This window comes from Carassius carassius, chromosome 34 (assembly GCF_963082965.1).
Source record: "Carassius carassius chromosome 34, fCarCar2.1, whole genome shotgun sequence".
NCBI classification, from domain to species: domain Eukaryota; kingdom Metazoa; phylum Chordata; class Actinopteri; order Cypriniformes; family Cyprinidae; genus Carassius; species Carassius carassius.
Genome location: NC_081788.1, coordinates 30,402,619 through 30,546,797, shown reverse-complemented (window position 1 = coordinate 30,546,797; position 144,179 = coordinate 30,402,619). Strand labels below are relative to the sequence as shown.

The 144,179-nt window shown below is 38.4% G+C and overlaps 3 protein-coding genes, 1 long non-coding RNA gene and 1 pseudogene across 5 annotated transcripts; 3 read left to right on the top strand and 2 right to left on the bottom strand.

Annotated features, from left to right (window-relative positions):
- Window positions 1-8,770: 8,770 nt before the first annotated feature.
- Window positions 8,771-19,482, top strand: LOC132115287 (somatomedin-B and thrombospondin type-1 domain-containing protein-like). Its single transcript, XM_059523663.1, has 5 exons — window positions 8,771-9,129; window positions 16,146-16,328; window positions 16,802-16,892; window positions 18,303-18,461; window positions 19,284-19,482. The coding sequence occupies exons 1-5, from the start codon at window positions 8,907-8,909 to the stop codon at window positions 19,387-19,389; spliced, it is 762 nt and encodes a 253-aa protein (XP_059379646.1). The 5' UTR covers window positions 8,771-8,906; the 3' UTR covers window positions 19,390-19,482.
- Window positions 19,483-23,196: 3,714 nt separating this feature from the next.
- On the bottom strand, window positions 23,197-27,695 carry LOC132115286 (synaptosomal-associated protein 29-like; annotated as a pseudogene).
- Window positions 27,696-28,965: 1,270 nt separating this feature from the next.
- LOC132115013 (phosphatidylinositol 4-kinase alpha-like) lies at window positions 28,966-94,627 on the top strand. 2 transcript variants are annotated; one of them, XM_059523441.1, is made up of 56 exons: window positions 28,966-29,162; window positions 30,690-30,806; window positions 31,893-31,986; window positions 32,659-32,747; window positions 32,821-32,893; window positions 32,970-33,232; window positions 34,151-34,217; window positions 34,453-34,601; window positions 35,458-35,523; window positions 35,637-35,733; window positions 35,838-36,026; window positions 50,246-50,346; window positions 50,430-50,559; window positions 51,145-51,271; window positions 52,079-52,174; window positions 52,271-52,454; window positions 53,142-53,245; window positions 54,076-54,244; window positions 56,590-56,640; window positions 62,714-62,822; window positions 62,947-63,083; window positions 63,785-63,918; window positions 64,025-64,107; window positions 65,059-65,129; window positions 65,212-65,336; window positions 66,654-66,735; window positions 66,812-66,895; window positions 66,979-67,068; window positions 67,553-67,672; window positions 69,107-69,121; window positions 69,321-69,413; window positions 70,281-70,437; window positions 70,514-70,641; window positions 70,718-70,876; window positions 71,547-71,698; window positions 72,967-73,074; window positions 73,155-73,282; window positions 75,126-75,284; window positions 75,462-75,541; window positions 75,638-75,837; window positions 76,359-76,449; window positions 77,530-77,697; window positions 77,783-77,836; window positions 78,000-78,120; window positions 79,075-79,204; window positions 79,294-79,364; window positions 79,439-79,511; window positions 79,592-79,662; window positions 80,457-80,563; window positions 86,387-86,491; window positions 88,863-88,988; window positions 91,110-91,230; window positions 91,301-91,460; window positions 91,550-91,639; window positions 93,739-93,822; window positions 93,916-94,627. In XM_059523441.1, exons 1-56 carry the CDS (start codon window positions 29,067-29,069, stop codon window positions 93,965-93,967), a joined length of 6,300 nt encoding a protein of 2,099 aa, XP_059379424.1. In that variant the 5' UTR covers window positions 28,966-29,066; the 3' UTR covers window positions 93,968-94,627. The 2 variants fall into 2 exon arrangements, with proteins under 2 accessions (XP_059379424.1, XP_059379425.1); XM_059523442.1 differs by lacking the exon at window positions 69,107-69,121 and having other exon boundaries at window positions 28,967-29,162.
- Window positions 57,487-61,735, bottom strand: LOC132115012 (heparin cofactor 2-like). The gene is made up of 5 exons (XM_059523440.1): window positions 61,595-61,735; window positions 60,115-61,037; window positions 58,432-58,705; window positions 57,892-58,036; window positions 57,487-57,736 (listed from the first exon to the last, which is right to left on the bottom strand). Exons 2-5 carry the CDS (start codon window positions 61,034-61,036, stop codon window positions 57,545-57,547), a joined length of 1,533 nt encoding a protein of 510 aa, XP_059379423.1. The 5' UTR covers window position 61,037; window positions 61,595-61,735; the 3' UTR covers window positions 57,487-57,544.
- Window positions 94,628-134,688: 40,061 nt separating the features above from the next.
- LOC132115285 (uncharacterized) lies at window positions 134,689-135,572 on the top strand. Its single transcript, XR_009425466.1, has 2 exons — window positions 134,689-134,766; window positions 134,860-135,572. It is a non-coding gene; the product is annotated as an uncharacterized LOC132115285 (long non-coding RNA).
- The last annotated feature ends 8,607 nt before the right edge of the window (window positions 135,573-144,179 follow it).

The following is a 144,179-nucleotide window of genomic DNA, read 5'->3' as shown; positions in this document are numbered from 1 at the left end:
TTAAATTCTTGGCTTTTTCTTTAGATCTGGATGCTTCATAATACTAAATGCTAATGTGCTAATAAAATTATTTAATTTTCACAGTTAAATCAGCTCTGTGACATTATTTTGTGTGTGTGTTTTTTTTTGGAAGCTCATATAATAAAACAAGTAATAGCTACAGTACTTTTTATCTTAGAATTCTGATTTGTACAAAAATTTCAGAACTCTTTCAATATGATCAATATAAATGCAGAATTCAGACTATTTTGTCACACTTCTGACTTTTTTTACTCTGAATTCTGACGTTAAATATTGAAGTTCTGTTTTCCAATCGCCACGGAATTAAAGTACATTGTGATTTCATATCTCACAATTCTGACTTTTTTCCTCACAATTGCAAGTTTATATTTCACAATTCTCACTTTTTCTCTCAGAATTGCAAGAAAAAATGTTAGATAAAAAGTCTCAATAGTGTGTAATGAAAAAAAACTGCTCACAAATGGTTTTAAAAATGGAATGGGAAAAAAATAGAATTGATGCAGGATTGAAATAGATTTATTTATTTTTGATAAAATGTACTCCAAAAAAAATCTTGGTTTTATTTACAACCTTGAAAAATAATGTTTTAGTGTGTGCTTTAGCATGTTAGTTAACGCATCAAAAAAAGTGTACTTAAAAACTCTTTAACTTTTTGTCACGCTGTCTAGTCTCTGTTTCCCTGGGTGTCCACTAGTGGGCTCACTTCCCCTTAGGCACTTCACCATAGGCACTAGTATTCCACTAGTCTTGTCCTGTCATCACAGTAATTGCACTCCTGCTAATTGCACCAGGTGCATTCACTTAATTGTCATTGGCCTCCCTATAAATACCTGTCTTTCCATGTTGTCTGTATGGAGTCCTTACCTTTCGTGTTTCCAGTCTTCTCGTCCTCTGAGATTCCTCATTGTCTTCTCGCCCTCCGAGTCCGCTCGTTTTCCGAGTTCCCTTTCTTGTCCCTTTCCTTTGTTTATTTGTTATGGACTGCCTTTTTGGTTTTGACCTTGGCTGTGTTTGACAACGATTTGGATTACCCTATATTTAATAAATACCAGCTATTTGATCTCTCTCTCTCTCCCTGTGTTTCACTGGTCGCGATTGTCACAGAAGGACTCCATCACTGAGATCCAGCGGTATGTCTGTTCATGTTTTCTCCCCAGTCACCGAGCGGGAGAGGAATGGTTTTGAGGGAACCCACCTGAGGGTTTTCCGTGGGACTAGGGGAGGTCGCAAGGGAGTTAGTGGTAGAGAGGAGGTTCGGCATCGCTCTCCACCATGGCCCCCCTTCGACCCTGGGCTCGTGTGGAATGGATCGGAGGCACCGTCTCACCATGGCGGACGGAAAGGAGACAGGAAGCGTACGTCTGCCGTTGACCCTCCAGAGTTGAGTCAGGTTCCGGTTGACCTTCCAGAGTCGAGTCATGTTCCCGTTGACCCTCCAGAGTTGAGTCAGGTTTCCGTTGACCCTCCAGAGTTAAGTCCGATTCTGGTTGACCCTCCAGATTTTAGTCATATTCTCGTTGACCTTCCTGAGTCGAGTCAGGTTCCAGTTGACCCTCCAGAGTCGAGTCAGGTTCAAGTTGACCCTCCAGAGTTGAGTCCGGTGCTCGTGGACCCTCCAGAGTCGAGTCAGGTTCAAGTTGACCCTCCAGAGTTGAGTCCGGTGCTCGTGGACCCTCCAGAGTCGAGTCAGGTGCTCATGGACCCTCCAGAGTCGGGGTTAGTCACCGTCGACCTTCCAGAGTCAGGGTCAATCATCGTTGACCTTACAGAGTCAGGGTTAGTTCCTCTTGAGCTTCCAGAGTCAGGGTTAGTTCCTGTTGACCTTGCAGAGTCAGGGTTAGTTCCTGTTTACTTCCAGAGTCGAGTCATGTTTCCGTTGACCCTCCAGAGTTGAGTCAGGTTTCCGTTGACCCTCCAGAGTTAAGTCAGATTCCGGTTGACCCTCCAGATTTGAGTCATATTCTCGTTGACCTTCCTGAGTCGAGTCAGGTTCCAGTTGACCCTCCAGAGTCGAGTCAGGTTCAAGTTGACCCTCCAGAGTTGAGTCCGGTGCTCGTGGACCCTCCAGAGTCGAGTCAGGTGCTCATGGACCCTCCAGAGTCGGGGTTAGTCACCGTCGACCTTCCAGAGTCAAGGTCAATCATTGTTGACCTTCCAGAGTCAGGGTTAGTTCCTCTTGACCTTCCAGAGTCAGCGTTAGTTCCTGTTGACCTTGCAGAGACAGGGTTAGTTCCTGTTGACTTCCAGAGTCGAGTCAGGTGCCTGTTGACTTTCCAGAGTTGAGTCAGGTTCCGGTTGACCCTCCAGAGTCAGGGTTAGTCACCGTCGACCTTCCAGAGTCAGGGTTAGTCACCGTCGACCCTCCAGTGTTTGGAATAGTCACCGTTGACCCTCCAGTGTCTGGACTAGTTACCGTTGACCTTCCAGAGTCAGGACTAGTTACCGTTGACTTTCCAGAGTCAGGGCCAGTCACCGTTGACCTTCCAGAGTCAGGGTTAGTTCCTGTTGACCTTCCAGAGTCAGGGTTAGTTCCTGTTGACCTTCCAGAGTCGAGTTAGGTACCAGTTGACCTTCCAGAGTCGAGTCAGGTGCCAGTTGACTTTCCAGAGTTGAGTCAGGTTCCGGTTGACCCTCCAGAGTCGAGTCAGGTGCACTTGGACCCTCCAGAGTCAGGGTTAGTCACCGTCAACCTTCCAGAGTCAGGGTTAGTCACCGTCGACCTTCCAGAGTCAGGGTTAGTCACCGTCGACCTTCCAGAGTCAGGGTTAGTCACCGTCGACCTTCCAGAGTCAGGGCTAGTCACCGTTGACCTTCCAGAGTCAGGGCTAGTCCCTGTCGACCTTCCAGAGTCAGGGCTAGTCACCGTCGACCTTCCAGAGTCAGGGCTAGTCACCGTCGACCTTCCAGAGTCAGGGTTAGTCACCGTCGACCTTCCAGAGTCAGGGTTAGTCACCGTCGACCTTCCAGAGTCAGGGCTAGTCACCGTTGACCTTCCAGAGTCAGGGTTAGTCACGTTGACCTTCCAGAGTCAGGGCTAGTCACCGTCGACCTTCCAGAGTCAGGGTTAGTCACCGTCGACCTTCCAGAGTCAGGGCTAGTCACCGTCGACCCTCCAGTGTCTGGACTAGTCACCGTTGACCTTCCAGAGTCAAGTCAGGTCACTGGTGGTCTTCAAGGACAGAGTCAAGTCAGGTCACTGGTGATCTTCAAGGACAGAGTCAAGTCACTGGTGATCTTCAAGGACAGAGTCAAGTCAGGTCACTGGTGATCTTCAAGGACAGAGTCAAGTCACTGGTGATCTTCAAGGACAGAGTCAAGTCACTGGTGATCTTCAAGGACAGAGTCAAGTCACCGGGGTTCTTCATGGGAGAATTCAAGTCACCAGTGATCTTCATGAACAAATACAAGTCACCAATGATCTTCATGAACAAATGCAAGTCACCAATAATCTTCATGAGCAGAGTCAAGTCAGCACCGATCTTCTGGAATCCAGTATAAACACCATGGGATTACCAGAGTCTCGTCACTTCTCTCCACGTCTCTGATGAACTACCAGAACCGTTCCACGTCTTTGCTGAACTACCAGAGTCTCTCCTCGCCTCTGCGGAACTTCCAGAGGTTTGTCACGTCTCAGTCGAACTCTCTGAGCGCCCGATTGTTCCTGTTAACATGTTCATGTTCTTTGTTTCAGACTTTTCCTACCCGACTCTTCTGCCAGTCCGATCCCACTGTGGTGGTCTGCGGCGCCGCCCTGGTGGGCTTCCATCCCGACCACACGGTTGTGGTGGTCTTCTGCTCCGCCCTGGGGGGCTTCCGTCCTGACCACACGGTTGTGGTGGTCTTCTGCTCCGCCCTGGGGGGTTCCCGTCCCGACCACACGGTTGTGGTGGTCTTCTGCTCCGCCCTGGGGGGCTGCTGTTCTGACCGCACGGAAGTGGTGGTCTTCTGCTCCGCCCTGGTGGGCGCCACGCTATGTCCTTCCTGGACTTGTGTTTTTGTGTTTGTTTTTCTCCTCTGCCTGTTTTCCACCTTTGAACCTGGCACTCCGTCCCTCCCCCTGATCCTCCGCCGGTCCACCTCCCTCCTGGGTTTCTTTTCTGTGTCTTTCTTTCTGTTTCCCTCTTGGACCTGGCCCTCCATCCCTCCCCCTGATCCTCCGCCGGTCCACCTCCCTCCTGGACTCCTTGTTTTGTGTTGTACTTCTCTTGTCTCTGTTTCCCTGGGTTTACCTGTTCGTCTTGTCTTTGTTTCCCCATTTTACCTGGTCGTCTTGTCTCTGTTTCCCCATTTTACCTGGTCGTCTTGTCTCTATTTCCCCATTTTTACCTGGTCCTCTTGTCTTTGTTTTCCCCATTTTACCTGGCCCTCCATCCCTCCCCCTTGCCCCTGGTCTCTTTGTGTTTTTGGTCTTCCCTTGGGTTCGGGTGGAGCATCTGGCAGCTGCTCCGTGGAGGAGGGGGTAATGTCACGCTGTCTAGTCTCTGTTTCCCTGGGTGTCCACTAGTGGGCTCACTTCCCCTTAGGCACTTCACCATAGGCACTAGTATTCCACTAGTCTTGTCCTGTCATCACAGTAATTGCACTCTTGCTAACTGCACCAGGTGCATTCACTTAATTGTCATTAGCCTCCCTATAAATACCTGTCTTTACATGTTGTCTGTATGGAGTCCTTACCTTTCGTGTTTCCAGTCTTCTCGTCCTCCGAGATTCCTCGTTTTCCGAGTTCCCTTTCCTGTCCCTTTCCTTTGTTTATTTGTTATGGACTGCCTTTTTGGTTTTGACCTTGGCTGTGTTTGACAACGATGTGGATTACCCTATATTAAATAAATACCAGCTATTGGATCTCTCTCTCTCTCCCTGTGTTTCACTGGTCGCGATCGTCACACTTTTTTATATATATATAATGATGTGAAATATGCAAAGCTTTCAAATTGACAATATCTTATCTTTTAAGATTTGAAGTCTTTTCACTTCTAGGTTGTTGTTAGTGATGGTATGCGGTTGCTAGGGTGTTTCTAGGTCAGTGTCCATGATCTCGTGGTGACCTCTGGAATAACAATAGTTCTGCGTCAGTCTGGATGAATGAAGGTTTATTTGACCTATTTCTTTTCTTTCAGATGAAAGATGCGCCAGGCGTAATGGTTTTTATACTGTACAAACTGTATATTCTATGGCCCTACACCAACCCTACACCTAACCCTAACCCTCACAGGAAACTTTGTGCATTTTTACTTTCTCAAAAAAAAAAACTCATTCTGTATTTATAAGCGTTTTTGAAAAATGGGTACATGGGTTATGTCCTCATAAGTCACCCTCTCCTTGTAATACCTGTGTCATACCCATGTCATTATACAGAGTTGTGTCCTAATATGTCACAAAAACAGGAGCACACAGACACACACACACACACACACACACACACTCTCTCACACACACTGACACACACACACACTGACACACACACGCAGACACACACCCAGACACAAGCAGACACACACACACCGATGAGAGATTCCTCATCTCTTTAAGTTCTGCTACAAAAGCTCTTTGTTAGACACCTGGAAAGGAATCCATTATCGCTTTCAGTCCGTCTTTTATCAAATCTAGTCTTGTTCTATCTCAAAATCACAAACAAAGTAAAATATAACCGACTGATAACAAGAATCATGTCTGTGATATTTCCAGCAGGATTCAGTGATCTTGCAGTATGTCTGTCCATCTGTGATTCTCTCGTTCTTTCACAGGACAGACGTATATCTGTGTTTTGTTGTGCTGTCTGCTGTCACTCTTCAGAAACTCCTACCAGCAGATGTTTTATGGTGCCATCCTGAAACTGACTGGACGAGCGGAGCTGATGACCGAACGCATACAAGAGCTCTAAAGCGCGATTAAATCACATTCATCCTCCACAGAGGGACAGACAGTGAGTGGCCCGCCTCGCCTCTGGGTTTCCGTTACCAGTCACTAAATCTAAAACCACAAAAAACAGTCTACTCTAATAAGAGCGATCTCTGTACTATGATAAGGTCAAAATCCTAATTGAAAATCTTCACAAATACCATTTCTTTCTGAGTAGGAACATAGCTGAGAGCATACTAGTATTTTTATCAGAAAAAGAAGATTTGTTTGTTGTCTGCTGTGCTGTTGGGAAATGTCTGCACCTGTTTATGCTTTATTTTTCATTAATTTAGCCACTGTATTGAACAAATGCCTGGGGTTGTGTTCGTGTTTTTCTAAGTGATTAAAAGTAAGTAGATCAAGCAGTTCTTAGAGTGTTTTTGTAAGTAGAAGTACTTTCCCTCCATGCAATACGAAATACCTCTAGTTTTGTTTTCTTCCAGCTGTGCTCCATTCTGCGGGCTTCTCTGGTTTCCTTAATCTTACTTGAGCATAAAGGAGCAACCATATCTAAAGTGCTAGAAAATTGATATTTAATAGTTTCTGTTACACCATCAAGTTTTTCCCGAGCTACTGGATTTGCTGTGGAATTGAGAAGTCAGAAAAAATTACTTATAAAGCAGTCTTTTGTGGTAGAAGTGATGGTTGTACAATATTTGTAACAAGGAGTTGAATTTGCATCTTTATCAATAGGGAGTATAGACAAGACTAGATTATAATCTTAGATATCATCACTTTACTGCAGAATTTAAAACGCCATAAACATCAATTCCGTGTGTTGAGGAAATCACTTTGGCCCAGTTTTGAACAAATCTTCTACTTGGAAGTCTTTATGCTTTATATGTATTTGTTTTCATTCTGTGCAGACTGGCAGTTAATGCTTTGGCAGTACAAATACACTGTTGCGTCTGTGTGAATCTGTTTTCTATTAAGTGTTCTATCAGATTTGAATAATTTCTTCATGGTGTTTGTTGTGAATATCTGTCAGACTGACTGACTCCGTCACATGAATTTGCAGCTGTATCAGTGTTAGGTGACATGTTCTCTCTCTGTGGGGGGATTTCATAATCATAATTATCATTTCTCTCATTCAGACCAAGCTGAGGAAACACAAACAGATGTTGTGTAATAACAGCTCAGAGTGCTGATCTCAGCTCAGATGCTGGAGTCTTTCACTGCATATTTTACATATCTGACACTCCGGGCTTGCAGTAATGAGTTGAAATAAATGTGCCGTTTTGTTGGGTTCCAGAACCAGAGACAGAAATTAACCAAGGTTTGGGGAAAAATGCTGCCAAAAAATTACAAATACATACAGATATTTAGATGCAAAAAAATAAAAACAATAAAATATATATGTATGTATACAATGTCTTTAGTGTCTTCATTTTCATATATTTAAAATATTTTATTATTCAAAATATGAAAACATGAGTTTAAACACCATATTGATATATTATTTCACACACACAAACTCATACATACATAAGGTATATATACAGTATAAAAAACACATTTTGATAATCTCTATTATTTTATTCTATTTAAGTATTTGAAAATGAATAGAAAAATTCTAATAAAAATGCCATCATAAGGGTAATAAAAATCCCTAAAAATAGGCTAGATTCTATTAAGCAAATATTTCCTCTTTATAATAACAAATTAAATAATGAATAATAACAATAAATAGTAATAATACATTTATACCACTGGTGTACTTATATATGATTTAGGACATGAAAAGACCATGTGATGTTTAATGTAAAATTATTTTATTACAAAAACGGTTCAATAATAGGCTACAATAATAATCATGACAAAATAATGCAGTTTATATATACACCTGATTAGAAATATATGAAACAATACAGTTTTTTATTACTTCATAAAACTCACATCATATCAAATATATATATATATATATACAGTACAGACCAAAAGTTTGGAAACATTACTATTTTTAATGTTTTTGAAAGAAGTTTCTTCTGCTCATCAAGCCTGCATTTATTTTATCAAAAATACAGAAAAAACTGATATATTGTGAAATATTATTACAACTTAAAATAATAGTTCTCTATTTGAATATACTTAAAAAAATAATTTATTCCTGTGATGCAAAGCTGAATTTTCAGCATCATTCCTCCAGCTTCAGTGTCACATGTAACATCAGTCGATCACATGATCATTTAGAAATCATTCTAATATTCTGATTTATTATGAGTGTTGGAAACAGTTCTGCTGTCTCATATATTTGATCAATAAAAGGTTAAAAAGAACTGCATTTATTCAAAATAAAAAAATATTCTAATAATATATTTTCTTTACTATCACTTTTTATCAATTTAACACATCCTTGCTGAATAAAAGTATTGGTTTTATTTAAAAAAAAGAAGAAAGAAAAAAACCTGACCAGTAGTGTATATTGTTATTACAAAATATTTATATTTTAAAAACATAGCTTTTTAAAAAACTTTTATTCATCAAAGTATCCTAAAAAAGTATCACATGTTCTGAAAAAATATTAAGCAGCAGAACTGTTTCCAACTTTGATAATGAATCGTCATATTAGAATGATTTCTAAAGGATCATGTGAAAATGATCCTAAAAATTCAGCTTTGCATCACAGAAATAAATAATAATTTAAAGTATAATAAATGTAAAAACAATTGTTTTAAATAGTAATAGTATATCACAATAAATGCAGGCTTGATGAGCAGAAGAAACTTCTTTCAAAAACATTAAAAATAGTAATGTTTTCAAACTTTTGGTCTGTACTGTATATAAAATATTGTTTTGAAAGCTGCGGTGTGTTGTTGTGATTGCGCATGCGTCCTGCAGGCGGCGCGCTTCAGTCACTCCGCGCGCCCCCGACAGATGAACTTCGGCGATGCTGCGGACGGGTCTCACGGAACTCACTCGCTGCGTCTAAAAGTGCGAGAAACTTCTTTAAAGCGGTCTCTTCTGTATTATAGCGAAAACCCAAGACGATGATGACGGGAGCTCGCGTGTGCGCGGTGATCGCGCTCGTGATGTGCGCGTGCGGCGCGTGCGAGGCGGGATGCGCGGACAGACCGACGCCGAGATGCTGTCCAGGACGAAATAACGAGTGCGTGGAGAGGAGCGCGAGGAGAACCGTGTGTTACTGCGACACATACTGCCGGAGGAGCGGCGACTGCTGCGACGATTACCGGCCCGTGTGCCACACGTCAGGTGAGTCCGTTAAAATCTCCTCAACCGCGGCGCGTCCACCTGCGGCTCCCGGGGTGACGTCACGCCGCTGAGATTGATGTGCGTCAGTTTGAATCTTTTATATTTAAAACTGACGCCCGTCAATCACAGAAATGTAAAAAAGCGAATAAAATAAGAAATATAACCTAGTTAATCTATTACTTCTATTTAATACACATAAGTATAGATGAAATAAGCCTTTTTAGACAGTTTTGTTCAGATAAAAAAAATAAGAAAAAATGTGTTACTGTTTGTAATTTTTTTTACATTTATTTATCAAGTATTATATTATTTTCTTTCTTTTTTACTATTATCAATGTTTTTTGTTTGTTTTTTATTCCTTTGTATACATTGTCTTTAACTTTTAAAAAATAAATAAAATAAAACTATTTTTATAACTAACTATTTTTTTTTTGTTAGCAAAACACGGTTGACATTAAATATTTACTTAAAATTTTACACTTATATTTCATTAATCCTTCAAACCTTCACATGTCAGTTCATGGTCACGTGAAATGCAGGTAAACAAAGTATTGCATCTTTTTGTGAAATCATGCCATTCCAAAACTCATTGTTAGTTCCCACTGACTTCCATTGTATTTTTTATCCATATAATGCATAATACTTGTTAGTACATTACGTAGTACTATCACTTTAAATAAAACTTTTTGGAAGATTGTAGTGCACATATCAAATTAATTATGTCTTTAATGTTTTAAAATGAAATCTTTAATGATATTTTGAGGAATGCTGGTAACCAAAAACTGTCTCACTGTCCATAATATGTGAAATTTTTACTTCTTGTTACTCAGAAGAAAGTTAAACGGGTCATACGATACAAGGGCTGGTAAATAATGGCAAAGTTGCATTTTTGGGTGAACTATCTCTTTAAGTCATTATTACTCAAAAAAAAAAAGAAAAGAAAAAAAGCTGTATGCAAACAAAATCAAACATTAAAATCTCGCTTGTATCAAGATTTAAACAGGATTTTTCATTGAATAATATCTCAAACTTGGGTCTGTTTCTCAGACAATGCATCAAATAACTTTGGAATATAGTGCACAAGTCTACTTTTGCATTGTTTTAAACAACACGTGTGTGAATAAAGCATGCCAGAAGTTTGCTATTGGATAATTCAACTAAAAATTCAAATTCTGCCACCATTTGTTTAAAACCTTATCCTTAATTTGGTCTTTCGGGCTCAAATGTCTGGATGAGATTGTTAATGGAGTATTGACAGAAATCAGCGGCTCAGAAACAGCTGGTGTCTCTGAGTAAATGACGAGTGAAGGGTTATTACTACAGCCGTCATTATCTGCTGTCTGTATGTCTCTCATCTTCCTCAGCTACAGCAACAGAGCTCAGAAACAGCTTTAAATGCACCATATGTATGTACATAAACAGCACGTCGCAGGAGTCAGAAAACATCCCAGCATTCTGCTCTGTATGAGACAAAGAGGTGTAAAGACGGCTGTCATCTCAGTCGTCGTTGTTTATGTCGCTGAGACTTTAAAACCTCTGAAAGCAGAGCGTGACAGTCCTGAAACACGTCAGGCACACCGATGTCTGAACGTCCGTGCATTCGATGAGAAGAACTTACCCAAACGAGTGTGATTTGATTGAAAAGAAACATGCACAGAGAGTTTACAAGCAAAACACTTGTCAAAATGCTTAAACATAGTTTTGAAACAGAGCACACATCTCTCAAATAAACTTCTTGAGAGTTCACTCATGCATCTGGGTTCCTGATTCTTTCGATTCTCATTTATAACAGCTTGATCTGATTCATTCAGACACATACACTCCCTCAGCCATGATTACTGCCATATGTGTGTGTGTGTGTGTGTGTTGATATATATAGCTGAGGAAAACAAATATGCTAAATATTTGCCAACAGAACTCTTAAGCACATTTATGAGTTTGGGTGTGTTTTAGGGCTGGGTAATATTGCTAAACAATTATAGCTTGGTGTTTATGTTATGTTTAATGTAAGAATTAAACCAGTAACATTTTGGTAACTGAACAAAAAGACAAATGACAACAGGAACAAAGCACAAATATAATGACAATACAAAATAAAAAAAGAAATATTTTTTTCTCTCTCTTCCCCATAACACAGCTATTAAATAGTTCCGTTTTGGTTTTTAGTGGCAAAGCGGTCATATTTATTTTTGTTTCTTTATTAAGTTAATTTAAAAATGTGTTTGGAACATTTTATGTTTGTGAAATTCAAGTTTTTGTTTTTTAAAGGAACGACCAAGCGGTAGACAGTGAGTTGAGCATTATGTTTAATCAATGTAGCCTTCTCAAACCAACACGAATTGACTAAAATAAACAGACATAAAACACTTCATGCATTTCACAGTATTAATTTAATCATTAAACCTAGATAAATGAGTGCTATTAGACGTGAATCCAGTAAGAGTGGATGCTAAAGCATGCTTTACAGGATATTGGAGGCACCAGCGTGATCACTTGCTTTTTATTTTATTTTATTAATAATTGTGGAAAGTCATATTTGCTCATAAAGGTATATGTCATTTGAAACTGCAAAGGATCTACTTTGTGCTTCACTGACATGATAAATATATCTGTATAATGCTTTAAATTACTTTTTTAAAACTAAATAATTCAAATCAAAAACAAAAACACTTTCGTTAGGTAATTCGTGAGATGCATTTCTCTCTAAAGGCACATCCAATGAGGAGACGGCGAGTCAGGATTGTCAAAATAATGTTTGCATCATTGACTCAGAAAATCATTAGCTTGTTAACTAATTATTTAAAATATATCCCCTCACTATTTTTTACTTTTTTGTTTGTTTGTTTGCTTTTTGGGCAAAATTGTGTTTGCACTCAATAGCCTATACAGCAGCATTTTTGTTCCACTTTTAAAAATAACAACAACAAAAAATAATAAGATTAACGTCATAATATTTGAAGAATAAAGTAAAAAATTACGATAGTAAAATTGTGTTATATTGCGTGCAGTTCCACCTATAGGCCTATTCATCTAAAAAAACAAAAAAAAGAGAGCTCTCGGACTAAATCTAAAATATCTTAAACTGTGTTCAGAAGATAAACGGAGGTCTCACGGGTTTGGAACGACATGAGGGTGAGTTATTAATGACATAATTTTGAATATTGGGTGAATTAACCCTTTAAATGAATGCATACATTTTTAAATTAAAATATAGTCTATAATTTTTTTTTTTTTTTTTTGATTGATGGATTGATCCTTGATAAAGATTTCAGTGTTTGTGTTGAAGATCTTACTCTGATGGATGGTGAAAGACGTTGTTTTGTCTTTGCTGTGAGGTTAGTGTGCTGACGGGAGTCTGTTTGACATCTCTCAGGACGGAGGAATGCTGAGGAGTATCTGCTTTGGGTTTGGTGGCCCTCATAAACACCCGAGTGCTGCGTGAACAATGAACAGGAACAGACTGGTGCACATGTTGTGTGTTACCTGACGCACACACATTTCATGAACGAACCATATGTTCCTCCTCTGGTTCCTCTCTGTCCTCCCACATCATCTCCTGACGCGTCTAACGTTCATTAAGACTCCGATGCATGAGGAGGTGTGTTGCTTTGGCTCCTCACAACCAACTAAAAAAATAAACATTCGAGTTTGATGAGTTTGCTTCTTCGTGGGAACAGATTTGTAGAAATGTAGCACTGCGTCAGTGTCTCATCAATGGATGCTCTGCAGTGAATGGGTGCCGTCAGAATGAGAGTCTGATAAAAACATCACAATAATCCACAGCACTCCAGTCCATCAGTGAACATCTGGAGAAGACACAAGATGAAACACATCAAGACTTTTTAAACTAAAATACAAGTCCATAATCCATAATAATGCTTTTTCCAGTGAAAAAGTGTTCTGGTCTGAATCAGGAGAGAAATCTGCACAGATCAAGCAGCGTTTAAACAGCTCGAAACGTGTGTGTGGAGATGCACTTTTTTACTGGAGGAAGGGTTATAATGGATTATGAACTTTTGTGTGGCAACGAAAACAAAGGTTTGATTTCTGCCTTGGTCGGGACATAACGGCAGTTAACAGACATTTCATTGTTTGATCAAAATTGTTTCTAGGGACAATTTAGTAGTCGCTGGATATTGTTAGAGACATGCATAGCATCTCTACTAAACTTGAAAATCATAACGTGAAGTCCGACTTTGAAAACTATAGTTTTCTCCTTAAATATGGAGAGGTCAAGCAACAGATTCATGACTCAATCCTAATTAAGACATTGTTGGTAAGCAGGTCACCTGATCAGAAGGTTTCTGGCGGTCTGGGAATGTATACGAGGCATATCTGCAGAACTAATGCAGGGGAATGTGGGGAATTTGACAGGGCCTTTGTATGGAGGTGTGTGTTTGTGAGTGTGTTTGCGTTCATTGTTGAGATGTTTCACTCTGGTGTGGAAGAAGAGAAGAAGGGGAACGAACGAGCTGTGAGGTCAGAACGACATGAAGGAAATAAAGCAACAAGGAATACAAGCATGCTAACCTGTAACACACACAGATAACCACTATAATCCACTGTAAAATAGTTAAAAGTAGATTTGGCAAGTTATTCATCACCATAAATGTTTCCCTTTTCATGAATGATGACCATAAAGCAGGTTAGAAATAAAGGATCCATATAATCAACATAATTATAAAATATGCTTCAGTTCACTCAAAGATCTTATGTGGATTATAAAAGTATCGACACTGAAAAAAAAGAAAGACAGAAAAAGTTTTTTTTTTAACTCTGAATTACTGAAGACATTAAGTTTTGTTTTCTGAAAAAAACCTTACATTTAAAGGGAAAGGCAGATTGCTCGTTTGCGGATTTGTTTTTCTTTCTCGTTTCTTTCTTGTTTTAAGTTTGCTTAATTTTGATAAGATATATTATTAAGTCTTGTTTTCTGATAAATGCATGCAGAAGTCATTTTGCTTCTCAAGTAAATGTATTTTTATTTATGAATGTTTAGATACTTGTACAAAGTGCAAAATGTCAAGGGCTGGGTGAGGTTGAACAGCTTTTAGTGTACTTTGGATTTCTGTATTGAAATGCTTTCTATGTTTTCTTTAAATCCATTTTTATACTTGCACTAACATTGCAAACACAAGACCTTACTACTGGGAGGGTCAAAAAGGTCTGGAAACAGCCATAAAACCCAGACTTGGGAAGTTTTAAAGGGTCTCAGCAAATAGAGTACATATCAGTCCAGATCAAACACACATGCATTGGTTTATTATGATCGTGGATTTGAGTGCGTTTGAGTTTATCTTAGTTTTATTTGCTCTTTGAGTGTAGCATATGTGTGCACTTCAGTTTTGTTCAATACTGGCGCTTTGATATGGTTTGTGTGTGTGTAAGATGTGTGCATGTGCACATACAATACCTGATTGCACGTCTGCATGCCAGCTGTGTTGGTGTGGTTTGCATGTTCTGGTGGATAACATGAGCATATGTTACATACAAAGGGGATTAATCCTAAAGATTTACTCTGAAATGCATTAAAATCTCAAATGGAGTGTCAAATTGCACCTGCAACAAATGCACCAAATGCATTACACCATGCTAAATTTGAATAAACAAACCAGACAAAAACATATTTTGTGAAATTTCTTTATTGCGAAACCAAGACATTTAACTTCTCCTGGTTAGTGAAAATCTGCTTTGAGTGTTTTAACTTGGTGTAGAATTTGAACTTGATGTGTAGAAGCTATATTGAGTAAACCTTAATTTCTATTCCTTCTCCTCAATACAGGATCACAAACTCTCAGACACTTAAGGATGTGCCACAGAAATCAGTTTACAAGCATTTTGGAGCGTGTAGCTCTTGTGAAACTGTCGGGGATCTCGGTTCCTCCGAGCCCACATGAGAGAGCAGCTGTGTTATTGAGATCCAGACTCAGCGGCGTTCGCTTTCTTCTCTGTTTGTGTGTAGTTTGAGGGTGTGTATGATGTCACTGAACAGCTGCTGTGTGTGTATGTGTTTATGCATTCTTCACCTGCACTCTAACAGACAATCAGACCAGAACTTAAATAAATGCATGGTTACAAAAAATGCATAAATTACTGATTTAATGAAACCTTTTAAGTTGCAAACATTATTCTGATGAATACTGTTGATTATAATGATGATCAACCTTAATATTGTGTGTAATTCAAACTGACATTTGTGTTATTTTAATTAATTAGTTTATTGAAACAATGCTGGGCAGTGGATTTCTAAGTCCAAGCATGTTTTGCATAGGACTTTTGAGGAGAATACATGTTGAAACAAAGTGTTATTTTATGATTTGTTTTGTCAAATCAAGTCAATCAACTTAAAAAATTACGACAAATTAAGTCCCTTGAACTCAGTGTAGTTTGTTGGTCAGAGGCTGTCACCATAACTTAAAAAATAATTGTTTATTTCCTTGATGAGCCAAAACAATTGTTTTCGATATTATTGTACTTTAATATTACTGCGTTTTATGCACTTGTTTCACTCCCGGTAACTAAATACATGAGAATGATTGTTTTGTGTTTGAATTAGCCTAGGGGTCGACCGATATACGATTTTCAAGGCTGATGTCGATACCGATTTTTACAGATCAAGTAGACCGATAACTGATATTTTAAACCAAAATATAGGTCTGGTGTAAAAATGAAAATGAATGTCAAAATTACGAATAACGAGGGCTCTGACAAATGCTTTTAAATTATTTTATCGGTATAATCGGTTTTGAAAATGACCGATATTGGTAAAAAAAATACTTCATATCGGTGCCGATAATCAGTCGACACCTAGTTTGAATCACTGTTTTTCTTTAAATCTATTTATACACTAATTTAGTGCTTTGATGGTCAAACAGGCTTGTAAACAGCAATAAAGTCCAGATTTATAGACTTTTATGCACTCATTTATACGCTCTTGATAACTTAATGCATGTGAGTGATTTTTATGTTTGAATTAAAGAAAGCATTTGCTCCTCTCTCTCGTTTCCTCTCCGCAGCTATAGACTGTGAGGTTCGGCAGTGGGGTCCCTGGTCTCCGTGTTCGTCCGTCTGTGGGGCGGGGACTACAGAGCGAAGCCGGCAGGTAGCCACGCCCCCTCATAATGGAGGCACGCCCTGTCCTGACCTCAAACAGCGCAGAGGATGTCTCGCACACACAGAAACCTGCAGCGCTGCTAAAGGTTATATACATACTAGCTCTGTTAAATCTTGCTGTCTACACTTCTTAGGCAGCATCTGATCTGCAGTGGACAGTTTTCACATATCTGGGTTTTGTCAGTAGAGAAGTTGTCAAAGTTGGGTAACATTAAATAGTGGCGGACAGAATTATACTTTTTTCCCAATTTGCTTCAGTAGCAAATGTAAAAATCCACAATGGCATTTTTATGACTTTCCCAAAGAAGAACAAATGTAGAGAGAGAAAGAAGTCAAATTTGCATGTTAATAGTGTTGCATTGTGATAAATGCATGCAAATATACCATAAATGTGTCTCTCAATCTCAATCTGCATGTATGATACAAGAATGAGAGAAATTGTACGTTTAAAACACACTGCTGTGTGCATGTAGGGCTAGTGTGTGTCTGTTTTGTGCTTCTTCTCTGGAGGAGTTTAATTTGTTCTCTTGCATTATCTTGATCTCTTCCTCCTCTTCAGAGGTGGCCAAAATCCTGCCTGACTCATTCAGGCGGAACTTTGAGGACCCTTGGAGACGGCCGCACATGCTTATGAAGGAGGAGAAGAAGAGGTGAGAGCGTCGTTCTAGAAAGAAGAACTAATGCAGCTTTGAAAAATAACAAAACATTACATGAGCAGATAATTCAAACACTTTCCTGTGATCGAAGGCCGTCGTGTCTTCTAGCAAAGGAAGTGTTGTCTAGACTTATGGTACAATGACCCTCATAACTAGAACAAGATGATTATGAAGCTGTTTATTAGGATTAATGAACGTCCGTCAGTTTCGGTCAAACACACCTAATATGGGTAGAGCATCTGTGTTCTGACTCACTAGAATTTTGACTTTCTTTCTTGCAATTCTGAGTTATTTTTCCTGGAAAAAAGACTGAATGGTGAGATAAAAAGTTGCAATTACTAATTATTATTATTATTTTCATCCCATGACAGAAACACGCTGGATATACTTGGATAACTAAATCTAAATCTAAAAATCAGTTATTGTGTCTATATTTATGAGTTGATATGTAAACCTTGATGAAAGTTCACCCTTTCTATTTTATAAATTCATATTATAGATCTTAATGTAAACGATTCATTTATGTTTCATTAAAAATAAAAAATAAAAACCTTGCAATTTTCAATTAAAATCTCATAGGCTTCCTGGAAACATCAGAGGCCCCGCCCACATCTCAGCAACCAATCAACTTTTCATCTTTTCGTATAAATCTCAAATTATGCACATCACTCACTGTCTGATTAACTCCTTATTCATTATAGACTCCATGATGTGCCATTCACTATATAGAAAACAGTAAATGTGACTGATTTCACCCTTTTTATAGTGGGACACTTCAGATTTCAGAGAGCTTTCGATTAAACAGGAAATCTGATGTGCAGAATGATGTCATCACAATGTAGACTGTAAATGTTGAATGCATGTACTTTTTAGGAGCAGAATAGACAGGTTGTATTTTCTGAGGACATCATCTGGGATTAAAATACCTGACTTCTAATACAAGCCCATCATTAAATCGCTTCCTAAACCCAGAGGAACACCTGTCTGAGGCCAGGAAATCAGATGAGTGTGTGTGAGGATGAACTCGACGTGTGTGTGATCAGCTTCAGATAATGAGGTTTAGGATTAGGTCAAATGTTTATGCAAGGTTCCTTCCAAGCCGTGCACACAGGAAATCCCAGAGCCAACCCTTTCATTAATCACAGGTGTATAGTTTCAGCATGGTGTGTGTGTGTGTGTGTGTGTGTGTGTGTGTGCGTGTTAACTTTACACAGCTTGCAAAAAAATAGTTTAAATGTCCTAGAGGAAATAAAAACAATCCAGTGATGCATGCTTCATGCATCGTGCAACTAAACGGCTTTAGTGTGACACGTTTGCATGCTTGTTTTTAAGTAATTAATGCTTTAAATTTAGTCTGCAAATGTTATTTTGGTCTGAACTCTCCCTTTGAATGTCTGTGTGCAGTTACTGTGTGCAGATGCGTGTGAAGCAGGTGAGCGCTGCGTGTAAGATGAGGCCGTGGAGCGCCGGATTGGTTTTCGAGCGCTCCGTGTGCATCGAGTGTCAGAGCGACGCCATGACCAATGAGGACCGCTGCGGTGGAGACGGGCTGCAGAACATCAGGTACACATCACAGTCTGTACATGCACACGGATTCACAAAACATCTTCTTACCGGCTGTTCTCGGCTTTTATTACGAAGGTTTTGTTTTCCCTCCAAAACAAATCTTGAGAATTTTCTTAAACTTGAATTCTTGAAAAAAGAATGTTCGTAAAAATCATCGTAAATAAGCTTTTAGAGTTAAGATAACTGCCTAAACTTGTCTTTAACTCCCAAAGGTAAGCTGTTTAATGAGTTTGTGCAAATATTGCACATTATAAGAGTCTTTAGAAATAACTATTTTAAATACACAGTCTGTTTACATTTTTCAGGACTCCGTTTTAATTTTTAAACTAAACTTTATTAATCAAAAAAAACATGCCTAATTAATTGAAACCATTAAACTTTTTCAATTTAACAGCAGTTTGTTATGTTTAACCAAAAAAATGTTTTTCCAGGATTTTCTGGACTTAATTGAAATAATGGGACTTATGCAATTTATTACAAATTTAACAGTAATTTAATTTGTACGCCCTATGAAACCAATTTTATTTCTCACTCAAATTTTACAGAAATTCTGTGTTTTCTGTTGTTTTCTTTTTATATATTATCCTATTAACAAACGCAAAAAAGCCTCTATTGCTAGTTTGCTCTATCTGTTATCTTTACATTATTATATAATAATAATAAAAACGTGTTGTGTACTGTGTTCAATTAACTGAGACGTGTTATAGCACTTGTGCATCATTGCTCATTTTCATTGCACTGATTTGTAAATCTGCTAAATGACTAAATGTAATGTAAAAGTAAATCTGGCTCCTGATCTTGAGGTGTCTCTTCCACTAGAACCTTCTGGTCGGCCGCTTCAGCTCCGGGTTGCTCAGGGTCGTGGGTTCGAGAGTTATTTACCGAGGACTGTCGGTGTCCCTCTTACTCCATGATATTCGTCTGAACTCAATTCGAGGAACACAGTTGCTCCAAATGATTCCGCAGGACTCTGTCATCTGAAACCAAATTCTCTCTGTCAAAAGTTAAGCAATCTGTCAGATTCCTGTGTTTCCACCAAACCAACACACATCCCTGTTCTCCTGAAGCTTTGCTGTCTAATAATGCACCTGTTTCTCTGTTTTGTTGTTCCACCCTCATCTCTCTTCTGATTCATACGTACTGTATTTATAAATGTTTGAATGTACTTCTGTGTGTTTTTGAATGCATAACTCGTTAATGCACGAGTCGGCTGAAAGACAAGCTAATGCATATGAATGTTTCTATTCGGTAGTGTTTTATTTTCTGGAGAAATTCCCTTCTTTGGACGTTTTCAAGTGTCCCGTTGAAGTCTATCTACAGTGCCTTATTGAACGCCACTTTCACACTTTTTTCACCGTTTGAAAGCTGTGTTGGAAACTGCACTCGATTCCTCATGAAAAAACGAAAAGTTATACGGTTAATGTGTTTTCCGTTGGTATAAAAACAAAGCGGCGTTAAAGTATGCCGCTCATCTCTGCAAAAATTGCCTTTTCATAAAATCCAATATATTTTATTAAAATAAATTTCCAATTTATTTATTATTCCAGCATCTCTGACTCGTAATATATAGTGAGTGACTTTTACACACAGGTGTAGTATAATCAAATAAATGCTTGTTTTTTTGTAATATCTCACCAGTTTTATTGATGCTTTTGTTATTTGCAATGCTATTCCTATTCCCATCACACATTAAACAGTCATTAGCATTGCTTTTCAAGTGTCCTAATTAGCATTTCAGTGTGATTGTGATGCTGTGGTCACCAGTATTTAGCGTGCATGTGCTCATTACAGATCAAAGGGCTCGTCTTGTGTACATGCACCCTTCTGCACACATACTATGCTCACTACATATATTTTTGTGGCATTTTTTGCATGCTTTCTCAGCAGCATGCTAAGTACAGTATACTTAAGATTCAGGTAATCATGTGTTTTCTTACTAACATGCTTGATGTTTAGTTTGTAGGATGGAATGTGCAACCAGCAGTTACCAAATTTGTTATACTTTTATGCTTTAATGCTTTTAATGATTTTTGCAAAAGAAAACAAAAAGAAAAGAAACATTTAGTTTTCTAACAAAAAGTGTGAATATCATAAAATTTTTTACATGTGTATTTATGTATACTATATATATTGAATATACTGTTAATATTGTGAAATATTTTTACAAATTGAAAAAGCTGTTTTCTGTTTGAATATATTTTACAATTAAAATTATTTCTGTGATGCTCCGCTGTATTTTCAGCATCATTCCTCCAGTCTTCAGTGTCACATGATCTTCAGAAATCATGAATATATGATGATTTACTGCTGAAGAAATATTTCTGATTTTACATACATGTATATATGACTGAACATGCTAAAAGCTACTATAATGAACTCATTTTTAATGCATTTAATTTTGTTTGTCAAAACTACAGTGGTTAGACGTGTGTTAATAAAGTTTAAATCTGCTCTGTGTTAAGAAAACATCCCGTTTCTCCATCTTCCTGTCTGCTCTCTAATGTCAACATACAATAAAAATGGCAAAAGCCCATTCATAATAAAACCAGTGACGGCATTGAAAAGACAACAGATGCTCTCAGTGATTGGCTTTCTAATGGAGTCTGTGAGGGTTAAGAGCAGGTAAGATGTTTTCTTTAGTGTGTGCTTCAGAATCAAGGCTAGGTTTGGTGGGATTTGTTTTATTAAGCTATAGTTTCATGTTTTATAAGTGTAAGGGGTCTGGTAGGGTTTTGGTCAATAAATGTAAACGGTTGGTGGCGTTTTATTCTGTAAGAAATTAGATTTACACAGACGGCCAAAAATATATGTGAGTACATATATTTGAAAAATAACATAAATGTATATTTTGTCTATTTTTTAAATATATTTGATATATTTAATATTTATTCCTTAAATGTTCATTTATATATTTGTAAACATATTTATATACATTTTTGTTTATAAAAACAACAAAATATATATTGTTAAATATATGAAAATATAAAATAAATATATTTTGAAAGTGATGTTTAGCAATTTTGGGAATATTCTGAAATGTATTCAATACTTTTATATTTAGTGTTTAATATATTTGGAAATATTTTACTCTGTTTGTTTCCAGTGATAGAGAAACTTTTCCCGCTTCCCAGCTTATTACATAATAAACGCGAAACTCAACTCAGTGAAAACAGCCGCCCAACTGTCCGTTTCCCGCGCAAACCAGCTGTTCCCGCCAGCCGTTAATGAGGGGCTTTGTGTCTGAGAGAATGATAATGAAAGTGCGCGCCTCTGGAGAACGTCCACTCTTTCATCTGTGCACCAAACGTTTTTCGAGAACGTTTACCAAATGTTTTAGGTATTTGTGGGATTTTGTTTTTTTTTTCTGGTGAGAAAGTACAACATTCCACACTTTGTTATTTTCCCCCGGTTATTTAAGTACATCATCCGGAAATTTAAAAGGCACTTTTCCATTATTTATACTACAAAACCTCATAAAATAGTCCATAAGTACGCGATTTAGGAGTTGGACGCACCTCATGTCTCAAGTTACCGTATATTAAAACAAAAAGTGATTATCGCCATCTAGTGGATTGATCTTGCAATTACAACTTTCAAAATGTTCTGTAGTGGTTCACTAATGGTGTAAGAGAGCAATAACATGGTACTTTGACATATACTATGGCACTACAATTCATGTACCTTAATATGTACATAGCATTTCAAGAATCACAGGGTGCATGTGCAAAAACATGCTACTTAGGTTTTCTATTATTTCTTTTGAATGTACCAAGCATGGTTTCTGTGGGTCTTAAAAACTTTAATTTGCCCTTCCAAAAAATGAAGGCCTCGGAAAATTCCTAAATCAGAGGAGAAAGTATTAAGTTATGGCATTGAATGTTACACACAGCAAAAAAAAATAAAATCAGGATACTGTTACTTGAGATGCCAAATTAAGCTTGTTTTCTGGGAAGATTTAAACTGAATAAAACAGTTGCATGAAATAAAATAATTGTGAATGGAAATAAACTGTGTATTAAAAAGAAACCTTAATTTAAGATAGTTAACCAAGGAAAATAAATAGCTAAAACTGAAATAAAAATAAATAAAAACTACAGATATTTAAAAAAAATAAAAATAGATAAATAAAATAAAAACATTAAAAAAATTAACAAAAATATAATAATATCTCAATGTTACTAAAATAAAACTAGTTATTATTCTCAAAGTTTAAAAAGTTGCTAACTTTTACATTTAGAGAGTACTGATGCGTTGTATTCCTTTTCATTTAATCCTTCAAATTAAAACTAAATAAAAAAGCTGCATGAAATAAAATAATCACGAATGGAAATTAAATGTATATTAAAAAGAAACCTTAATTTAAGCTAGTATACCAAGGAAAATAAATATCTAAAACTGAAATAAAAATAAATAAAAGCTACAGATATTAATAAAGAAAAATAAAATAAAAACTTATTTAACATATTAACAAAAATATAATGGTATCTCAATGATATTAAAATAAAACTATTTAGAATTCTCAAACTTTAAAAAGTTGCTAACATTTACTTTTAGAGAGCATTGTATTCCTTTTAATTTAATTCTTTAAATTTCTTCAATTACTCTTAAATCTCACAGTAAACGAACCTTGATAAAACCTGCAGAAACCCTGAATAAAGTGAAACTGTCGCAACAAAAACCACCAAATTAAAACGCTTTATTTTATTTTCATTCATAGGAGTACTATACAATAGTGAAACGCAATGAGAACCAGTCGACATCTGAACTTTAAGGCAGCTGGATATCTTTCTGATGATTATATAAAGGCAGAATTAAGTTGACGAGTGTTTTGCAGCACCTCGGCCACGCCTCCAGGAAATGACATCATCACCGTGGGAGTCTCTATTTGAGGTTTCTGAGCTGCCGGTTGGTGGAGCTGATCTTGCCGTCCATCGTGTCGACCTTATTGAGTAAAGAGTCCAGAGAGACGTCCTGGTCGTCGATCTCGGCCTGCAGCCCCAGACCCAGGTTCTTCAGATGACCCAGACCCAACGACATCTCATCTGCACGACACAAACACACGTTCAGATCCGCTGGGATCCCGTCAAGGTACGAGAAAAGCTGACCTGTGCTTCTCACCGAGGTTTCTGTCCAGCTGATGATGGGCGGCCTGTAGCTGTTTCTTTGGATGTCCGTTCGGATCGGACGGCTCGTTATCCAGCGAAGCAGACGCTCCGAATCCTGTTCAAACCAACATCTGTGATTCTGATAATACTGTGAGCTTTGAGAATCATTTGATTCACTAGAACTGCCTTGAAACTGCTTTACAGTCTTAAAGTTTTCATTATTTCAGTGGCTATAAGAGGCAATGATCTCGCTTTGATCGTGTGTATAGTAAAAATACATTTTATTGACCATAAAACAAACAAAACAAGAGCCACAAATGAATAAAATAACACATATTATTCATATTATTTCAAACAAGTGATTCAAAGTGCATTACCATTATCTCAAACCCACAACTCATAACCAACTCGCATCATTATAAACGATTTTTAATTTCAATGTTTGATTACAATTTTTTAAGGTTATTCCTGGTGAAACCTTTTTTAAAATACATCTTTTAGAAACTTTACAGCAAATATAACTTTATATACACACACACTTCATATTTAATGCTGTGTGATGATTTTGTATTTAATAGATTAGATTTTAAACCTTGTAAAACTATTTTTTATGCAGGTTTGTGTTGCATGCACCGTTCTGACCAGAGTGTGGCGTTTTGAGCGCTTCAAAAAAGTGAATCAATTAGCAAATTGATTCAATTGATTCAAAGTTTTGCGAAGCTTTGTTTCTCTCCCATAACTAATACTGGTTCTCAAAGGAACGAGGGTAAACTTGTAAAAAGCGTCTGTGTTTACCAGATGTGTCCAGTTTCCTGAGATTGGGATGGCTGGCTTGATATTTGTCTTCCTGCTGTTTGCTCTCCGTAAGCGCGTTCTGTAACCTTATATCACCAGACATTCACATAATTAGCCTCGTTGTTCTGTAATATTCAGAAATGTTGTATTTCCAGATATGGCATCGTCCCAGATTAAGACCTACAGTGTATTGATGTGAACCAAAACAAATGGTGTGAATATAGATGAAGAAGAGAATTAGATCTCTGCTCATTTTTTTTTTTTTTTACAATGATTCAAAAGCAGTTTCCATATTAATTTTTGGGGAATATATTCAGTGTTCTGTCAGCTGAAGGAATCATCACAACCTCGTTTTCATTTCACACCGACTCTGAAGGCTTTTGCTGGAAATGCTTGAGTTTAGTAGTTTTTTTTTTAATCAGGAGTTTTCCGGGTTTTAAAAGACTCGCAGTTCCACAAATAATGGCCTTAAATCAGAACTGAAAGAATATATAAAGTCATGCACGTAAATGTGGCACGCACTGCAAAAAATGATGTTCTTCTTCAGTATTTTTGTCTTGTTTTCGAGCACTTAAACATTCTTAAATCGAGATAAAGGAAATGCAAAATAAAGAATATAATGTCTTGTTTTCTGAATAACTGAACTGAATGAAGTGAGGTTACGCTTAAAACAAGAGCAGACATCTGTGGGGAAATGAGAACTTGTTTTCCCTTCGAATGAAGTTGATTTTTCTGACGCATTGGCAGGTATTTGTTCTTGTTTTAATCATTTTCTCACTTCATTTTGATCAGTTTCTTTGTTTTCCAAGTAAATGCATCTTTATTTGAGGATCTTTAGACATATGCACTTGGAAAAAAACATTATCATGTTCTAGAGGCTAAAGGCAAAGCTTTTCAAGCCATGCGTTTTTTTTATTTTTAAAATTACTTTTAATCTCTTCAATTTATTGCTTTATTTTTTTTCACTTGGGAAGTCTTAAATGTACCTGCCAAAACCCTCTTTATAAATGCATGAGTTGTGAAAGATACTGACGGAAAAATAAAATTGGCAAACATGAAAACGTACACTACCAGTCAACTGATTTTTTATGTTTTTTAAAGAAGTCTCTTCTGCTCACCAAGCCTGCATTTATTTGATCACAAACACAGCAAAAGCAGTAATATTGTGAAATATTTTTACTATTTAAAAGAACTGCTTTCAATGTCAGTATATAGTAAAATATAATTTATTTCTGTGATGCTCCGCTGTATTTTCAGCATCATTCCTCCAGTCTTCAGTGTCACATGATCTTCAGAAATCAGAATAATATGATGATTTGATGCTCATAATACATTTTTTATTAGTCTTATTGTTAATAAAAAACAGTGATTTCATGATTATTTGATGAATAGAAAGATCCAAAGATCAGCTTTTTTCTGAAATAAAAAGCTTTTGTAACATTATACACTGGTAGAATTCAAAAGCTTAGAGTCAGTATATATATATATATATATATATAAATATAAATATAAATAAATAAATACTTTAATTTAGCAAGGATGCTTTACATTTATGAAAAGTAATGCTCAAGACATTTATAATATTACAAAAGATTTCAATTTCAGGTACATGCTGTTCTTCTGCATTTTCTATTCATCAAAAAATCATGATTTCTGAAGATCATGTGACACTGAAGACTGGAGGAATGATGCTGAAAATACAGCGGAGCATCACAGAAATAAATTATATTTTACTATATACTGACATAGAAAGCAGTTCTTTTAAATAGTAAAAATATTTCTCAATATTCCAACTTTTTCTGTGTTTGTGATCAAATAAATGCATGCTTGGTGAGCAGAAGAGACTTCTTCTAAATATCACGTGGTGAGTGTTTCTTCTGACCTGCTGTTGGCCTCGTAGCACACGGGCCGCTCTTTCTGAGCAGGTTTAGGAGGTTCAGGTTTGCCTTTGAAGTAGTTGAGCATGCCGCCCCACACACTCTTAATAGTGTTGATGTGCCTCTGGCTCGTCCTCATGTCCTGCTCCATGTTATCAATCATCTTCTCTGTCCGCTTCAAAGCCTCACCCTGACGAATCAGTTCCTGTGGAGGACAACACAGACATTTAAACCAAACAGCAGTGAGAGACGAAATACTCTGAAGTGCTTCCTCTCACCTCCGCTGTCTCGGCTCCGACTTTCTCTGATTCGTAGACGAGTCCGAGCGAGCGGTGGCTGCTGTCCACGGCCGACTGCGCTGTACGCATCACTTCTGCTGCAGCTGTCTCTGCCGTCTCTCCGCAGGACTCAGAGAACTCTCCTCCGGATCGTCGTCAAAGTTAAAGCCTCTCCGAGGCTTCGAGACCTCTCCATCATCATCATCATCATCGGCGGCGAAAGGATTGTGGGATCTGGGGTAGGCAGACATCCTTGCTTGAGTGAGATGACAAACAGAGGTAAGTGAGCTGCTGAACATTGACTAGTCATTATATATATATATATAAATATTACACACTGCCAATTAAAAGTTTGGATCAGTAAGATTTTTAAAAACGTTTCTTCTGCTCATCAAAGCTGCATTTATTTGATCAGAAATACAGAAAAAACAGCAAAATTTTGAAATATTTTTACCATTTAATATAATGCTTTTCTATATTAATGTACTTTAAAATATAATTTATTTCTGTGATCAAAGCTGGATTTTCATCAGCATCATTCCTCCAGTCTTCGGTGTCACGTGATCTTCAGAAATCATAACAATATGCTGATTTGTTGTAAACAGTTTTGCTGCTTAATATTTTTTTTCAGAATTTTTTGATGACTAAAAAGATAAAAAGAACAGCATTTATTCAAAAGAAAAATATTTTCAAACGTTTGGCGTCAGTTATTTTTTCTTTTTGACATAAATGAATGCTTTCATTCAGCGAGGGATGTGTTGATAAAGACTAATATTGTTAGAAAAGCTTTCTATGTTAAATTAATTCTGTTCTTTTGAAGAAAGAAAGAAAATACAAATATTAAGAAGCAAACCGTTTTTTTTAAGTATATTATTATGAAGATCACGTGACACTGAAGACTGGAGTAATATTGAAACTTGTGTTTGTTATCGGTCTCCGGTGCTGAATGCTGCCTAAAAACAGCCTTTAAATAAAACCTAAATCATCTACAAGAACAGTTTCGCTCTGTTTGTTTGATTAAAAATACGATATATTGCAGATTTGATCGATAAAAGCGTACCTTTGAGCGCTGGAGGCTGATGTGTTTCTCCCGCCGTCAGCTGACGCCTCTACTTCCGCTGGTGTCGTTGTGACGTCAGAGAGCTCCGCCTCCGATGCGCCTGTTTCCGCCCCACGTTCACGTTTTATTTTATTTTATTTGTAACGTTTAGGATTCGAACTCAAATAAACATATCTAGAGCTACAATATACATTTCAGAAACTGTTTGTAAGTTATTCCGATTCCAAAATTATTTATTTGCCTATTATTACTATTATTATATAACTAAAACTATTACTACTACTAAATATTATTATGTATTTATATTGTTATTATTATTATTAATTAATGATTCTTATTCTTATTAATGTACACACACACACACACACACACACACACACACACACACACACACACACACATATATATATATATATATATATATATATATATGGCACATATATAACTATACTACTAACTATTATTATACATTTTTAATATTGTTACATAATTAAAATAATACATTTATTATTATCATCATTATTATTAAATAAAACCTCCACTATTACTACTACTACTAATTATGATATGATATTGTTATTATTAATATTATAAAAAAATAATGATTACTATTGTTATTATTAATGTACATAATATATTCTATTACTACAACTGAACTAATAATAATTATTATTAATTGTTAATATTGTTACATAATAATAATAATAATAATACATTTATCATTATTATTATTATTATTATTTTATACAACTTATACTATTATTATAACTATTAATTATTGTTATTATAATGTAGTAATATTGTTATTATTTTGTTATTATTGTTATTAATGTACATAATTTATAACTTCTGCTACTACTATACTGCTAATTATTATTATTAACTGATACATAATAATACAAATAATACATTTAGTATTAATATTATTATTATGCATTTTTATTAACCATTCTTTCATGAATTAACATTATACACATTTATTTATAAATATTCATATTACAAAAATACAACAAAAATTATAAATGGTAATTATTAATATATAATACATAACAATAAACTTCTGCCAATAACAATAATTGTTATTATTAATATTGCTAATTAATGATAAAACAATTATAAATGTAATTTTATAAATAATTATTGATATACATAATATATAACTACAAGTAAATGTTATTAATTATTGTTTATTTAATTATTATTATGCAGTTATAGTTATTAACCATTCTTTCATTAATTAACATAAACACAATATAAACATAAAACACAAATAAACAAACCCTCTCTCTATTAGTGTGTGTAAATATTCATCAGCTGCCCGAGCCAATAAAATCAACGATCTAGTGATGATGCGTCACTGGAGACACGCCTCCTTCTTCATCGGATGTTATTTGTGCCTTCACACTCTCCGTATTGCAGTGGTTTTCTTCATTACGAGCGGCTGCAGGATCTTGTTCGTCTGTGTGTTTCAACGGTTCTCGTGGATCATGGTGACGCGCGGCGGAACGCGCGAGTTCTATTTCAACACGGTTCTATCGCTCGCGCGTTCACTGGCAGCGCACCGACCGGCTCCCGTCGAGAAGGTACAACACAACACAAGACACACACACACACACACACACACACACACACACACACACACACACACACACACACAACAGACGCTCTTCACTGCGCTCTTGACGCGCCGCGTTTGCTGTGATGCGCGACAGGTGTCACAAGCTGCAAGTTTGTTGCGCAGCAATGCAACAACTGCAGCACGAACCGTGTGTTTGCACCGAGTTCATCTGTTTTGTTTCACTTTTGCTGTTATATTTTGGTTATCTGATATATAACATACATGATTAATTTACTATTGATATTTGATAAATCAACAATATTAATAATTGCACTGAAATACAATATCACAATATTGAAGTATTGCATGTAGTATTAAATAGTATTAAATCAAGATGCATTTACTTGAGAAACAAGTTGACTTACAATGTTGCATTAAAATGAAGTGAGTTTGATTTAAAAATGTTTTCTTCTTCTTTTCTTGTCGTCTTGTTTTTCCTTTGAATTAAGTTATTATTATTATTTTTTTTGTGCAGTGTTATTTTATTATAATTGAGATACTGAAATTTTAGTTTAATATTTGGAGTTCTTTTATTTTTGGAATTTTACATTTAAATTAGAATTTTAAAATTGAAATGTAAATGAAAAATTTGACCGTAATTTTGTAATTTTTATTAGTTTTTTTATAATTGTATACATTTTAATTGTATTAATTGTTATATTAAGATATTTGTTAATTTTAAGTTTTAGTTATTTTAGTACATCAAGTTAAATTAAATGAAAATGATAAATGTTGCTTTTTGCAGTTATAATAAAAAAAATTGTTTTAGATTTTATATTATTTTATTATTTATTATGTTTCAAGTATCAATTAAAAAAAATGGTTTAAGTTAATTATAATAACACTGTTCTTTAGGATGAACATAATTCATTAAAAAAAACAAGACTTTGCTTTTTAGGTAAATGTATATTGATTCAAGAATGTTTAGTCCAGTCCAGTATTTTTGAATCATTTGGAAACATGAAACACAATAAAAAAACAAACAAACAAACAAAAACATTATCATGGTACTTTTATTGGTTTATAAAACAGAAAAACAGATGCGTCAGTTCAGAGTTGTCACATGTCCAGAGGCTTTAACAGGCGCTAAGTGGTGCCAGTCAGCGCCGATGAAAGCTTTTCTTTCTTTTCGACACATTTGCTCGGACTCTGTTATAGCATTAATGCAACAGCAGCAGGTGTAGACTTCCTCTTGCGCTCTTGTGAAATGCATTGCCACATGACCGATTCATCTTGCATTAGCTTTCTCATGCATTAGCGCACTGCAGGCAAACATCTACGAGGGTTAAAACACTGCAGCAGGAATCTATGAGCAGCTGATTTCCCCACACATGCATGCTCTCGAAGCACGCGTGGATCTCTGAACAGGTTGTTCGAGTTCAGATGCCAGATCAGTTTGCTCAAATCCTCTGAGAGAGAATTTTAACTTGAGATTTTTATCAGCAGATTTGTGACTGTGGAAAGCAGATTGAAAGCGTGTGTCTTTCATCAGGTGCAGAAGTTATTATGCATGTGTCCATGTGACAGCCGTGGCGTCTTCACTCTGGATGTTCGTCGCAGGGATGCTGTCATCGCTCTGGCCGTGTTCCTGGTCGAGTCTGATTTACAGGTGATTATTAGCACCAGTGCAGTTGTGTGTTTATGTGGGTGCTATTTTAGGGAATAAAATGTTCCCTGGATGTTTGGTTAATATGACAAAACCTCCCTTTGGGAATAAGGTTGAATGGCTAAGTGTGTGTTGAAGCTTTCCAGCTGCTGAGCTGGTTTATGAGAGAAAATCACTGCTAAAGCAGATAATGTGATTACAGCTGGATTAGAGCTGCATCTGGTTAATGGGAATAGTTTAGCCACAACTGAAAATTTGCTGAAAATGTCCTCATCCTCAGGTCATACAAGATCAGGATGAGTTTGTGTCTTCATCAGGTTTGTAGAAGTGCAGCATTGCATCAGTGTCTCATCAGTGGATGCTCTGCAGTGAATGGGTGCCGTCAGAACGAGAGTCTGATAAAAACATCACAGCACTCCAGTCCATCAGTGAACATCTGGAGAAGACAAATCCTGAAACAAATCCAGTATTAAGACGATTTTACCTTAAACTGTAAAATATAAATCCATAATCCATAATGATGCTTCTTTCAATGAAAAAGTGTGGTTTGAATCAGGAGAGAAATGCACAAATGCATTGCACACTGATGGACTGGAGTGCAGTGGATTATTGTGATGTTTTTATCAGCCTCTTATTCTGACGGCACCCATTCACCATTGATGAGACACTGATGCAATGCTACATTTCTACAAACCTGATGAAGAAACGCCCTCATCTACATCTTGGATAACCTCAGGGAGAGGACAGTTTCAGAGAAAATAATATATATATATATATATTTTAGTGCTATTCCTTTAAGCCACTTTAAACACACACACACCTACACACACACACACACACACACAGAGTTTAGCTTGCACTCGTTGTTTTTCTCACTGGTCAAAGGATTGTTTTGTTTCTTGTGTGCTGCATTATTTCTCTGCACATCAATGTATGCATTGTAATTTGGTTTTCTTTTTTTGAAGCATCTGATTTTTATATAAACAGATTTTGGATTTGATTAGCAAGTATGTTCTGATCTAGTCTGTCATTTTATAAAGTTTTCACGTTTGTAACCCATGATTCGTGTATGATATGTATCTTTCTCAGCACAAAGACACTGTGGTGAATTACCTGTTGAGTCTGCTCAAGGGATTACCCAGAGTGCAGTGGGTGGAGGAGAATGCTTGGAGGAAGTGTAAAGGTAATGCATTATTCATCGTTCTTCATCAAGAACATTACTGTGTTTGCAATCATGTGCATCACTGTTTACAAGTTCGGAGTCAGTAAAGAATGAAAACATTTACTAAATATACTGCGTAGTTTATTGTTTATTACTTTGGAAAACATACAATTATTTTTGTTATGCAATGCTAAATGCTACGTACTGTCACATGACCTCATTACAATGCGTTTCATTTAAAAAGTGGCTTTTTAATTTTTTTATAAAGTAAATAACTTTTAATGTAAACACTATTGAAAATAATTCAAATTTAATTAAATTTATGAATTTTAATAAAACAATTTATTTTTTATAATATTTTATACTCAATAATAAAAAAATGCAGAAAAATATTTATACAAAACAATATATATATATATATATATATATTTTTTTTTTTTTTTTTCTTCTTTTTTTACATTTTGTGAAATAAATTAAAATAAATTCTTATTGAAATAAAACTTGAAAAAATGGAACCATTGGTATGCATCAGGGACTTATTTCAAAAACATAAAAAAAAGTTTTTTTTTTTACAATCCCCAATTTTTTTAATGGTGGTATATGTCTTCTGTATGTTTGTATGCCATCAGAGCCTTGTATAGTTTAGTTTCATAGACACTTAAAAATGAAGTTCTGTGTGTTATTTGCTCACAGAGACTCTCCCGATGGCGGAAAACTTCAGCTTCTGTCTGGTGACGCTCCTGTCTGACGTCGCTCAGAGAGACCCGGAGTCTCGCTCACAGGTCTGATCTTCAGCTCATCTTTACATCTCCATCTCACCTCAGCTTCACACTCACTGACCGTCTTTCTCTCCAGATTCTGGATGCTGTGATGGAGGTGATGCAGTCTCTGCTGGAGATCTGCCAGACGCCCGAGAACCACGATAAAGGTGATCTGAGCTCTCACGTCTCAAACACACATTTGCATTCGCTCTCACTCTCCCGACTCACTTCCTGTCTCGTCAGTGTACCTGTGCAGGTATGCTGTCCCGTGTCTTCTGGGTGTGACCCGAGCGTTCGGGCGATATGGTAACGGCGGCGAGCCTCTTCTCTCTCAGCTGTTCCCGCGAGGATCCCCGCCGCTAGCTCAGCGAGTGTCTGTGGAGACCGAGGGCATTCGAAGGAGATCCTTCAATGACTTCCGCTCTATTTTACCCAGTTCACTGCTCACGGCCTGTCAGGGAGACACGCTGAGACGCAAGAGTGGCATCGCTAACCCTGACGCACAGGTCAGCACTATGTGTCTCAGGATGTGTGCAGGACACTTGTATTCTGTTTGGTGCATAATGCATACATTAAAAACATAGTAAGTGTAAAAGATGGCGTTATGCAATGATAAACGTTTCAAACAACATGTATGTTACACACTCTCACATGACACTGTGCATTGTTTAATTCTGCCAGTAGCATCTGGGTATTATCTAAGTAAAAAAAAAAAAAAAAAATTAAATGCGTGCATTTTTTTTTTTTTAAGTAAATACAAACTATTGGGGGAGAAAAAAATCTATAAATAACTAAATTATTGAAAGAATAACAAAAATGACGTTTGACCTTTTTAAAGTAAATAAAAATAAATGATCAAACAAAATGTGCAAAATAAATGATTATTGAAGAAATATGCAAAAATATTTTTTAGGAAAGAAAAGATTTATCAATGACAATGCTAAATATTTTAAGGAAATTAAACATGTAAATAAACTAATTATTATTGAAAATAATAGTGTTTTTTTTTTTTTTTAGAAAACATGAAAAAGATAAAAGTAAATAAAATGATTGAACAAATATATGCAAACATAATAATTGAATGCTTTTAAAAAAAGTACATAAAAATAAATGAATATGAAATAATTTGTAAAACATATGAAAAAAATCTGATATTTAGAAATAAATACAAAAAAACTCTTAATGTCTTATTCCGATGGCGCTCTGTTCTAAATATATATATATATATATATAAAACTTTTTAAAAACTCAAGTTTGGCACATTGCATTGTGGGACATAGTTTTGAATGCATTTAACACATTTTGGCAAGCAGAGTCGTGGCTCATCCTGGTATGATTTCACAGTGTGTGTGAAGAGGATACAGTGTGTATTGCAGTAACAGCATGAGTATGTACTGAGCGAGTACACCTGGTTATGTTCACAGGTGAGTCCAGACAGAAGTGGCCCATCGCCCTGCTCTCCCACAGCTCCAGGACCGCAGTATTTCGAAGGTAATCGCTGTGTCCCGTCTTTTAGCTCCGAACATTCTTCAGCAGATTCAGAGCTCAGGGTTCATGCACTCGTTTCTCACTAAGCCTCTTTTAATTCTGTTTACTTTAGAGATCTTACGAGACACTGCTGAATTATGTCTATTCATTTAGAAGACATTTTTGTGCTAGTGTTCGTGTGACTGCAGCATTAAAGTGTTTGTGGATCTGATCTGACGGTTGGATGGTGTTTTGTCAGGTTCGTATCTGGCGGATGGAAGTGTGGTGAATCCAGATTATTACTTCACCACGGTCAGCTCCAGTTTCTCCATCTCTCCTCTCTTCACTGGAGCCAGCGGACAAGAAATAAACGTCCCTTCAGAGCTGCTGAAACGCCTCTTACAGATGGTACACACACACACACACACACACTTACTGAGCTCCTCCCTGTGTTTGGCAGAAAATACAGAAGCGTGCATGTCAATATTGGTCTTTTATATGAATAAGGGTTTTTAGATTAATGTGTGCACTGATATTTATAGAGTAATTTAATGCCCATATGTCCTTGAAGGAGATTTGTCATTTGTTTTTAATATTATTATTATTCATGCATTTCTATTTAACCTAAATTTATTTTTATTTTAGTTTTAGTACATCAACTTTTATTTCAGTTTCAGACAAGGTGATAATTCTATTTCTAATTTTCATTCAAGTTCAGCTTTTTATTTTTCATCTTAAATTTTATTTATTTTAGCTTTAACAAAAACAATTTTGAATTGTTTTAGTATACAATAACACTGCTTTGACATTAACCATACTTTTCTTTTTTTTTTTTTGTCTTTGTTAAATTGCTAGTAGGTTAATAGTGTAAATTGATGCTTATTTAATTCAATATTTAGTCGCCAAAAAATGTATTTGTAAAATGCACTGAATCATATTTTGCTAAATAAAATCCAACGCTTGTTTCTCATGCATTTTTCAGGTTCTGAGTCCATAAATACTGCCTGTTTTTCAGATCATGCTTTTACAAAATACGATATTTTGTAGCATTTCTGCTTATGATAACATTTGTTAGATTGTTTTTTTTTTTTGGTAAATAAGTAAAACTTTTTTCTTTTTTTCTTTCCAAGATGCAGGGCTGTGTAATTCCCCGTAGAGAAACTGACACTTCTGTTAATTTGTTAATGAACTGGCTGATTATGATTGCTAAAATCTCCAAATATTGATTCATCACCCTGTTAATATCTCACTGTTGCTTCTGCAGGTGAAGCATTTGGTCTCTGATTCGTTCCTCAAGACTCTGGATGCTGTCGTATCGGAGGTTACAGAGGTGACCTTTCCTGGGATTTATATCAGCATTAATATTACATGGAAATAAATGAGGTGCTTAAGCCTGTTTGCTCGTCCTGATTCACCCGTCCTTTTGTTTCTCTGTTAATGAAGGCAAATCCAGGCATCGATCTCTTTTACAAAACCTTCAGCGACCCACTGTACGTCAACATGTTCAAGATGCTGCGAGACACGCTCTATTACACAAAAGGTTGCTGAAATCCAGCCGTTATTTAGCTCAATTGGTTTATTAATCACACCTTTAATGTCTTTGACCTTTGCCTTATGTGAATGTGTCGTGTGGTCTCTGGTCAGATGTGCAGACGAGCTTCATTAAAGAGGTGCATGACTTCGTTCTGGAGCAGTTTAGCAGCAGCCAATCAGAGATCCAGAAGGTTCTCCGTGAGGAACGGTTGCCAGGGGAACCCAGTCCTCTCAAGCTCCGTTGTCATGCCAACGCAGCCTGTGTGGACCTCATGGTGTGGGCCGTCAAAGATGAGCAAGGTCTGCAGCTTCCTATCAGTCACTGACAATCACTGCTTTTACTGCACAAACACACACTACAGCGTCACAGACCGGGGCATGTTGTGTCTCTGGGTGGGTTGTGTTATATCATAATATACATTTCTATATAGACATAAACATGAAATCAAAACCAATATATATATTTTGGTTTTATTGTGAGCAATTCATGAGTTCATGTTATTATAAAGAAAAATGAGCTTTTATCAAAATGCAGTAATTGCTTTCTTTTGTATGACTTTCTATTTTGTTGCACTGTAAAAAAAACTTTAAATGAAACGACTAGTGGAGTACAAGAACATTTACCAGAAAATAATACCTCAGTCCTTTTTATTTCTTCAAAATTTCAGTTTTATTATATATGCGTTAATTATATTTAATTTTAAATTTAATAAATTTTTTAAATATTTTTTTTCGGATGTGGTTAATGCTAACCAATAGCACTTTTGCAATAAGAAGCAAGATGGCGCCGCACATGGCTGCTTCAGTGCTTGGCTCTCCAGTGTTTGTACTGTTTTTGTTCGTTTTTCCTGTTTTTTGTTTAACAAACACGATCAGTTTCACCAGGGATGAACTGCTGAACATTTGGCAGAACACACCACAAGATCTTTTACCGGATTTAAATTATTCAGACGTTTTACTGAACATTGTTATCGGAGGAGTAGCGGCGCTGATCAAACGCTTCAGGACACGCAGACGGGGAAAGCGAGCTGGCGCGCTCGTCAGACTCAGGAAAAGAGCCGGCTCTAGGTTATTTGGTGCCCAAGGCGAGAGAGTGACGCCATACCGGACAGCGCGCTCTATCTGCCGGGCTTTCAGCTGTTTAGAGCGGATCGTGAAGCAGAATCAACGGGGAAATCGCGCAGCGGCGGGACATGCTTTTACATCAATGAATGGTAGTGTACAGATGTAACTGTGTTAAAGGGTAATTAAACCCCTCGTCAAGGCCTGACTCCACCCACTGGCAATATTTGAAAAATGCTGAAAAGTGGGCGGAGCACAGCGGAGATAGAGTGGATGAACCGAGGGCGGGGCTGAGCGAGTGCGGCGTGAACCTGAGACCCGCAGTGACGGATTGATTGACAGCTGCTGTCAGAGTCGCTAAAATGGAGAGTGACTGTAGTGACGCAAGTAGCTTTGAAACAGAGCGATCATTTGAAGTGGAGGATGTCGAGTTGTCTGTTCATATCAATTCGAGCCGCTGGCTCAAAATGCGGTCTTAACTCCCGCACCGCGTCGCTTTTCAGCGCGAGCTGTGTGGAGAAGCCCATTTCCACCTCCATTGCGTTGGAGAAGCAATCCCGCGTAAAATGCAGTTTGCACACTCCAGCTCTAGGCAGGAACTCGCGGTCTTCCAGGCCAAGTGCATGCAACCAGCAACACTACACCTACGTACCATCCTGACCACTGTACTAAATAGAGATAAATTTACGCCAACTTGAAGCTATCCTAACTGATGCAATACTATGCTACTAACTAACTGTGCTTCTAACAATACTAACATTACACTAAAAACTATGCTAATTAACTACATAGGCTACACAAAATAATATAAATAACTATGTAAATGGTATGCTAAATAGATGCTATAATAGTCTATCCTGGTTGTTTTCAATAATCGCAATTCCAACTCCCCACTCACTACAGTGATTTTGACAGAACAAGATGGTTTTATACTGCCAAGGGCGTGGTAGCTCGTACCAAGGGGCGTGGTGAGCTGGAAACTGCTTACGTCACCTGCCACCGTAACATCCAATAGGAAAAATCAACTGCAGTAGCCACCGTTCAACCTGAAGAGGGCAGCACTCACACGTTTTTACACCATATATTGTAGAATTAAAACACTTTATACTCAAATGTCAAAAAAGTTACTCGAATCAATGAACAGCACTAATAAAGCCCCATTCTTACAGATAATTAACTAAAAAAGTTGGTTTAGGGTTTAGTTACTCTTTAAAGAAGATATGCTGTCCTGATCTAGAAATGCAGTTTGTCAACTGCAAGCCGCTCTATTCGCCGCGGGAGTTTCACTCGTTCATTCTGGTTAGTGTTTACATCCCTCCACAAGCGCATGTGAGCTCAGCTTTACAGAAACTCGCTGATCACATCACAGAGACAGAACAACAACATCCAGGCTCCGTTTTAATCATTCTTGGGGACTTTAATAAAGCCAATCTCTCTGTGAACTGCCAAAATACAGACAGCATGTTACCTGTCCCACCAGACACAGTAATATATTGGATCACTGTTACACCACAATGAAGGATGCATATCACTCTGTTCCACGAGCAGCTTTGGGACGTTCTGATCACTGTCTGGTTCATCTTATACCATCCTACAAGCAGAAACTTAAATCTGCTAAACCCGTAGTAAAGACTGTGAAGAGTTGGACCAGCGAAACAGAGCAGGATTTACAATCTTGTTTTGACATCACAGACTGGAGCGTTTTTGAAGCTGCTACCACCGATCTGGACGAACTCACAGAGACTGTAACATCCTATATTAGTTTCTGTGAGGATATATGCATTCCTACCAGTACTTATTTAACATTCAACAATGATAAGCCATGGTTTACAGTAAAACTCAGACACCTTCGTCAGGCCAAAGAGGATGCCTACAGAAATGGGGACAGGGTCTTGTACAATCAGGCCAGGAACACACTGAACAAAGAGATTAGAGCGGCTAAAAAAACCTACGCTAAAAAGTTGGAAGACCAGTTTACTTCCAACGACTCTACTTCAGTTTGGAGAGGACTGAGAGCCATCACAAACTACAAGACACCATCCCCTTGCACTGAGGCTAATCAACGACTTGCTAACGACCTGAATGAGTTTTATTGTAGTTATTGTCCCTGTGGACTGGTGTACATAGGTCAAACAAAACGTCAACTTAAACTGAGGATAGCTGAACACAAAACAGCAATTCGTACTCAGAACTTAACATATGCCATGGCGAGGCACTATAAGCAGGCCAATCATGGTTCCCCTGCTTCTTTGAAGTTTTGGGGAATTGAGAAAATCTTACCTTCACCCAGAGGTGGTGACATTATTAATAAACTTCTATGCAGGGAAGCGTTTTGGATACATACACTTAACACTCGAGAACCTCTAGGTCTAAATGATGAATTGAGTTTAACATGCTTCCTTTAAACACCTAAGCATATTAAAATACAGTGTTTAAGATTAATATATTTTTACTCCCATTGTATTGTGATCTTTGTAATAATGTGGGCACTTGCCCTTTAATGATTGTTTTATGAGTGTGACACCTTGGTTCAGAGGGATGTATTTGTTTTGGGTGGCCAACGCCCCCTTAATCACACCTGTTGATGATCCTTATTAATGGCTTCATTGCTCATTCTCTCCAAGGACTCTGATGAAGATGTAACCACATCGAAACGTTAGTCATTTATTTTTTGTTATGCACCTTTAATAAATAATTTAATCAGTAGACATCTGTGCTGCACCGGCGATTCCTTTTGTTTGAATTGTTTTGTCCTGCCCTGGTTGCACCAGTTTGTCTGTGGATTACAGAAGCGCAGAGAACTCTCTTTTCTATCGAGTTTTATTGTAGATTTGAAACCCCCAACACCCATTCTGACCATCTCCCTACACAACCATTAACACCTCCTGCAATCCCCCTCTCCATACCTCCTGCTCTTCAAATCTGTGAAGATGATGTGCGCCAGATCTTCAAGAAGAACAAAAGAAGAAAAGCACCAGGCCCAGATGGCGTTACACCAGCCTGTCTGAAAACCTGTGCTGACCAGCTGGCCCCCATCTTTTCACAGATCTTCAACAGATCTCTGGAGTTGTGTGAAGTGCCTTCCTGCTTCAAACGCTCCACCATAATCCCCATTCCAAAGAAACCCAAGATAACAGGACTTAACGACTACAGACCTGTGGCTCTAACGTCTGTCGTCATGAAGTCGTTTGAAAAACTGGTTCTGGCTTATCTGAAGGACATCACTGGATCCTTACTGGACCCCCTGCAGTTTGCGTACCGAGCAAACAGGTCCGTGGATGATGCAATTGTAATGACCTGATCAATATCAGTCCTTCTGTTATTTTGTTTATTTCTGAAATATGTGGGTTATTGTATTTTGTTTGATAGTGTTTAATGCATATGCAAGAAGATTTATCCTTTAATTATTTCTTTGCTGTTCAGATATGCCTGGCAATTTAACAGTTAAGTTGTGTTTCTTCAAAGTGTTTTAAGGATGGTTCATCACATGAGAAAAGCTCACTAATCAATCTGTTAATTTTAGAGATTAAGTTGTTTTATCAGAAAATGTGCTCTCTGCGTAGGAGTTTGTGACTGAGGGAAAGTGAAATACCACTGGAGTAACGTTACTGTCACACAGTCGCGGGAGTGACTGTATACACATCGTTTGCCTGCTTGACGAGAGGAGACGATATCGGGAAGAGATTCGATGGCGGACGCGGACGGTTTCGTCATTGGGGACTGTTTGACTGTCGATGCTGGACGGACGACGCTGATTATCCCTCGCGGTGCCGTTTGCAACTGGGAATTCGTCTGACAAGAGAGAGAGAGAGTTACAGACGCGGTAGGATCTGAGCTTTTCACTTCACGCAAGGAGGTATTGTTGCTTTCCTCACTTTATGAGCTCCAACATTAAGCGCGCCAACGAACTAACTTAATGCAGGCCTGCTAAAAGAACTGAAAAATAAGAGTGCACTCAGGTTATCACAGACTATTGACTTTATTCCCTGGGGTTTTATTTTTTTTATTTGTTTCTTCTTCAAACTGGGTTTTATTTTCATATTTGCTCTTTACTGTTCAACTGTTATGTGAACTTTGCAAAATACAAAAGGAGGAAATTGAGCTATAGCGTTCTTGTTGTTTATTCTTTCACCAGCCATTGTATTTGTGTAGCTCAGTGTTTTGTGTAGTAATAGTTTATGTTTTAAAATCAAGAATATCCTTTCAGGTACCCATTGATCAGCAGAGAGATAGTGAGAATCATAATGTTCTTAGACAGGGTTGTTATACAATGGAATGTCTCTTTCACCATTTTACCAAGCATCAGGGTTAAGAGGGTTTAATACTTTATACGTTGCTGTATAACGTATTTTCCTCATTACGAGCCTATGGTGAAAAAGGGTTACATTTTTGGGGGCTCATCCGGGATTTTTGTAGATTTGTAATATCCCTTAGTGCAGATTTCAACCTGCTATTGCGATCTCATTCTGAATATTTTAGTGGTCTGTTCCGCTAAAGTTTAATTCACTATTTTTTCCCCTGCTTTCTCACTTATCTATTCTAAGCACACAAAATGGATGTTGATGAGATTGAAGCTTGGTGTAAAAGGAAGCAAATAGCTCGTGAGAATGCAGTAGTGTTAAGTGGTTTTGATGCCAATGTCACAGATGATGTTCTGCTTCAAGCTTTGAGTCTTGTTAAAGCTTTTGGAATTGCTAAAATAGTGGATCGCTGTCTAGATGTAGCTTCCAAAACCCAGTTTGTGCTGATTCAGACATCCACTGATCTTACTAAGCAGACTATACCTGATTGTGTTGGGCTCCCTGGAAAAGCTGGTCCCTGGCCTGTTCATGTGTTCCCTGTTCTCGCGGAAGGTGAAGGTTTTGAAGCCAAGCTGTTGTCCTTTTTGAGGCATGAAGGAAAGACTATTACTGATGTTAAAGGCTTGCTTAACCCTTCGCCTCTTGACATGAACGCTGCCTTGATCAATGCCATAAGTTCCCTGGTGGACAAATGTAACACTGCACCTACTGATACTCAAAGTTACAGGAAGCTCCGCATGTTTTCTGGTGTGAGACCCACCCCCAGTGGGGAAGAAGAATATGACGCTTGGGCAGAGCAGACTATGCATTTGTTGGAGGAATGGCAATGCAGTGACAATGTGAAAAAACAGAGGGTAGTGGAAAGTCTAAAAGGTCCAGCTGCTGACATAGTGAGGTTTCTAAGAGCACAGAACCCTTCTGCTACTTCATATGACTACATGCAAGCTCTGGAGACAGCTTTTGGAACAACTGAAAGTCCATCTGATCTTCTTATTAGATTCCGTCAAACACTTCAATGTGAAGGTGAGAAGCTGTCCGCCTATTTGATGAGGCTAGATAAACTGTTACACTGTGTTTTCAGGAAAGGAGGGGTGCAGATGTTGGAAATGAATCGACTTCGCATTGAGCAGATTGTGAGAGGTGCTTTGCCACAAGACATGATTGCCCTTCGCATTCGCATGACACATAAGCTGCGTGAACCACCTACCTTCAGTGACTTATTGAAAGAGGTCAGAGAGGAAGAGGACATGCTTCAAAGTAGGAATGATGTCAAAAGCCCAGTGACATCAATGACTGTTACTCCTGTCCCCAGGTCCACTCCAGAACCTAAAGTGGATCCTGAAGTGGAACAACTCAGAAGAGACATTACTGTTATGAAAGCAGAAATGGTTAGCCTCAAAGCTGCTACAGTAACATCCCCACCAGACACCCAAGGTCCACAATTTGAAATCCCTGCCAAGGCTAGATACAGGAGGAGTGAAACCCCGCAAAGAGCTGGCACTGAGGAAGATAGACCAGGGATATTTTGCTATAGATGTGGGGAGGATGGACATTTCAAAAGGGAATGTGATGGTGAAGAAAATCTCAAGAGGGTCAACAAGCGCCTCATCAAACTGACAAAGAAGTCGGGAAACTACCGCGGGAACCAGTAAAGGAACGACCTGGCTTCCCTGTGGTGAAAACGCGTTCCACCAAGTGCATTAAACCAGATGAGAAAGTGAAAGACACTATACCTGAGGGCTTAGTGGGGCCAAGTTCTGCTGTGCCAGTGCAGATTGAAGGAATCTATGCTAAAGCTATACTCGATACTGGTTCTCAAGTGACTTTGCTGTACAGATCCTTCTACGACAGATACTTGACACACCTGCCATTGACACCTATCAGTGCCTTGCAGATATGGGGCCTCAGTCCTGCTGATTACCCATATGATGGCTATTTGTCACTTAAGCTGTAGTTTTTGGAAGCTGACATTGGAGTTACTGAGACTATTGATGCCCTTGTGTTGGTGTGTCCTGACCCAGTTGTGAGAGGTGAAGCGTTCATACTTGTTGGCACAAATACACCCACAGTGAGACGACTACTGAGGAGCTGTAAAGAGAGAATAGGAGAGAATTTTGTCGGTAGCATGCACATTCATCCCGTTTTCAAAAGGGCTTTTGAACAGCTGTTAGAATGCTTACCTGATGATGATGACAACCACAAGAGGGGAACTGTGTGGTTCACACAAAGTAAACCCATTACTGTGCGCCCTGGAGGGGTAGCTCGAGTGACAGGTGTGCCAAAGTTTCAAGGGATTCCACGTGCTCAAGCCATTCTGGTGGACTCACCTGAAGAACCCGGCGATGATCCAAGGTTTTCAGGAGAGTTTTTGGTCAGACCAGAGTTGCAAGTACCCACTGTCGTAATGTCAAAGAAAATCACTGTGCTGGTCAGGAATGTATCGAAAAAAGAAGTTACACTGACCCGAGGAATGCCAGTTGCTCACCTGTTTCCAGTAGATGTGGTGTCCTCGTCTTCTGTAAGCCAAAAGCCTAACACTGAGTCAGCAGGAAAATTGACCCCATCTTCCTTTAACTTCGGAGATTCACCAGTCCCTGAGGAGTGGAAGGAGAGATTGGTGGGCAAAATGATGGAACGACATGAGGTTTTCTCTACCCATGAGTTTGATGTTGGTTGCTGTAAAAGTGCACATCACGCTATCAAAACCACTGAGGACAAACCTTTTCGAGAGAGATCTCGCCGACTGGCGCCTGCTGATCTAGAGGCATTGAGACAACATCTGTCACAGCTTAAAGATGCTGGGATCATCACCGAAACAAGAAGTCTGTATGCCTCACCTATAGTGGTGGTGAGAAAGAAGACAGGTAAAATAAGGATGTGTGTGGACTTCAGGACCCTAAATCGACGCACTGTTCCAGATCAGTACACAGTACCGAGGATCGAAGACGCATTGGTCTGCCTCAACGGAAGCAAGTGGTTTAGTGTGTTAGACCTCCGGAGTGGATATTATCAGGTGCCTATGAGTGACTCTGATAAAGAGAAGACAGCCTTCATCTGCCCAGCGGGTTTCTATCAATTTGAAAGGATGCCACAAGGAGTGTCAGGGGCTCCAGCAACCTTTCAACGAATCATGGAACAAACTGTTGGGGATATGAACTTGCTTGAAGTCTTGGTATATTTGGATGATCTCATCGTGTTTGGAGCAACACTCGAAGAACATGAGCATAGGTTGTTAAAGGTGCTGGACCGCTTGAAGGATGAGGGTCTCAAGTTGTCACTGGATAAATGCCAGTTTTGTCAACCATCAGTGACTTACGTGGGGCACATTATATCTCAAGACGGAGTGTCTACCGATCCAGAGAAGACTGAAGCAGTAACCACATGGCCCCGACCAAACACTGTGACTGCTTTGCGATCATTTCTTGGCTTCTGTGGATACTATAGACGCTTTGTGAAAGATTACTCCAAAGTTGCCTATCCGTTGAACCAACTGTTGTCCGGTTACCCACCAGTTGCCAAGAAATCCAAAGGAAAAAAGGATAACCTCTACCTGAACCCATCAGAGCCTTTTGGTAGTAGGTGGGATGAGAAGTGTGAGACAGCCTTTGTAGAGTTGAAGCATAGACTTACTCAAGCCCCGGTGTTAGCTTTTGCAAACCCTCAGCTTCCCTATGTGTTACATGTGGACGCCAGCCAAGAAGGGCTAGGTGGCGTGTTATACCAGGATCAAGGTGAAGGGTTAAGACCCGTCGCTTTCGTCAGTAGAAGCCTAACCCCATCTGAGCGACATTACCCTGCTCATAAATTAGAATTTCTGGCTTTGAAGTGGGCGGTAGTGGACAAATTGCACGATTATCTGTATGGGACAAAGTTTGAGGTGAGAACAGACAACAACCCGTTGACCTATGTGCTGACGTCGGCCAAGCTGGATGCCACAGGTCACCGTTGGCTTGCGGCATTGTCCACGTATGACTTCAGTCTCAAGTACAGGTCAGGAGTTCAAAACATTGATGCAGATGCTCTGTCTCGTCGGCCACATCCTACGCTCACTCAAGTACCAGAACGGAAAGACATATCTGCAGCCGGTGTGAGAGCCATGTGTCAGATGGCTGAAGTGAATAAACGTAGAAATCCATGTTCTAGTAGGGCAATTGACCAATTGGGACCCTCTTCACATGCTATCCCGCAAGCCTACTGTAATATGTCTACCTTGAGTGCAAAGGAGATGCCCATTCTGAGTTCTACTGAGCTGTCAAATGCTCAGCAAGAATGTCCTGGCATTGGCGAGATATGGTCAGCTCTCAACAAAGGAGATTTGACACGAGTTGACAAGACGAAGCATCCAACCTGCTCTCTGTTGTTGAGAGAATGGGATCGGTTAAAGATACGGAAAGGAGTCATGTATCGAGTCACAAGTCCTCCTGGGAAATCCCCTCGCTCTCAGCTAGTTTTGCCAGAAAAGTATAGGAAGATGGTAACAACATCACTGCATGATGACTGTGGTCATTTAGGCCTTGACAAAACCTACGGCCTAATTAAAGATAGATTCTACTGGCCACGGATGAAGTCGGATGTGGAAGACTATTGCAAGTCCTGTATCCGTTGCATAAAGAGGAAGACGTTACCCAAGAAAGCTGCTCCGCTGTCTCATTTGCAAAGTGATGGACCACTGGACCTTGTCTGTATGGACTTCTTGTCCATTGAACCCTATTCAAGCAATACAGAAAATGTTCTGGTTATTACTGATCACTACACCCGCTACGCCCAAGCTTTTCCAACGAGAGACCAGAAAGCCTCTACGGTGGCGAAGGTGTTGATAGAGAAGTACTTTGTCCATTACGGATTGCCAAAGAGGATGCACAGTGATCAAGGGAGAGATTTTGAGAGTCGACTTGTACATGAAGTACTTGGCACACTTGGGATTGAAAAATCAAGAACCACGCCCTACCATCCTCAAGGAGACCCCCAGCCTGAGAGGTTTAATAGGACTTTGTTAAACATGCTCGGGACTCTGGAGCCAAGCAGTAAGAGGAAATGGGGTCAGCACATTGGACACCTTGTCCATGCCTACAACTGCACTTCGAATGAGGCTACTGGGTTTTCGCCCTATTACCTTATGTTCGGGCGTGAGGCAAGGCTCCCAGTGGATTTGTGTTTTGGGACATCCAGCGATGACACACGGCAGGAAACTTACCTAAAGTATGTAACTGACATGAGAAAGGAGTTAAAAGCTGCCTATGAACTTGCTGAGTCCATTGCGGCCAAGCAGAACAAAGGAAATAAACGGAGGTATGACCAGAAGATTCGGTGTTCACAGCTGTTGTCTGGAGACAGAGTCTTGATAAGGAACCTAGGGTTGCAGGGGAAGCATAAGTTAGCAGACCGCTGGGCTTCAAATCCTTATGTGGTGGACAGTCAGATGCCAAACTTACCAGTGTTTCGGTTGAAACCAGAAGATGGAAATGGACCTATCAAAATTCTCCACCGAAATCACATCCTGCCTCTTGGACAAAATGTATGCCTGGATCCGACACCTGATGTTGACCCTGTACCTGGTGTGAGAGTCCTTCGAAAGAAACGAAAGAGACTTCATAAACTTCGTAACCGTGTGTCAGAGAGAGGCAAGGTTTCATCAGAGACATCAGAGAACAAAGATAAAGAAGAAAAACCAGATAATTGTCATGGGAAAGAGTACACAGATTCTGAGGATGAAGAAAGTGAGATGTGCTATGACTTATCTGCCCAAGCTAACAGGACTGGAGTAGAAAAAGAAATGTCAGAACCATTTAGCTTGGACCTGGATATGGTGTGGGATGAAGTGACTGAGCGTCAAGAGGTGACACAGCCAGAAGAAATTCAAGAGGTTACAGAGGGAACAGTAACAGACAAAGAAGGGTCTCAACCAGAGTCTGTTGAGATGACAAGTCGAGAAACGGGGACACATGAAACAGGTGAAATAAGAGAAAAGACTCAAAGAAAAGAAGTTGTTAATGAGGAAACTCAAATGTTATCAGATGGTACAAAGCCTGAAACTCTGACAAGCAGAACTCAGAGAGTCAGAAGAGCTCCATCCATATTAACATATGACACATTAGGACATCCAAGTCTTATAAAAGCTCCTATTACGAGATATGTTTCTTGCCTTTATAAGTGGATAAGTGCCCAGTGATCTTTTAGGTGCAAGTCACTTAAGGTTATACTCACTAATATGTTGTGTTGTGTTTACATTTCTAAAGCACCAAGTCATGAGGGCATGTCTTATATTGGTGGGGGGAGAGTGTAATGACCTGATCAATATCAGTCCTTCTGTTATTTTGTTTATTTCTGAAATATGTGGGTTATTGTATTTTGTTTGATAGTGTTTAATGCATATGCAAGAAGATTTATCCTTTAATTATTTCTTTGCTGTTCAGATATGCCTGGCAATTTAACAGTTAAGTTGTGTTTCTTCAAAGTGTTTTAAGGATGGTTCATCACATGAGAAAAGCTCACTAATCAATCTGTTAATTTTAGAGATTTAGTGATTAATAAAGTATGCTGTTGAACTTTGTGAAATCCCGCGAGAGGGAAGGACGAGAACGGAAACAGGAAGGGGGGAAAAAAAAAAGAAAAACGAAACTGAGCACGAGACTGAGCACGAGGGCTAGTCTGCTGTTAACACCGAGTTTGTTGGCTTAACGCTTTAAGTTGGACTATAAGTTGTTTTATCAGAAAATGCGCTCTCTGCGTAGGAGTTTGTGACTGAGGGAAAGTGAAATACCACTGGAGTAACGTTACTGTCACACAGTCGCGGGAGTGACTGCATACACATCGTTTGCCTGCTGGACGAGAGGAGACGATATCGGGAAGAGATTCGATGGCGGACGCGGACGGTTTCGTCATTGGGGACTGTTTGACTGTCGATGCTGGACGGACGGCGCTGATTATCCCTCGCGGTGCCGTTTGCAACTGGGAATTCGTCTGACAAGAGAGAGAGAGAGTTACAGACGCGGTAGGATCTGAGCTTTTCACTTCACGCAAGGAGGTATTGTTGCTTTCCTCACTTTATGAGCTCCAACATTAAGCGCGCCAACGAACTAACTTAATGCAGGCCTGCTAAAAGAACTGAAAAATAAGAGTGCACTCAGGTTATCACAGACTATTGACTTTATTCCCTGGGGTTTTATTTTTTTTATTTGTTTCTTCTTCAAACTGGGTTTTATTTTCATATTTGCTCTTTACTGTTCAACTGTTATGTGAACTTTGCAAAATACAAAAGGAGGAAATTGAGCTATAGCGTTCTTGTTGTTTATTCTTTCACCAGCCATTGTATTTGTGTAGCTCAGTGTTTTGTGTAGTAATAGTTTATGTTTTAAAATCAAGAATATCCTTTCAGGTACCCATTGATCAGCAGAGAGATAGTGAGAATCATAATGTTCTTAGACAGGGTTGTTATACAATGGAATGTCTCTTTCACCATTTTACCAAGCATCAGGGTTAAGAGGGTTTAATACTTTATACGTTGCTGTATAACGTACTTTCCTCATTACGAGCCTATGGTGAAAAAGGGTTACACAATCAACATGGGATTGCACTTCATCCTGCAACATCTGGACAAAACAGGGACTTATGTGAGGATCCTGTTTGTGGACTCTGTTCCTAGCTCTATCTGTCAGTGGATCATCAGCTTTCTGACAGATAGGCAACAGTTAGTGAGACTGGGGAAATTCATGTCAAACAGCTGCTCCACCAACACTGGTGCCCCTCAGGGATGTGTCCTCTCCCCACTGCTCTTCTCGCTATACACCAACGACTGCACCTCTAAATACCTCTCAGATGACACTCATCGGCCTCATCCAGGACGGTGATGAGTCTGCTTACAGACAAGAGGTTGAGCAGCTGGCTGTCTGGTGCAGTCTCAACAACCTGGAGCTTAACACGCTCAAAACAGTGGAGATGATCGTGGACTTTAGGAGAAACCCCCCTGTTTGGTTCGGCTACAAAATCAGTCGTAAGAAGACTACAGAGAACTGTTTGGACTGCTGAAAGGATTATTGGGACTCTCACGGTATACATCTAGAGTGAGGAAAAGGGCTCAGAAAATCACTCTGGATCCCTCACATCCAAGTTTTCCCATCTTTTAACTTTTGCCATCTAGCCGGCGCTTCAGAGCTGCAAATACCAGGACAGTCAGACACAAGAACAGTTTTTTTTTCCCTCCAGGATATCTACATTATAAACAGTTAAATGTTCCCCACTTATTCAATGAAGATGTGCAATACCCTTGTTTGTTTGGTACCCTCCATCCTAGTACATCACTGCATCTCACTCTATTCTATTCCATTAAAATCTATAGCACAACTGTTCATACAATTTATTTTGGAATACTTGTCTTTTTTTGTCTGTGTGTTGTTGTTATTGTCTCTGTGTACTGAAAGCTTATGTCACTAAAATAAATTCCTTTTATGCGTATGCATACTTGGCAATAAAGCTCTTTCTGATTCTGGGTTAACTGGAACACCGTGGGATCTGCATTTCCAATAATCAGTGCCTTTAACATTTAACATTGTTGAACTTTTGTGCACTATGTAAGGGGGGAAATTTAAGTGCTTGCAGGATTCTTGAGTTTTGTACAATATGTATAAAATGTATTTTATAAAAAAAAGACCATGTTTATTTTAGACCCTGCTTTAAAGGTTTATGTTTACAATTGTAACAATGTCATAAAATTTTGATCCGAAGAAAATTTACATCTGCTTAATGTCAATGAAAAATAAAGTATTGGCAGGATTCCTTAAAAAAACAAAAGAATTGTAAAACAAATAAATAAATACAGATGTTGAAAATCTTGGATTTCACAGGTTTTTAGTTTGTTTATAATTACATGGAAAATACATCAAAAACGTGGAATTGGCACACAGACAGCGAACTATATTAACGCTAACATTAATGGCGTGCTGGTATTTCCTGTCACTTTTTAAGTTCAGAGATGAAGACCGCCATCTAGTTGTCGGGATATAAAGTCAAAATGAAACAACTGCTATGAATCTAGATTTATTTTTTAAAATATCAATATTTATTTTTTGAGAATCGATACAGTATCGCCAAACAAAATATCGCGATACATGTATCGATATTTTCTTACAACCCTTATTTCTCATGCTGTTGTTCTTTCAGGAGCTGAGAATTTGTGCACTAAACTGTCAGAGAAACTTCAGTCAAAGACGTCCAGTAAAGTGATCATCGCTCACATGCCACTGCTCATCTGCTGCTTACAGGTGAAGAGCGTCGGAGAATCTGTGTGTGTGTGTGTGTGTGAGAGAGAGCTCTTCAATGGTCTGTGTGTGTGTGTGTGTCTCAGGGTTTAGGACGTCTGTGTGAGCGTTTCCCCGTCATCGCTCACTCCGCCAGCACGTCTCTGAAGGATTTCCTGGTGATTCCGTCAGCGGTGCTGATCAAACTCTATAAGTACCACAGTCAGTGCAGCTCCGGTGAGGCTTTAATACATTTAATTATTGTGTTGCTCCTAGTGAATGCAAATACTGTACAAAATTATTATATTATATTATATTATATTATATTATATTATATTATACTTTTAACTTGCCTTGAAAATAGTCAAGGAAGCTGGCATGACATTAAAACACCAAATAATCAACATTGAATATAATAGAATGTTAAAAATGTTATGTTATAATATTTTATATAAATTATTATAATGCATTATACATTATTGTTATTATAATATTTAAAGGCACAAAATGCCAGAGAAAAAAATCTATTTACATTTAGTACTGAATATATTGCAGTAATAATGTTAATTTTACAATACATTATAATATTGTAATGTTTAAAGGCCTAAAAATGTTATCTTAATAATTGTTATTTTTATTATTAGCATCATTATTGGTCACATTAAATTAATTGCATTTAAAAAATATTTGTAAAATATATTATTTATGCATTTTATTTATGCCACATTTTTTTTTGCTCCGCTCACATATCTCATATACAGTCTTTGTACCTGTCTGTAGATGCTGTTCAGTCTGCTTCTCTTTTCACATCTTTTCCTTTAGGAGGCGGTGGGATCAAAATTAACGTGACCAATGAACATTCTCAGTCCATGCTCAACCTGCTGTCCAACAGGAAAGACCAGTCCATGTACGAGCAGCTCCGAGACATCTCCATCGACAACATCTGCAGGTCTGCCTCCGCTTTCTTATTCTCTGATGTTCACTTATAATGAAATCCATCTCTGCATTTGCTCTGAGTTTGAGTCATTTATAAGTTATAGCGTGCATATGGTACACAGCATGTGCCAACCATCTGCACAAACTAATAATGAGATACGCTTCTAGACTGTTTGCAATTTTCCTGTCAGAATAGCAATGATAATAATTTAACATTTTATAATCAAGAAATTAAGACATGAATATGAGTATTGTAATTTGACAGTCATAATGTTTTTTTAACATACTCTAATATAAAAAAAATTATATATATATATATATACACTAAAAAACAACAACAACAAAGTACTCTCTTTCTTCGCACAAATGATGTATATTCAAAATGTTTTGGCCAAATTTTATAAAAAAAAAACACCAATCATAAAAACTTGCAATATAATAAAAGTTAGATGAAATAAAATAAAATAAAATCTTAAAAATTAAACTAATTATTTTATTTAACTTAAAATTAAAATAACTACAACTAATAAATGATAGAATAGAACTAAAACGAATAAATACATATTAATAAAACTGTATAGACTATAATAAAATAAACTTTAATTACTATACTATAATCTAATTAAAAATAATAAAAACTATGATTGTATCTCAAAACTAAAATATGCGGTATTAGTTTCCTAGGAATTAATGTAATGCACGTGTAAATGAAGATGTGAATCGGATTGCATGGTTTAGGATGCATATGAACTGAAATAGTCTGTAAATCGGTGCATGTAAACTTAACCATTGAAATGTAAAGCATGACTGTGTTCTGCAGATGTCTGAATGCTGGCCTCACTATGGATCCTGTAATAGTGGAGGCGTTCTTAGCCAGCCTGTCCAACCGGCTCTACATCTCCCAGGAAAACGACAAGTGAGGAAACAAACACACCCTCTCTCTCTGTCTCTCTCTCTGAGTAATGTGATGTGATGTGGTTCTGTTGACTCCGGCGAGTGTGTTTCTCCTCAGGGAGGCTCATCTCATCCCGGATCACACCATCCGTGCGCTCGGTCACATCGCTGTGGCCATGAGAGACTGTCCTAAAGTCATGGAGCCCATCCTGCAGATCCTGCAGCAGAAGTTCTGCCAGCCGCCCTCGCAGTTAGACGTGCTGATCATAGACCAGCTGGGCTGCATGGTCATCACAGGGAACGTGAGGAGCTCATGTCTCATGATTTACGCTGCTGTGCATTTTCAAGCATGATTACAGTTATTGACAGTACGGGAAATAAACTTTTAGGGTGTCTCTTAAGTGTCAAGTTTTCCATTGATTTAACTATTTGGTATTAGGAATCTGAGGGTGCAAAAAAAAAATCTAAGTATTGAGAAAATCACTTGTCCAAATCAAGTTCTTTGCCATGCATAGTAGTATTTTTTTATTTGATATATTTATGGAAGGAAATTTACAAAATATCTTCATGGAACATTATGTTTACTTAATATCCTAATGATTTTTGGCATAAAGGAAAAATCAATCATTTTGATCCATACAATGTTTTCTTTTTGGATATTGCTACAAACATATCCCAGAGATTTAAGACTGCTTTTGCCTAATTATATAAAAAAAATAATATTTTATACAATTAATTGAATTGTTAATGAATTAAGACTAATTTCAATCTTATTTCTCTTTCATTTACCATGAATATGGCAGTAAATTGCTACTAAATTGACTACAGTAAATTACTGCATTATTCATTTTGCAGTGAGTCTTTATTTTACTCACCATGGTTGTTTATTTTTTCACCTGCATTTGGTGGGTTAATTTTAATCCCTGATCTTGATCTGAAAAAATGGAGCAGGTATCATGTTTTTTTTGTTGTTGTTGTTTTTACTGCAGCAATACATCTATCAGGAGGTCTGGAACCTGTTCCAGCAGATCAGTGTGAAAGCTAGTAATGTGGTGTATTCAGCCACCAAAGACTATAAAGACCACGGATACAGGTGTGTGTGTGTGTGTGTGCGTGCATGCATTAAACTGAATGCATAAAAAATGCACCAGGTAGTGTCTGAGAAATGCTTGATAGCATCTGAGGAAGTTTCAGGCATTTTAACATTTAAAATAAGAAATGTAATGCTACTGTAGTTTTTATTTTTTCTTTAAGCCAATTCATAATATTTGTCAAGGTTGTTTGCACCCAAAACAGTCATAATTTAGTTTTTCATTACCATTTTCCAGCCTTGCTCTGAGCTTTAGAATAAGAATAATTACACAGGCTATTTATTTATTTTTTATGCAATTGTATATTTTTAGATTTCTGTATGTGTGCATTTATGCAGCTGATTCCCATTTCGTTCTTTTTATATCCTTTTTGTCTTAAAGGTATGTTCACAAATAATACTTTTTGGAGGATTTATTGGTTTTGACTTTCAGTAATGTTTTATAAAATATTAAATACATCATTTATAATATTTAATAGATGTAATTGTTTTGTTACTATAAATCATAAAATTATAATATTATAAAATTATATTCTAAAATAGTGAATTTATTTACTTATATGAACTTTTCTTGAAGTTATGTAAATTAACTTTGTGTATCAGAATAATTTTACTACAAAGGATTTTGGCTTTCACTAACATAGCTCAGAATCAATTCCAGAGAGAATCGCAATAATTACAGAATCGATTCATCATCGCAGCCCAAGTGAACTTTCTGGAAGTTACAATATCGCTATGATATTTTAAGTGATTTATACTTCTGTTCTGTTATTAAATCTGCTTCCAGTGTGTCTCTGGTGGTGGTTTAATATAAAGCGTGTGTGTTTGTGCAGGCACTGCTCTCTAGCTGTGATAAACGCTCTGGCTAATATCGCGGCTAACCTGCAGGGGGAGCAGCTGGTGGACGAGCTGCTGGTCAATCTGCTGGAGCTGTTCGTTCAGCTCGGCCTGGAGGGCAAGAGAGCCAGTGAACGCGCCAGTGATAAAGGACCGGCCCTCAAAGTCAGTCTGTGTTTGACCCAAGAGGGTCTGGCTGCAGACTTGCACTTGCACTCTCAGACACTTGCACTTCCGCTAGTGACATCACTTGCAATCTTTATTTAGTTTAACTTTTAATTACTTTTTGTTTGAATTTCACAACATTTTATAACAGTAGCCAGGTGGCGAAGACAAGAAAAAAGAAACTAAATTACAATGTCACTTGCAATCGCTACTTGCACTCTCCGCTACCTGCGACACTTGCAATCGACACAAATCGTGCGTGTTGCCAACGGAGACAAGACGCTGTGGTGGTGATTAAACGATTAAACCTAATTTAGTACTATAACGTACAGGGTCCTGCAAGAAAAAAACAAGACCGGCAAATCTGTGGCCACCGAACAGCAGAATATGAACGTTCGCCTAAAGTCTCTCGCTAAGCGTTTTCCTCCCGTAGAAAAACATAAACACTTAACATGGCTTAATGTATTAAGATTCTATTAAAATATCTAATTAAATATACAGTTAATTATTTTAATGAATATGCATATACCGTATTTTTCGGACTATAAGTCGCACCTGAGTGAAAATACGTTATGATGAGGAAAAAAACATATATAAGTCGCACTGGACTATAAGTTGCATTAATTTAGAACCAAGAACCAAGAGAAAACATTACCGTCTACAGCCACGAGAGGGCGCTCTATGTCTTCAGTGTAGGCTACAGGAGCACTGAGCAGCATAGAGCGCCCTCTCGTGGCTGTAGACGGTAATGTTTTCTCTTGGTTCATTTCTTTTGGTTCATGTCAAATTAATTTTGATAAATAAGTCGCACCTGACTATAAGTCGCAGGACCAGCCAAACTATGAAAAAAAAGTGTGACTTATAGTCTGGAAAATACGGTAGTAAGATGATAAAGGCCAAAGTCAATATACTTCTCTATATTATTAAAATACATAACTAATATGTAAAGGCACGCAGGTGAACCCACAATAAACGCAACACCCAAAGTTTCGCGTTAAGCATTTTTCCATATAGAATAAGCTGTCTACAACTCGTTTATTTCACCGTCTTTGTCCATTAACCTACATTGTGTTTTATTTATAATGATTTTCTTTAGGAGGAAAACGTTTAATGTACAATTTAACGCACTGCGTTCTGTACTCGTCTGCTTGCCTGTACGTAGTTGATCCTTTTAAAATCACTTAATTCATCTTTGCTGGTCTGTATATACGTTGAGTCAACAACAAGACATATAGACTAGGCCTACTGAATTGTCTTTATCATCTTAGTCTGTTATTAGGCCACATTAAGCGTTTTGCTGTATGGGAGGACAAAGTTTGCGCATTTTATTCATAGCCATCTGCTTGCCTTGTAGTACATTAAATAATAACTATATATCGTATTTGCTCTTTTAATTGAACTTTCTGTATCCTAATATGTTATGCCATATTAAGTGTTTGTTTTTTCTACGGGAGGAAAACGCTTAACGAAAGACTGTGCATTGCGTTCATATTCTGCTGTTCTGTGGCCACGGATTTGCCGGTCTTGTCTTTTTCTTGCAGGACCCTGTACGTTATAGAACTAATTTAGTTTCAATCATTTAATCACCACCACAGTGTCTTGTCTCCGTTGGCAACACGCACGATTTGTGTCGATTGCAAGTGACGTCGCAGGTAGCGGAGAGTGCAAGTAGCGATTGCAAGTGACATTGTAATTTAGTTTATTTTTTCTTGTCTTCACCACCTGGCTACTGTTGTAAAATCTTGAGAGATTCAAACAAAAAGTTATCAATAAATAGAACAATCTGCAAGTGATGTCGCTAGTGAAAGCACAAGTGTCTGAGAGTGCAAGTCTGCAGACAGACCCTTCTCGTTTGACCTGCGGTCTGACCTTACACATACAGTTACTAATAAACGTGACCCTGGACCACAAAACCAGCCTTAAGTGTGAAATTCCGAAATTGAGATTTATACATCATATGAAAGCTGAATAAATAAGCTTTCCATTAATTAATGGTTCGTTAGGATCGGACAATATCTGGCCGAGATACAACTATTTGAAAAACTGGAATATGAGGATGCAAAAATAATTAAATATAGAGAAAATTGCCTTTTAAAGTTATCCAAAGTTTTGATATTTATGGTAGCAAATTTACAAAATATCTTCATGGGACATGATCTTTAGTTAATATTCTAAGAATTTTTGGCATAAAAGAAAAATCAATAATTTTGACCCATACAATGTATTTTAGCTATTGCTACAAATATCCCCCCGAGACTTAAGACTGCTTTTGTGCTCCAGGGACACAAATAGGATTCAGTGCATCTCGAATGCTGTTTTAATATAGTTATTATTTTTATTTCTAGGCGTCCAGCAGTGCTGGTAATCTAGGCGTCCTCATTCCTGTAATCGCTGTGGTAAGACACACACACAATATTTAAACAGCCGAGTCTCATTTAATTCTTTTATATGCATTTTATTTAAGGGGAGGTGCTGCAATTATGCTTTTGGAATTAAAACGTAATGATTTTGTATTAACAAAATATTGAATACACTTTATTTAATGTCATTTAATATAAGAATATTACAATTACAGTATTATAGTACGTAATTTATAATATTATAAAATTGTTGTTATAATATTTATACTGTAGGGCATAAAGTTGTATAAATTGTATAAATGTTTTGGTAAGTAACTTTGACAAATGTGATTGAGTTCTTTATCACACTGAAACAAAAGTAAAAATAGCAATATTTTCTTCTGGGCCTGTTTTACATCTGATTATAATATGCAAATGTTAGTGGAAAGGAAAATGTTTCCTTTAAATGATTTATGAGCTCTCTTAGGGATAGCATGCCTTTTGAAGATCAAAGAGTAAATTTTCAAGAGCATGAAAGTACCTAAGTTAGATAAATCTTGCTCGTTTTTTTGTAATCAGATACTAATATGCTTCATTTTTCACGTGTCTGTCTAGAAACTGTAATTAGATCTTGAGCTCCTGTGGTTAGACTTTAACTCCTGACAAATATTTACCATGCTTGCAAAATGTTCTTCCATGTTGTTAGTGTACTCGAGTGTTGTTTTCATTCACCCTTTGATCAGATTAATTCAATAATCCAGTCCTCTGATTCATTTTATTTAACAACACGTCCTGCTTCAAAAATACATAGATGTTTATCATTGTTTTTAAATTTCACTAGCAGTTCTTTAAAAAACTCACTTTAAGTGGATTAGAATGATTGTTTGTTTTATCAAGTAGTTTCATTCTTATGCAGTCATGCATCGGCCATTGCACGGCTGTATTGTGTATATGCATCTGATTAACTCTGTGAAGGGTCTACCACACGTCCCATGAACACAACGCAGCCCGTACGATGCTCGTAGATGAGGAAGAGGAAGGGGCGGTCCACGATGAAACGCGTCTGTGTTGATAAAGGCATGAATCCGATGTGTGTCATTGCTGCGGCCTCTGTACCTTCTTCATTCACTGTAATGGTGCCCTGATGCTTAAACTGAGAGAGAAGAGGAGAAGGTTTACTGGAAAAGAAGGTTATGATGGTGCAATGAAAGATCAAAGAATATGTTTTGTAGACATAGGCGCACTAAAGTACTCTCAACAGTAGCAGAAGAACAAGTTATGAGTTGAATTTGTCAGTTGTTCTCTTACCCAGTTGATGATGACCTTCTCGGAAGTCATTGGTGAAAAGTCACCCTTTTCAGTAAATGGGTTTGTCAAGCCCATTTCCTTCAGGTGCTCAATCAAGTCATAGTTCTGCTCCAGCTTAAACCGTGGGAAAACCACCTCACGAGTCCTACCAGAGGTAGATTTTAAGACTATGCACAGCCAAAAAGACTACTGGAGAATGATTTACCCAAGAAGGATGCATTTCTGGATCAATATTCTTATCAAGCTCCAACACTAACATCCAACCCTAACTATAAACCAAAGACCAAACTATATTCCAAACCATAAAGTACCACTAAAAGTGGAAATTCAGGGAAATTAAATGGGAATAAGAATATTGGTTACACCTGAACTTATCTCTAGTGTCTAAGAGGTTGATAGCAGTGTTGTTCCATAACCCAACAAAGATATTAATCCATGAACTTCTCCAACTTCATGTTAAATCATCTTCAAGTCATTGAGTCGGAGACATTAAAGTGACTTGTTTGTAACTTGGTCTCAGACCTATGGCAAGTGCTTTACCTGTTGGTCATGTTGTTTAGCCACTTATTGATCAGAGTTGGGGAGATCTCCTGCTCCAGGGATCTCATTCCGGAGAGTTTCTGAGGAACGGCGATGATCATGCTGGTGTTTCCGGTGTAGGGCAGCTGCAGTATGTCGCTGTTGAGCTCGTGATCAGCCGCTGCCATGTAGCTTCCTTTGTTCTGCATCATGGGAACACGCACCTGCTTTTTCTCATTGACACGGAATTGCCGGTAGTGTGTCAGTTCCTTTGGGAACTTCTGCTCCCATGTACCTGTATTTGTTTTACCATTGAATATATAAGATTGTATTTTTATATATGTAATAATATTCCTTATGACTTCTTATTTGTTTATAAAAGGGGTATGCAGTCCGGTTTCTGGAGGGCCACCTTCCAGCAGAGTTTAGCTCTAGCCCTTAACAAGCTAATTAATTCACACTATAAATGTTTTCAGGAACACTTGAAACTTTCAGGCATGGGTGTTGGAGCTACACTCTGCAAGAAAGTGATTCTCAAGGAGCTGGACTGGACACTCCTGATTGATACAACAGTTTCAGTTTACCAAATATCTACAGCTGTTGTAGTCAGTGCTGGGGGCCATCTTCCTGCAGGGTTTAGTTTCTTGCCCTGAACCTGAACCAGCTAATCAGTTCAGGATAGTCCAGATAGTCTTCAGGATCATAAAAAACCTCAAAGCAGGTGTGCTAGCACTAAAGTCTGCAGGACATTGGCCCTCCAGGAGTGGGAGTGGACACTCCTGGTTGAGACCGAAGATCTACAGCTGTGGTAGCCAACCCTTATCTTGGAGGGCCATCATCCAGCAAAGTTCAGCTCCAGTCCTAATTAAACACACCTGAACAAGCTAATCATCGTCTTCAGGATTGTATTGGAGCTACGCTTCTCAGGAAAATGACCCTCCAGAAAGAGGATAGAACATCCCTGGTTGAGACAGAAGTCCCTATTTAACAAATATTTTCAGTAGGGGTAGCCAACCCTACTCTTGAAAGGTCGTCATCCAGTAGAGTTTAGCTCCAGTCCTAATTAAGCACACCTGAACCAGCTAATCAAGGTCTTCAGGATCCCAAGGAACATGTATTCGAGCTTAACTCTACAGTAAATGGACCATTCAGGAGCAGAATTAGACATCCCTGGTTGGACAGAAGTTCATATTTACCAAAGATCTACAACCGGGGAAGACAACCCTGCTCCTAGAGGGCTACAGTCCTGCACTGCTGAGCTTAAGCCAAAACCAAACATACCTGCTAATCAAAGTGCTCGAGAGTTTTAGAAAATTACGGCCAGGTGTTTTGGGTAGGGCTGGAACTGAAGTCTGAAGTATGGTAGCCCTCCAGGTGCAGGGTTTGCTTCAATGATCCACAGGTTTCACTGTTGAAAAGACCATCTTAGGCTGTAATTGTACTGGTTTATGTTTGGTTTGGTTCAGGTCAAATTGGCGAACCAGCACAGCCATGACGTTTGGTTGACCTAGTCAAAATGCTGGTCTATTTAGTTAGGCTAACATCAAACTGAATACTCAATATTGAACTCAATGGTAGTACTCAAAGCATTTCAAATAGTACATGATTTTTTTGCTCTAGAAATGAGGGCAGACTATTCAAATGAAGGATCAAAACAAAAGTCCTAATGAGTTCCAGTATTTGAATGTGCTAAAATGGATTCACCTTTGAAGTACAGGTAGTTCAGGAGCATCACTGCCATATTGGGGTCTATGGTCTTTAGCGGTTCCTTTATCAGACCTTTGGTGATCTTCTGAATGCGCTGGTTGGCCTTCACAAGGAAGGCCGGGTCAGCAAAGTCCACAGACTGCGGCTCGGCAAAGTAGTACGTCTTTGCATCGCTACGGAAAGCCTCCTGTATGCGGATGTTTCTTTTCACGTACAGGTCATTAACGGAGCGTAAGTTGTAGCCGAAGTTTCGTCGGAAAAGCCTGTGCGTGAGTTTACGGAACAGCTTGTGCACAGTGGAGTTATCGTAATGAGTGCTGGCGTTGACGAATTCAGCAAATCCAAGAGTTTGGTAGAGTTGTTCGTGAGTGGTTGGGCCGGCTCCCAGAGCCATCATGCCCATCGCAATGGAGATCCCGACAGGAGCTAGCAGAATGTTGTCCGTTTGGTTAAGTCGATTGCGCAGTTTCCGATAAAGCCGGCACCCGAAGCGGGTGTTGACAACATTGATGCGCTGGAGACGAGTTCGCCCATGGAAGAGCCGCAACAGACGTGCTCGGCGGATTTTGGGGTCACTGGGCTCCCCAAAGAGGTCCAGGTCAGGTGCAGGAGTGGAAATCTCATCTATATGATCACCTTCACTATAGTCATCCTCACCCTCCGCTAAGATCTTATCAAAGTCGATGTAGTCTTCATCTTCCAACCCCTCCAGAGGGAGGTCATTTGTGACTGTATTCTCCCGATGGAAGTCCAGAGGAATGGACTCAATGTCTGTGTCCTCTCCCTTTGGAGGAAGTCCACGGGCATCCACCAACTTTTCCTTCTCACTTCCACCAAAGTGTGAGCTGAGGTCTTTGACCCCAGCTAGAGCGGGGTTGCTCAGAAGAGAGGCTACAACTATAACTGGAACAAACCACATCCTATAAAAAAATGCACACATGGGAATACTGAATGATTGACAAATGTGTATATATATATATATAGCAGATACCTTTATACAAATTAGTGTAAATTTAATCATACCAAATTTACATACTATTATGGTATTTACATTTTATTATAATTTTTTAATTGTTCATATTCATATTAATTTTAGTTTGTTTTATGAATTTTTTTCTGTTGTTTTTATTTCAGTTTTCATGCTTCAAATACTATTTTTAGTTAGCTGGCAAGGAAACCTTTTTAATATTAATTTAGTTTTTTTTTTAAATATATATATATTATTTTCCATTTTATTTAAAAATTCTCACAATATTATTGTTTGTTAACAATAACAACACTGATACAAAGTGACTTGTAAATTAAGTAAATCCTAGGCTATAGACAGTTATAGGGACACCCAGTATCCAGAATAATCAATACATTTTTTTCAGTGATTTTCAATGATTGTTAAAGTCTTGCCTTTGGTTGATCTCAGAAATATCACACCAATGTCAACAGTCTTAAGAAAACTTTTATGTTAGTTTGAGCTGCTTACCTGCTCTTTCGCTCTGGAATATCTGTGTTTGTGTGTGTGTGGACCGTCTGTTTGTGGATTCGTTCTCCAGCTGGACTTTGAAGTGGCTCTTCGCTGATCAAACAGCAGCGAGTTCAAACAGTCCTCACAGACCTTCATCTGACTCAATTAACCCTTGAAATGCACTCAATACGTTAATACTAGGTGCAAACTAATATAAATACACTGTAAATGGCCTATTACGACTTGTATTACTATAGTTACACTGCAATGTATGCAGAGAGTTGCAGTTCTTTTTTTAAAATGTTCTTGATATGATCTGTTATCTGACTGAAGAGTATGTTTCCTTGGAGGCTAAATTTTACTTATTGCAAAATTTAGTACATGCAAGCTTATAAATGTTAGTTCTAAAAGTGCATGGAAAAGCAGTCGGTCTATTAATTAAACGTCATGTAACCCTGCTTTGACGACACACTGACACATTTTTTTATATTTAGAGGGAAAAGTAGATGCATTTAGTGATTTGGACTCCATTTAAACCTTTTTTATTTTTTGGCGATGCAAGCAGATGATATCTAATGTTTAACAAAGACTATAAACAAATAGTGGTCGACCGATATTAGTTTTTTTGACAGCCAATGCCGGTTATATTAAAAAGCAGGGAGGCCAATAGACGATATAATAATTTTTTTTGTGAATATTTAAGAAAATTGTAATAATTTCACAATGGATTACTTTAGATGACAAAGTATTTTTCATATTAAAGCATTTGAACATAACAATGGGCAAATGAATAAAAAAAAAAAAGCCAAATATCGGCCGATATATCGGCTCTGGCAAAATATCCGTCGACCACTCTAAACAAACCCCTGATGGGATAAGAATATTGTTTTACAATTTATAGTATAGTAACAGTTATTTAATTTTTATATTCAATTATTTTATTATTATTTACATTTTAGTTTAGTAAATTTATTTAATTATTTTTTTGTTTAATAAATGGAATAAAAAAAAAAAACTTAAGGCACAAACAGTGGCAATGTTTTTTTGTAAGATATAATTCTTTGAAAGAACTACCAACATTTTCATAATGTTTCTAAATTTAAAATTAAATTGTGTCTTGTGTTCATTTCTATGCAGTTGACCCGTCGGTTGCCTCCCATTAAAGAGGCCAAACCTCGCCTTCAGAAGCTCTTTAGAGATTTCTGGCTCTATTCTGTGGTCATGGGTTTTGCTGTGGAAGGTTCTGGTAAGAAACTAAATAATCAGCATCTCTGACAGCATTAAAGCATCTTGTGTACGGTTTGCTGAAGTAAGATCTCATAACCCGAGGAGAGAGTATTTCTACAGGATTCTGTCTGTGTGTGTTTTAGGTCTGTGGCCTGAGGAATGGTATGAGGGAGTGTGTGAAATTGCCACAAAATCTCCGCTGCTCACATTCCCCAGTGGAGAACCGCTGCGTTCAGAGCTCCAGTACAACTCGGCTCTGAAGAATGACACAGTTACTCCGGTATCTGAACAATCTCTTACAGTCCCAGTGCTGTTTTACAGCCTCCCGATACAAAATCTTTTATTTACTCAACTTGAATTTATTCCAAACCTGTATGTGTGTTTTTCTTTGATGAGCACAAAAGAAGATATTTTTTAGAATGTGGGTCACCAAAATGTTGGCGGTAGCCATCCACTTCCATAGTATTTGTTTTTCCATACCACATATAGCAGTCAATGGCTACCGTCAATTGTTTGGATACCAAAGCCAAAAACTATTAAACGATTTTCTCTTAGTGTTAAAGTTGAGTGTGTAGGTGCAGTATTTGTGCTCCCAAAATCAAATGTGCTTCTACTTTTTATACTTTTTATAACAAACCTGGAATTATATATTGTGAATATTGTTGACTCTTTGACATATCGCTTTTGTCACTTTGGATAAATGTTAATGCAAGTTATTAGATGCATGATTTTCACTTGCCAGAATTTTTTTTTATAAGGAAAAATGGATCAAAAATGCAAAGCAGCCAAATTTATTTCTGAAAAATTAACTGGATACTGTGGACATGCCACGTGTTTCAATCATGTGACAACAATGTTTGCAAACTACTTTATCCGGGTAAACGGCATAGTGTTTTACATGCAATTTTACAAAAATAGCATGCAGTATATCTTAGTGTATATGGAATATCAAAATGAAGTGTTCCTGATCTCCTTTTGAAGGCGGAGTTAAGTGAACTGCGCAGCACCATCATTAATTTGTTGGATCCGTCACCTGAAGCTGCTGCCCTCATCAATAAACTCGACTTTGCCATGTGCACTTACCTGCTGTCCGTGTACCGACTGGAGTATATGAGGTTAGAGATGCTTTCATTCCTCCAGCTCTTCTCATTGTGGTGATTTATTATTATTTTTTAATGCATCATTTCCCTATCTGTGCGTTTTAATCATTCTCTTCCTCAGGATGCTGCACTCGAATGATGCCGACCGCTTCCAGGTGATGTTCAGATACTTTGAGGACAAAGCCATCCAGAAAGACAAATCAGGTCAGCATTTAATGTTGTTGATTTAGCAGGTTCTAAATGTTTACGACAGGAAGCAAAATTCAAAAGTTTAAAAATTCCAAATTCATAAAATCAAAGTATATTTTTCATTAAACCTACTGTACATGTAGAATCAGATGTATTCATTTATATCTGCAATACCAATCAAACGTTTTTTAATGTTTCTCTTCTGCTCACCAAGCCTGCATTTATTTGATCCAAAATACAGCAAAAGCAGTAATATTCTAAATATTTTTACTTTTTAAAAGAACGGCTTTCTCTTTGAATATAATTTAAAATGTAATTTATTTTTGCAATTTCAAAGTTGATTTTTTTTTTTTTTTTTTTTTTTTTTTTTGCGTCATTACTACCCCATAAAAGAAAAAAAAATCTACTTACTTCATGCTTACGAATGATGGGGTATAATAATCAGAGAAATGCTGATCTTTGGATCTTTCTATTAATCTGTTTTAAATATTGATAATAATCAGAAATGTTTCTTGAGCAGTAAATCATCATATTTTCATGATTTCTGAAGATCATGTGACACTGAAGACTGGAGGAATGATGCTGAAAATACAGCGGAGCATCACAGAAATAAATTACACTTTAACACAGATTCACACAGAAAACAGCTGTTTTAAATTGTAATAATATTTCACAATTTTTACTGTATTTTATACTGTATACACCCATATGACAATAAAAATATTTACCTATATTTTGATACGAGAAATGCAACATGAACACTAATCATGTGACTTTTTTTGTAGAAAGATTGTACAAACAAATCAGAGTTTTGATTCAGTTAATAGAAATGGACTAATTAATGTAATTGAATCATAAATCAATCATCTAAGGAAGTTTTGTTTTATTATTGTTAAATAGATAAAAAAAAATAGTTATAAGAAGCAAAAAGCAATGCAAAATAAGCATCTCTCTCTTGATATGCAGGCATGATGCAGTGTGTGATTTGTGTGGGGGATAAAGTCTTCGAGGTTTTCCTGCAGATGATGGCTGAGAAAGTGAGTGGAAGGATCTCTCAGCACTGAACTGAATGCATTATTGATCGCTCATTATTGACAGTCACATTGATTGCGGTTTCAGCCCAAGACTAAAGAGCACGAGGAGGAGCTGGAGCGCCACGCTCAGTTCCTATTGGTCAACTTTAACCACACCCACAAGAGGATCCGCAGGGTCGCAGATAAATACCTCTCAGGACTCGCCGAGACGTAAGATTAGCCACACATTCTCTAGTTCTCGAACTCTCTACCTATCACTCAATTGATGAATGCTGAATGCTTATTAGAAAATAGTTTGCATAAAAAACGCAAACATCTTCCCAAACTGGAAATGAGAATTGTATATAAATATGTTTCAAGTTTAAAGGTCTCCCTGCAGTTTGCCGCCAAAATAGAAGCTCTATGGTTTAATGTATAATAGTAAAGAAATTAAAACTGACTTAAATATTAGTATTATCATTCTACTTTTGTTCTGTAAAATAACCTTATTATTAATAAATACTTATTAATTTTTATATATTTTTACAAGAATAGTATTGTTACTATAATGCAATTTAACAAATACAACAGTAGCAATAGTTATTTTTATATATATATTTTTTTCAGTAACATTATTGCTATTGTAAAATATTTCTTTATTGAAATTAATAAAAAAAATAATAATAATAGTAGTATTTTATTATCAGATTTTACTTATTTGTATTTTATTTACAATAGTAGTATTGCTATATTAATTTCTTTGATTTCATTTTTGTAATTTAACAAAAACATTATAGAAAATATATATTTTTTTGTTGTTTTAGCAATAATAATAGTAATACTCCATAATAATAATAATAATAATTATGATTATGATGATTATTATTATTACTATTATTATTAAATACAATATTTTGTGGTATTTTATTACCAGATTTTAATGGTTACATTTAATATTTTTTATTTTAATTTAACAGCTACAACAACTACTACTACTATTATTATGAAATACAAATGTTTAATATTTTATTTACAATTGTAGTATTGCTATAGTATTTCTTTATTGATAAAATTGTTGTAATTGAACATCAGTAATATTAATAATAATAACTATAATAGAAATAAATAATAGTTGTTGTTGTAGCAATAATGATAATAATAATAATAATAGGTAATAATAATGATAATTGTTTAGTTTAAATTTAAATGCTCATTATAGTGGTATTTTATTACCAGATTTTAATTGCTAATTTTTATTTATTTATTGTAATTTAACAATAACAACAACTATTATTATTATTATTATTAAATATTCATTTTAATATTTTATGTACAGTAGTAGTATTGATATAGTAGTTTCTTTATCGATTTCATTTTTGAAATTGAACAGCAATGTTATACTATATATTGTTGTTGCAATAATAGTAATAATTAATAATAATTATAATAGGTAGCAGTAATAATAGTAATAGTGATAATGTATAGTCGTATAGAATAACAGGAGAAGCTGAAATCTCTCCAATCTCTCGCTGTTTGTCCGTCCTCTAGGTTTCCTCATCTTCTGTGGAGTGGAAGGGTTTTGAAGACCATGTTGGACATCCTGCAGACTCTGTCTCTGTCCCTGAGCGCCGTCAGTACAGCACACACATGAGCAGTGTATCTAGTGTTCACACGTCAGTCACTTAACCCCGGCTCCTGTTACACAGGACATCCACAAGGACCAGCCGTACTACGACATTCCCGACACTCCGTACAGAATAACGGTCCCGGACACACACGAGGCGCGGGAGGTGAGACCGACGCAGCCTCGGAGTCGTGGATGTCTGCTCGGTCTGGTGTCCTCTGGTTTGAAACGCTTTTTGTGTTTGTGCAGAGCATCGTGAAGGACTTTGCCGCCCGCTGTGGAGAGATCTTGAAGGAGGCCATGAAATGGGCCGCTTCTGTGACCAAATCTCATCTGCAGGTGAGGAGAAGTCTGAGATGTGGTTTGTTTGATCGTATGTGTTGCATGGTCTTCATCCTCCCTTATCTCATCATTTACAGACCCACCGGTTCTGCTGAGGAAAAAAAAAAAATTAATTATCATAAAAAAGTGTTCTATGCATTTAACATTTATGCATTTTGTAGGCATCATTCCTCCAGTCTTCAGTGTCACATGATCTTCAGAAATCATGAAAATATGATGATTTTCTGCTCGAGAAACATTTCTGATTATTATCAGTGTTGAACACTGTCGTGCTGCACAATATTTTCGACGAAACTGTGATGCATTTTTATTTTTCAGGATTCACAGAAGAATAGAAAGTTCAAAAGAACAGCGTTTATTAGAAACGGAACTCTTTTGTAACCTTCTAAACGTCTTAACTCTCACTTTTGATCAATTCAATGCATCCGTGATGAATAAAAGTATTAATTTCTTTCAAGAAATCTGTCTGTGTGTGTCTCAGGAGTATCTGAACAAGCATCAGAACTGGCTGTCGGGTTTGTCTCAGCACACGGGTTTGGCGATGGCTACCGAGAGCATTCTCAGCTTCGCGGGATACAACCGTCAAAGCACAACGCTGGGGGTGAGAAACACAGCTGACCCCGAGCCCCTGTCACACACACCCACACACACACACACGCGCGTCCTGATGCTAACCAGTGCTGTACTCTTACGGTAGATGGTTACTGAGATGGTAACTGAGGTTTTTGGCCAGATTAAGGTAAGACTGTAGCGAGTCTTTAGCAGATCGGAATAAAATCATCAATCGTTTCATAAGAAGTCTTTAGTAAAACTACTGATTTATTCCACATGCTCAATCAAATCCACTAAATTCAAAACATCTTGAACTGCTTTAAGATTCACAGAACATCTAAATGTGCACTTTAAATTGCTTCTATTAATGCATTTATGCATGCAGTTATTCATGCATTATTTTGTGACAAGTAACCATACACTTAGAAATGTAAAAAAAATCTAATTCTTATGGTGTATAAATAATATATTTGAATATTAATATGCATTTATTTGAACATGCATTTATGCAGTTATGCAATTATATATATATATATATATATATTATGACATTGTTGACAATTGAGCATACTTTTACACATATCTCAAAGTCAAAACATTATATTAGTTTACATGCATTTATTTATTCATTGCATTTATGCATGCACTTACATTATTTTTAAAAAATAAAGCACAATTCTAAAAAAGTAAGAAAGTCTTATACTTATTTTAAAATAATATTTTGAATATACATTTGCATTAATACAATTATGCAGTTATTATGAATTTAAATATTTCGTTTTTATTTAATTGTCAAGCCAGTTTTCTGTAGCTCTTTTCCTAATGCACATCGTTTCAAAACAACTTTGAAATTAATGTTTGCAGTAATAATGTCTTCTAGCAGTTAATGCATGCATTAATTTCTGAAGGGAATTTTCTGTATGCATTGAAGCAGATGCATTGTAATATTTACTATACCTGCTACATTTCAGTATAACCAAGTATACTGTATGAGGTACTGTATCCCACAATGCACTGCACATTTAAGGACCACGTTAAGGTCATTAATTGGAAACAATGTGTGTTATGAAGAGTGTTGCACAAATGATGATTTAGCTTAAAACTAACCAGGAATTTCAGACGTGATCCCAGCTAACACACTCATGGCATTTCAGCTGTGTGATATTGATTATCCCTGCAATCATGCGTTATGAATATTCATTTGCACTGTTGTTCATAATATCAATTTGGCTCTTGCTTGTCCTTGTATTTTTTGGGCCTTTTAAATGTTGTTTTTGTGCATGCCTTGTGTTCTGATGTTCTTTTGCAGCATGTCATGTGTAAATGTGTGATGGGTAATATTTTGTCATTCACTTTATTTGTGCCGTTACATTCCATCTCTGCTAACCGCTGGCTGCTAACTCATCTGTGTGTGTGTGTTATGATTGGCTGGCGGCGGGTTGGGTGGGTGTGGCCTGTCGTGTGCTCCGCCCCCTTTCCCCAGGCAGCTTTTCCTCAGGTTGGTGGTGTTACTGTTGTCCTCGCTTCTTAATCTGTAACTCATTCATTCAGTCATTTATAAAGCAGTTATAATAACAGTAGAGCGGTCAGCTCATAAGAGTATATCTTTACAGATGACTGGATTTACTCTAGTCAGAAATATCATCCGTAATGTTTTTAGTAGGATGTTTTAACTGGTCAGTTTCCATCATTCCCAGGTTACCCAGCTGACCGAGCGGCCCACCTGTGTGAAGAAGGACTACTCCAACTTCATGGCGTCGCTCAACCTGCGGAATCGCTACACTGGAGAGGTAGACGCGCTCAATAGTGTGTTTATGAGTGGATCTCAACGTATTTCATATGACTCTATTTCACCAAAAAAAAAAGGTTTATTAGTTTTTATTTATGCATTTTATTTATGTGCTTCTACTTATTTTATGCGCTTATTTCGACATTTATGCATTATTTTTTTTTTTTTTCATTTTATCCATAAATTCATGCATGTATCCATGTACTTATTTATGCATTTTCAGTTCAATTCAATTATGCTTTATTAATGCATTTTTACATTTATTTGTGCATTTATGGACTTTATTTAATGGCATTTATTTATTTATTCATATATTTATACATTTATTCAATTATCTGTGCATATATGAATTTTCATGCATTTATTTATGCATATTGATTATCAATGATTATCATTTACCATTTAGGCATTAATGCTTTTTTTTAAATGCATGCATTCATTTAGACATTGTGCAGTTATTTATGCATATTTGTAGATGCATGCATTTATCCATTCATTTAGATATGTATGCACTATTTATGCATATTTGTTTACATTTATGCATTTATTCATGCACTTTTTGTTGATGCATTTAAGAAATGTATTTATGCATTGTGAAATTATTTATGCACACTTTTATTCCAAATTCTTACTGAAATGTAAAAAAAAAAGTTGATAATTCTCATTATATTCAATTTCATTGTGTTATTTAAATAATCATTTATCTTAAATTATTGTTAATTTCATAATTAGCATCAAAGGATTTGTACTTTACGGTAGTATTAGCTGTACTGCTTAATAATAAATGTTGAATATCATCATTTTAAAGGTATTGAAAGATTTGTCTGTGTCTGTAATGTATTTATCGATTGTATGTGTGTGTGTTGAGGTTGCTGGGATGCTGCAGTTTGCAAAAGTGACACACAATGAGTCAAACCTCAGCAAGCTGATGGTTTCTCAGATGAGTGACGCTCTGGACGCCAAAGACTCGGACGCGTTCACGCAGAACATGTTCAAGATGACCGCGCTGCTCATCAGCACTAAAGGTAGCACGCAGATGATCGTGTGGGCCGTTTGGGATGCAGATCATGTTTGAGTGACACACAGACGTCTCTGTCTCAGATTGGGATCTTCAGCTGCTGCATCATCTCTGCTGGTCTCCTCTGAAGATGTTCACGGAGCAGGGCATGGAGACGGCCATCGCCTGCTGGGAGTGGCTGCTCGCTGCCCGCAATGGGATTGAAGTCCAGGTGAGTCTCTGAAAGCAGGATTATTACAGTGTGGCATGCTCTTAGATCGCAGCGCTCATGGCATGTGCGTGTGCAGTTCATGCGTGAGATGGCGGGCGCCTGGCAGATGACCGTCGAGCTGAAGATGGGCTTGTTCTCAGAGACGGAGCTGGAGGCCGATCCTTTAGCTGCTTCAGAAGAGAGTCAACCTCTGCCTCGTCCACCAAACGTCACGCCACATTCGCTCTGGATTGAGGTTTATCACACACTGCCATTACACTCATACTGTAGATCGTATGTATACGGTGTGCACCAAGTCTGTGTAATTTATATACAGCTGTGGTCATACGTTTACATAAACCTGGCTGAATCTGCAAAAATTGTCTTTTTTTTTATTTATAAAAATTGCATTGTTTTTTATGCAATACACTACATTAAAGCAGTAGTTCAGCCCAAAATGAAAATTTGCTGAAAATGTCCTCATCCTGAGGTCATCCGAGAGTGGGATGAGTGTGTTTCTTCATCAGGTTTGTAGAAATGCAGCACTGCATCAGTGTCTCATCAATGGATGCCCTGCAGTGAATGGGTGCCGTCAGAATGAGAGTCAGATAAAAACATCACAATCACTCCAGTCCATCAGTTAACATCTGGAGAAGAATTGCTTCATCCATTAGCAATGGTTTAAAGTTGAACAAAAAGTGATGTCATGCTACATTTCTCCAGATCTGTTTCTGTTTTGTCTTCTGGGAGACATGTAAGTAGTAACATATGTAGCTTCTTTGTTAAAAAAGAAGAGGAGTTTACACCAGTCATCCTGTTTGAAAGTTTTCACCCCTCCCGCTCATAATGCATCATGTTTGTTTGTTTGTTTGTTTGTTCTTCATCAGTGAATGTATTGTCATATCATACGGTGTGTGTGTGTTTAGTTTCTAGTGCAGAGATTTGAAATCGCCAAGTACTGCAGTGCGGATCAGGTGGAGATCTTCACCAGTGTCCTGCAGAGGGCGCTGTCTCTGAGCGTCGGCGGACCCAAGAGCTGCCTGAACCGTCATGTCGCCGCTATAGGACCCCGATTCAGGTGATGCTTTAAACACCTCCAGCACCATTTACACACACAACCATTATCTGTGAATTGTGTTTTGTGTACTGTACATGTAGTATTTAGCAGGTTCATAAATCTCCCATTAAAAGAGTGATTAATGATTAATGAGTTGGAAGGGTGTTAATGACTTATGTAATGTATCTGTGTTTTAACTAGTTTTCTGTATGTCTACTTTTATGTCAATGTAACCAATTCCCTCAATCAGTCAGAATACTGTTGGCTGTTACCAATAAAATCTGATCGATGTCAACAAAAGTCATCTTTGCACTGCAAACAGGAAGAAACTGTATAAAAGTTTGAGATCAGTAAGATTTTAATTACTTTTTAAAGAATGATCTTCTGTTCATCAAGGGTGTATTTATTTGATCAAAATGACTAATACTGTAAAATATGATTACTGTAAAAAAAAGTGTTCTATTTTAATATACTTGAAAATATAATTTATTAAAGCTGTATTTTCAGCATCATTCCTCCAGTCTTCAGTGTCACATGATCTTCAGAAATCAGAATAATATGCTGAGATTTATTATCAAATAAAAAAAGTTTTTGTTGCTTAATATTTTTTTGGAGCCTGTGATAAATTTTTTCAGGATTATTTGATGAATAAAAGGTTAAAAAGAACAGCATTTATTTAAAATAGAAATCTTTTGTAACAATTGAAGTCTTTACTGTCACTTTTGATAAAATTTACGTATCTGAATCTTACGTTGCTGAATAAAAGTATTAAATTCTTTCAAAAAAGGAAGGAAAAACTTTACGGATCCCACACTTTTGAACAGTTTTGAATTTGAATTAGAATTTTGAAAAGACGTCTATTCTAAGAAAATTTTTTTTTTTTTTTTTTTTTTGCTTTTATTTATTGAAAAATCCTGAAAAAGTATCACAGGTTCCCAAAAAAACTAATTATTTATTATTTTAAATTGTAATAATTTCACGATATTACAGTGTTTTTTAGTTAAGAACTGCTTGTCAGTGAACTTATTGCTTTTTATGCATTCAAAAATCAACATTGATTGTCTTGGCATGGAAAAACAAAGCAGATCTTAATGTAATACAATCTCACTTTAATGATTCTGAGGTGCATTTTTGTTTATTTTGGTGGAATTTTTACTGCAAGCTGTTTATTTACGACCCTGTCATATAGTGAAATAATAATACTGATAAAACTGTCAGTACAAACATGTCATTGCAAAAGTTATTTAGTATTTCATATTTAGTTCATATCGTGTGTGTGTGTGTTTTAGGCTGCTGACTCTCAGTCTCACTCTTCTTCATGCTGATGTGGTCACTAACGCCACCATCCGTAACGTCCTGCGAGAGAAGATCTACTCGACTGCCTTTGATTACTTCAGGTGTGAACATCAACACAAAACAGGAGGCAGATTTGGTTTCTCAGGCAGAATGAATGTAATTGGTGTTTGTGTGTGTTCAGTGTGGCTCCACGGTTCCCCACGCAGCCGGAGAAACGCCTGCGTGAAGACATCAGCATCATGATCAAGTTTTACGCCTGTCTGCTGTCGGATAAGAAATATCTCACGGCCACTCAACTCGTGCCACCAGGTGAACAAACGCATCTCACACCAGTTTGTTTAGTTTGGGACATGAAGCAGCTTCAGCAGCCTCCTGTCTTAGTCTTACTCTGTCTTATTCTCAAACATTTTACTTCCCTCGGAAAGCAAATGAATTGATAAAATTCTTAGAATATGTGCATGTTTTTTACTCATTTGTCACGTGACAGGACTAGTTATGGTAAAAAGCAATTAAAAGGATGAAATGGAGGCCAGGAGCTAAAAGTAAAACTTTTTTTCTTATGCATCCATATACATTTTAATCTAAAATATTGCGGTTGAAAGAAAAGTTCATCATGGTGTTATTTATTTACTACCCATAAACTAAAAAAAAAAGTGTTGTTTTTTTAAGTTGGCATTACAATTATGGCAAAGCTGCTTTTTATTTTTACAAACCTTTTTTTAATCAAAATATTGAATTAACGTGACTTAATATACAAAAATATTTAAATAAATAATACATACAAAAAAATATGAATTTATATAATGAGAAATTAAAATAAATGTATCACTAAGTATATAAATAATAAATTACTTATTACAATTTATTTATTAATTTATTTTAAATTAATAAAATATAATAATTTTATTAAATTCATAGTGTAAATATTTTCAATTTATTATTTAATTACTTAGAACAAATTATGGAAGTATGTTTTACAAGATAATAATGTTTACACTGAATCAAACATGATGTTTTTAATTGTTACTTGGAGTTTCTTGGAAACAATTTTCACTCTGAAATGGCTGGTAAATTTCATAAATAGTTACAAAGTAAAAACAAAATCAGTGTGTTACCTCAACAATACTGACAGACAGTTCCTCCCGGTTCTGCCTCCTACATGAACAGTGTTTGAACAGCTTATGTATGTATGCGATGATGCTGATGCTGCTACTGATGATGCTTATGCTGATAATGCTTCTTATGATGCTGCTGCTGCTGCCGATGTTTTGATGATGCTGATTCTGCTGATGCTGATGATGCTGATGATGTTGATGGTGCTGATTCTGATGCTGCTGATGATGCTGTTGATGCTGATGATGTTGATGGTGCTGATTCTGATGCTGCTGATGATGCTGTTGATGCTGATGATGTTGATTCTGATGATGCTGGTGATGATGATACTGATGATGCTTATGCTGATGCTGCTTATGCTGATACTGATGATGCTTATGCTGATAATGCTTCTGTTGATGCTGCTGCTGATGATTTTGATGATGATGCTGATGCTGCTGATGCTGATGCTGCTGATGTTGATTCTGATGATGCTGGTGATGCTGCTGCTGATGATGTTGATGATGATGTTGGTTCTGATGATGTTGCTGATGATGTTGATGCTGCTGATGATGATGATGCTGCTGCTGATGATGTTGATGATGCTGATGATGTTGATTCTGATGATGCTGCTGCTGATGATGTTGATGTTGATTCTGATGATGCTGCTGGTGCTGATGATGCTGCTGATGCTGTTGATGTTGATTCTGATGATGCTGCTGGTGCTGATGATGCTGCTGATGCTGCTGCTGCTGATGTTGATTCTGATGATGCCGCTGATGCTGATGATGCTGCTGATTCTGATGATGCTGGTGATGCTGCTGCTGATGATGTTGATGATGATGTTGGTTCTGATGATGCTGCTGCTGCTGATGATGTTGATTCTGATGATGCTGCTGATGCTGATGATTTGCATTCTGATGATGCTGGTGATGCTGCTGCTGATGATGTTGATGATGATGTTGATTCTGATGCTGCTGCTGCTGATGATGATGTTGATGATGATGTTGATTCTGATTATGCTGGTGATGCTGATGATGCTGTTGTTGTGTGCTGTCAGATCCTCAGGACGTGTCGGTACACAGTCTGTCTGTGATGGCGGTGATGGACTCCAGGAGCAGTCTGGACGCAGCGGTGGGCTCCAGACAGCAGGCCACACAGGGCTGGATCAACACATACCCACTGTCCAGCGGCGTCTCAACGCTCTCCAAGAAATCAGGTCCACACACACACACACACACACAATCACAGTACTTGTACTTCTTTTTTGTATGGTTTTGTCAACACCGACTACTGCTGCATCATCTTTTCTCTTTGTCTTCATACTACACAAAATACACTAGCAATAACAAAAAAAATTTCTCCATGCGACCGTTTAAATTCGTGTCTCTTGTAGGTCTGTTAAAGAAGACGAACAGAGGAACACAACTGCATAAATACTTCATGAAGCGCAGAACGCTGCTTCTGGCTCTGCTGGTGAGATTATAGCCATCAGTTTTCAGATGAATGAAATGGCATCTCTTTATAAAAGAATGGCGTTAGTATATGATTAAACCGATTGTGTGTTGTTAGGCCAGTGAGGTGGAGCGTCTGACCACGTGGTACAATCCTCTGGGCAGCCAGGAGCTGCAGATCTCAGCCGAACAGTCTGTGGAGACCAGCATCACCAACTGGAGATCCAAGTACATCAGCCTGACCGAGAAACAGTGGAAGGACAACGTTAATCTGGCGTGGAGCATCTCGCCGTACCTCGCTCTACAGCTGCCGGCCAGGTCTTTATCACACTACACTACTTTCACAGAAGGATGCATCAAACTAAGACATGCATAATGTAAGAAAAGATTCTATTTCAAAGAAACGCTGTTCTATTCACCGGTGAATCCTGAAAAAACTAAAATATTGTGCAGCACAACTGTTTTCTTGAGCAGTGAATCAGTATATAATTCTGATTTCTGAAGATCATGTGACACTGAAGACTGGAGGAATGATGCTGAAAATACAGCGGAGCATCACAGAAATAAATTACACTTTAACACAGATTCACATAGAGAACAGATATTTTAAATTGTAAAAATATTTCACAATTTTACTGTATTTTTAATCAAATAAATGCAGCCTTGGTGAGCAGAAGATACTCAGAAGAGAGTGTGTGTGTTCATGTATTTGCTGTGAATGAATAAAGTGCTCTAATATCACTCACACATGACGCTGATTGTATCTTGTCTATGTTTTGTGACGCCTGCTGATGATGGTTAGCTTACTGTAATATATCTTACTACACGATATATTACAGGTTTAAGAACACTGAAGCCATTTTCTCAGAAGTGACCCGTTTGGTTCGGCTGGATCCGGGAGCCGTCAGTGACGTTCCTGAAGCTGTGAAGGTGAACGTCCACAACACAACACGACACAACCATGACATTTTTTTTTATTTTAGTCTAATTATTTTAGTTTAAGTGTATTTGAATTATTTCTTTATTTAATATATTGATTTCATTTTTTTATTATACATTATTTATTTTAACCTATTAAATAAATTAACAATTTACATTTATTCATTTAGCGACTTTTACAGATGAGGACAGTGGAAGCAATCAAAAACAACAGAAAGAGCAATGATATATAAGTGATGTAACAAGTCTCTGTTAGGTTAAATAAATGAATTAATTAAATTAATATTTAAAACATTAAAATTAAATTAAATGTGATTTAAAAATAAGATTCAAATTTAAATAAATTGCGATTAAATAAATAAATGTGATTATTTTGTCTTAACATAACTTTTTTTCAAATTTTATATTCATCTAAATGTATTGTTTTATCCATCACATTTTGTATTTATTTTAGTCTAATTTATTCATTTCAAGTTCTGTTAAAAATAAAAAAGATTTATTTGTTTATTGAATATATTGATTTCATTTATTTATACCTATTTTATTTATTTTAGCCTATTAAATAAATGAAACCATTTAACCAATTAAGTGAATTTATTAAAATAAATAAAATATGATTTAAAATTCGGTTTAAAATAATGTAAGTAAATAATTACAATCAAATAAATAAATAAAAATGTGATTGACTTTTTATTTTATTTTATATCAATCTAAATGTATTGTTATATTAATCACATTTTATATTTTAGGCAAATTTGTTTTTTCATTTTAAGTTCTTTTAAAATTTATTTCTTTGTTTATTTAATATATTGATTTTTACCTATTAAATAAATTAACCATTTAACCAATTAACTGACTTGATTAAAATAAATAAAATGCGATTTAAAAAAATAGATTCAAATTTAAATAAACATTTGCAATAATAAAAATATGATTGACTTAAAAAAAGAAATAATCTAAATATATTTTTATTAATCACATTTATTTATTTCTTTATTTTAGTCTAATTATTCATTAATTTCAAGTTCTTTAAAATGTATTTCACTGATTTATTTAATAATTGCGCTGCAGTTTTTAGTGACGTGGCACACGATCGACGCTGATTCTCCGGAGTTGAGTCACATCTTGTGTTGGGCTCCGGCCGATCCTCCCACAGGACTCTCGTATTTCTCCAGCATGTATCCACCGCATCCACTGACCGCACAGTACGCCGTCAAAGTCCTGCGCTCCTTCCCTCCGGTACGCCACACCGCTCATTGTGTTACCTACGTCTTTATCCCAGGTGCTGTTATTAATGCAGATTTCTCTCTCATATTTTCAACAGGATGCTATTCTGTTTTACATCCCACAAATTGTTCAGGCCCTCCGTTATGACAAGGTATAGTGTGTGTGTGTCACAGATTTGCATGTCCAGAGTGAGATTTAAAAAAAAAGTTGCATGCATCATTTGTATGATTCATGTGTTATATGCTGGCCATGTTGCGCATTTCTTGGTTTTCTGTGCTCTGAGAGGAGAGTGCTCTTATGATGCTGCTGTGTAGATGGGATACGTGAGAGAATACATCCTGTGGGCGGCACAGAAGTCTCAGCTTCTGGCACATCAGTTCATCTGGAACATGAAGACCAACATCTACACCGATGAGGAGGGACACCAGAAAGACCGTAAATAAAGCTCCTCTGTTTACACCAAGGATAATAACTATATTAGCATCCACGCAAACTAACAATAACACTCAGTTTTGACGTCTGCCACTTTAAGAATCCAAGCTTTTTTGTGTCGTAGATCTTATTGTGAACGATTCTTTCATGCATGGTTCACTTTTTAAAATTCTTCGATAATTTCTTTTTCTCCTGAACTCCACCCCTTTTTATTAATATAAATGTTCATATGATAAATAAATGTTTTCAATTAACATTCTAGTTTTTATTTGTATATTTTGTTTGATTTTTAAATGTTTGGTAAAAATTAGTATTTTTATATAATTATATGTATTTTTTAGTGTGTATGTATTTTTTTATTCTTATATTTTTGGTTTCATTTAAATTTTTGGTTAAAATTTCCATTTTATTTATTTATATATATATATATATATATATATATATATATATATATATATATATATATATATATATAATATTATTTATAAATTGTAATATATATAATTTTATTTTTTTCGGAGTGTATATGTATTTTATTTTTATTCTGTTTCATTTTAATTTTTGTTTTTTTAAATAATTTTTTTCTTTTTTTGAGTGTGTGCGTGTAGTTTTTATTGTTATATTTTCTGTTTCATTTACATTTTTTGTTAGTTTTAGTAAAAAAAAGAAAAATCTGTATGTAGTTTTTATTAATTTTGAGTTCAGTTTCAATTACTTTAGATTTATTTATTTATTTTTTTTCAATTGGATGCAAGTCAGCATTTCATCATGACTTTGAAGTCAGGTGAACTCTGATTGGCTGTCAGTGTTGTTATCGTTCATAAGCTTAAACAATGATCACTCTGAAAGTTTGATTTCCTGTCGTTATTGATAATTAGTCATTAATACCTTGCTTTATTATTGCTCTTGATGTGAACGGCCCTTTTAACACCCAGTGCTCTTCTTCTGTGTTTCTAGCTGATATCGGGGATCTTCTGGAGCAGCTGGTTGAAGAGATCATCGGTTCTCTCTCAGGTCCAGCTAAAGATTTCTACCAACGCGAGTTTGACTTCTTCAACAAGATCACCAATGTCTCCGCCATTCTCAAGTACTAGAATCATCTCTGACATCACTCTTTCTGCTCCTCCTGTTTCAGTCTCGTGTTTGAAGCTGAAGTGTCCTCTTCTCGTATTTCAGGCCGATTCCTAAAGGTGACGAGCGGAAGAGAGCGTGTCTGCGAGCCCTGGCGGATATCAAAGTCCAGCCAGGTCTGAATATCTCCTCATCATCTGATATTTCAAGCTCTCTTAATGACTCGACTGACTGTTGTTCTGCTGCTCAGGCTGTTATCTGCCCAGTAACCCTGAAGCTATAGTCCTGGACATTGACTATAAATCAGGACTGCCGATGCAGAGGTACGATGAGCGCTGAACACGTCACACACGTGTGTTTGATGCACAACAAAACACCTTTCTGTGTGTGTTTTCCCTCTCAGTGCTGCCAAAGCGCCGTATCTGGCCAAATTCAAGGTGAAACGCTGTGGAGTGAGTGAACTGGAGAAAGAGGGTAACACAGACTCATTCTGTCATTCCTGAAAAGACAACAGAAAACCCACAAATAGACAGATTGATAGGAATACTCAATATCAGGGAAGCTTGTTTCCACCAAGAGAAAAAAATCTTGCAAGTCTTTATTTTCTCAGAATTTTGAAATCTAATCTCAGAAATTGCCATTTTTTTTTTTGTTACCAACATGGAATAAAAAAAAAAAAAAAAATCTCAACTTTATCTCAGAACTTTTTACTCTTATTTTATTATTATTATTGTTTTTTTTTGTGGTGAGTTTATATCTCACTATTCAGACTCCTTTAGAATAAGTTTATATCTCGTGATTCAAAATCAAAGAAATGTTAAAAAAAAAATAAATAAAATAGTGAGATTTTACCCTTTTTTTGGTGGAAACAACCATAAAAACAGATAAATAAATGAAAGAACAAATTGAATAATCACAGTTTTTAGTATGCTAACAGATGACAGAAGGAAAAGACCTTCTGGAAAAGAAATTAAGCTTTAATTAAAAAAATGAATGTAAAATATAATAAAAAGATTTTTAGAAATTGAATGCATGACATGCGTAAAAACGCACATACAGAAAAATATTGCATAAATAATGAAAATGTAAAAACAAAATGCAATTAAAATGAAAGATTTTTCCAACTTTAAATGGCATGACATTTAAAAAGTGCCCAAAAAATAGTCATTTTCTAAATGTGTGCAGATGAATGTGTGATGGTTTATGGTGCTTTTTCAAGCTTGCTAACACATTAGTGAGACTGAGTCAAAGCTGGTGTGTGTTTGTAGGTTTGCTGTGTCGCTCAGACTCGCTGGATGAAGCTCAGAGTGGAGAAGACACACAGAAGATCTGCTGGCAGGCGGCCATCTTTAAAGTCGGAGACGACTGCAGACAGGTTTCACAAGCTTTCATTTTGCCATCCCTTATTTACATATCAATTTATGTTTTGACTATGAAATCTGATTGGATAAACCAGTGGCTCAAAGCTGTTGTAAATAGCTGATATATACTCACACCTGTTAGTTACTAATGCACAAGATGAAATGCATACAGAAGTGTAATAGTTTGTGAAGGAGTTGATTATTCTAAAAATGTAACACATGTAACATGCCTCCTCTCGTCTGTGAAGTCAAATTCTATTTACACAGCAGAAACATGTCGGTATCTAATACAAATCAAGTATTTAAATATTTTAAAGCCCATTAATCGCGATAAATTGCATCCAAAATAAAAGTTTTTGTTAACATTAGTGTGTGTTGTGTATATTTATTATGTATTTATAAATACACACTCATGTAATATATATTAGGGGTGGCACGCGCTGGGACCGCGGTTCAATTTACTGTAAATCTGACAAAGCATCTGTAATATGGTTTGCTATAAATAACACGTAAAACAAACAGGGTTCAACTAATATATGTTTCTGTTGATGGATGCGCATTCTGGATTCCCAGACATTACAACAACAGCGATGAGAAAAAATAAAATTAAAATAAAACCCTGGACAAACCATGCACTCTTGATAAATGTGAATGCCTTATGCTGGATTATGAGCCTCAGAATGGAAAGAATATAAGCTCTCTTTGAAGTATTGTGTTTAAATGGAAAAATTAACACAAAAAGGATCTCAAAATACCCGTCTTGGTAAGTATCCTACACCAGACATAGCGGCTGAACGCAGGCCACTGTATCAGTGCATTCTCTTAAAGCGACTGTCTTTATATTAATCAAACAGCAACAACAAAGAAATCACTCACTGCTCTTAATTAAAAAGCTTTTATAACTTTAATAAAGAATAAGCTTTAATTTATACAGTCCAATATGCAATGCTGTTTTACATTTGATTACTCCATTCAATTTCTGTACCTAAAAACTTATGCTAGAAAAAAAAAAACTGAAAATCACTGTTTATTGTTTGTATCTTTATTATATTTATTTGTGCTGTTGCTTGTAGTTGGATAGAATATTCTTCTTTTTTTATTAGAAAGAATAGTTATTCCATAAACATAGCACATACCGAATGTAAATATATTTAGTATATAAATGTAACATATTTTTCTTAAATATATATATATTGCAGCAGGGCAACTGGGTGACGGTGAGGCAGCGTAGTCGTGGGTCAAAACACCGCTCTTCTGTTCCGATCAAAACATTAAACAGGTTCTCCCCACTCAGTGATGCACCCACTGAGAAACCTGATGAAAGTGCTCTAGTTATTGGTGATTCTATTGTACGGAACGTGAATATAGAGACACCAGCCACCATAGTCAAATGTTTACCGGGAGGCAGAGCGCCTGACATCTTGGCAAATTTAAAAGTGCTGGCTAATGCTAAACGTAAATACAGTAAAATTATTATTCATGCCGGCGCTAATGATGTTCGACTTCGGCAGTCGGAGATCACTAAAAATAACATTAAAGAGGTGTGTGAACTTGCAAGCACGATGTCAGACACTGTAATATGCTCTGGTCCCCTCCCTGCTTACCGTGGTGATGAGATGCATAGCAGATTGTCATCACTCAGTGGCTGGATGTCTAAGTGGTGCCCACAGAATAACATAGGTTTCATAGACAATTGGACGAGCTTTTGGGGCAGACCTGACCTGTTTAAAAGAGATGGTCTTCATCCCTCCTGGGGTGGCGCCACTCTTCTCTCTAGAAATATGGCAAATAGTTTTAGTGTTTATACTTGACTAACTGGGGCCCAGGTCAGGAAGCAGACAGACTGGCTAAACCGACCGTCTGCTAGCTGCCTCCCGTCACAGAGGTCAGTTAATTCTCAGCACATAGGGACTTTTTCACCTAGATATCACACTATAGAGACTGTGTCTGTTCCCCGAACTAGAAAAAACAAAAAACGTCCAAACCAAGTTAAGATTAACAATTTAATTGAGGTTCAACAAATAAAAAACAGAAGCAATATGGATAAACAAATGATAAAGCTTGGCTTATTGAATATCAGATCCCTTTCTACTAAAACACTTTTTGTAAATAATATGATCACTGCTCATAATATAGATGTACTCTGTTTGACAGAAACCTGGCTAAAACCTGATGATTACATTATTTTAAATGAGTCCACCCCCCAAGATCACTGTTATAAACATGAGCCGCGTCTAAAAGGCAAAGGGGGAGGTGTTGCTTCAATTTATAACAACGTTTTCAGGATTTCTCAGAGGGCAGGCTTCAAGTATAACTCGTTTGAAGTAATGGTGCTTCATATAACATTATCCAGAGAAACAAATGTTAATGATAAATCCCCTGTTATGATTGTACTGGCTACTGTATACAGGCCACCAGGGCACCATACAGTCTTTATTAAAGAGTTTGGTGATTTTACATCTGAGTTAGTTCTGGCTGCAGATAAAGTTTTAATAGTTGGTGATTTTAATATCAATGTTGATAATGAAAAAGATGCATTGGGATCAGCATTTATAGACATTCTGAACTCTATTGGTGTTAGACAACACATTTCAGGACCTACTCATTGTCGAAATCATACTCTAGATTTAATACTGTCACATGAAATTGATGTTGATGGTGTTGAAATTATTCAGCCAAGTGATGATATCTCAGATCATTATTTAGTTCTGTGCAAACTTCATATAGCCAAAATTGTAAATCCTACTTCTTGTTACAAGTATGGAAGAACCATCACTTCTAACACAAAAGACTGCTTTTTAAGTTATCTTCCTGATGTATACAAATTCCTTAGCATATCCAAAACCTCAGAACAACTTGATGATGTAACAGAAACTATGGACTCTCTCTTTTCTAGCACTTTAAATAAAGTTGCTCCTTTACGCTTAAGGAAGATTAAGGAAAACAGTTTGACACCATGGTATAATGAGCATACTCGCACCCTAAAGAGAGCAGCCCGAAAAATGGATCGCAGCTGGAGGAAAACAAAACTAGAGGTATTTCGTATTGCTTGGCGGGAAAGTAACATATCCTACAGAAAAGCATTAAAAACTGCTAGATCCGATTACTTTTCTTCTCTTTTAGAAGAAAACAAACATAACCCCAGGTATTTATTCAATACAGTGGCTAAATTAACGAAAAATAAAGCCTCAACAAGTGTTGACATTTCCCAACACCACAGCAGTAATGACTTTATGAACTACTTTACTTCTAAAATCGATACTATTAGAGATAAAATTGCAACCATTCAGCCGTCAGCTACAGTATCACATCAGACAGTGCACTATAGACCCCCTGAGGAACAGTTCCACTCATTCTCTACCATAGGAGAGGAAGAATTGTATAAACTTGTTAAATCATCTAAACCAACAACATGCATGTTAGACCCTATACCATCTAAGCTCCTGAAAGAGGTGCTTCCAGAAGTCATAGATCCTCTTCTGACTATTATTAATTCCTCATTGTCATTAGGATATGTCCCCAAAACCTTCAAACTGGCTGTTATTAAGCCTCTCATCAAAAAACCACAACTTGACCCCAAAGAACTAGTTAATTATAGACCAATCTCGAATCTCCCTTTTCTGTCCAAGATACTAGAAAAGGTGGTATCCACACAATTATATTCCTTCTTAGAGAAAAATGGTATATGTGAGGATTTCCAGTCAGGATTTAGACCGTATCATAGTACTGAGACTGCTCTCCTTAGAGTTACAAATGATCTGCTCTTATCATCTGATCGTGGGTGTATCTCTCTATTAGTTTTATTGGATCTTAGTGCTGCGTTTGACACAATTGACCACAACATTCTTTTGCATAGACTTGAACACTTTGTTGGCATCAGTGGAAGTGCATTAGCATGGTTTAAATCGTTCTTATATGACCGCCATCAGTTCGTAGCAGTGAATGAAGATGTATCCTATCGATCACAAGTGCAGTATGGAGTACCTCAAGGCTCAGTACTAGGGCCGCTACTCTTCACGCTTTATATGTTACCCTTGGGAGATATCATCAGGAAACATGGTGTTAGCTTTCACTGTTATGCTGATGATACTCAGCTCTATATTTCTTCGCAGCCCGGTGTAACACACCAATTTGAAAAACGAATGGATTGCATAGTTGATATAAAAAACTGGATGACGAGTAATTTCTTACTGCTAAATTCTGAAAAAACAGAGGTGTTAATTATAGGACCTAAAAACTCCGCTTGTAATAACCTAAAACACTGTCTAAGACTTGATGGTTGCTCTGTCAATTCTTCGTCATCAGTTAGGAACCTAGGTGTGCTATTTGATCGCAATCTTTCCTTAGAAAGCCACGTTTCTAGCATTTGTAAAACTGCATTTTTCCATCTCAAAAATATATCTAAATTACGGCCTATGCTTTCAATGTCAAATGCAGAAACACGCTTAGTAAACAAACTACAGCTAGTCCAAAATGCAGCAGCAAGAGTTCTTACTAGAACCAGGAAGTATGACCATATTAGCCCGGTCCTGTCAACACTGCACTGGCTCCCTATCAAGCATCGCATAGATTTTAAAATATTGCTTATTACTTATAAAGCCCTGAATGGTTTAGCACCTCAGTATTTGAATGAGCTCCTTTTACATTATAATCCTCTATGTCCGCTACGTTCTCAAAACTCAGGCAATTTGATAATACCTAGAATATCAAAATCAACTGCAGGCGGCAGATCCTTTTCCTATTTGGCGCCCAAACTCTGGAATAACCTACCTAACATTGTTCGGGAGGCAGACACACTCTTGCAGTTTAAATCTAGATTAAAGACCCATCTCTTTAACCTGGCATACACATAACATACTAATATGCTTTTATTATCCAAATCCGTTAAAGGATTTTTAGGCTGCATTAATTAGGTAAACCGGAACCGGGAACACTTCCCATAACACCCTATGTACTTGCTACATCATTAGAAGAATGGCATCTGTGCTAATATTTGTCTGTTTCTCTCTTATTCCGAGGTCACCGTGGCCACCAGATCCAGTCTGTATCCAGATCAGAGGGTCACTGCAGTCACCCGGATCCAGTACGTATCCAGACCAGATGGTGGATCAGCACCTAGAAAGGACCTCTACATCCCTGAAAGACAGCGGAGACCAGGACAACTAGAGCCCCAGATACAGATCCCCTGTAAAGACCTTGTCTCAGAGGAGCACCAGGACAAGACCACAGGAAACAGATGATTCTTCTGCACAATCTGACTTTGCTGCAGCCTGGAATTGAACTACTGGTTTCGTCTGGTCAGAGGAGAACTGGCCCCCCAACTGAGCCTGGTTTCTCCCAAGGTTTTTTTCTCCATTCTGTCACCGATGGAGTTTCGGTTCCTTGCCGCTGTCGCCTCTGGCTTGCTTAGTTGGGGACACTTCATCTACAGCGATATCGTTGACTTGATTGCAAATAAATGCACAGACACTATTTAACTGAACAGAGATGACATAACTGAATCCAATGATGAACTGCCTTTAACTATCATTTTTGCATTATTGACACTGTTTTCCTAATGAATGTTGTTCAGTTGCTTTGATGCAATGTATTTTGTTTAAAGCGCTATATAAATAAAGGTGACTTTGACTTTGACTATTTATATACACATAATAAATATATATAATACACACTAATGTTATTTTGGATGCGATTTATCACGATTATTCGTCTGACCGCACTGAAACATATAAATTCATATTTATATGGAAATGGTTGATTAAGTGCTTTAGACGTTTTTCTTCCTCTCTATTTTATTTTATTTATTTTTGTCTTTTCTTCTGACTTTCTCTCTCCAGGACATGTTGGCGTTGCAGATCATCGGTCTGTTTAAGAACATCTTCCAGCTGGTGGGACTCGATCTGTTCGTTTTTCCATATAGAGTGGTCGCTACAGCACCGGGGGTGAAGTTTTTTTTTTTTTATTTATTGTATGAAATCTTTAATGTGTAAATTGTTTTTATTTAAAATTTTTACTTTGTTGTATTTTTATTTTTGAGTTTCACTGGATGGGCACCCCACCAATTTTCATTTGTGATCATTTAGCATTGATTTTAGGCAGTTTGATATTGGTAATGATGGTTTCATCGTTGTCCTGGTCTGATTTAATTGGTATGGGAACTTCAGATTGTGAATCATTTAAGTCAGCTTGGGAGTTCGGAGCATGAATCATTTGAGTCAGTTTGGGAGTTCGGAGCATGAATCATTTGAGTCAGTTTGGGAGTTCGGAGCATGAATCATTTTAGTCAGTTTAGGAGTTCAGAGCGGGATCGCGAATCATTTGATTCAGTTTGGGGTTCGCAAATCATTTGAGTCAGTTTGGGAGTTCGGAGTGGCTTCGCGGATCATTTGAATCAGTTTGAGAGTTCGGAGCGGGTTCGCGAATCATTTGAGTCAGTTTGGGAGTTCGGAGTGGGATCGCGAATCATTTGAATCAGTTCGGGAGTTCGGAGCGGGATCGCGAATCATTTGAGTCAGTTTGGGACTTCGAAGCGGGATCGCGAATCATTTGAGTCAGTTTGGGGATCACGAATCAATTGAATAAGTTCGGGAGTTCGTAGCGGGATCGCGAATCATTTGAGTCAGTTTGGGGATCGCGAATCATTTGAGTCAGTTTGGGAGTTTGGAGCGTGAATCATTTGAGTCAGTTTGGGACTTCGGAGCGGGATCGCGAATCATTTGAGTCAGTTTGGGAATCGCGAATCATTTGAATCAGTTCGGGAGTTCGGAGCGGGATCGCGAATCATTTGAGTCAGTTTGGGGATCGCGAATCATTTGAGTCAGTTTGGGAGTTTGGAGCGTGAATCATTTGAGTCAGTTCGGCAGTTCAAAGCGGGTTCGCGAATCATTTGAGTCAGTTTGGGGATCACAAATCATTTGAATCAGTTCGGGAGTTCGTAGCGGATTCGCGAATCATTTGAGTCAGTTTGGGGATCGCGAATCATTTGAGTCAGTTTGGGAGTTCGGAGCGTGACTCATTTGAGTCAGTTTGGGACTTCAGAGCGGGATCGCGAATCATTTGAGTCAGTTTGGGAATCGCGAATCATTTGAATCAGTTCGGGAGTTCGGAGCGGGATCGCGAATCAATTGAGTCAGTTTGGGGATCGCGAATCATTTGAGTCAGTTTGGGAGTTCGGAGCGTGAATCATTTGAGTCAGTTCGGCAGTTCAAAGCGGGTTCGCGAATCATTTGAGTCAGTTTGGGGATCACAAATCATTTGAATCAGTTCGGGAGTTCGTAGCGGATTCCCGAATCATTTGAGTCAGTTTGGGTATCGCGAATCATTTGAATCAGTTCGGGAGTTCGGAGCGGGATCGCGAATCATTTGAACAAGTTTGGGAGTTCGGAGCGTGAATCATTTGAGTCAGTTTGGGGTTCGCGAATCATAGCTGTAAATGGATAGGCATTTTTAACTAATTTAGTAGCTAGTTCTAATTACGTTTTCCAAGCGTGTTTAGGTGTGATATGTGAACTCTTTGTTTTAACTTTGTTTAAATGATGTGCCTTTTAACAGTATCAAGTATATTCAAAAACTAAAGTTTCATGATGAAGTCATACTAGTGCGCGTGTGCATTTTGAGTGCGTTCTTTCACTGCATTATTCGGTGTATTCAAAGGCATTTATGAATGCATGTGAATGATCACAAAATTCAAGATATGGGGGTTAGAAAATGTATATATTTATATTATTTTATGTAGTTAATCAATATCACTCAAAGAGTGCCATTTCAGTTTTTCTCCAAAAATCAGCATGATTAAAATGTGATATGTTACTACAAACAATAATTTAATTACAAATACAAAATGTTGCAGAATAATGTCATATATGAATGAATAAGAGCCTAAAGAACCTTTGTGCCAAAAGGGTTCTTTCTTGTGATTATAGAACCTTTTTAGCATAAAACCCGTCCTTTTGCAGCCCAGCAATAAACCCTCATCTCATTATTCATGTTGACTGTGTAACTGGCCATTTTTCTGTGTCTAAACTTACACGACTGATGAAGTAAGACATCCTAACAGTAACAGAGTTTATTGATTTTAAATCTCACTGAAGCAGACTGAGCATTACCTGAATGGACAAACACACTCATTTCACTGCCTGTATTGCATAATAATTCCCTTTATAATATTAGTTTATGTTTGTGTGCTGTTCTCGATCTGATTTTGAATATATGAGAGCGAATCTGAGAGAAATGAATCCAGCAGGTGTGATGCTAGCAGCTTTGTGTCTGGATGTTGTTGGTTATTAATGTGGAGGTCTTGTGTTTGTGTGACAGTGTGGCGTCATCGAGTGCATCCCAGACTGTAAGTCCAGAGATCAGCTGGGACGACAGACGGATTTCGGGATGTACGATTATTTCCGTAACCAGTACGGAGACGAATCCACTCTGGCCTTCCAGAAGGTGAGAAAAGCCAGGGGACAATCACGACTTAAAATGATTTAAGATCATACAATACAGTATTTAAAAACATTTATAACAACTACAAATCAATATTTCCTACTTAGATTTTTGTGACTTTAATATTTTTTTATTTTCCTTCATTTATTCATTCATTCAGTCATTCATTCAGACCTCACTACCAAATCATGACTTAAAATAATAAAAAAAAAAAAATCCGACAATAGAAATCAAAATAAGCTACTAATCAATATAAAAACTTCTCATTAATATATATATATATATATATACAGTCGTGGCCAAAAGTTTTGAGAATTACATAAATATTGGAAATTGGAAAATTTGCTGCTTAAGTTTTTATAATAGCAATTTGCATATACTCCAGAATGTTATGAAGAGTGATCAGATGAATTGCATAGTCCTTCTTTGCCATTAAAATTAACTTAATCCCCAAAAAAACCCTTTCCACTGCATTTCATTGCTGTCATTAAAGGACCTGCTGAGATCATTTCAGGAATCGTTTTGTTAACTCAGGTGAGAATATTGACGAGCACAAGGCTGGAGATCATTATGTCAGGCTGATTGGGTTAGAATGGCAGACTTGACATGTTAAAAGGAGGGTGATGCTTGAAATCATTGTTCTTCCATTGTTAACCATAGTGACCTGCAAAGAAACATTGCGTTGCATAAAAATGGCTTCACAGGCAAGGATATTGTGGCTACTAAGATTGCACCTAAATCAACAATTTATAGGATCATCAAGAACTTCAAGGAAAGAGGTTCAGTTCTTGTAAAGAAGGCTTCAGGGCGTCCAAGAAAGTCCAGCAAGCGCCAGGATGGTCTCCTAAAGAGGATTGAGCTGCGGGATCGGAGTGCCACCAGTGCAGAGCTTGCTCAGGAATGGCAGCAGGCAGGTGAGAGCGCATCTGCACGCACAGTGAGGACAAGACTTCTGGAAGATGGCCTGGTGTCAAGAAGGGCAGCAAAGAAGCCACTTCTCTCCAAAAAAAACATCAGGGACAGATTGATCTTCTGCAGAAAGTATAGTGAATGGACTGCTGAGGACTGGGGCCAAGTCATATTCTCCGATGAAGCCCCTTTCCGATTGTTTGGGGCATCTGGAAAAAGGCTTGTCCGGAGAAGAAAAGGTGAGCGCTACCATCAGTCCTGTGTCATGCCAACAGTAAAGCATCCTGACACCATTCATGTGTGGGGTTGCTTCTCATCCAAGGGAGTGGGCTCACTCACAATTCTGCCCAAAAACACAGCCATGAATAAAGAATGGTACCAAAACACCCTCCAACAGCAACTTCTTCCAACAATCCAACAACAGTTTGGTGAAGAACAATGCATTTTCCAGCACGATGGAGCACCGTGCCATAAGGCAAAAGTGATAACTAAGTGGCTCGGGGACCAGAATGTTGAAATTTTGGGTCCATGGCCTGGAAACTCCCCAGATCTTAATCCCATTGAGAACTTGTGGTCAATCCTCAAGAGGCGGGTGGACAAACAAAAACCCACTAATTGTGACAAACTCCAAGAAGTGATTATGAAAGAATGGGTTGCTATCAGTCAGGATTTGGCCCAGAAGTTGATTGAGAGCATGCCCAGTCGAATTGCAGAGGTCCTGAAAAAGAAGGGCCAACACTGCAAATACTGACTCTTTGCATAAATGTCATGTAATTGTCGATAAAAGCCTTTGAAACGTATGAAGTGCTTGTAATTAAATTTCAGTACATCACAGAAACAACTGAAACAAAGATCTAAAAGCAGTTTAGCAGCAAACTTTTTGAAAACTAATATTTATGTAATTCTCAAAACTTTTGGCCACGACTATATATATATATATATATATATATTTTTTACATTTAGTATTTTAATTAATTATCTGTCTCTCTGTCTCTCTCTCGTCTCTCGTCTCTCTCTCTCTCTCGTCTCTCTCTCTGTCTCTCTCGGTCTCTCTCTCTCTTGTCTCTCTCTCTGTCTCTGTCTCTCTTGTCTCTCTCTCTGTCTCTCTCTCTTGTCTCTCTCTCGTCTCTCTCTCTCTGTCTCTCTCTCGTCTCTCTCTCATCTCTCTCGTCTGTCTCTCTCTCTCTCTCTCGCTCTCTCTCGTGTCTCTATCAGGCGAGGTATAACTTCATCCGTAGCATGGCCGCGTACAGTCTGCTGCTCTTCCTGCTGCAGATCAAGGACAGACACAATGGGAACATCATGCTGGACAGACAGGGCCACCTCATCCACATCGGTGAGACATCTAACAATGAACGTCTGTTCTGTGTTATCATGTGTGTTTCTTATGTGTGCGTGTGTTTCAGATTTCGGCTTCATGTTCGAGAGTTCTCCGGGTGGTAATCTGGGCTGGGAGCCGGACATCAAACTGACTGATGAGATGGTGATGATCATGGGCGGGAAGATGGAGGCCACGCCATTTAAGTGGTTCATGGAGATGTGTGTGCGCGGATACCTGGCTGTCAGGTGAAATGTTTGTGTGAGTGTTCGTGTAAGTGTGTGTGTGTATGTTTGATAGAAACTGAGAGACTGTATGAATCTCTGTTACGCCGCAGGCCATATATGGATGCTGTGGTTGCCTTGGTAACGCTGATGCTGGATACAGGATTGCCCTGCTTCCGCGGGCAGACCATCAAACTGCTCAAGTGAGTTCAAAACAACTAACAGTGGAGCAGAAAGGATATTAGATTTGTTTTATTCGTATTGGAAACTATTTCATTTATATTGAAAAAAATGTTTATGCTATGGTATCAAACTATGGAATTGAACGCAATTGGAATTGAAGTAATAAACACAAATCAGTATTCATGTACATATATTTATTTTATGAACATGAAAAAATGAATGAGTTTGTTTAAATTTATTTTATATTTGAGTTTGACATGAATTTAGCCTTTATTATTTTTTTGATATGGCCTTAAATGATAGATATTAGTGCTGGGCATCGATTACATTTTTTTTTTTTAAAAATGGCAATTAATCGCATTATTTTTCTGTTATTAATCGCAAGTAATTGCATTGTCACATACCGTCTGCCGTAAAAACATCCATAATCAGACCACTACTCAAGAAACCCACCCTTGAACCTCAAACCCTTGCTAATTACAGGCCCATATCCAACCTGCCATTTCTCTCTAAGATTCTGGAGAAAGTAGTTTGCCAGCCACCTTCAGGACCACCTCAAATGCAATAACATTTTTGAATAGTTTCAGTCCAGCTTCTGTTCCGCCCACAACAGCCTTAGTAAGACTCACAAATGACCTGCTAGTGACAGCTGATGCTGGTTCACCCTCACTCCTCGTACTCCTGGACCTTTCTGCAGCGTAATGACACCATCCTGCGCTGGTTTGAGTCATACTTCACAAACAGATCTGAATTTGTGGCCATGGGAAGCCCTGCGGGGTTCCACAGGGATCCGTTCTCTGACCAGTTTTTTTCATTCTTTATACATGCTTTCCCCTCTGTAAAGTCATCAATCACTTGGGAATTTCTTTCCATTGCTAAACAATAAAACACAACTATATATGAAAACTGATATTGATTCTTCATCATCATCATCATCATCACTATCAACAACTCTACCCACTCTTGCTGCTTTTGAGGCCTCCACTCTTAAGAGTTTCTTTACAGGGCTGAGTGTTGTTAGGCTTCTCGCTCAAGAGAGTAATCCTGCCGAAGCCTCCGCTCTTCAGCGCTCCATGTTTGGTAATAACATTAGTTTGTAGGCTCTTTCCTTTGAGCCTTACTAACTGCCTTTGGCGAGTGTAGCCAGCTCTCCTATATCTTTAGGGAGTCGTCATGCTGAGACCTGCACTCTTAACAAATCCCCTACAAGGGTTGAACATTGTTAGGTCTCCTCTCATTTTAGAGAGTCATCCTGCTGAAGCCTCCGGTCTTCAGAGCTCTGTCATGGGCGGAGATAAAAGGTCTTTGAGCCTCACTAACTTCCTTTGGTGCTGAGTGTGGCTAGGAGTGTTAAATTGCATCACACCATTTCTTCAATCATTACACTGGCTTCCCATTTCCGTCCAGACTGAATACAAAGTCTCCCTTTTCACATATCAGTGCATCCATGGCAATGCCCCCATTTACCTTAAAGAACTACTTATGCCACAGATTTTAGCAGGTTCCCTCCGCTCCACAAACACTCATAGTCTCCTCACCCCTAGGACTAAGACCACTGGGGACAGAGTCTTTGGTGCCGCTGCCCCTGACCTGTGGAATGACTTTCCTAAACATCTGAGGGTTTCCCCAAACGATTGAGGGTTTTAAAACAAGACAACAATGTCGGACAGGCAAATCACATGGTCTTGCCAATCCTATAGTATTCTGTTGAGTCGCACCGCTTGCATCTGTTTGTCTGTTTGTGTATTCAGAGCCAGTGAGCCAACGGACTTTCATAATAATAATTGTAAAAAAATGGATGCAAAAAAAATCTGCGTTAATGCGCATTAAAATAATTAAAAAAAAAAATTTAATAAACACATTAACTTGCCCAGTCCTCATGTATTTTCATTTTCACTAACATTTATTCATTTAGCAGATACTCTTATCCAAAGCAACTTAAAAACAAGGAACATCAGCATTTCATCTTTAAGAGGGAAATAAACATGAAAAGTGCTTGTAATATAAGACATTTTAGCATAGTACAAGTATGCTGATATATAGATAAATAAAGATAAACAGAATTAATTAATGAATAGCTTGTAGTTTGTTGATCTGAAGTGAATCGTCTGTGTTGTAGGCAGCGTTTTAACCCTGGAGTGAGTGAGAAGGAAGCAGCAGCTTTTATCATCAAAGTGATTCAGAACTGCTTCCTGAGCAGCAGGTCAGTGTCTCTCACACACATTAATGAATGACATTTCCCCCGACTCTGCATAACATTAATAAGATGACATGAAATGTTTTTCATTTGTTCCAGGAGCAAAACGTATGACATGATCCAGTACTATCAGAACCAGATCCCCTACTGAGTGTGTGTGTGTTTCTCTTACTGTCTCTTAACGCTAAGTTGCACTGTTGTCTCGGTCTGGTGTGTTTGTGCACTTTATACACCTGAAATGTGTTTGCATGGATTTATTCGCACTGATATCAGCACTTATGAAATGTTTTCTGCACACGTCACACTGTCTGCTGCACGATGCTTTTAAAATTACAAAACCACTTTTGAGCCACTTTAATTTTTAGATTTTGTGATTTTGTTGTCAGTCTTAATTTCCAGTTAAATCATGTGGTTGTTAAACTACTGCAGATGTGGTTATGGACACAAAAGGCTTGGACTACAGACAAATGTTATATTTTAGAGGTGACAAATTTACACATTAATGCACAAATTAACAAAAATCAGTATTTTAATGTTTATTATGTAATAGAGGAGAGATGTTTGAAGAGTTAATTGTCTGGTTTTTCTTGGTAGTGTTTGCAGCTCTGAATATGTGTTCATGTTTCTGAATCACTGCTTGTTTTGCAGTATGTGACTGTTTATTGATCAGTTGATCGTACAGTGTGACTAATCTTTGTTTGCTCATTTATACAAATCAATTTTCTGCCTCTCTTTCTGTTCTATTCTGTTTGTTTGGATTATTTATTCTGTGTGTGTGCTATTTAATAAATGCCCACAGTAATCACCTGTACACATTTATAATGCTTATTTACTCACATTTTCTCCAATATTACATTTAATTTAGAAAAGAGTGAGTCTACAATTTCAAGGAAAGGATGACATGGTTCTGGTGATGTGTTACAATAACATTGCATTTGTTAACATTAGTTAAAAACATAAGTTTAACTGTTAATTGTAAGTTTAAAAGTTAACTGTAAAGTGTTACCGGTTTTTTTTTTCATTCAGTGTTTCATAATAATCTAAGTCTAAATTTATTAGAGTGTGAGATCAATGCACACAAAACCTCTTTTCCAGTTAACATCAATAGTAAATATTCCAGTCTAATGACACACCTACAGAAAATACAAACCCGATTCCAAAAAAGTTGGGACACTGTACAAATTGTGAATAAAAACAGAATGCAATGTGGAAGTTTCAAATTTCAATATGCAGAATACAACATAGATGACATATCAAATGTTTAAACTGAGAAAATGTATCATTTTAAGGGGAAAATAAGTGGATTTTAAATTTCATGGCATCACCACATCTCAAAAAAGTTGGGACAAGGCCATGTTTACCTCTGTGTGGCATCCCCTCTTCTTTTTATAACAGTCTGCAAACATCTGGGGACTGAGGAGACAAGTTGTTCAAGTTTAGGAATAGGAATGTTGTCCCATTCTTGTCTAATACTGTCTTAGGTCTTCTTTATCGCATCTTCCTCTTTATGATGCACCAAATGTTATCTGTGGGTGAAAGATCTGGACTGTAGGCTGGCCATTTCAGTAACCGGATCCTTCTTCTACACAGCCATGATGTTGTAATTGATGCAGTATGTGGTCTGGCATTGTCATGTTGGAAAATGCGAGGTCTTCCCTGAAAGAGACGACGTCTAGATGGAAGCATATGTTGTTCTAGAACTTGGATATACCTTTCAGCATTGATGGTGCCTTTCCAGATGTGTAAGCTGCCCATGCCACACACACTCATGCAACCCCATACCATCAGAGATGCAGGCTTCTGAACTAAGCGCTGATAACAATTTGGGTTGTCCTTGTCCTCTTTAGTCTGGATGACATGGCGTCCCAGTTTTCCAAAAAGAACCTCAAATTTTGATTCGTCTGACCACAGAACAGTTTTCCACTTTGCCACAGTCCATTTTAAATGAGCCTTGGTCCAGAGAAAACTCCTGCGCTTCTGGATCATGTTTAGATATGGCTTCTTTTTTGACCTATAGAGTTTTAGCTGGCAATGGCGAATGGCACGGTGGATTGTGTTCATGACAATGTTTTCTGGAAGTATTCCTGAGCCCATGTTGTGATTTCCGTTACAGTATCATTCCTGTATGTGATGCAGTGCTCTATAAGGGCTGAAGATCACGGGCATCCAGTCTGGTTTTCCAGCCGTGACCCTTACACACAGAGATTGTTCCAGATTCTCTGAATATTTGGATGATATTATGCACTGTAGATGATGATAACTTCAAACTCTTTGCAATTTTTCTCTGAGAAACTCTTTTCTGATATTGCTCCACTATTTTTCGCCACAGCATTGGGGGAATTGGTGATCCTCTGCCCATCTTGACTTCTGAGAGACACTGCCGCTCTGAGAGGCTCTTTTTATACTCAATCATGTTGCCATTTGACCTAATAAGTTGTAAATTGGTCCTCCAGCTGTTCCTTATATGTACATTTAACTTTTCCGGCCTCTTATTGCTACCTGTCCCAACTTTTTTGGAATGTGTAGCTCTCATGAAATCCAAAATGAGCCAATATTTGGCATGCTCACAATTTGTAAAGTGACCCAACTTTTTTGGAATCGGGTTTGTAGTAATGCTTTTCTCTTCTTCTTCTTCTTCTTCTCCAGAAAGAATCACATTTTTGAGGGCTTAAACATTCATGAAACTTTGAAAATGCGTCAAACCTGGTGAAAATTTTCGTCTGATATAGGATTCAGAAGAGGGTGTGGCAAAATGACTCGACAGCGGCACCTATATTAAAAAAAATCAACAGCCTTCCAGCTATGTTTCACGTACATGCACGAAAATTGGCACACATATGTAACACACCAATACCTACAAAAAAGACTCTTGGAGCAAAATTCTAATCCCAACAGGAAGTCGGTTATTTTTAATATTATGAGCAAATTTTGTGTAATTTTTGTCATTTCCATGCGTTGTATTTTAACGAACTCCTCCTAGAGATTTATTCAGATCAACACCAAATTTGGTAAGCCTAATCTAAAGGCCTTTGCAATATTAAATTGCGAAGATCTTGAGTTTTCGTTGAAGGGCGTGTCCGTGGCGGCCTGGCGAATTTTGATGTTTCGCCATGAAAAATTAAGTTGCTATAAGACTCTTAAACATGCCCATATTCAGTTATAGTCATAGCACCACCTATTGGCAACAGGAAGTGACATATTTTGTGTCTGTGATGAACTGTGACGAACTACTCCTAGAAATTTTATGACATCAATGTCTTTTTTGTGGTCAGTCTAATCTAAAGGCCTGTGCGATGTTAAGTTGTGAAGATCTTGAGTTTTCGTTAAAAGGCGTGTCCATGGCGCCCGTGACGAAGTTCGATGTCTCACCATGGGAATAAAAGATGTTACAACTCAGGCATAAAATGTCCGATCTTCCCCAATCTTCACATGTGTGATAAGAGTCCTGGCCTGAACAGATCTGAAGGCCAATATTCCATCGGGTTTGTCAAAATGACTCGATAGCGCCACCTATACACTTTCAACGGAGTGCACCTCGAGCTATGTGTTTGGTAAACACATGTAACACACCAATACCTACGAAAAAGTCTCTTGGCACGAAATCCGAATCCCAACAGGAAGTCGGTTATTTCGAATTTTCTCTGCAAAATTGGTGTTGTTTTCGCCATTTTAAGGGATTGTACTTTAACGAACTCCTCCTAGAGATTTATTCAGATCAACACCAAACTTGGTCAGTGTAATCTAAAGGCCTATGCGATGTTAAATTGTGAAGATCTTGAGGTTTCGTTAAAGGGAGTGTCCATGGCGGCCTGGCAAATTTTGATGTTTCGCCATTAAAGAGGAAGTTGCTGTAACTCAGACATACAATGTCCAATCTGCCCCAAACTTCACATGTTCGATAAGAGTCCTGGCCTGAATACATCTGAAGGCCAATATTCCATTATAATGATAGCACCACCTGCTGGCAACAGGAAGATTGGCACATAAATGGAATATACTTTGATATATTCCACTTAAATTTATGACTTTAAATGCATATTTCTCACCGTTCACCTTTTAACTAAAGCCACTCACTAGCGGTGAGCCCGGGTGCGAGGGCCCATTCATCGCTGCTTGCAGCTTTAATTTTTTATTAGATTTGGAAGCACAATATTTTTTCAGTTAACGTATGTGTAGCTTGTTTGACCTCAGTGATGAGTCATTTTCTTTCTACAGTATCTGGAAATGTTTTGCATATTAATCTTTGTTTTAAATAATACAAAGTGCTTTGTTTCAGAAAAAAAAGAAAAACCTTCTGTGCAGGAAAAGCATCTTCTGCATCTTTAAACAGAGTAAAGCATGTTTTGTATAAATGTTCGCCCTTCAAAGAAAATGAAAAAAACTGGAGTAAGTTCAACAACATCCAATGACAAGTCAGAGATCTCAGGTGATTTGATGTCAGAAGATGGAGAAGAAAAAAAACAGTAGGGGAACTCGTGTCAAACCTCTGAGTGTACATCTTCAGGACTGACATCATGAGGTTGTTGGAGCGTACAGCTGCAGGGTTGACTTCAGGGTTATCCTGAGCTGGAATTGTTTTCGGCCTCTGTAAAGGAAGAGAACAAATATGAGCGATCTGTGACTGTGGCTGTGACACTCCTGAATCAAGCGTACTCACCTGTCTATGATCCAGTCCTCGGTGTTCATCGTACTGCCTGCACTTGAAAACACGGAGTATTCACTGAACACTTGAATCACTAATAAACACTGTGTACTGAATTCACCTACCTTTGTCTCCTGGGCATATCCTGACAAAAACATTATCAAAAATAGTTTCTGTTAATATCATTAAATGGAAGGTGAGCTACCATGAGCTAACAATGAACAGAGGTATTCATTACTAATAAATTAAGTACTCATTTTTAATGCATTAATGGGAACTCATAATAATCTAAATTTATAAATGAGAGCATGAGCTCAATGCCTTTTCCAGTTAAACTCAATAGTTAAAAGTCCAGTTAATTGACATACCTACCGAAATAACTAATGCTTTTCTGTTTTTGTTTGCCTTTGTATTTTGTTTACTTGAACTTTTTTTTTTTAATGTTCAAATGAATACAGGGGAGTATATTAAACAGGAAGTATTTGTAGTTTGACCTCAGTGATGAGTCCTTTTCTTTATACATTTTTTTCTTTAAAAATATTAATACTAATATTAATCTTTGTCTAATATAATAAAAAGTGCTTTATTGTTCCAAAAAAAAGGAAAAGCATTCTATGCATCTTGTATTAAAAAAAAGAGCATAAATAACAGGTTGAAGAATGTTTCCTGCAAATGTTCACCTTTCAAACACCATCTTCTGACATCAAATCACCTGAGATCTTCAAATTTTCATTGGATGTTGTGTATGTCTGCAGGATTGACATCATGAGATTGTCAAAGTGTACAGCTGCAGGGAGGACATCATTTTGGATTGTAAACGTTCTGCTTATTGTGGGCGGAGACAAGAGCACAGAAGTGGGTGGAGACAAGCTCATGGAGGAAGTGGGCGGAGGCGGAGACCACATAAATTCTGTAAACGTGTCCCACCCTCGCTCATTTGGACGGACATCTGCAGGGAGAAAGAAGCCAGTGGTTTAGCTGCTTGTAGAAATTTCTAGAAGCCTAAAATAATTTACAGAAAGTTGTCTTGAGTTCACTGAGGTAAAAGATATGTCATTACTAATCAGAATTCAACCTGACTCGGTTACCACAGAAAAGTCCCCTGCTTGGCCTTTTGGAAAAATCCGGCGATGGTTTCGACGCTTGAGAGAAGCAGGGAAAGCCACTTGAGTCTCTGTTCCAGATTATTGCAGGAGTGTGCCAGATTGTCTGGGCTCTCTTTAACTCCATTCATATTTTCTCAGCTGGGTTCAGCTCGTTGGAGTTAGGTTCCACTGTAAAGTCACCTGCTTGGCCTTTGGCAACAATCCGGCGATGGTTTGGACGCTTGAGAGAAGCAGGAAAGCCACTTCAGTCTCTGTTCCAGATTACTGAACCTGTGTACCAGATTGGTTCAAGTCTATTCAACTTGGCTAAGACTTTCTCAGCTGGGTTCAGCTGGCTCAAGTTGGGATCGGGTGTGTGCCAAATTATATTGGGTGTAAACCGATTGATTGAGAAATGTCTTGAAAACACTGAAACCACCCAATGAACCCCTTACCAATGTGTTGAAAACAAGGAAACCATCCAGTGAACTCCCAGGAAATGTGTTTTCAACACTGAAACCATCCAGTGATCCCCCTGAAAATGTCTTGAAAAATCTTGTCTTGAAAAATCTTGTCTTGAAAAATCCAATGAACCCCTAAAAGGGTGAGGAGTGGGCAGACTATATTCACAATTATTTAAAAAAAAAAAAAAAACTCTTCTTGTGAGTTTTTGTTCAGTCAAGTGTGTTTGTGTATCTTCTCTGGTGCGGTCGACTTCAATACAAACTTCAGTATCACAGACCTTTTTGCATTTACAGAAGGTTCTTGAGCCGTTCGTGATTGAGGGGTATTGAATCTATTTTGAGCTGTTGAGTCCAACTCTTTTGGACATTAGTTCATGTGTGATGTGGGATAAAGCATATTCAGCATCACTGATTTAAAAAAAAGAGCGATAAAGAATAGAGTGAAGCAGGTTTCCTGTAAATGTTCTCCCTTCAAAGAAAACGAAACTGTTGTCAGAAGATAGGGGAACTCCAGTTTTTTTTTATTCTTCTGACGTCAAATCACCTGAGATCTCTGACTTGTCATTGGATGTTGTTGATCTGATGTTGTCAGATCTCTGACTCAGAACTTTGCTGCCCCACTGACGTTGTAAGTTTTGTCAAATATGACGAGCCTCGTGTCAAACCTCTGAGCGTACATCTTCAGGACTGACATCATGAGGTTGTTGGAGCGTACAGCTGCAGGGTTGACTCCATTTTGGATTGAAAAGCCCTTTTAATGGCAGCTGCTGTCCTCCTGTGCCACAGCTCATAAGTTTGGACAGCAGTCAGTGTTTAATGTGAGTGTTTTTTTCTGAACTGCTTCAGTGATGAACACTAGGCACACTTGAACTCTCCAGAAGCTTCTGTGATTGTCAGCAACCAGAACGTTTTGAAGAGTATTAAGTAGGAAGGAGATCATCAAACGGTAACTAAACCCAATTTGCTTTGCTCTGTTATTCAGTCGGGCTGTCTGTCTCTGTGTCTATGGTTTAAGAGATCATTGGTTCTCTTTTGGGTCCAGCTAAAGATTTCCACCAGTAGATTTGACTCGCCAGTTTCATGGGCATTATAAAGTACTAGAAACACTGAAATCCAGTGAAATCAGAGCACAAAGCAGCTCAGACCATCATCCTGAATCCCATCATCCTTTTCAGTCCCCATTTCCCCTCCATAACACTGTCCTCAGTAACATTCAAACCATTATCCAACAAAATCTGACATTAAAGATACAATCCTCCATTAAAAAGTGTACCTGCAAGCACAATATGACTCATGTGTCAAATCATATGTCCTGTTATAATAAACCTGTTCTACAGGTTTTCCCTAAGATCCCAGTTCAAACACACCCCTGTTCAGCCCAGTCACGCTAACCAGTGTTTGATCCATCAGTTAACACACACTCCTGTCTGTTTCAACACAAGCACTTCATTCAGAACTAGGGTTTAATCTTGTTATTGTGCTTATGCTAACGAGACATCCTCCCTGTTCTTAAACCCCATTTCACTAGTTCATGCTTACATATAATTAGCTGAGGTATGGTATGCGTATTTGGCGTGCTGTCCGGGGAATGGCCCGAACCTAGAGTACCCCCCCTTCCCCGTCTATTTATAAAGTGAACTCAAAGTGAGGAGATGGGGTGGAGGAGGGATGCTGATAAACCGTCAATGGATAGAGGGAAGTCAGCGATATTTATACTATGGGATTGATTACTTGATTATGGTCCACCTGTGTTGATTAGGCTAAGTATCTGACGCGCTCCTCCCGAATCTTATTAATAAAATTTCATTTAGATCACAAAATTAGTAAAACGGATTATAACATAAGGTCCTGCAAATGAAAAATATATTGCACAATGAAAAGATTTATGTATATCGGAAGTATAAGTTGACTATTCCACTTCCTAAAAAAGGACAAAAAGGAGATTAACACACAGATAACAAAAGACAAATAACACAAACAATATTTAATATTATCCAAAGAAATCAAATATGTAAATCAAAATAAAATAAAAAACAGATAAAATACAGAAAAAAATTAAATGTACAAGAAACAGTGACAGGTCTGCCCTTTTAAAAAAGGAAACCAAAAAAAAGTTATTTACCAGTCACCTGAAGCTTTAATATACATGAACAACAAGACACAACATGCTTCAGCGAAAGTACACTGCAGTAAACCAAACCATTTGGACAGTACACAATCTCAGTGCTCAGTCCCAAAGCCAATCTCCAAATACAGAGAAAATACTATAGACCAAAGACACCATTATTAACCACATCGACAACGAAAATTTAGTGTAGCAGTTACTTAAATCTCATAACTAATCAACTTCAATGAAGCAAGCTTATTTAATTTACTGATTGATGTTCAGAGCTTATACACAGCCATCGGCCCATAGGAGGTACCACAATAGTAGATATTTTTCTGCCTCACTTCCCCCAATTTGATTAGAAACGCTGTCAGTAAATCACCCTAAAAAGCATCATCACATAAACAGGAAGTTGTGGATTCAGCACAAACAAATCATACCGTTAACCCACATCCTGTATGACACGGTGTAAGAGAGCCAAAAAGAATACATGTCACACCTCTGTTTATTGATTTGCACTGGCTTCCAATAGCTGCTCGTGTAAAATTCAAGGCATTGATGTTTGCCTACAAAACTACCACTGGCTCTGCACCCATTTACCTAAATGTGTTACTTCAGACTTATGTGCCTCTGGAAGCTTGCGTTCTGCAAGTGAACGTCGCTTGATTGTTCATCCCAAAGAAGCACAAAGTCACTTTTACGGACTTTTAAATTAAATGTTCTCTCCTGGTGGAATGACCTCCCCAACTCTATCCGGACAGCTGAGTCCTTAACCATCTTCAAGAATCGGCTTAAAACACATCTCTTCCATCTTTATTTGACCCTCTAACTTTAACACTCACTGTTCTAATTATATATATATATATATATATATATATATGTGTGTGTGTGTGTGTGTGTGTGTGTAAAGACCTCTAACACTAGCTTCTTTTTCTATTCTATCTGTTTTCTTTTTATTTATTATATTATTTAAAAGCCTATGCTAGGTTTACTGTGTTAACCTAACTGAGACTTGTTATAGCACTTATATATCATTGCTCTTTTTGTTGTTTTTGATTGCTTCCACTGTCCTTATTTGTAAGTCGCTTAATTTAAGTAAGTCGCTTAGTTAATTTATCCCCCTCACACATTTATATTTTTAGTTGACAAAAAATTATAAACATCTATTTTTTTATTACTTATTTTAATGTTTGGAGGTTACACTATGTTAAATATATTCAACATTATATTGTAACTGACATTTATATTGTGTACGTATAATATACAGCATATACACAACTGGATTGCTTGTCCTATTTTTAAGTTTCACAAGCACATGTTGTTGTTGTTTTTAATTTAAGGCAAATTAATTTAGCAGATTCGCGACCTGGAGGTGAGGCAGGCCCAGCTGAGAGAGCGGAGAGCCGCGCTGGAATCATCCCGGGCTGACACTCACAAGTCCGGGTTAAGTATACAGCGTGCTGCTAACAGTCCCACCACGTCTACTTCGTGTGATTCTCTGCACAGGCCCGGTGCACCCAGGACGCGATCTTCCCAGATGTCCTTCACTGCGACGCCGGGACACCACAGACCCTGGGTGCATCCACAGCGGAGGATGCGAGCCAGGCCCCGGGCGATGACTTCTCCCTCTCCTGTCTTAGTGATCTCCACCTGGAACCCAAGAGATGGGATGCGACGCTGTGATCATCGGAGACTCCATCGTCCGACACGTAAGTGCTACGTTAGCCGAAGGTAAAGTGCACACTCATTGTTTGCCTGGTGCTCGTGTTCTCGATGTTTCTGCGCAGATACCCACGATCCTGAAGGCCAACGAGAGCCCCAGAGCGGTCGTGCTTCATGCCGGGGTTAAAGACACCACGCTGCGGCAGACGGAGATACTGAAGAGTGACTTCAGGAGCCTGATCGAGACGGTTCGCAGCACGACGCCCACAGCGTGACACAAAAGGTTCAGTAGACTTGTTGCTTTAAATGAATGGTTGTTGTCATGGTGTAAAGAACAGAAACTGCTATTTGTTAATAACTGGAATCTTTTCTGGGAGCGTCCTAGGCTGTTTCGCACTGACGGTCTGCACCCCAGCAGAGTCGGAGCGGAGCTGCTCTCTGACAACATCTCCAGGACACTTCGCTCCATGTGACTAGTAAGACAATTCTCTAATAACTATTATGATGAGTTTTGTTCCACCCGCTTAAATGATAAAAGTACTTGCGCTGTAAAATCTATTAAGACTGTGTCTGTTCCCCGAATAGTGAGGTCAAAATATAAATGTAATTTTATTAATAAGATTCGGGAGGAGCGCGTCAGATACTTAGCCTAATCAACACAGGTGGACCATAATCAAGTAATCAATCCCATAGTATAAATATCGCTGACTTACCTCTATCCATTGACGGTTTATCAGCATGATGGTTCGCTTCGTCCGTCATCTTACCACAGACCCAATTTTCGTACCAACGAAGAGAGCTACACAGGGGATTTATAAGACCTGCTGCTGCTTTTCTCGGACCCGAGATCATTTCTACCCAGCCAAACACGGCCGTTGAGCAGCATTAAGCGTCATCGTGACAGCTGCTCTCCTCGCCAAGCCACACGTCGTGGCCAATAGACCGTGCAAGCTCCGAGCTCGCCTTGCTCGACACAACAATCGTGCCGCCCGAGACCGAGCCCTCCCCGAGCGCTGGATTGCAGCAGAAAGAACCCAACCAGCACGGGTCGAACCCCAGTTCTCACCGCGGCTCAGCCTTTCACCCCGGCGTACCGGCCGAGTGGCAGTTTGAGGCCGCTTCCTCTAGCGGCGCAGACCGCGCGACGTTAACCAATACATTTTCAGGCGAAGACGCTAAAAACAGGTTCTTCTTTTTCTTCATTGGATTTTTACGGCAGTTGGCATCCAAAGTGTTGCATCTAAAAGCAGGTTCGCGGCAAAAGTTTGTTAAACGACGTCATGACGCAGTTCCGTCTTCTTCTGCTAGTGTTTTATGGCGGTTTTGGCAAACCAGCGTAAAGGTGCATTACCACCACCTGCTGATTTGGAGTGTGGATTGCGCATAGATTTGGACTACAGATACAAACGTTCCGTCGGACGAAGGTGCCACTTAACCACGAAGCAAAGGCATTACATTCGCCTTACCGCGCACGTTTAAACCTCACGGAAATGATACAGACATAAGTTCCATGAAGAAGAAAAAAAAAAAAAAAAAAAAAAAAAAAAAAAAAAAAAAAAAAGCTCGTAAGTCTCTGGATAAAAGAGTCTCTGCTAAATGCTTAATTTAATTTTAAATTTTAATTTCTATGCAAGTTTTCTGGTAGGACCAAATCATTTAGGGACCTATTTCACCATTCACAGGTGTGATCACTCAAAATTCATCTAAAACGTATCCGCTATAGTGTTTCAACGCAGGATAGCAAGTGTGAGTAAAATAACTGTCGCCTTTTAAAGTCCACATGAAATCAAAATTGACTATATTTACTTTGTTTGCCTAAATTGATCGTTTTGTGCTGAACAATTCATCCATGCGAGCCAATCCACACACACACAAAAAAAAAAAAAAAAAAAAAAAAAAAATATTCTGCCTTCATAATCTTTAATCAAAATCTGAAAATGCCCCCCCCCCTCTGCATTGGAGGACCTTCACTGATGATGTAGGCTTGAGGAATTTGGTGTCTGCTTAATCCATAACCACGCCCCTCAAACTGACACTGACAGGCTGCCTGTGTGTAGCGAGCATTGACAGCGTGTGAAAGGAGAGATGGCAAGGAGGTGCATTTTTGTAAATGATCCTCGGTGTGTTCCTGTTCTCATCTTCCTTTTCCTGCTGAAACTAAATTGTGGTGATTCAGGTGGCAAGTAATCCTCAACAACCGATTGTAAACTTGCATTTAGATCTGCCTCTATTTTTCGAATTAAACACCTACTTATCTAGATCCAATCAGGTGCTAGTTGGAAAATAAGCCACGCCCACTACTTTCCTCATTTATTATTCCGTTTCTCTCTGAAATACGTCACAACACTGGAGAAAAGTCGTTTGCAACTTCCGTTTCACGGGGACTTTAAGGACCGTAATACGAAAAAACTGGCAAATAAACATCTTTAGAAACCACTTGGAAGCGAATAGCACATAACTGCCATTAACCCATTTGCTTGCAAGCATCGCCAACCGCCCCAGTTTATTATCGTTCATTTTCACAGCACGTTAAACATCACTCCCTTACTTGATCTGGATAAACCCGGCATCAATTGAAAGCCAATTGACCAATATTTCGATAAAACATCATTTCAGTGACAGTTATTAAGTAATTATGTCAGGAAAACGATTCCTATTCCTGAACGGTAAACGTCGAAGTGTTAGCTCGTGGACAAATGTTGATCATGGATCTAGTCAGAAAGAATCATGAGCAGAAACATCTTTATTTTGGGTATGTAATTTCTGTCTCCATGTCAAAAATGGGGGGTGACTGGTAAGGGGTTAATGTTATTGCTGTAATCATGTCTTTCGTTACAACGTCTTACAAGACTAAACATGCTTCATCGTTTCCAAAAGCCTCTGTTTCCACAGTCCATACTACAACGTGAAAACAGCGTTCCAAACGTATCCGCTCGGGAAACAGTCTAAAGAGCCCGGAGGCCAAACGAGAGGAAAGATGCTTTTCCAACAGGAACCTAATAATGTGGACAAGGCTTGAGGAATTGTCAAATCAGGCAACCAATTGCTGAGCTGGTGACACAGTAGGCTACCCATTCATTTTTAGCTTGCCCCATCAAATGTTACTAACCTTTTTTTTTACTCTTCCCACAGCCAACATCTACAGCAGCCGAAGCAAGTAGCCTTGCACGTACCTCCTCACTGCCGCAGCAGTGTCTGCTCCCGCAGGGGCCTTTCCTATACCTCCTCACTGCCGCATCAGTTACTGCTCCCGCAGGAGCCTTACCTGTACCTTATCACTGCCGCAGCAGCGTCTGCTCCCGCAGGAGCCTTTCCCGTATCTCCCCACTGCCGCAGCAGTGTCTGCTCCTGCAGGAGCCTTTCCTATACCTCCTCACTGCCGCAGCAGTGTCTGCTCCCGCAGGAGCCTTTCCCGTATCTCTCCACTGCCGCAGCAGTGTCTGCTCCCACAGGAGCCTTTCCTATACCTCCTCACTGCCGCAGCAGTGTCTGCTCCCGCAGAAGCCTTCCCTATACCTCCCCACTGCCGCAGCAGCGTCTGCTCCCGCAGGAGCCTTTCCCGTATCTCCCCACTGCCGCAGCAGTGTCTGCTCCCGCAGGAGCCTTTCCTATACCTCCTCACTGCCGCAGCAGTGTCTGCTCCCGCAGGAGCCTTTCCTGTACCTCCCCACTGCCGCAGTAGTGTCTGCTCCCGCAGGAGCCTTTCCTGTACCTCCTCACTGCCGCAGCAGTGTCTGCTCCCGCAGGAGCCTTTCCTATACCTCCTCACTGCCGCAGCAGTGTCTGCTCCCGCAGGAGCCTTTCCTATACCTCCCCACTGCCGCAGCAGTGTCTGCTCCCGCAGGAGCCTTTCCTATACCTCCTCACTGCCGCAGCAGTATCTGCTCCTGCAGGAGCCTTTCCCGTATCTCCCCACTGCCACAGCAGCGTCTGTTCACAAGCAAAAAAAAATAAAATAAATAAAAATAAAAAAAGTATTAATAATAATTTCCGCTTCTAGGTATGCCAGGCATCCTAGGTTGCGGTGACAGCATCATGTATCGACAATAGCCAAGACGATATTAGGCCCATTCTCCAATCAACGTTTTTTTTTTTTTTTTTTTATTAATTTTTTTTAATTATAATTATCAGGCGGCCTACCATAATTCGGCTATCAAACCGCTCCGTTATCCCATCTCAGCACTGCACTTCACGCTCGCCCGTGCTCTCAAAGGATGACGTGAGCCTGCAGGTGGCAAAGAAGTCTCCATCCACAAATAGACATGCATCGTACTTTACCAGGTAAATCCGATACGTGCCACATTTTAAAGGCGCTCTCACTAACGGAGTTTAATGCCACAGTTACATTAGAATGCATCTCATTCTGGTCTCAGGGGCGGCGCATCGGTCCCATCATGAGGCATGTGGTCCGGCGCGCGTATGACCAAGGCATCATTTCAACCGAACTCACTCCAAATATATGAACTTACCGGTTTTTGAATACCTTATATTTAAGGCATTTGTTTACGTCCATATTAGGGTTAAATCGTTGGACTTTAAATGGAATCTACTATAGTAAAAAAAAAAAAAAAAAAAAAAAACTTATGAAAAATAATTTCACTGGACAAGCGAGATGACAATAGTGCCGACTACATGAACTAGCAGTTTTAAATATAGTATTTTATATTTAATGCCAGTTTATCAGTACGTCCAAAAAATATATATATTTTTTCCGATTATTGGTGATTCCATAGGCTTTTTCGTGCATCTGCATGGTTAAAATGGCAAATAGTAAGCTCAGACAAGTATAAAGAATCTTTCTCTTACTCCACCCATGCACGATTACATCGTCGATATGTACCATCGATCTCATGTGCTGACAATATGACAATACGACAACGACCACATTGCTGATACACGGCACCTATTTGGGGTACACTGGCACAGGAAATCCTATTTATTTTTGCACGCTTAATTTCGAATACATTGACTGCAACAAGATTTTTCGGAAGCAGCTTATTGGATTTGCTAAACAATTATTCAAGTAAGCCTCACAGCGTCTACCCTCGTAGACAACCAAATCCTCCTCAGTATCGAACTCCCTGTCAGGCGCTGCAAGAGTGCTCCCGGTTGAGCCAACCTTTGCCTTCTTCGTTCAACTATCAGCAAAGCTTACTCGTATTACATCGTGAGTATTAAACTCCTGTCAGACGCTTTCCCGCTTAAGCAATCTTGGACTTTCCATCCGACCACCAGCGAAGCTTACCCGATTAAAAAGCTAGATTAACCCCCCCCAAAAAAAAAAAAAAAAAAAAAAACACCGGATGCCGGCCATAGCCTCCCGGCCAGATAACCTTACCTTTTCGATCCTATGACCAGCGAGGCTTCTCTCTTCGATGACAGGAGTTCGAGCTCCCATCGGATGCCGACGAGAGCCTCCCGGCCAGACAACCTCACCTTTTCCATTCTGCGGCCAACAAGGCTTACCCGTTCGTTGCCTGGAGCTCACACTCCCTTCGGACGTAGGTAAAAGCCCCTGGCTACCTGTTTTGCCATTCTGTCTTACGTACGGAGAGGTTTACCCATCCAATGCACGGAGTCAGGGCTCCCATTGAATGTAGGTGAGAGCTTCCCGGCTAGACAACCTTATATTTTCGTCCTTTGGCCAGCGAGGCTTAACCGTTCGATTCCGGGAGCTAAGCTCCTGTCGGCCGAAGGTAAGAGCCTCCCGGCCGGACAACCTTTTCCGTCCTTCAGCCAGAGAGGTTTACCCGTTCGATTCCTGGAGCTAAGCTCCTATCGGACGTCGGTCAGAGCCTCCTGGCTAGACAACCTGACCTTTTCCATCCTTGGCCAGCGAGGCTCACCCGTTCGATGAGAGTGCTCCCATCGGACGCTGGCGAGAGCCTCCTGGCCAGCCAATCACGACCATTCCGCGTGGTCTAGGTTACAAAACCTACAAGCAAGCCGTTCGATGCCGCAGGCACCAAACACACAAATAAACCCTCCCTCCTTCCTACGGTCGCCAAGGCTTACCCGTCTCTTGCCGTGAGTAGCAAACTCCCAAAAGACGCTGACGACAGCCTAACGACCACACAAACTTACCTTTTCCATCCTACGGCCTGCGAGGCTCACCCAGTTGTTTTTGGGGAACAGGAAGTCCCCGTTGGATGCGGACAAATGCCTCCTGGCCACCTATCGTTACCTTTTCTGTCACACATCCGGAGAGGCTTACCCGTTCGATGCGTGTGCTCCCTTCGGACGCCGGCGAGAGCCTCCCGGTTAGACAACCTTACCTTTTCCTTTTCTATGGTCAGCGAGGCTTACCCGTTCGATGCGCGTGCTCCCTTCGGACGCTGGCGAGAGCCTCCTGGACAGACTTGCTTTACGTTTCCACTCTACGGTCGGCGAGGCTTACCCGTTCGATGCGTGTGCTCCCTTCGGACGTCGGTAACAGTCTCTCGGCCACGCAACTTCCCTTTCCATTTGACGGTAGGCGAGGCTTAACCGTCCGACGCTACGAGTCTCGTCCTCTCGCCAAATCCTGCAAAAAAAAAAAATAAAAAAAAATAAAATAAATAAATAAATAAAATAAAATAAATAAATAAATAAATAATAATAATAATAACTCAGCTACCCTCAGCTACCCTCACATCTTTTAACCCCGCCTGGCGAGGCTTACCCGTTCGATGTTCTGAGTCTAATGCCCCATCGGATGCTGCGAGAGACCTCCCAGTCGGGTTTTCCTTTCCACTCTCCCCGTCCGGCGAGGCTTACCCGTCTGATGCGTGCGCTCCCTTCAGACGTCTGGCGAGAGTTCTCCCGGGCGGGCCTATGCTTGCCGGCCGCAAGTGAGCCTCATCCATCTAATGCCGTGAGTCGGGATCTCCCATCAGATGTCGCCAGAGTCCTCCTTGTCGGCCAGCCCAAAGCTTTTTATCTGCCAAACCGAGAGGACCCAGACGTCCGTCATTCTGAGTCTCAATCTCCTGTCGGAGGCTTCATGGGCCCTCTCGGTCAGCACTAGGCCCTTCACCCACTGAATAGCAGGGGCTATCAGCCAGTAGGGCCCGTACGCCGACACCGTGACCTATTCCGGTCGAGGCAACTCGGGTCCTCCCGGTCGGGCACCACAACCACGCTGCTCCTCCTCATCGGCCGGAAGGGCTCACCGTTCCAACGCCAAAAAGCTCCAGTTGAGCATCGGCTCGAGCCCTACCGACCGGGCGCCAACAACCACGTAGTTCACTAGCTGCAGCCGGTAGGGCCTACTCTCCCAACGCCCAAGTCGCTCCCTCCGGAGTACGTAGGCCCTTCCAACCTGCCAACGAGACGACTTCTCAGAAACCTAATCAGCCCCCGTCAGTACTCTATGCTTTTGGGGGGGCATTCTCTAAACTGGCGGCTGTCCTCCTGTATATTTGCTTTTTGGGGGGTACTCTAGGTTCGGGCCATTCCCGAGCTCGGAGCCCTTCCCCGGACAGCACGCCAAATACGCATTCCATACCTCAGCTAATTATATGTAAGCGTGAACTATTGAAATGTAATTTTATTAATAAGATTCGGGAGGAGCGCGTCAGATACTTAGCCTAATCAACACAGGTGGACCATAATCAAGTAATCAATCCCATAGTATAAATATCGCTGACTTACCTCTATCCATTGACGGTTTATCAGCATCCCTCCTCCACCCCATCTCCTCACTTCAAGTTCACTTTATAAATAGACGGGGAAGGGGGGGGTACTCTAGGTTCGGGCCATTCCCGAGCTCGGAGCCCTTCCCCGGACAGCACGCCAAATACGCATTCCATACCTCAGCTAATTATATGTAAGCGTGAACTATTGAAATTTAATGTAGGATCTAGAAAAAATCTTATCGTGATTAAACCAGAAACATGTAAAGTAAATGAACAAAAACTAATTTCAAAGTTTGGGCTCATAAATACTAGATCACTCACACCCAAAGCAGTTATTGTAAATGAAATGATCACAGATAATAGTTTTGATGTACTCTGCTTGACTGAAACCTGGCTAAAACCAAATGATTATTTTGGTCTAAATGAGTCTACTCCACCAAACTACTGTAATAATCATGAGCCCCGTCAGACTGGTCGTGGCGGAGGTGTTGCAACAATATATAGTGATATTCTCAATGCTACCCAGAAAACAGGATACAGGTTTAACTCATTCGAAATACTTCTGCTTAATGTTACACTGTCAGACATGCAAAAGAAATCTAATGTATCTCTTGCTCTGGCTACTGTGTATAGACCACCAGGGCCGTATACAGAATTCCTAAAAGAATTTGCAGATTTCCTCTCAGACCTTCTGGTTACAGTTGATAAGGCGCTAAACATGGGAGATTTTAATATTCATGTTGATAATACAAATGATACATTAGGACTTGCGTATACTGACCTAATAAACTCTTTTGGAGTCAAGCAAAATGTCACCGGGCCCACTCATCATTTTAATCATACACTAGATTTAATTATATCGCATGGAATCGATCTTGGTGCTATAGATATCGTACCTCAAAGCAATGATGTTACAGACCATTTCCTTGTATCGTGCATGCTGCATATCACTGATATTAACTATATGTCTCAGCGTTACCGTCTGGGCAGAACTATTGTTCCAGCCACCAAAGACAGATTCACAAATAACCTGCCTGATCTATCTCAACTGCTATTTGTACCCAAAAATACACATGAACTAGACGAAATGACTGACAACATGGACACTATTATCTCTAATACATTAGAAGATGTTGCCCCCATCAAATTGAAAAAGGTTAGAGAAAAACTTACTGTGCCATGGTATAACAGTAATACTCACTCTCTCAAGAAAGTAACTCGTAGTCTTGAACCAAATGGAGAAAAACTAACTGGGAAGTTTTTAGAATTGCGTGGAAAACAGTGGCTAAATTAACAAATTACCATTTATGTCTAAAATTTTAGAAAAAGTTATGTCTGCTCAATTGAGCACCTTCCTGCATAAAAATGATCTGTATGAAGAATTTCAGTCAGGTTTCAGGCCCCACCATAGCACAGAAACTGCACTTGTTAAAATTACAAATGACCTGCTTCTTGCGTCAGATCAAGGCTGCATCTCATTTATAGTCTTACTTGATCTTAGTGCTGCGTTCGACACCATAGATCATGACATACTCATAGATAGATTACAAAACTATACAGGTATTCAAGGGCAGGCTCTAAGATGGTTTAGATCCTACCTGTCCGATCGCTACCTTTTTGTTTACTTAAATGGGGAGTCATCTCATTTATCATCAGTAAAATTTGGAGTGCCACAAGGATCCGTCCTAGGTCCACTTCTATTTTCAATATACATGATGCTCCTTGTTAATATTATTAGAAAATACGGAATTAGCTTCCACTGTTATGCTGATGATACTCAGCTATATATCTCAACGAGACCAGATGAAACTTCCCAATTATCTAAGCTAACAGAGTGTGTTAAAAATGTAAAAGATTGGATGACAAATCATTTTCTCCAATTAAATTGGGATAAGACAGAGATATTAATTATTGGACCAAAAACACTACACAGAATCTTGTAGATTACAATCTGCAACTAGACGGATGTACTGTTACTGTTACTTCCTCTACAGTCAAAAATCTGGGTGTTATATTAGACAGCAACTTGTCTTTTGAAAATCATATTTCCCATGTTACAAAAGCTGCATTCTTCCATCTTAGAAACATTGCCAAGCTACGAAATATGTTATCTGTTTCTGATGCAGAAAAGCTAGTTCATGCATTCATGACCTCTAGACTGGACTATTGTAATGCACTTCTAGGTGGTTGTCCTGCTTCGTCAATAAACAAGCTACAGGTCGTCCAAAATGCAGTCCTTACCAGGTCAAGAAAATATGATCATATTACCCCAATTTTACAGTCTCTGCACTGGCTACCTATTAAGTTTTGTATCAGTTACAAATTATCATTACTTACCTATAATCAATGAACTCGAGAGAAGGCTCGATAACATTGAACAACATATGCGAATGGATGATGTAATAATTACTGGCCTGACCATCAAACCTCAGTCTTATGCGAAAGCTGTTGCAAGTGGTAGCAATGTCAGTGAGGATGCGGAGAAAGCTGATTTGCAAACACTGGAAGGGCAAGTTCTTCAATTTTTGGCCGAGAAGGATATACATGTGGATCCGAAAACCATTTCCTCGTGCCATACCCTACCACGCAAAGACAAGACGAGGCCTGCTATTGTCATGCGCTTCGTAAATCGGAAAAACAAAACTGAAATGCTGAGCCAAGGAAAAAAGTTGAGAGGAACAGCGGTGTATTTGAATGAGCATTTAACGCAGAAAATGGCAAATATTGTAAGAGAACCCCGCTCCCTGCGGAAAATTGGAAAATTTAAGGCGACATGGACAAGAAATTGTAAGGTATTTATTCAACTTAATGGGTCAAATCCGGAACAAGCTAAAGTTGTGATGTTAAGATACTTAATAGATCTAGAACAATTTAAATAATGAGACATATTCCCTTTTGCATTTTCGATACACCTCAAGATATGCCGATGTTAAACCCTGTGGGAATGAATATAATCTTGTCAAAATGTGAATTGTGGTCAGATCAATGTATTTATCTTGTTGTTGGACTGGGCCTGTATGATTTAATTAGAATGTCTATTCGATCCAAGTACTCACACTTTCGATCATGGTCCCAAATGTTGATATAAACAGTGACAAAATATTTGATATGGAAACTGTCTTTGCACATAATATACTAGTGCCTGGGGAATGTCACTACTTTACAACACAAGAGTTTAATGGGACTACACAAAGGTTTTCTGATGATGCATTTTCCATCATACACTTTTATAGCCAAAGTTTGAAATGTAAATTATCAAAGATTAACAAATTTCTTAGCGATTTAAAACGGACATTTAAAGTGATTGCTGTAACAGAAACCTGGTTGAAGGAAATGCAAGTTGACAGTGTACAGATCAACGGTTACAACATGTTTTATGTAAACAGGATGGGGAAAGGTGGAGGAGGTGTTGCCCTCTATGTTGATGCTAAACTTAAATGTAAAGTTGTTGAGCACAAAACAATAGCTGTGACTGATTTGATGGAAGCATTAACGATAGAAATCATAAATGATAAAGGAAAAAATGTGTTAATCACTTTTGTTTATAGACCACCTGGGCCTGCTACTGATTTGTTTACAGAAAAAATTATAGGAATGTTTGAGGATGTAAAGAACAAATCAGTAATCGTATGTGGTGATTTCAATATAGATTTGGGTAGCAAAATAGCAACTAACGACTTCAAGAATTATATGGAAATTGCAGGTTTATGCCCAATGATAACTAAACCAACCAGAATCACAACTCATAGTGCTACGATTATTGATAATATATATACAAATATACACGGTGAAATTATAAATGGTATTTTCATGACAGATGTGAGTGATCATCTCCCTGTATTTATAATTTATGACAATTTCTGTATTAATACTATGCAAGATAACTCTCTCGTTGTCATAAGGGATAAGTCTAGTAAAGCTATTGAGAATTTTAAAGAAGATCTTAAGAGACAAAATTGGGATCAAGTATATACGAATGATGTAAATAATGCTTATAATACTTTCATGACTACACTAATTAATTCATATGATAAAAATTGTAAACAAATCAAAATTCGTGCTCAAACTGCGAAAAAATCCTTTGATAACCCTTGGATGATAAATGGGTTGAAAAACGCTTGTAAAAAGAAAAATTATCTGTATAGAATATTTCTTAAAAAAAGAACAGAAGATGCAGAATGCAGATATAAAAAATATAAAAACAAACTTGTATTAATTATAAGAAAACAAAAAAAGGATTATTACACCAATCTGATAGACAAAAGGAAAGGCAGTATCAAAAACACATGGGGTGTAATAAATACAGTCTTGCAGAAAGGCAGGGCCAAAATTATTACTCCTGATTTTATAACCAAGAACAACTCAGATAAATATGCGACAGAAGAAATTGCAAACGAATTCAATAATTATTTTGCAAACATTGGCTCCAATTTAGTACAACACATCCCAGATGAAAACATTGATGGTAGTATTATTCCACATAGTGTAAACAGTATTTTCCTTGAGAGGGTACAAGCGAGTGAAATTTTGAAAATTGTGTATGAATTTGCAAATAAAAAGTCAAATGATTATACAGATATGAATATGTCACTGATAAAGCAAATTATAGATTATCGTTATTGTTGAGCCTTTTACTTACATTTGTAATTTGTCATTCACTACAGGGAACTTTCCAGAATGTATGAAAATAGCCAAAGTGGTTCCACTTTACAAAAAAGGAAATAAAAATGATGTTTCGAAATTATAGACCCATATCCCTGTTACCACAGTTATCTAAAATTTTAGAAAAATGATTTGTGTTTAGATTAAAAGATTTTTTGGATAAAAATGAATTGTTAAATAATAGTCAATATGGATTTCATTCAAATCATTCAACTGCAACAGCGATTTTGGAACTGGTAGAAGAAATAACCAATGCTATGGATAAGAAACATGTTACTGTAAGTGTCTTCGTGGACTTGCAAAAAGCGTTCGATACCTTAGACCATGAAATATTATTGAGTAAATTATATAAATATGGTATAAGAGGCATAGCTCATCAGTGGGTCAAAAGCTATTTAAAAGAAAGAGAGCAGTTTGTTGAAATCAATAACACAAAATCAAAAAATTGTCCAATAACTTGTGGTGTTCCCCAGGGATCGGTACTAGGTCCAGTACTTTTTCTTCTTTATGTGAATGATATAGCAAATGTTTCTAAGTTACTAAAATGTATTTTGTTTGCGGATGATACTACTTTATTTTATGCTGGCAAAAATATAAATGACGTATTACAAGTTGTAGAGTATGAGTTTGGGAAAATTATGAAATGGTTTAACGCCAATAGATTGTCTTTAAATATTAGTAAGACAAAATTTATGATTTTTAGTTGTATAAATAAGGATTTTGATGTGGCATTGTCAGTACAAGGAGTACAGATTGAAAGGACTCATGAATTTAAGTTTTTAGGTGTTGTGATCGATGAACAGTTGACATGGAAATTCCATATCGACCATGTTAAATCTAGGGTATCCCAAATTATAGCAGTGTTACATAAGGTAAAAGTATCTGTTAATAAATGTGCCTTAATTTTGTTATATAATTCATTGATTGTTCCACATCTGACCGATTGCATTGAAGCATGGGGAAGTGCAAACAAGACTTATATAGAACTAGTTTTTAAATTACAAAAACGTGCTATTCGCGTTGTAAATGGAAGTGAATATAGGGCCCACACAAATCCAATATTTATACAGTTAAAAATCTTAAAAGTCAATGACTTATTCGAATATAGCCTTCTAAAAATAATGTATAAAGCTCATTTGAAAACATTACCTGATAAATTGCAAAATAGATTCATCAAAAGTTAGTAGATTCAATTTAAGAGGAACTGAAGTCTTTCAGAAACCTGAGTTCAGAACAAAATTAAAGGAAAGATGTGTCTCAATACAAGGTGTCAGTCTGTGGAACAATCTAAATAGCGAAATGAAAACTTCAACATCGTTTTTTGTTTTTAAGAAGAGTGTAAAAGCATTAATAATAAATAAATATTATGCTTCTATTTAGCAGGAAAATGTGATTTTTTTTTTTTTTTTTTTTTTTCTTTATTTCAACAATAATCATAAACTTATACAATCATGCCAGAGGCAGTTCATATACATTGAATACAATTTGTTGAGGATAAAATACACAAAAAAGCCTCAGACTTATTTCCATTGTGGTCCTCTACATGCATAAAATGAAACAAACAGTTCAAATGGGAATAAAATCAAATAACAAGCAACTCACACTTTACAAATTCTTAAGGCATCCCAATTGGAAAGCCATTTTTTAACTTCACTTCTAAAGGGCCATGCTTCCTGTAATTGTTTTATATGATCAGGCAATTCGTTCCAAGCAACTGCACTTGAGTACAAAAATGAATTTTTCCCAACTACACTTTTAAACCGGTACAGATATATATTATTTATCCTTGCCCTTGTAGAGATACAATGTACATCTCTCACAAAAACATAGTAATCACACAAGTATTTAGGAACAGTTCTCTGAATTATTTTGTACACCATCATAATTTTAATAAACATTACTCTTTTATCCACTTTTAAAATACCCAATTCCCTGAAATGGTTATTGTTAAGATGCATACGAGGATGCAACCCCAAAACGATTCTGCACAACCTGTTCTGTGCAGTCTGTAATTTATTTTTAACATGTTTTTTAGAGCCACTGTACCAAAAAGTTACTGCATAGTCGAAATGAGGTTGCACTAATGCACCAGCTAACATTGTCATTGTTTGTTTATCTAAATAAGCAGCCTGTCTTGCTAAAAATTTTATTCGATTATTTATTTTTGATAAAGCTACAGCTGCCATACTATCTCCAGTCATTTTGTTATCCAGAACACATCCCAAAAATTTCACTTCTTGTTTAAAAGTAAAATACTCATCTCCCACCCTTATTTCTGAGTTGGGACATTTCTTCAACTTTGCAGCAGAACCGAATAAAATAACCTCAGTCTTCCCTAAGTGTAAAAATAGCTTATTTTGAAAACACCAATTAGACACTTCTACAATTTCTCTACTTAACTTGCTTTCTATTGTTTCTTTATTTTCATCAGTAACTATTATTATGGCATCATCCGCATATAATGATAAGTGGCTAGAACAGGCCATCTTTAAATCATTTATATAAATTAAAAAATGTAAGGGCCCTAATACACTACCTTGAGGTACTCCACTAGTGATCGGCAAAAAGTCTGAGCACACTCCATTTACATCGACCATTTGACACCTGTTCGTAAGATAGGATTTGATCCATTTACATGAATTAGAATCAAAACCCATAGCATTTAATTTCAGCAACAGAATACTATGGTCAACTGTGTCGAAGGCTTTTCGTAAATCGAGTAAATCGAGGTAAATCGAAGGCTTTTCGTAAATCGAGTAAATTTTCGTAAATCGAGGACCATCCCACTTAATTTACCTTTATCTATTCCTTTCTTTATATGATCCGTCAAATATAGAATAGTTGACTCTGTGGAATGCAACCTTCTAAAACCAGACTGAAATTCATATAAAATACTAAAATTGGAAAAATATTCTTCAATTTGGTCAAATAATATTCTTTCAAAAATTTTAGATAACGAAGACAGGATTGACACAGGCCTATAATTATTACACTCTAGCCTACTCCCTTTTTTGAACAGGGGAAAAATTTTAGCTTGTTTAAATTCAGCCGGTACCTTATTCTGGCAGATAGAGAGATTTAAAATGTGAGTAACCATAGGAGTTATAAAATTAGCAGCATCTTTAATAAACTTGGCCGGAATATTATCTAACCCTGTGGCTTTATTGCACTTCAATTCACTTAGTTTCTTATAAACTGTCGCCTCTTTTACTTTGTTAAATGAAAAACCTCCTAAGGCAACACCACATTTGTCATAATATTCTTTAACCAAATTATCATCATATAAATCTGATTTTGCTGGAAGCTCTTTTACTAAATTATCGCCCACCGTAGTAAAAAACTCATTTAAACAATTAGCTACCTTTTTCTGATCTGTCATCAATTGACCATTAATTTTGAGACTGATTTTTGAATCTTTACCTTTAACCTTTTGCCGATAGCCTAAACCACCCAAGATTCGCCATAGTTTTTTAGAGTCTTGTTTAGCTTCCCTGATTTCATTCATCAAAAACATTTTTTTGGCCTCTTTAATATTTGCATCTTATCTCATTTCTTTTACATTTAAATTTGTTATAATTATCTTTATTTCCAACTTTTTTGAATAATTTTAAGCTATTATTACGTTCCTTGATATCTTTTAAAATACTATCTGTCATCCAGGGTTCTGTTCTTTGCTTAATTCTTATTTCTTTGCAAGGTGCAACTTTATTCAAAACTTGCACAAATAACTTTTTAAACCTGTCCCAAATTGTATCCACATCATCAAACTGCATCACTTCTTCCCAATTAGCCTTGCTAAGTTCATCTACAAAAACTTGTGGATTGTATCTTTTAAGCGATCTAATTTTTAATGTATTATGATGACTAATAGCCTCTCTCTTTAATTTCCTAAAAACATATACCATATTGTGATCACTTAAACCAAGCTCCAAAACACCACTTTCATGTATCCTAGAAATGTCTGAAACCAATATAACATCAATAATTGTACTGCTTTTAGAAGTAATTCTGGTTGGGTCACTGATAATTTGATTCAATGCATATGATTTACAAAATGAACTGAACTGCTTAAACACTGATGAATCTTTCTTCAACATATCTGTGTTTAAATCGCCCAGAATAAGCAATTCTTGACCTAAAACATAATTAGACCTATTTAAGACCTCATCCAGACTCTCATAAAAATCACTTTGATCCGGAGGACGATAACAGATACCAACCAAAATCGGTTTACTCTTTGGCAACAAAACTTCAAGCCAAATCGCCTCCACTGTAGAGTTTATAAAATCACTTCTCACATTACACACCAAATCTGACCTTACATATGCACATACACCACCTCCTTTCCGATTTCGATCTCTTCTGAACAAACAATAATTTTCAATTTGAATCTCTGCATCCAATATTGAATCATCAAGCCATGTTTCGCTGCAACTAAACAACGCCACTTTAGATTCTTGACAAAAATATCGTAGTTCACTTATCTTTGGAAGAAGACTTCTGACGTTGAGGTGAGCCATATGCAAACCTTTCATTGATCTAAAAGTTCTGTAATCGCTTAATGAGGACGTCCTCGCATCCTTGAGTAGCGTTTCTTCCTCATCCTTCACAGAAGATTTAGTCAATTGGCTCCTCTGTCTCATTCCTTCTTTCTCCGTGATCGATATTTGATTTATGATTATGTATATGTGCTGCAAAATAGACGTGTGTTGTAAGCACACCTCTTTGGAATTGTAATTTAACTTATGTTGATAAGGGGCAGATATTATAAGTTTATCTTCTTTCTGCTCCTTTTCATTTCTTTTTTTTAAAGAATGAAATAAAATATGAAATGAAATGAAAATATGGAATGAAAGGCCCTAAATGGTTTAGCTCCTGCGTACCTAACTAGCCTTCTACCACGCTACAATCCATCACGCTCCCTAAGGTCACAAAACACTGGACTTTTGGTAGTTCCTAGTATAACAAAGTCCACTAAAGGAGGTAGAGCTTTTTCACATTTGGGTCCCAAACTCTGGAATAGTCTTCCTGATAATGTTCGGGGTTCAGACACACTCTCTCTGTTTAAATCTAGATTAAAATCGCATCTCTTTCGCCAAGCATTCAAATAATGTATCTCTTAAATTATGACTGCAGTTGTATCTGATCAAATGTGCATTTTTATTCTTTATCTTTGGTTAAACTAATTAATTTTACTCTGTTGGAACAGCAGCTATGCTAATGATGTCTCTGTTTGTTTCTCTGTTTCTGCTGGGATCTTCATCCCGTGGTAACTAGGATTTACACAAGCTCCAGTCTGGATCCAGAACACCTGAGAAGAGATGATGCTGACCCTCAGAGGACCTCAGATGATGCTGACCCTGAATCAACAACAGAACTAACAAATATTGCTACAAGTGTGACTGCATCATATAATAATTATTAATTCTTAATAATATTAATAATGTTCATCGTCTGGCTGACTAAGTCCTGTATTTATTTTTCTAAAAATCCTGTCATACGCACACAAACTGACAGTCACCACTTATAAGCTACTACTAAATATTATAGAAACATAATTTTCTGTAAAGTTGCTTTGTAACGATTTGTATTGCAAAAAGTGCTATTCAAATAAACTTGAATTGAAATTGAATTGGTGAGGTCAGAATAATTAGGAATAAACCGTCTATAATATCCCGCCAGTCCCAAGAACTGCCTTACCTGCTTTTTGGTCTTGGGACATGGGCAGGTCGCAATAGCGGCTGTCTTGTCAATTTGGGGACGCACCTGTCCATGCCCCAAGTGGAAGCCCAGATACTTTACTTCCACACGCCCAATCGCACACTTCTTTGGGTTGGCCGTGAGTCCAGCCCCCCTCAGCGATCTCAGGACAGCCCTCAGATGCTGCATATGCCGCTGCCAATCATTACTAAATATAATGATATCATCCAGGTAGGCAGCCGCATATGCAGCATGGGGCTGCAGAACCCTAGTCATGAGGCGCTGAAAGGTGGCCGGTGCTCCGAACAATCCAAATGGAAGGGTAACAAATTGGTGTAATCCAAAAAGCATCGTGAAAGCTGTCTTTTCTTTGGATAATGGAGACAAGGGGATCTGCCAATAACCCTTCGTTAAGTCCAATGTCGAATAAAAACGACCCGAGCCTAGCCGATCAAGCAACTCGTCAACCCGCGGCGTTGGATACACGTCGAATTTCGACACAGCAATTCCCCTTGCGGTAATCCACAAAGAACCGGACTGAGCCGTCCGTTTTCGGAACTAAAACTATCGGGCTTGCCCAGTTACTGTTGGATTCTTCTGTTACCCCCATGTCAAGCATTGTGCCTAATTCAGCCTGAACTACCCTTTTCTTGTGCTCAGGTAAGCGATACGGCCAGCTGCGAACTACCACGCACGGCTCCGTATCGATATGGTGCTGAATGAGGTTGGTACGGCCCGGTAGGGGCGAGAACACGTCGGCAAATTCCGCCTGTAATTTCGTTTTAGTCTTCTGGGTCTTCTGGGTTTTGACATCATCCCCACTCTATGTATTCTGATCAATTATGATAACTTTAGTAGGGCAAGTTAAATCAAATCTTTGAATAACCAGAAAAGATGCCCAGACTGTCATCTCCCATTGTAAAGATGCTGAGGTGACTCCCCATGTTGTCCAGTCGCCGATGTCCCAATTAATCCTTCATGTAGACATAAGTTTGTTTTTCTTTTTTCTTCATTTAAATGACACTGAATTATTGTCAACCTAAAAACCATCTCATGAAACTACAATAAAAAAATTTTTTGTCTGTGACCTACATTGGTCTGCCACAGTGGGACACTCTTTTCCAACCCCTGATTCATCTAATATTGATCGTAATGTATTCAGTCAATTGATATATTGTATACTGCAATTCAGATGAGTCTTTCAAGTACTTCAGCAAAACAAGAATGAGAAATTTACATAAGTTAAGATGCTTTTGAAATTACTATAATTTTAAATTCCATGCTGAACAGAGCATGTCACTGTTGGATGCTGGGAATTTATGCAAATGAAAGTCTGTGAGGGATTGATTTAGAGTCTTTACAATAACATCCAGAATATAAATATTCTAAATCACGTGCCATTTTCAGCTTTCAGACTGTTTAATGTAAGCTTTGTCTACTGAGAGCTTTTGTAATGTTTCATCTTATTACTAAACGGTACAATCCACTGAGCACACAGCATTTCAGTCTCGTTTTCATCCCTGTCAAAAATTAAATATGGTGTTACCGTGGCTAATGTCTGTTATCATTTTCATTGTCCCATTCTCTGTTTAGTAGCTTTAATAATCAAGTACAGTATTTCCAGTCCTTCCAGCCACATCAGCACAATAATCATAGATTTAATTACATGGCCATTTGTGTTGTTTTGTGTAAAAAGCTTATACTTTGTTTTTGAAACTATTCCATAGATTCACTGGGTAGCTTCAGCATTTTTTGCTACATGAGTGTTTTGAGTACTAGTAGTTAGATGGTGACTTCAGGTGTCAGGATGTAATTTAATACATTTAAAACACCCTTTTCATCCTGCTGTGTGTGTCAGATCTATGAAAGTTCAGCGGTTCTTTTTTGATCATCATGTAAGAGTATCTACAGTCTATCATCCATCATTTAGCTTTAAGCCTTGGTAGTTTTTCCAAATATTTTTCTAAATATCTTCTTTTGCATTGGAATGACAATGGAAAGTAAATAATCTATGAAATGAAATGGTTTTTTTTTGGTGCAGGTGAACTATCCCTGTAAAGGTGCACTTTGTATTTTTTCCATGTTGTACACAAAGAAATTGATAATACTTATAGTGCTTGACAAATTTATTAGACCAACACCCAAGGCTGTGCCACAGCTGCCTTGAACTAACAATTATGGTAATTACCAAAATAATTTTTGTTTCTGCAATGGTTAATCCACCAGTGTGTGTAAAATGTTTAGTTACCATACAGTTATGCTGAAATATAATTATTGCTGTTATCCATGAATTTACTGTGTTATAAAAAAAAATAGTGAAGCATAGGAAATCCCAAGTATGTATGACAAGCACAACTAATGTGTGGTTCCAGAGATGGTGTACCCAAAAGGTAAATGTTCCCCTAATCCCATCCTCAACCTTAATCCTGGAACATACCTGTAGGATGTTTTTGGAACATAGGAACAAAGAAGGACTTTGTTCCAATCCCATTTGACTCATGTTCAATGAAGGTGACTCATTTATCTTAAGATCCTCTTACGTTTGTTTTGTGGTTTGAACTTTGATCTTAATACCTTTAACTTTATTATTCTCAGGTAAGGTAAAGTCAGTCAATTCCAGCCTATATTTTAAGCCTTTTAAATTGCTTACATCCCTGCACTTCACTCAAAACAAGTTTTATCTTGCTAGCAGCTTAAGGCTTTAAAAACACGTCATGTTAACGCCCCATATTTTTCCCCTCTCAAATGTCTAATTTTCTCACACAGTAATTCTGTTTAAAAAGCAAACTTTCTTTCATTAAGAAAGATACACAGGGCTTGTTTTTTGGGAAGATTTTCTTCATTTTTTGTTTCAGATGAATATGATGTAATAGTGTCTGTGAGCTCATCCGCATCCTGACAAGATTGGAAGAAAATGTCCCAGTTAGTCTAATCGAAGCAGTCCCTTAGTTGCTCTTTACACCTATCAGACCACACCTGAATTTGCTTAAGAACAAGATTCACTCTCTTCACAGCCTCATATTTGAGCAGGACATGAATTACATTGGGTCTAAATGTCTTTGATTTCATTTAAATAAAATTAACAATATAACTCACTTCAATTTTGCCATTTTATAAAGCATCATAATAAATTTTAGTTGTTTCCAAAAAAACAGAAGATTAAATGTATGGCAAACATTCCAGATTATTGTTCTGCACTATGGAAAAATTCATGAACTTTGTGTTTTGAATTGACAGTCCGTATTGCATAAAGTGCTACAAAAATAAAGCTGAATTATGACTTCACAGAAATTTTGGAATGGAATACATTTTTATTCTAAATTTATAGGAGGCTCATATCATCACATGACAACTTTTTCCAGTTTAAACTCAACAAGCTAATAATTCCTTTGAAAGGATAAACAGAGAAAACATTAACAACAATCTCTGTTTTTTAATGTTTATGTTTGCATTTTATTGTCCTATTTTTTATTTTAAATGATTCAAATGAATATAAGCCAGTGTATTGAACCAACACAAGTATTTTTTTAAGGTTCACAAGCATAAAAGTGATTTTTTTAAAATTACTGTAATTCTAATTTAATATCTGTCTAGTAGAAAATAAAGTACTTGCTTAAGATCACTGGTGACTTTTCATTGGATGCATTCTGACACCAAGCCCTATAAACACACTGGTATGGTATACACGTAAATACAGGTGCGTCGAGAAACTTTCCTCCGACGGTTTGGAAACCGGTGAGCCGAGACCACAGGCGGGCGGAGACACCCTCCTGTGACCCGAAGCCCGTTTAGGAAAACGGTGAGCCGAGACCACAGGCGGGCGGAGACACCCTCCTCTGACCCGAAGCCCGTTTAGGAAAATGGTGAGCCGAGACCATAGGCGGGCGGAGACGCCTTCCTCTGACCCGAAGCCCGTTTAGGAAAACGGTGAGACGAGACCACAGGCGGGCGGAGACACCCTCCTCTGACCCGAAGCCCGTTTAGGAAAACGGTGAGCCGAGACCACAGGCGGGCGGAGACACCCTCCTCTGACCCGAAGCCCGTTTAGGAAAACGGTGAGCCGAGACCATAGGCGGGCGGAGACGCCTTCCTCTGACCCGAAGCCTGTTTAGGAAAACGGTGAGCCGAGACCACAGGCGGGCGGAGACGCCTTCCTCTGACCCGAAGCCCGTTTAGGAAAACGGTGAGCCGAGACCACAGGCGGGCGGAGACGCCTTCCTCTGACATGAAGCCCGTTTAGGAAAACGGTGAGCCGAGATCACAGGTGGGCGGAGAAGCCTTCCTCTGACCCGAAGCCCGTTTAGGAAAACGGTGAGCCGAGACCACAGGCGGGCGGAGACACCCTCCTCCGATGAGAAGCCTGTTTAGGAAATGGTGAGCCGAGACCACAGGTGGGCGGAGACGCCTTCCTCTGACCGAAGCCCGTTTGGGAAAACGGTGAGCCGAGACCACAGGTGGGCAGAGACGCCTTCCTCTGACCCGAAGCCCGTTTAGGAAAACGGTGAGCCGAGACCACAGGTGGGCGGAGACGCCTTCCTCTGACATGAAGCCCATTTAGGAAAACGGTGAGCCGAGACCACAGGTGGGCGGAGACGCCTTCCTCTGACCCGAAGCCCGTTTAGGAAAACGGTGAGCCGAGACCACAGGCGGGCGGAGACACCCTCCTCCGATGAGAAGCCTGTTTAGGAAATGGTGAGCCGAGACCACAGATGGGCGGAGACGCCTTCCTCTGACCGAAGCCCGTTTGGGAAAACGGTGAGCCGAGACCACAGGTGGGCAGAGACGCCTTCCTCTGACCCGAAGCCCGTTTAGGAAAACGGTGAGCCGAGACCACAGGTGGGCGGAGACACCCTCCTTTGACCCGAAGCCTGTTTAGGAAAACGGTGAGCCGAGACCACAGGTGGGCGGAGACACCCTCCTTTGACCCGAAGCCCGTTTAGGAAAACGGTGAGCCGAGACCACAGGCGGGCGGAGACACCCTCCTCTGACGAGAAGCCCGTTTAGGAAATGGTGAGCCGAGACCACAGGCGGGCGGAGACACCCTCCTCTGACCCGAAGCCCGTTTAGGAAATGGTGAGCCGAGACCACAGGTGGGCGGAGACGCCTTCCTCTGACCCGAAGCCCGTTTAGGAAAACGGTGAGCCGAGACCACAGGTGGGCGGAGACACCCTCCTCTGACCCGAAGCCCGTTTAGGAAATGGTGAGCCGAGACCACAGGTGGGCGGAGACACCCTCCTTTGACCCGAAGCCCGTTTAGGAAATGGTGAGCCGAGACCACAGGCGGGCGGAGACACCCTCCTCTGACCCGAAGCCCGTTTAGGAAAACGGTGAGCCGAGACCATAGGCGGGCGGAGACGCCTTCCTCTGACCTGAAGCCCGTTTAGGAAAACGGTGAGCCGAGACCACAGGTGGGCGGAGACACCCTCCTTTGACCCGAAGCCCGTTTAGGAAAACGGTGAGCCGAGACCACAGGCAGGCAGAGACGCCTTCCTCTGACCCGAAGCCTGTTTAGGAAAACGGTGAGCCGAGACCACAGGCGGGCGGAGACACCCTCCTCCGATGAGAAGCCCGTTTAGGAAATGGTGAGCCGAGACCACAGGTGGGCGGAGACGCCTTCCTCTGACCCGAAGCCCGTTTAGGAAAACGGTGAGCCGAGACCATAGGCGGGCGGAGACGCCTTCCTCTGACCCGAAGCCCGTTTAGGAAATGGTGAGCCGAGACCACAGGCGGGCGGAGACGCCTTCCTCTGACCCGAAGCCCGTTTAGGAAAACGGTGAGCCGAGACCACAGGCGGGCGGAGACGCCTTCCTCTGACCCGAAGCCTGTTTAGGAAAACGGTGAGCCGAGACCATAGGCGGGCGGAGACGCCTTCCTCTGACCCGAAGCCCGTTTAGGAAATGGTGAGCCGAGACCACAGGTGGGCGCAGACAGCCTCCTTTGACCCGAAGCCCGTTTAGGAAAACGGTGAGCCGAGATCACAGGCGGGCGGAGACACCCTCCTCCGACGAGAAGCCTGTTTAGGGAAAACGGTGATCCGAGACCACAGGCGGGCGGAGACACCCTCCTCCGACCCGAAGCCCGTTTAGGAAAACGGTGAGCCGAGACCACAGGCGGATACAGATACAGCAGTGGTTTACTTGTGTCAGTGGTTTGGTTCAATCTATATACCAGATTCTTTCTGGTGTATTGAACTTGATTCGGGTATTTTTCAGCTGGCTACATCTGTGTTTAGCTGTGTGGAAAATTGGTTCAAATCTGTTCAACTTGATCAAAAAGTTCAGCAGATTGTACCACTGGAAGACCTCAGCAAACTGCCAGGATTCACTTTCTCCAAGCCTGGAAGGAGGATGGATAACTTTTAAATAAATAAATAAATAAATAAATAAATAAATAAATAAATAAGTGACATTTTGTTTGTGTTTTTATTTACTCATGAGTAAGTGGTGTCCAGTTGACAGAGGTCTTCAGTATGAAACTACAGCCATTTGGACAAACTTCAGAATCGATGAAGTTCAACAGAAGCATGAAGATCCTTCAGCTTGCAACATCGTCTTTCAAAGAGTTCATCTATCATCTTTAAGAGCAAGGCCTATGAGGAATGGGATGGGATTGTTTTACAGTTGGAGTTCCAGAAGGTTCCATAGCCTGATAGTTCTTGGGTCATTGAGATTGAGCTGTTGGATTCACTTTGGGCTGGAAAACCCCTTCTAAAGATGGTTGATTCAATCCTTGCGCTGTAATGCATTTGGACAACACTCAGCGATTAATATGGCTTGCCTCATGCTCATGGTGATCGAGTTCATTGGTATGAACAGAAAAGAAAAAAGAAAGGAAGAAAGAATAAGAAGGAAGATGCTTTTTTTTCAAATCTGTTAGAAACTTTCTTCTGTGAAATACAAAAGAACATTCACCAAACACAGATTTATCACTCGTTATCACAGCAGAGTAACTGTTTAAATCGAATATGTTTTAAGTATTCAATTAACTTTGGCACATAATGTGTTTCTCTGTATGCATGAATGAGGTGAGTGTGTGTGTTTCTTCTTCAGTTTTCCAGAAACTTCTGTAAGGCATCGCCCAGACACGTCACAAAACCTCTTCACCTCGATCATTGGTTCTGTCTCAGATCCAGCAAAGGATTTCTACCTGGGTGCATTTGACTTCAACATCTCTCAGTCATTAAAAAGTGCTAGAAACACTTAGTGCACAAACAGACTCAGACCATCATGTATCCCACTGTCCTTTAAAGTTCCCTTGCTTCACTGTCAGACCAATATCCAACAAAATCTGACAATATGGATACATTCCTCCAACAGTAATTGTGTTAAAGCACAACATGACTCATGACTCATTCAAAATAGGTGTGTCCCCTTATCATAAACCTGCCATAAAGTTATGCTATGAATTCCCCTAAGATCTCAGGCTGTATAAAACATCGTCATTCCAGCCCAGTTACACTAACCAGTGTTAAGTCCATTAATAAAAATACAATCCTGCCTGTTTCAACACCAGCACTTCATGCAGAACTCAAGTAATGCTTACTCTTGCTATGGTGTGCTAATGCTCTATGAGCATTTTGTGTATAAAATACTTTAGTTACATAATTGCTAGCCCGGCCCCCTGCCATTAATTTATTTAACTTTTCCAACATTACCAACATTCTTCAAAATATTTAAAGAAACTCATACAGGTTTGTAAATACATGAGGGTGAGTAAAAGTAAATTTTTGGGTAATTAACCCTTTAATTGTGTGACCATTTGTTTGTGTTTTTGGCCTATACTTTGTTCTTAAAACCCATCCAAAAGTTATTTAGCTGTAGCATGTTATGCTAGGTGAGTTTTTCAGGTACTGTTAGTGAGGTGGCCCCCTCTTGTGGCTGGAGAAATTTACTACATTTAAAATGTGCTCATCCTGGGTGCATAGCTATTACTGAACTAAATTCAGAGATCTGCAGGTCATCATATTTAAGATCTGGGTCTCATATATTAGAGTATCTACAGATTAACTTTAATTATTTACCTTTATGAAGTCTTGGTAGTTTCTCTATTAGTAGTTAATTAGTTACTTGTTTAGCCCTGAATGTAAAAAAAAAAAAAAAAAAGGAGAAATGCTGCCTTAAAGGGATAGTTCACCCAAAAATGAATATTCTGTCATTTACTCGCCTCGTGTGGTTCCAAACCTGTATGACTTTCTTTTTTACTGTAGAAAACAAAAGATGAAGTTTTGATGAATGTTGAGAAAATATGAGGCTGAGTAATTGATGACAGAATATTATGAAGAAGCACTTGGTATGTTGCTCCTTATTAAAAAATTTTTTACTTAAAAAAATTAATAGTACTTAAGCAAAGTATGTTTAAAATTATGTCCACTCACATGAGATGAAGACATCTGTGACCTAGTGATTATTTTAGGGCGAGCAGATCACCTCATGAGGATCAGGGTTGCCCAGTTTCACCCCCCTGCCAAATTATAACCCACCTCGTTACCTGATTGCCTAACCCCTCCTCCACATCTAATCCTAAACCTACCAATACTAAAAGGTGAAAATCTGGCCGGGAGTAAGAATAGGGCACAACACTGAGGGGGGTGTATTCCGGAAATCAAGGTTAACTTGAAGTCACATATACATGTATACATTTTCTTGTTGTCTTGTTTTGTAGCACGCAGCTTGTTTTCCACTGTCTGCCTGTTTTCATGCTGTCATGTTTTGTGTGAACAAGTGATTTGAGTGTTCTCATTAGCTGCTTGTTCGGGGAGCCGTTTCAATAACTAATGACTAATCCTGAGATGGGAAACTGTCCCCTTGTCCAAATATCCGCACATGTGGTCTTTGCACTTGACCACTTATATGACGTATTTCCTATATTTGGTTAAAGTGAGCATGAAGACCACAAGTGCGTGTAGAATATTTCATTACCTGATGGGATACGCTTATAGTGTTGTAAAAATGCAAGTGTTTAAAGAGCTTTCTTTTTATTTTCAATACTTAAAATAAACTTCTTAATGTCTGTTCAGTAGTTTCTATAACAGAAGACAAAATTTAATGTTGTGATGCTTCCAATTAAGTGATAAAAAGCAGTTGCAAATGTTGCACAAAACAATTATCACCACACCAATAAAACATGCATCTCTTTGTTTTACTACCAAATTGTAATAGCTTATTATTATTATTCAATATACGTGGTATGAATCTCTTTTACGCCGCAAGCCATATATGGATGCTATTGTTGCCTTGGTAACGCTGGATACAGGATTCCCCTGCTTCCACAGTCAGACCATCAAACTGCTCAGGTGAGTTCAACACAACTAACAGTGGAGCAGAAGGGAAATTAGATTTATATTTGATTCATATTGGAAAATATATTTGATTTATATGGAAAAAATGTAATGTTTAGAAAAATCAAGCTACAAAAATTTGTATTTGAATGAGATTAATTATCAGTGAGTTTTTGAAATAATGAACAAATCATGCAACATGTAAATTTAGTGAGTTAAAAAGTTAAATTACAGTACAGAATTATTAAGAAAGCATAACAGATGGCATAAAAATCTCAACAATTGAATATTAGGCATTTTTAAAGTTTGTCCTCGATTTTTTTCCCCAACATTTTATTTAACTGTAATTGTTTTTTTTGTGTTATTATTATTATTATTATATGTGTTTGTTTATTTATTTATTTTGTTTGTAGAGATAATATTGTTAAATTATTCTATGCAATTCATTAAAATATAATTATGATTATTTAAAATGTATTACTTGAGTATGTCATGAATTTAGCCTTTGACGTTGATGTTAGACTCTATACCATCTAAGCTCCTAAAAGAGGTGCTTCCAAAAGTCATAGATCCTCTTCTGACTATTATTAATTCCTCATTGTCATTAGGATATGTCCCCAAAACCTTCAAACTGGCTGTTATTAAGCCTCTCATCAAAAAACCACAACTTGACCCCAAAGAACTAGTTAATTATAGACAATCTCGAATCTCCCTTTTCTGTCCAAGATACTAGAAAAGGTGGTATCCACACAATTATATTCCTTCTTAGAGAAAAATGGTATATGTGAGGATTTCCAGTCAGGATTTAGACCGTATCATAGTGCTGAGACTGCTCTCCTTACAGTTACAAATGACCTGCTCTTATCATCTGATCGTGGGTGTATCTCTCTATTAGTTTTAGTGGATCTTAGTGCTGCGTTTGACACAATTGACCACAACATTCTTTTGCATAGACTTGAACACTTTGTTGGCATTAATGGAAGTGCATTAGCATGGTTTAAATCGTACTTATATGACCGCCATCAGTTCGTAGCAGTGAATGAAGATGTATCCTATCGATCACAAGTGCAGTATGGAGTACCTCAAGGCTCAGTACTAGGGCCGCTACTCTTCACGCTTTATATGTTACCCTTGGGAGATATCATCAGGAAACATGGTGTTAGCTTTCACTGTTATGCTGATGATACTCAGCTCTATATTTCTTCGCAGCCCGGTGAAACACACCAATTTGAAAAACTAATGGAATGCATAGTCGATATAAAAAACTGGATGACGAGTAATTTCTTACTGCTAAATTCTGAAAAAACAGAGGTGTTAATTATAGGACCTAAAAACTCTGCTTGTAATAACCTAGAACACTGTCTAAGGGCCCTATCTTGCACCCAGCGCAATTGACTTTGTACACCGACGCTTGTGTCATTCCTATTTTGCACCCGGGCAAAGCGCGCTTTTCCCTCCACAGAAGCACGTCGCTAAACTAGGGAATGAACTTGCGCTCCCTGGGCGGTTCAGCGCAAAAAAGGAGGCGTGTTCCGGAGCAAACGTTCCTTCATGCTATTTTGCAGGTTTAGAAAATAATTGCGCTACCAACCAGGAAAAAATAGTTCAAAGTCAGTGGCGCGTTGCGCATGTTATTCATATGCTATTTTAAGGGCGCATGCTTGGCCATAATCAATGTAGCGTGTGCACAACGTGCACGATTCTCTCACCTACACAGAAGCAGCAGTTATCATTTTTGCAAATCATACATTATTACGATAGATAGATAGATAGATAGATAGATAGATAGATCTACAATTTATTATAAAAGCATACATCTAGCTTACACATTTACCCAAATTATAATACGCCTTTTTAACCGAAGTTATTTTGGGTGGGTTTCTCCATCCCCAACGTCCCTGACGAGAGCGTTGCTCTCCTCGGCTGTGAACCGCTCCTGGCGCGCGTCTGGCAAATCCGCCGTTTTAATAGGAATCCGCTTTAGAACAAGCGCGCCTGCTCTTAAAGGGAATGTGAGATGATGCTCTGATTGGTTTATTTCACGTAACGCCCAAACCACACCTATGAATAATGAAGCTACTTCAGACCAACCCATTTTAGATTTGCGCCTGGCGCAAGAGCCGTTTATCCCGCCGGGAAAATAGCAACAGCGCCGAGACCCGCCCACAAAGTTACTTGCGCCTTGCGCTTTGACACTTGCGTTTCAGATCGTTAAAATAGGGCCCTAAGACTCGATGGTTGCTCTGTCAATTCTTCGTCATCAGTTAGGAACCTAGGTGTGCTATTTGATCGCAATCTTTCCTTAGAAAGCCACGTTTCTAGCATTTGTAAAACTGCATTTTTCCATCTCAAAAATATATCTAAATTACGGCCTATGCTCTCAATGTCAAATGCAGAAATGTTAATCCATGCATTTATGACCTCAAGGTTAGATTATTGTAATGCTTTATTGGGTGGTTGTTCTGCACGCTTAGTAAACAAACTACAGCTAGTCCAAAATGCAGCAGCAAGAGTTCTTACTAGAACCAGGAAGTATGACCATATTAGCCCGGTCCTGTCAACACTGCACTGGCTCCCTATCAAACATCGTATAGATTTTAAAATATTGCTTATTACCTATAAAGCCCTGAATGGTTTAGCACCTCAGTATTTGAATGAGCTCCTTTTACATTATAATCCTCTACGTCCGCTACGTTCTCAAAACTCAGGCAATTTGATAATACCTAGAATATCAAAATCAACTGCAGGCGGCAGATCCTTTTCCTATTTGGCGCCCAAACTCTGAAATAACCTACCTAACATTGTTCGGGAGGCAGACACACTCTTGCAGTTTAAATCTAGATTAAAGACCCATCTCTTTAACCTGGCATACACATAACATACTAATATGCTTTTATTATCCAAATCCATTAAAGGATTTTTAGGCTGCATTAATTAGGTAAACCGGAACCGGAAACACTTCCCATAACACCCTATGTACTTGTACATCATTAGAAGAATGGCATCTACACTAATATTAGTCTGTTTCTCTCTTGTTCCTAGGTCACCGTAGCCACCAGATCCAGTCTGTGTCCAGATCAGAGGGTCACTGCAGTCACCCGGATCCAGTACGTATCCAGACCAGATGGTGGATCAGCACCTAGAAAGGACCTCTACATCCCTGAAAGACAGCGGAGACCAGGACAACTAGAGCCCCAGATACAGATCCCCTGTAAAGACCTTGTCTCAGAGGAGCACCAGGACAAGACCACAGGAAACAGATGATTCTTCTGCACAATCTGACTTTGCTGCAGCCTGGAATTGAACTACTGGTTTCGTCTGGTCAGAGGAGAACTGGCCCCCCAACTGAGCCTGGTTTCTCCCAAGGTTTTTTTCTTCATTCTGTCACCGATGGAGTTTCGGTTCCTTGTCGCTGTCGCCTCTGGCTTGCTTAGTTGGGGAAACTTCATCTACAGCGATATCGTTGACTTGATTGCAAATAAATGCACAGACACTATTTAACTGAACAGAGATGACATCACTGAATCCAATGATGAACTGCCTTTAACTCTCATTTTTGCATTATTGACACTGTTTTCCTAATAAATGTTGTTCAGTTGCTTTGACGCATGTATTTTGTTTAAAGCGCTATATAAATAAAGGTGACTTTGACTTTGACTTTAACCCTGGAGTGAGTGAGAAGGAAGCAGCAGCTTTTATCATCAAAGTGATTCAGAACTGCTTCCTGAGCAGCAGGTCAGTGTCTCTCACACACATTAATGAATGACATTTCCCCCGACTCTGCATAACATTAATAAGATGACATGAAATGTTTTTCAATTGTTCCAGGAGCAAAACGTATGACATGATCCAGTACTATCAGAACCAGATCCCCTACTGAGTGTGTGTTTGTGTTTCTCTTACTGTCTCTTAACGCTAAGTTGCACTGTTGTCTCGGTCTGGTGTGTTTGTGCACTTTATACACCTGAAATGTGTTTACATGGATTTATTCGCACTGATATCAGCACTTATGAAATGTTTTCTGCACACATCACACTGTCTGCTGTAGATGCTTTTAAAATTACAAAACCACTTTTGAGCCACTTTAATTTTTAGATTTTGTGATTTTGTTGTCAGTCTTAATTTCCAGTTAAATCATGTGGTTGTTAAACTACTGCAGATGTGGTTATGGACACAAAAGGCTTGGACTACAGACAAATGTTATATTTTAGAGGTGACAAATTTACACATTAATGCACAAATTAACAAAAATCAGTATTTGAATGTTTATTATGTAATAGAGGAGAGATGTTTGAAGAGTTAATTGTCTGGTTTTTCTTGGTAGTGTTTGCAGCTCTGAATATGTGTTCATGTTTCTGAATCACTGCTTGTTTTGCAGTATGTGACTGTTTATTGATCAGTTGATCGTACAGTGTGACTAATCTTTGTTTGCTCATTTATACAAATCAATTTTCTGCCTCTCTTTCTGTTCTATTCTGTTTGTTTGGATTATTTATTCTGTGTGTGTGCTATTTAATAAATGCCCACGGTAATCACCTGTACACATTTATAATGCTTATTTACTCACATTTTCTCCAATATTACATTTAATTTAGAAAAGAGTGAGTCTACAATTTCAAGGAAAGGATGACATGGTTTTGGTGATGTGTTACAATAACATTGCATTTGTTAACATTAGTTAAAAACATAAGTTTAACTGTTAATTGTAAGTTTAAAAGTTAACTGTAAAGTGTTACCGGTTTTTTTTTTCATTCAGTGTTTCATAATAATCTAAGTCTAAATTTATTAGAGTGTGAGATCAATGCACACAAAACCTCTTTTCCAGTTAACATCAATAGTAAATATTCCAGTCTAATGACACACCTACAGAAAATACAAACCCGATTCCAAAAAAGTTGGGACACTGTACAAATTGTGAATAAAAACAGAATGCAATGTGGAAGTTTCAAATTTCAATATGCAGAATACAACATAGATGACATATCAAATGTTTAAACTGAGAAAATGTATCATTTTAAGGGGAAAATAAGTGGATTTTAAATTTCATGGCATCACCACATCTCAAAAAAGTTGGGACAAGGCCATGTTTACCTCTGTGTGGCATCCCCTCTTCTTTTTATAACAGTCTGCAAACATCTGGGGACTGAGGAGACAAGTTGTTCAAGTTTAGGAATAGGAATGTTGTCCCATTCTTGTCTAATACTGTCTTAGGTCTTCTTTATCGCATCTTCCTCTTTATGATGCACCAAATGTTATCTGTGGGTGAAAGATCTGGACTGTAGGCTGGCCATTTCAGTAACCGGATCCTTCTTCTACACAGCCATGATGTTGTAATTGATGCAGTATGTGGTCTGGCATTGTCATGTTGGAAAATGCGAGGTCTTCCCTGAAAGAGACGACGTCTAGATGGAAGCATATGTTGTTCTAGAACTTGGATATACCTTTCAGCATTGATGGTGCCTTTCCAGATGTGTAAGCTGCCCATGCCACACACACTCATGCAACCCCATACCATCAGAGATGCATGCTTCTGAACTAAGCGCTGATAACAATTTGGGTTGTCCTTGTCCTCTTTAGTCTGGATGACATGGCGTCCCAGTTTTCCAAAAAGAACCTCAAATTTTGATTCGTCTGACCACAGAACAGTTTTCCACTTTGCCACAGTCCATTTTAAATGAGCCTTGGTCCAGAGAAAACTCCTGCGCTTCTGGATCATGTTTAGATATGGCTTCTTTTTTGACCTGTAAAGTTTTAGCTGGCAATGGCGAATGGCACGGTGGATTGTGTTCATGACAATGTTTTCTGGAAGTATTCCTGAGCCCATGTTGTGATTTCCATTACAGTATCATTCCTGTATGTGATGCAGTGCTCTATAAGGGCTGAAGATCACGGGCATCCAGTCTGGTTTTCCAGCCGTGACCCTTACACACAGAGATTGTTCCAGATTCTCTGAATATTTGGATGATATTATGCACTGTAGATGATGATAACTTCAAACTCTTTGCAATTTTTCTCTGAGAAACTCTTTTCTGATATTGCTCCACTATTTTTCGCCGCAGCATTGGGGGAATTGGTGATCCTCTGCCCATCTTGACTTCTGAGAGACACTGCCGCTCTGAGAGGCTCTTTTTATACTCAATCATGTTGCCAATTGACCTAATAAGTTGTAAATTGGTCCTCCAGCTGTTCCTTATATGTACATTTAACTTTTCCGGCCTCTTATTGCTACCTGTCCCAACTTTTTTGGAATGTGTAGCTCTCATGAAATCCAAAATGAGCCAATATTTGGCATGCTCACAATTTGTAAAGTGACCCAACTTTTTTGGAATCGGGTTTGTAGTAATGCTTTTCTCTTCTTCTTCTTCTTCTTCTTCTCCAGAAAGAATCACATTTTTGAGGGCTTAAACATTCATGAAACTTTGAAAATGCGTCAAACCTAGTGAAAATTTTCATCTGATATAGGATTCAGAAGAGGGTGTGGCAAAATGACTCGACAGCGGCACCTATATTAAAAAAAAATCAACAGCCTTCCAGCTATGTTTCACGTACATGCACGAAAATTGGCACACATATGTAACACACCAATACCTACAAAAAAGACTCTTGGAGCAAAATTCTAATCCCAACAGGAAGTCGGTTATTTTTAATATTATGAGCAAATTTTGTGTAATTTTTGTCATTTCCATGCGTTGTATTTTAACGAACTCCTCCTAGAGATTTATTCAGATCAACACCAAATTTGGTAAGCCTAATCTAAAGGCCTTTGCAATATTAAATTGCGAAGATCTTGAGTTTTCGTTGAAGGGCGTGTCCGTGGCGGCCTGGCGAATTTTGATGTTTCGCCATGAAAAATTAAGTTGCTATAAGACTCTTAAACATGCCCATATTCAGTTATAGTCATAGCACCACCTATTGGCAACAGGAAGTGACATATTTTGTGTCTGTGATGAACTGTGACGAACTACTCCTAGAAATTTTATGACATCAATGTCTTTTTTGTGGTCAGTCTAATCTAAAGGCCTGTGCGATGTTAAGTTGTGAAGATCTTGAGTTTTCGTTAAAAGGCGTGTCCATGGCGCCCGTGACGAAGTTCGATGTCTCACCATGGGAATAAAAGATGTTACAACTCAGGCATAAAATGTCCGATCTTCCCCAATCTTCACATGTGTGATAAGAGTCCTGGCCTGAACAGATCTGAAGGCCAATATTCCATCGGGTTTGTCAAAATGACTCGATAGCGCCACCTATACACTTTCAACGGAGTGCACCTCGAGCTATGTTTCACGTACATGTACAAAAATTGGTAAACACATGTAACACACCAATACCTACGAAAAAGTCTCTTGGCACGAAATCCGAATCCCAACAGGAAGTCGGTTATTTCGAATTTTCTCTGCAAAATTGGTGTTGTTTTCGCCATTTTAAGGGATTGTACTTTAACGAACTCCTCCTAGAGATTTATTCAGATCAACACCAAACTTGGTCAGTGTAATCTAAAGGCCTATGCGATGTTAAATTGTGAAGATCTTGAGGTTTCGTTAAAGGGAGTGTCCATGGCGGCCTGGCAAATTTTGATGTTTCGCCATTAAAGAGGAAGTTGCTGTAACTCAGACATACAATGTCCAATCTGCCCCAAACTTCACATGTTCGATAAGAGTCCTGGCCTGAATACATCTGAAGGCCAATATTCCATTATAATGATAGCACCACCTGCTGGCAACAGGAAGATTGGCACATAAATGGAATATACTTTGATATATTCCGCTTAAATTTATGACTTTAAATGCATATTTCTCACCGTTCACCTTTTAACTAAAGCCACTCACTAGCGGTGAGCCCGGGTGCGAGGGCCCATTCATCGCTGCTTGCAGCTTTAATTTTTTATTAGATTTGGAAGCACAATATTTTTTCAGTTAACGTATGTGTAGCTTGTTTGACCTCAGTGATGAGTCATTTTCTTTCTACAGTATCTGGAAATGTTTTGCATATTAATTTTTGTTTTAAATAATACAAAGTGCTTTGTTTCAGAAAAAAAAGAAAAACCTTCTGTGCAGGAAAAGCATCTTCTGCATCTTTAAACAGAGTAAAGCATGTTTTGTATAAATGTTCGCCCTTCAAAGAAAATGAAAAAAACTGGAGTAAGTTCAACAACATCCAATGACAAGTCAGAGATCTCAGGTGATTTGATGTCAGAAGATGGAGAAGAAAAAAAACAGTAGGGGAACTCGTGTCAAACCTCTGAGTGTACATCTTCAGGACTGACATCATGAGGTTGTTGGAGCGTACAGCTGCAGGGTTGACTTCAGGGTTATCCTGAGCTGGAATTGTTTTCGGCCTCTGTAAAGGAAGAGAACAAATATGAGCGATCTGTGACTGTGGCTGTGACACTCCTGAATCAAGCGTACTCACCTGTCTATGATCCAGTCCCCGGTGTTCATCGTACTGCCTGCACTTGAAAACACGGAGTATTCACTGAACACTTGAATCACTAATAAACACTGTGTACTGAATTCACCTACCTTTGTCTCCCGGGCATATCCTGACAAAAACATTATCAAAAATAGTTTCTGTTAATATCATTAAATGGAAGGTGAGCTACCATGAGCTAACAATGAACAGAGGTATTCATTACTAATAAATTAAGTACTCATTTTTAATGCATTAATGGGAACTCATAATAATCTAAATTTATAAATGAGAGCATGAGCTCAATGCCTTTTCCAGTTAAACTCAATAGTTAAAAGTCCAGTTAATTGACATACCTACCGAAATAACTAATGCTTTTCTGTTTTTGTTTGCCTTTGTATTTTGTTTACTTGAACTTTTTTTTTTAATGTTCAAATGAATACAGGGGAGTATATTAAACAGGAAGTATTTGTAGCTTGTTTGACCTCAGTGATGAGTCATTTTCTTTATACATTTTTTTCTTTAAAAATATTAATACAAATATTAATCTTTGTCTAATATAATAAAAAGTGCTTTATTGTTCCAAAAAAAAGGAAAAGCATTCTATGCATCTTGTATTAAAAAAAAGAGCATAAATAACAGGTTGAAGAATGTTTCCTGCAAATGTTCACCTTTCAAACACCATCTTCTGACATCAAATCACCTGAGATCTTCAAATTTTCATTGGATGTTGTGTATGTCTGCAGGATTGACATCATGAGATTGTCAAAGTGTACAGCTGCAGGGAGGACATCATTTTGGATTGTAAACGTTCTGCTTATTGTGGGCGGAGACAAGAGCACAGAAGTGGGTGGAGACAAGCTCATGGAGGAAGTGGGCGGAGACAAGCTCACAGAGGAAGTGGGCGGAGACCACATAAATTCTGTAAACGTGTCCCACCCTCGCTCATTTGGACGGACATCTGCAGGGAGAAAGAAGCCAGTGGTTTAGCTGCTTGTAGAAAGTTCTAGAAGCCTAAAATAATTTACAGAAAGTTGTCTTGAGTTCACTGAGGTAAAAGATATGTCATTACTAATCAGAATTCAACCTGACTCGGTTACCACAGAAAAGTCCCCTGCTTGGCCTTTTGGAAAAATCCGGCGATGGTTTCGACGCTTGAGAGAAGCAGGAAAGCCACTTGAGTCTCTGTTCCAGATTATTGCAGGAGTGTGCCAGATTGTCTGGGCTCTCTTTAACTCCATTCATATTTTCTCAGCTGGGTTCAGCTCGTTGGAGTTAGGTTCCACTGTAAAGTCACCTGCTTGGCCTTTGGCAACAATCCGGCGATGGTTTGGACGCTTGAGAGAAGCAGGAAAGCCACTTCAGTCTCTGTTCCAGATTACTGAACCTGTGTACCAGATTGGTTCAAGTCTATTCAACTTGGCTAAGACTTTCTCAGCTGGGTTCAGCTGGCTCAAGTTGGGATCGGGTGTGTGCCAAATTATATTGGGTGTAAACCGATTGATTGAGAAATGTCTTGAAAACACTGAAACCACCCAATGAACCCCTTACCAATGTGTTGAAAACACGGAAACCATCCAGTGAACTCCCAGGAAATGTGTTTTCAACACTGAAACCATCCAGTGATCCCCCTGAAAATGTCTTGAAAAATCTTGTCTTGAAAAATCTTGTCTTGAAAAATCTTGTCTTGAAAAATCTTGTCTTGAAAAATCCAATGAACCCCTAAAAGGGTGAGGAGTGGGCAGACTATATTCACAATTATTTAAAAAAAAAAAAAAAAACTCTTCTTGTGAGTTTTTGTTCAGTCAAGTGTGTGTGTGTATCTTCTCTGGTGCGGTCGACTTCAATACAAACTTCAGTATCACAGACCTTTTTGCATTTACAGAAGGTTCTTGAGCCGTTCGTGATTGAGGTATTGAATCTATTTTGAGCTGTTGAGTCCAACTCTTTTGGACATTAGTTCATGTGTGATGTGGGATAAAGCATATTCAGCATCACTGATTTAAAAAAAAGAGCGATAAAGAATAGAGTGAAGCAGGTTTCCTGTAAATGTTCTCCCTTCAAAGAAAACGAAACTGTTGTCAGAAGATAGGGGAACTCCAGTTTTTTTTTTATTCTTCTGACGTCAAATCACCTGAGATCTCTGACTTGTCATTGGATGTTGTTGATCTGATGTTGTCAGATCTCTGACTCAGAACTTTGCTGCCCCACTGACGTTGTAAGTTTTGTCAAATATGACGAGCCTCGTGTCAAACCTCTGAGCATACATTTTCAGGACTGACATCATGAGGTTGTTGGAGCGTACAGCTGCAGGGTTGACTCCATTTTGGATTGAAAAGCCCTTTTAATGGCAGCTGCTGTCCTCCTGTGCCACAGCTCATAAGTTTGGACAGCAGTCAGTGTTTAATGTGAGTGTTTTTTTCTGAACTGCTTCAGTGATGAACACTAGGCACACTTGAACTCTCCAGAAGCTTCTGTGATTGTCAGCAACCAGAACGTTTTGAAGAGTATTAAGTAGGAAGGAGATCATCAAACGGTAACTAAACCCAATTTGCTTTGCTCTGTTATTCAGTCGGGCTGTCTGTCTCTGTGTCTATGGTTTAAGAGATCATTGGTTCTCTTTTGGGTCCAGCTAAAGATTTCCACCAGTAGATTTGACTCGCCAGTTTCATGGGCATTATAAAGTACTAGAAACACTGAAATCCAGTGAAATCAGAGCACAAAGCAGCTCAGACCATCATCCTGAATCCCATCATCCTTTTCAGTCCCCATTTCCCCTCCATAACACTGTCCTCAGTAACATTCAAACCATTATCCAACAAAATCTGACATTAAAGATACAATCCTCCATTAAAAAGTGTACCTGCAAGCACAATATGACTCATGTGTCAAATCATATGTCCTGTTATAATAAACCTGTTCTACAGGTTTTCCCTAAGATCCCAGTTCAAACACACCCCTGTTCAGCCCAGTCACGCTAACCAGTGTTTGATCCATCAGTTAACACACACTCCTGTCTGTTTCAACACAAGCACTTCATTCAGAACTAGGGTTTAATCTTGTTATTGTGCTTATGCTAACGAGACATCCTCCCTGTTCTTAAACCCCATTTCACTAGTTCATGCTTACATATAATTAGCTGAGGTATGGTATGCGTATTTGGCGTGCTGTCCGGGGAATGGCCCGAACCTAGAGTACCCCCCCTTCCCCGTCTATTTATAAAGTGAACTCAAAGTGAGGAGATGGGGTGGAGGAGGGATGCTGATAAACCGTCAATGGATAGAGGGAAGTCAGCGATATTTATACTATGGGATTGATTACTTGATTATGGTCCACCTGTGTTGATTAGGCTAAGTATCTGACGCGCTCCTCCCGAATCTTATTAATAAAATTTCATTTAGATCACAAAATTTGTAAAACGGATTATAACATAAGGTCCTGCAAATGAAAAATATATTGCACAATGAAAAGATTTATGTATATCGGAAGTATAAGTTGACTATTCCACTTCCTAAAAAAGGACAAAAAGGAGATTAACACACAGATAACAAAAGACAAATAACACAAACAATATTTAATATTATCCAAAGAAATCAAATATGTAAATCAAAATAAAATAAAAAACAGATAAAATACAGAAAAAACTTAAATGTACAAGAAACAGTGACAGGTCTGCCCTTTTAAAAAAGGAAACCAAAAAAAAGTTATTTACCAGTCACCTGAAGCTTTAATATACATGAACAACAAGACACAACATGCTTCAGCGAAAGTACACTGCAGTAAACCAAATCATTTGGACAGTACACAATCTCAGTGCTCAGTCCCAAAGCCAATCTCCAAATACAGAGAAAATACTATAGACCAAAGACACCATTATTAACCACATCGACAACGAAAATTTAGTGTAGCAGTTACTTAAATCTCATAACTAATCAACTTCAATGAAGCAAGCTTATTTAATTTACTGATTGATGTTCAGAGCTTATACACAGCCATCGGCCCATAGGAGGTACCACAATAGTAGATATTTTTCTGCCTCACTTCCCCCAATTTGATTAGAAACGCTGTCAGTAAATCACCCTAAAAAGCATCATCACATAAACAGGAAGTTGTGGATTCAGCACAAACAAATCATACCGTTAACCCACATCCTGTATGACACGGTGTAAGAGAGCCAAAAAGAATACATGTCACACCTCTGTTTATTGATTTGCACTGGCTTCCAATAGCTGCTTGTGTAAAATTCAAGGCATTGATGTTTGCCTACAAAACTACCACTGGCTCTGCACCCATTTACCTAAATGTGTTACTTCAGACTTATGTGCCTCTGGAAGCTTGCGTTCTGCAAGTGAACGTCGCTTGATTGTTCATCCCAAAGAAGCACAAAGTCACTTTTACGGACTTTTAAATTAAATGTTCTCTCCTGGTGGAATGACCTCCCCAACTCTATCCGGACAGCTGAGTCCTTAACCATCTTCAAGAATCGGCTTAAAACACATCTCTTCCATCTTTATTTGACCCTCTAACTTTAACACTCACTGTTCTAATATATATATATGTGTGTGTGTGTGTGTGTGTGTGTGTGTGTGTGTGTAAAGACCTCTAACACTAGCTTCTTTTTCTATTCTATCTGTTTTCTTTTTATTTATTATATTATTTAAAAGCCTATGCTAGGTTTACTGTGTTAACCTAACTGAGACTTGTTATAGCACTTATATATCATTGCTCTTTTTGTTGTTTTT

Coding starts and splice junctions, on each gene's coding strand:
- LOC132115287 (XM_059523663.1), top strand. CDS start 8,907: ATGATGACGGGAGCTCGCGTGTGCGCGGTGATCGCGCTCGTGATGTGC. Junction 16,329..16,801: donor AACCTGCAGCGCTGCTAAAG/GTTATATACATA, acceptor CCTCCTCTTCAG/AGGTGGCCAAAATCCTGCCT. Junction 18,462..19,283: donor GACGGGCTGCAGAACATCAG/GTACACATCACA, acceptor CTCTTCCACTAG/AACCTTCTGGTCGGCCGCTT.
- LOC132115012 (XM_059523440.1), bottom strand. CDS start 61,036: ATGTGGTTTGTTCCAGTTATAGTTGTAGCCTCTCTTCTGAGCAACCCC. Junction 58,037..58,431: donor CTAAACAACATGACCAACAG/GTAAAGCACTTG, acceptor TACCTCTGGTAG/GACTCGTGAGGTGGTTTTCC. Junction 57,737..57,891: donor AGAAGGTCATCATCAACTGG/GTAAGAGAACAA, acceptor CTTCTCTCTCAG/TTTAAGCATCAGGGCACCAT.
- LOC132115013 (XM_059523441.1), top strand. CDS start 29,067: ATGGTGACGCGCGGCGGAACGCGCGAGTTCTATTTCAACACGGTTCTA. Junction 32,894..32,969: donor GCCCGAGAACCACGATAAAG/GTGATCTGAGCT, acceptor CTGTCTCGTCAG/TGTACCTGTGCAGGTATGCT. Junction 67,069..67,552: donor TGACCAAATCTCATCTGCAG/GTGAGGAGAAGT, acceptor TGTGTGTCTCAG/GAGTATCTGAACAAGCATCA.